Here is a 144,179-nt window from a genome sequence, read left to right as displayed (position 1 = left end):
TATATAATTTTAATTCTTTTTGGTTCTCTTTTTTACTCAACTGTCCCAATAAATTATTACACTATGGATGTTAGAAGTACTAAGGCCAGTTAGGAGGTTACTATCTCCAGGTAAGAGATGAGGACAGCTTGAACTGTGGGGATGGACAGAAGCTGTGGGGATAGACAGAATTGGATAGGTCTGGAGATATTTAGGAGGTAAAAGTGACAGGATTTGGTGGCTAGTTGGAAACTGAAGCTGAAATAAAGAAAAGAGTGTAGAATTATCCTCAGATTTTTAGTTTGGATAGACAGTGGTATTATTTACTTTAGGAATACAAAAGGAGCAGGTTTAGTAGGAGAATTCAGTTTGAGATGTGGAATTTATGATACTTGCTTAAAACTCTTCAGTTATTTCCTAATGACTTTCCATTATCCTTAGAATTAGGATTGAAATCGTTCAAATCCTAAACAACTGGCATATGAACAGACTTGGAAGCAACTCATTCTCAAGTTGGGGAAAAGAGCTAGGAACAAGGCAGTATTTAGTGGTTAGGAGATAATAACACAAGGCTGAGATGTGGTCACATAGGAGGCAAAAGATAAGAATGCGGGTGCTGGGATTGGCTAAGAAGATGGAACCTACAGAAAGGTTTCATTCAAGATTGGCAAGCAATTGAGGCCAGGAGTTTGAGACCAGCCTGGGCAGACCCCATCTCTATTAAAAAAAAAAAAAAAAAAGTAGCTGGTCATGGTGGCACACACCTGTAGTCCCAGCTACTCAGGAGGCTGAGACAGGAGAGTCACTTGAACTTAGTGTTACTTCAGGATGTTTGTAGAGCAACCCTTGGAGCTAAGTGGGACAAGGAGTCAGGCTGAGTAGGGATTCCTGCTACATGTGCACTCCCCCAACCCACCCCATGCTGAAAACCAGGGCTGGTACTAGGGTGAGGCAAGAGAGCTGCCAAGGCACAAAATTTAAGGTGGCACTCACTTTCAGATGTGGACAAGTATACCTGAGACCCCCAGAGTGAGTGTTTCCTTAAATTTTGTACCCTAGGTGCTTATTTTGTCTCCCTCTTGTCCAGGCTAGTCCTTACCTCCTCTAGTCCAGAAGTCATCAATCTGTATTTTAAAATGTGACTTAGGTAATTATTATACACGAGGTCTATAGGATCCACTGGTCTCCAGACCGATCCATTGGATAGGTCTTCCTTCATGCATCTGACCTCACATATTAACAGTAAGATCCTGGTGGGTAATTGGGTTGGGGATACTAATAGTACACACTCCTTGGTCATATACACTGTGAACCAACTGAGAAATAGATGCAGGATTCATATGGCAATTAAATAATAGCATCATTGCCAAAGAAGAAACTGCAAGGGATATCAGAAAATACTTGTAATTGAATATACCAAAAATTGCGGGATGCCGGTAACGCAGTGTCTAGAGGAAAATCTATAGCATTGAATGCTTACATTAGAAATAAAAAAAGATTATCAAATCAGTGGGTCAAGTTTCTACCTTAAGAAACTAGTAAAAGAAGAGCAAATTAAATCCAAAGCAAAGAGAAGGAAGGAAAGAATAAAAATAAGAGTAATTTCAGCACTTTGGGTTGCCGAGGTGGGAGAATTTCTTGAGGCCAGGAGTTTGAGACTAGCCTGGGCAGACCCCTTCCCTAAAAAAAAAAAAAAAAAAAAGAAAAAAAACTAACTGGGCATGGTGGCACGAACTTATAGTCCCAGCTACTCAGGAGGCTGAGGTGGGAGAATCACTTGAGCTCAGGAGGTCGAGACTGTAGTGAGCTATGATCACACCACTGCACTCCAGCCTGGGTGACAGAGTGAGACCCTGTCTCAAAATAATAATAATAATAATAGCAGAAATCAATGAAATAGAAAACAGAAAAAAATAGAAAAAATAAGTGAAACTAATAGTTGGTTTGAAAAGATCAATAAAATTTATAAACTTCTAGCCAGACTAATCAAGAAAAAAAGAGAAGATAGAAATTACTAACATCAGGAATTAAAGAAAGGACATCACTAAAGATCATATAGACATTAAAGGGATAATAAAGGAATACAGTTGGCCCTCTGTGTCCGTGAATTCTGCATCCACAGACTCAACCAACTGTGAGTGAGTATAAAACATAGTAATCACTGGACGCAGAATTCGTGGACACCAAGGGCAGACTTTTCACATGGAAGAGTATACACGGCCAGCTGGGGGACTTGAGCATCTGAGGATTTTCATATCAGCGGTGGGAGTCCTGGAACCAATCCTCTTATGAGTGAGAACATGCAGCGTTTGGTTTTCTGTTCCTGTGTTGGTTTGCTAAGGATAATGGCCTCCAGCTCCATTCGTGTTCCCACAAAAGACATGATCTCATTCTTTTTTAATGACCGCATAGTATTCCATGGTGTATAGGTACCAAAAGACTGTTTTGTGGACAGCCTTAGGCCAATAAATTTTATAAACTAGATAAAAAGTTTTGAAAGGTGCGAATTATCAAAAGCTCACTCAAGAAGAAATGAATATCGGGATCACCTTATAGCTATTAAAGAAATTGTTTTCACAGTGTAAAACCTCCCTCTCCCCTACCCAAAAGAACTTTATTGGTGAATTCTAGTAAACACTTAAGGAAACAATAAAACCATTGCGATACAAACTCTTCCATCAAATAGGAGTAAAATTTTCTCAATTTACTTTATGAGATCAGCATTACCCTGTTACTCAAACCACACAAAGACAGAAAAGGAATCTGTAGCCTACTATCCCTCATGAACACAGATGCAAAAATTCTGAAAAAAATGTTCACATATTATCAGGCTGGGCATGGTTTTCACACCTGTAATCCCAGAACTTTGGGAAGCTGAGGCAGGCAGATCACCTGTGGTCAAGAGTTAGAGACCAGCCTGGCCAACATGGCAAAACACCTTCTCTACTAAAAATACAAAAAGTAGCCAGGTGTGATGGTGGGCACCTGTAATCCAAGATACTCAGGAGGCTGAGGCAGGAGAATCGCTTGAATCTGGGAGGTGGAGATTGCAGTGAGCTGAGATAGTGCCACTGCACTCCAGCCTGGGCAACAGAGCAAGACTCCTTCTCAAAACAAACAAACAAAATGTTAGCATATCAAATCCAACAACCTGTGAAAATACTGTACCTCAAAGAAGTGGGGTTTATCTGAGGAATGCAAGGTTGTTTCAATCAATAAAGTTTGCCGTATTAACAGATTAAGAAGAAAAATATTATTTTGATAGTTGCAAAAATTTTTTTTTGACGGAATTCAATACTCATTTTTGCCAAAACTCTCAGGATACTAGGAATAGAAGGGAATTTCCTCAACCTGGTAAGGGGCATCTCTGACAAATCTATAGCTAAATTTAATGGCAAAAGGCTATGCTTCCTCCCTTGGGTCAAGAATGATGCAAGTATATTGTGTTGGCCATTTCTATTCAACATTATGCTGAAGGTCCTAGCTAGTATAAGAAGGCAAGAAAAAGAAATAAAGTCATACAGATTGGAAAGGAAGAAATAAAATTGTTTTTGTGAACAGATAAAATGATCATCTAGGTAGAAAATTTAAAATAATCTATCAAAAAGCTACTAAAACTCCTAAGTGAGTTTAGCAACATTGCATGATACAAGATCAAAATACACTATCCTAGCAATGAATGTTTTTTTCAAAAACATTTATTTTAGGTTCAGGGCTACATGTGCAGGTTTGTTATATAGGTAAATTTGTGTCGTGGGGGTTTCTTTCATCAACCAGGTACTAAGCGTAGTACCCTTTAGTTATTTTTTCAGCTCCTCTCCCTCCTCCTACCCTCCACCCTCCTTCCTCAAGTAGGCGCTAGTGTGCATTCTGTCTCTCTATGTGTCCATGTGTTCTCATCATTTAGCTCCCACTTACAAGTGAGAACATGTGGTATTTGTTTTTTTGTTCCTGTGTTAGTTTGCTAAGGATGATGGCCTTCAGCTCCATCCATGTTCCTACAAAAGACATGATCTCATTCTTTTTAATGACTGCATAGTATTCCATGGTGTTTAGGTACCACATTTTCTTTATCCAGTCTATTATTGATGGACATTTAGGTTGATTCCATGTCTTTGCCATTGTGCATAATGCCACAGTGAACATATGTGTTCATGTGTCTTTATGATAGAAAAATTTATGTTCCTTTGGGTATACACTCAGTAATGGGATTGCTGGGTCAAATGGTTGTTCTGTTTTTAGCCCTTTGAGGAATTGCCACACTGCTTTCCACAATGGTTTAACTAATTTACACTCCCACCAGCAGTGTATAAATGTTCCCTTTTCTCCACAGCCTCATCAGCATCTGCTATTTTTTGACTTTTTAATAATAGCCTTTCTGACTGGTGTGAGACGGGATCTCATTGTGGTTTTGATTTGTATTTCTCTAATGATCAGTGATATTGAGCTTTTAAAAATATGTTTGTTGGCTGCATGTATGTTTTCTTTTGAGAAGTGTCTGTTTATGTCCTTTGCCTGCTTTTTAATGAGGTTGTTTGCCTTTTTCTTGTACATTTGTTTCAGTTCCTTATAGATGCTGGACTTTCGTTAGATGCATAGTTTGCAAAAATTTTCTCCCATTCTGTAGGTTGTCTGTTTGCTCTGTTCATAGTTTCCTTTGCCATGCAGAAGCACTTTAGTTTAATTAGGTCCCAACGATAAATAATTAGAAATTGAAATAATATCATTTACAATATTGTCAAAATGTGAAATACTAAGGTATAAATGTAACAAAATACACGCAAGATTTTAATGCTAAACATTAGAAAACATTGCTGAGAAAAACTAAAGACCTAAATAAATGGAGAGATACAGCACATTTATGGACTGGAAGACTCAATATCAAGATGTCAATTCCCTCTTACTTGACCTATAGATTTAATGCAATCCCCCCAAAAAATCTCTGCAGAATTTTTTGGTGGAAGTTTGGAAGTTGATTCAAAAATTTGTATTCGTGTGCAAAAATACAACATCAGCTTTGTTAGATAAAATAATGCTGGAAAACATTTATTGAATGTTTACTGTGTGCCAGGCATTGCTTCACATGCTTCGAGTGTATTGAGAAATCTAGTTTTCACAACAATCCTCTGAGGAAAGAAAACAGTCTTATCCTGGTTTATTGATATGCAAACAGAAGCATACAGAGTGCGAATAACTTGTCTGAGTTTATTAGCTTTTGGTTTGGAGAGTTTGCCATTGAACCCAAGCAACTGGAATCCAGAGTTCAGCCTTTTAATTACCTATGATCACCAGTTTCTGTATCAACTAGCTATTGTTGCAACTAACCATGAAATCTCAATGGCAAATGATAATAAGCTTTAAATTTCCACACGTTTGCAGCTTGGTGGGGGCAGCGTTACTGATTTCAGCTAGATTCAGCTGTGCAGCTCTAACCGTAGGTTGAGTTGATGTTTTCTTCACATGTCTCTCATCCTTCTTGAATTATTGGCTTAATCATGATCTGTTCTTCTCATGGTGATAAAAGAAGCGAGAAAGAGGGCCTCTCATCAGAACTAAGGCTCACATCAATCTGTCTATTATTTTAGCCTTTAATTGTCCAAGTAAAGGGCCGAAGAAGTAGAAGAGGAAGGTCTCTTTTGCAAGGCAAGGAAGCCCTGCCCTGGTGTGCTCGTAATGGGGAAAGACAGCAAGGCCTGAAGGCAGGCTGGATCAAGAAAATCAGGTGCAAGACAAGGGGCATTTCTGCTCACTGACATTTTTGCCACCTGAGGAAAGATGAACGGATGTTAGACTTCTGTCTGTATTCATGAAATATCTCATGTGGGAGGGGAGTGTAGGGTGAAAGCTTCTGTCTACCGCTTCTCTGAGGAAGTCTTAGGAGAACTATCTATGTAAGGGCCAAGGAGGCACAGAGAGAGAAGAAAGAACTTTTTCTCATAGAGAGGGCAGGGACTGGGTTCTTTACATCTTGGTATCCTTCTTTGGGTAGTTAACCCAGAACTATCGATACGGCAGTTTCCTAATATGTGTAGTTGAAAAATAAGTGAAATTCGCATTTTTCACTCTTGAAGAAGAACCTCCAAAATTTCCTTCTCTCAAGCCTTACTTCCTGGGGGTTCCACTTGGCCTGGCAACAGAAACCCGTGCTTGCATTCTGAAGAGTATTTTGGCCATCTGTTTTGGTTGCCCCGGGTTACTCCAATATAGCCACGAAGAAGCTGCTCCTGCTGGGGTTTATCACTGATTGCAAAACTAAGCCTGGCTAGCAAAACTGGCAAATTCTGCTTAATGCGTGTGTGTTGTTGTTGTGTGTATGATGTGTGTGTGTGTGTGTGTGTGTGTGTGTGTGTGTGTGTGTGTGTGTTTTGAGCAGAGTTTCCATAGAAAAAAGAAAGGCAAGCTGTTGCCCAGCTGTATTGTCCTGGCAGGACTTCTTCACATAATTCTCCTGGAAGTTTCTGCAATATTTCTTTCCCTTCCTGTCTCCCTGTTTCTATAGAACTGTGAAGATTTACTGAGTCTCTCCAGCTGTAGCCTAAAGTCCTCGCTGAGACAGTTTCAGACTGCCTATTCTGATGTGGGAAGGTGTAGGATGGGAGGTGGGGAGGCCTGTGCCCTTATTTATATAAACTGATCATTATGGAAAGGAAAAATGCTGAACCCATCAGAAATGTTAAAACGTCTGCTTTGACCACACCCTCAAAAGCTAGTAGCACTATTGCTCTGGGTCAAGGGCAATAGCATTTCTTTTTTTATTATTTTTTATTTTATTTATTTATTTATTTTAGAGATGGGGTTTCACCGTGTTGGCCAGGATGGTCTCGATCTCCTTACCTCATGATCTGCCTGCCTCGGCCTCCCAAAGTGCTGGGATTACAGGTGTGAGCCACTGCACCAGGTAGCATTTCTTGTAAGCTAGTTTTTAACCTCTCTTGAGCCCTCAGTGGCACAGAATTTCAGGGGTTGACTATAGTTGATTCTATCTGAAATGGCCTTCAAGATTTGTTCCCAAGAAATACATGGACAGAAATAGGTGTTCTTTTGTCAAATTCAGTGTGAGGAATTTTCACTGTATATGACTCTTAGAAAAAATAATTCAGAAATATGTAAAATGATTTGAATTGTTTCCATTTAGTTCAAATTCTACTACTCTGTGAGTCCCTTAAGATCAAGAAATGTGCCTTGTGGTAATTCAGCACTTAACAGATACCTGGCAAAGATAATAAATGTGAGCTGAATGAGTGCATGAAATAGTGAAATATCGCATACCCAATAAAGCTTTCTTCTCCCTTAAATCACTAGCATTTCTGGGAATTTTGTCATTTAAAAAATTTCACTTCAATTGCCAACTACTGTATCATTTATAAAATTATTACTGCACAGAAATTATTTCTGTGTAGCAAACCACCCCCAAATTTAGCAGTTTCAAAATAATAACCATTTATTATCTCTCATGATTTTCAGGGTTGACTGGACTCAGCTGGGTAATTCTTCTGCTCCATGTGATATTGACTGGGCTGTAATCATCTGGGGGCTTGACCGTGCTGGACATCACAATGGCTCACTAACATGGCTGGTAGTTGATGCTGGCTGTTGGCTGGGAGCTCAGTCAGGACTGTTGAGTAGAACCTACCCATGGACTCTCCACGTTACCTAGGCTTCTCACAGCATGGCAGATGGCTTCCAAAAGGGAATGTCTTAAGTGTGAGTATTTGAAGAGAGAGGAAACAAAAGTGGAAGCTGCCCAGTCTTCTTACAAGGTAGGCCAAGAATTGGCTCAGTGCTACTTGTGCTGGATTCTCTTGGTAAGCAGCCACGGAGCCATCCTTGATTCAAGAAGAGGGGAAATAAACTCCATCTTTTGATGGGAGAATAACAAATAATTTCTGGCCATCTTTAATTCACCCTATTGTCTATGTATAGAATAAAACAATGGTAAGAGGCATGAGTAAAGTAGGATGAGTGAAAAGATTGCAGCAGGAAAGAGAACTAGTTAATTAGATTGGATGTTGGTAAACAATTAACCTGAATTAATTCAAAGTCGAGCCTGACATGAATATTGTAAAAGAGATTGCTGAAAAATCAATAAACATCTTTTAACAATTATAGAAAGCAGGGATGTCCCAGAAATCTGGAGACAGGTAAATGTCATTGCAATTTTCAAAAATGTAAAGAAAGTGGAATCACTGCAAAATTTGATTTTGATCCCAAGCAAGTTGCTAAAAGATATTATTAAAATGATTAGGTTCAGCTGCATGTGTTAGAAATCAAAATAACAAAAGCATAAAATATGGAAGATTATTTTTCTCTCTGTGTAAATAAAACATAGACCACGAGGCGGATATGGTGGCTTCATGAAGTCATTGAGGACTCATGTTCTTTTTAGCTCATTATTCCACCAGCTCTATCCTCATGGTCCACAGTGATGGCTAGAGTTCCAATCATCGCATCTACATTCCAGAATATTTTTAAAAAGTGGAGAAGGGGAAATAATTCATCTAATATTTTAAAGAGGTTTTCTGGACGCTGCCATACAACCTCACTTATATCTCATTGGCTAAACCTAAACTGTAGAGTCATACCTACACCAGAAAATGTAGTCTTAATTTTGGGTGGCCATGTGCTCACCTAAGAGTTGGAAACTTTATTACAGAGAAGGGCAGGATAGATTTTGGAGTAAGCAACTAATAGTATCTGCTCCAGATGCTTTGTCCATTCCAGTAGAATCCAGCATGCATTTTCTAAGCAATCATGACAGAAATGCTAAGGATGGAAAAGTGGTTCCCCCTCCTTTCTGGGTTTTTGTCAATGGCATATGAAAGTGCATTGTCCATTAGACCATCTCATCTTCCTCTTCAGATTCTCTCAGCCTCGTTTGTCTCCTGGACCCTCTGCTATTTGTGTTTCCATGGCAATCCTCTCTGTGTAGGCCTAAGTGGTCTTTTTCTTGAGCCTAGGGTCCAGACTCTTGACTCCTCTCACCATTTCCCAACTCAAGTACAACCTCAGGGTGTGGGATCTGATTTTCCCAGTGACTGACTATCAGAGAACTCAAGTGATGCAATGGGAAAGTGCAGGTGACTTAACTCCACATGGGGTGATCTTTGACCTATGGGAAACAGCAGAGGTTAATCAGCAGATACATTCCCTCTCCCTACCTCCCTTCCATGGACTATTCTGAAACACCAAGGTTGTTTTTTTTTTTTTTCTTTTTTGCAGGTAGACTGTTCAGAGGTATCTTGCATGGCTAAGTGACTGGCTGTGTCTCTTTGAGAAGCGGTGTTAGCTCAGGAATGCATCATCTTTACCTTTGCTTTTCATCTTTCGCTTCCTCACTTCCCTATTCCTTCACTCTCCTTGTCCTGGGATTGCACATCCTGGAGTCGTCTTAGCATTTAGGCCTGACTCAGGCTCTATTTTATTATGTTTGTTTATTTATTTGTTTTGAGATGGAGTTTCACTCTTGTTGCCCAGACAGGAATACGATGGCTCCATCTTTGCTCACTGCAACCTCCGCTTCCTGGGTTCAAGTGATTCTCCTGCCTCATCCTCCCAAGTAGCTGGGATTACAGGCATGAGTCACCACATCCGGCTAATTTTGTATTTTAAGTAGAGACAGGGTTTCACTATGTTGGTTAGGCTGGTCTCGAACTCCTGATCTTAGGTGATCCACCCACCTCGGCCTCCCAAAGTGCTGGGATTACAGGTGTGCGCCACTGCACCTGGCCTCAGGCTCTATTTTATATGATATATAGGCTAAGATAGTACTGTCCAAAGTTTCTTTTTTCCCAACTGTTTTAAGTTCAGAGGTACATGTATAGGATGTGCAGGTTTGTTACATAGGTAAACGTGCATCATGGTGGTTTGCTGCACAGATCATCCCATCACCCAGGTATTAGGCACAGTATCCATTAGCTATTCTTCCTGATGCTCTCCCTCCTCCCACCCACCACCCTTCAACATGCCCTAACGTGTGTTGTTGCTCCCACTGTGTCCATGTCTTCTCATCACTAGCTCCCACTTATGAGTAAGAACATGCAGTATTTGGTTGTCTGTTCCTGTGTTAGTTTGCTGAGGATAATGGCCTCCAGCTCCATCCATGTCCCTGCAAAGGACATGATCTCATTCTTTTTTATGGCTGCATAGTATTCCACAGTGTATACGTACCACAGTTTATTTATCCAACCTATTATTGATGGGCATTTAGGTTTATTCTATGTCTTTGCTATTGTGCATAGTGCCACAGTGAACATATGTGCATGTGTCTTTATGATAGAATGATTTATATTCCTTTGGGTATACACCCAGTAATGGAGTTGCTGGGTGAAATGGTAGTTCTGTTTTTAGCCCTTTGAGGAATTGCTACACTGCTTTGCACAGTAGTTGAACTCATTTACATTCCCACAGCAGTGTATGTGTTCCCTTTTCTCTGCAACCTCGTCAGCATGTTATTTTTTGACTTTTTAATAATAGCCTTTCTGACTGTTGTGAGACCGTATCTCATTGGGGTTTTGATTTGCTTTTCTCTAATGATCAGTGATGTCGAGCTTTTTTTTCATATGATAGTTGGCCACATGTATGTCTTCTTTTGAAAAGTGTCAGTTCATGTCCTTTGCCCACTTTTGAATGGAGTTGTTTGTTTTTTTCTTGTAAATTTGTTTAAGTTCCTTATATTAGACCTTGGTCAGATTCATAGTTTGCAAAATTTTTCTCCCATTCTGTAGGTTGTCTGTTTATTCTGTTGGTAGTTTCTTTTGCTGTGAAGAAGCTCTTTTGTTTGATTAGATCCCATTTGTCAATTTTTGCTTTTGTTGCAATTGCTTTTGGTGTCTTTGTCATGAAAGCTTTGTCCGTGCCTATGTCCTGAATGGTATTACCTAGGTTTTCTTCTAGAGTTTTTATAGTTTGGGGTTCTACATTTAAGTCTTTAATTCATCTTGAGTTGATTTTTGTATAAGGTGTAAGGAAGGGGTCCAGTTTCAATTTCTTCATATGGCTAGCCAGTTCTCCCAGCACCATTTATTAAATAGGGAATCCTTTTCCCATTACTTGCTTTTGTCAGGTTTGTCCAAGATCAGATGGTTGTAGGTGTGCAGTCTTATTTATGAGTTCTCTATTCTGTTCCATTGGTCTATGTGTCTGTTCTTGTACCAGTACCATGCTGTTTTGATTACTGTAGCCCTGCAGTATAGTTTGAAGTTGGGTAGTGTGATGCCTCTTCCAGCTTTGTTCTTTTTTCTTAGGATTGTCTTGGCTATTTAGGCTCCTTTTTTTGGTTCCACATGAATTTTAAAATAGTTTTTTCTAATTCTGTGAGAAATGTCAATGGTAGTTTAATGGGAATAGCCTTGAATCTATAAATTGCTTTGGGCAATATGGCCATTTTCATGACATTGATTCTTCCCATCCATGAGCATGGAATGTTTCTCCATTTGTGTCCTCTCAGATTTCTTTGAGCAGTGGTTTGTAGTTCTCCTTGAAGAAGTCCTTCGCTTCCCTTGTTAGCTGTATTCCTAAGTATTTTATCCTTTTGTGGCAATTGTGAAAGGAAGTTGATTCGTAATTTGGCTCTCAGCTTGATTGTTGGTGGTGTATAGGAATGCCAGTGAATTTTGCACATTGATTTTGTATCTTGAGACTTTGCTGAAGTTGCTTATCAGCTTAAGAAGCTTTAGGGCTGAGACTCTGGGGTTTTCTGGATATAGGATCATGTCAACTGCAAACAAAGATAGTTTGACTTCCTCTCTTCCTATTTGAATACACTTTATTTCTTTCTCTCACCTGTTTGCCCTAGACAGAACTTTCAATCCCATGTTGAATAGGAGTGGTGAGAGAGGGCAACCTTGTCTTGTGCCAGTTTTCAAGGGGAATGCTTCCAGCTTTTGACCATTCAGTATGATATTGGCTGTAGGTTTGTCATATATGGCTCTTATTACTTTGAGATATGTTCCTACCCTACCTAGTTTACTGAGATTTTTTAACATGAAGGGATGTTGAATTTTATTGAAGGGCTTTTCTGTGTCTATTGAAATAATCATGTGATTTTTGTCTTTAGTTTTGTTTATGTGATTAATCACATTTATTGATTTGCATGTGTTAAACCAACCTTGCATCCTGAAGATGAAGCCTACTTGATCATGGCAGATAAGCTTTTTGATGTAGCGCTGGATTTGGTTTGCTAGTATTTTGTTAAGAATTTTTACATCAATATTCATCAAGGATGTTGGCCTGAAGTTTTCTTTTTTTGTTGTATCTCTGCCAGGTTTTGGTGTCAGGATGATACTGGCCTCATAGAATGAGTTAGGGAGGAGTCCCTCCTGTTTAATTTTTTTTGAATAGTTTCAGTAGGAATGGTACCAGCTCTTCTTTGTACCTCTGGTACAATTCAACTGTGACTCCATCTGGCCCTGGGCTTTTTTTTTTTTGCTTGGTAGGCTATTTATTATGGCCTCAATTTCAGAACTTGTTATTTGTCTATTCAGGGGTTCAATTTCTTCCTGGTTCAGTCTTGGGAGGGTGTATGCATTCAGGGATTTATCAATTTCTTCTAAATTTTCTAGTTTATGTGCAAAGAGGTATTTCTAGTGTTGTCTGATGATTGTGTGTATTTCTGTGGGGTCAGTGGTAATATCCCCCTTATCATTTCTGATTGTGTTTATTGGAATCTTCTTCATTAGTCTAGCTAATGGTAAATCTATTTTATTGCTTTTTCAAAAATCAGCTCCTGGATTTGTTTATTTTTTTTTCATGTTTCTATCTCCTTCAGTTCTGCTCTTATCTTGGTTATTTCTTGTCTTCTACTAGCTTTGGGGTTCGTTTGCTCCTGGTTCTCTAATTCATTTAGTTGTGATGTTAGGTTGTTAACTTGAGATCTTTCTAGCTTTTTGATATGGGCATTTAGTGATATAAATTTCCCTCCTGACACTGCTTTAGCTGTGTCCCAGATATTCTGTTACATTGTATGTTTGTTCTCATTAGTTTCAAAGAACTTCTTGATTTCTGTCTTAATTTTATTATTTACCCAAAGTCATTTAGGAGCAGGTTGTTCAATTTCCATGTAGCTGTATGTCCACTTGATTGAGTGCTGAGTTCAGGTCCTGAATATCTTTGTTAATTTTCTGTCTCAATAATCTGTCTAATATTGTCAGTGGGATGTCAAAGTCTCCTACTATTATTGTGTGGGAGTCTAAGTCTCTTTGAAGCTCTCTAAGAAATTGCTTTATGAATCTGGGTGTTACTGTATTGGGTGCATATATATTTAGGATAGTTAGCTCTTCTTGTTGAATTGAACCCTTTTCCATATGCAATGCCTTTCTTTGTCTTTTTTGATCTTTGTTGGCTTAAAGTCTGTTTAGTCAGAAACTAGCATTGCACCTATACTTTTTTCTGTTTTCCATCTGCTTGGTAAATTTTCCTCCATCGCTTTATTTTGAGCCTATGTGTGTCTTTGCATGTGACATGGGTCTTTTGAAGACAGCATACTGATGGGTATTTGTCCTTCATCCAGCTTGCCACTCTGTGTCTTGTAATTGGGGCATTTGGGCCATTTACATTTAAGGTTAGTATTTTTATGTATGGATTTGATTCTGTCATCATGATGCTAGCTGGTTATTTTGAAGACTTGTTTATGTGCTTGCTTCATAGTGTCACTGGTCTGTGTACTTTGGTGTGTTTTTGTAGTGGCTGGTAACAGTTTTTCCATTCCATAGTTAGTGCTTCCTTCAGGAGCTCTTGCAATGCAGGTCTAGTGGTAATGAAATCCCTCAGCATTTGCTTGTCTGAAAAGGATCTTATTTCTCCTTCACTTATAAAGCTTAGTGTGGCCAAATATGAAATTCTGTGTTGGATTTTTTTTTTCTTTAAGAATGTTGAATATTGGCCACCAGTCTCTTCTGACTTGTAGGGTTTCTGCTGAGAGATCTGTAGTTAGTCTGTGAGCTTCCCTTTGTAGGTGACCTGGCCTTTTTCTCTGGCTGCCCTTAGCATTTTTTCTTTCATTTCAACCTTGGAGAATCTGATGATTATGTATCTTGTGGACAACCTTCTTGTGAACAACCTTCTTGTGGAGTATCTTACTGGGGTTCTCTGCATTTCCTGAATTTGAATGTTGGCCTGTCTAGCTAGGTTGGGGAAGTTCTCCTGGATGATATCCTGAAATATGTTTTTCAAATTGGTTCCATTTTCCCTGTCTCTTTCAGGTACCCTAATCAGTCATAGATTCAGTCTTTTTACATAATCCCTTATTTCTCAGAGGTTTTGTTCATTCCTTCTCTTCTCTGTGGGCTTATCTACCTTTGATCTTTGAGGTTGCTGACCTTTGGATTGAGGTTTTATGTGGTTTTTGTTTGTTTTTTTTTCTTTTAACAATCTGACCTCTCTTCCCTAAGGCTGCTGGGTCCTCTCCAGACTAGTCACCTTGGTTTTTCCAGTACCAGTAAAGGCTGTGAAACATCAAAGATGGCAGCCTGTCTCTTCCTCTGGGAGCTCCTTCCCAAGAGGTACTGACCAGCTGCCACCTGAACTCATCTTTAGGAGGTGGCTGGAGACCTCGGTTGGGAGGTCTCACCCAGTCAGGAAGAATGGGATCAGGAACCCACTTAAAGAAGCAGTGTGGCTGTGTTTTCGTAGAGCAGCTGTGCCGTATTGGGGATCCCTTCAGCCCCTGATCAGTTTGGTCTCTCCAAGGCCTGCAGGCTGGACCAGCTGAGAAGCCCAAACAACAGAGGAGGTGGCCTGCATCACTCTCCTGGGCACCCTGTCCCACGCAGAAATTAGAACTCTTGTTGGCTCTAGAACACAGGCAGGGGTTGCCTGAGGCCCCAGTTGGGAGGACCTGCCCAGCATGGAGGAATGGATCGGTCCCGTTTAAAGAAGCAGTCTGGCCACGCCTCAGCAAAACAGTTGTGCTGTGTTGGGAAATTGCCTCTGCCCCTGTCAGCTTGGAATCTCCAAAGCCCACAGGCTGGAACAGCATCCAAACAACTAAGGTGGCAGGCCGCTCTGCTCCCCTCTCCCCCCTCCCCCTGGCACTCTGTCCTAGGGAGAGATCAGAGCTCTGTCTGTAAGGGCAGGGGTAGCTGGAGGCCCCAGCTGGGAGGTCCCACCCAGTGAGTAGGAATGGATCAGGGTCCTGCTTGAAGAAGCAGTCTGGCCACACTTTGGTAAAGCAGCTGTGCTGTGCTGGGAGGAAGGGGGGTCCCTTCCTAGTTAGGACCCTTTGGACTCTCCAAAGCCCACAGGGTGGAATGGTTGAGTCGTCCAAACAACAAAGGTAGCAGGCTGCCCTTCCTCCTGGGCACTCCATTCCAGGGAGTGATCAGAGTTCGGTCCATAAGCTAAGCGGGCGGGGGTGGCTGGAGGCCCCAGCTGGGAGGTCCCACCCAGTGAGGAGGAATGGATCAGGGTCCTGCTTGAAGAAGCAGTCTGGCCACATTCTGGCAAAGAAGCTGTACTGCACTGGGGAGACCCTTCCTGTGGGGACCATTTGGACTCTCTGAAGCCTGCAGGCTGGGATGGCTGAGTTGATCAAACAGCAGAGATGGTGGCCTGCCCCTCGCCCTAGGGGCTCCACTCTGTTTCAGGCAGGCTTCACCCTGTTGCTGGTGGCTGGCTGGAATTCCAAGCCAGTGGGTCTTATCTTGTGAGGTGCTGTGGAAGTGGGGCCCACAGACCAACACTGCTCAGCACCTGGGATTTAGCCCCCTTCCTAGGAGTATGTATGGACCTCCCACCTTGCCTGAGTTGTGGTCACCTTTGTTGAGGATCCCGGGACTGGAGTATGTAAAGCTCCTGAGTCTCTGTGCATTCCTGAGCAGTGGCTGTGCCAAGACTCCGCATAGCTCTGTGTGTCAAACCCAAGGCTCCAGTGGCGTGGCCTCAGAAGGGGACTTCCTGATCCAAGGGTTGCAAAGATCTGGGGGGAACTGTGGTTTCCCAGGGTTACACATTCACTCACCACTTCTCTTGGTTGAGGGTGGGGGTTCCCTTGGCTCTGCATCGCTCCTAGGTGGGCCGTTGCCCCTCCTTGCAATTCTTCATTCTGTGTGGGTCAAGTTGTTTCCCTGATTAGTCCCAGTGCAAGAACCTGGACGTTTCAGTTGAAGGTGCTGTATTCATTTGCCCCTTTCGTTCCTCTCCGTGAGTGCGTCACTTCGCAGCTGCTTCTAATTGGCCATCTTGGCTCCCTCCCCAAAGTTTCTACAATCTGATAAAAAGTAAGGCTTCTGATGAATTGTGTGACTAATGTGGCATATACCTGAGTCTTCTTACCTCCTACTCCAAATGTATATACTTTTTGGGTACACATTCAGATATACCCATGGGGATCTGACTGCAGAGAGGGCTTAGTAATCACCCAGCTCTGGACCAGAGGCCTGCCTCCTTCCTAGTCATGGCTTGGATAGAGTGTACTAGATAACACAGGTGTCATCATAATGATACCTTGTTTGGTAGTTCCTTCTTTATGGAGACAGGGAGTGAAAAGGTTGGCAAGAGCTGGAGAAGTCCATGCCCCTGTGTCCCAACAAGTTGGAGGGAGAGAGTAATGGGAAAGACCTGCTTGGGGGGCTTACATCATAGGAGCTGGAATGAGAGGCAAGTCCTAGTCTCCCTATCCAACCCACAAAGCAGGCTTTCAAAGAGGCAGTGTGGAGCTATGTTCTCGTGTCAGAGGCAGGTAGTCCTCCCCAGTGGTAAATATTTTCAGGTTAGGCAAACACCACTCATATTCACCTCTCCTCTTCCTTTGGAGAAGACCAAGAGATTAAAATGGAAAGGGAAGTAGAAAGCTCATTCTCTAGGCAAATCTGAAGACAAAAGGATAAGGAGTGTTTTCCTAGGAAGAGATAATCTCATTTCTTACTTTGAAATGGTAAACACAATTTAAAACATAATCAGAGATAGATGTTAGAAACAGTGTATTTAGATTTCAATGAGACAAGTGACAAGGCCTCTCATGATATCCTCAGACTAGGGTATGTCATAGTTGGCACTACTGCCACTTTGGGCAGGATAATTCTCTACTGTGGGAGGCCATCCTGTACACTGTAGAATGTTGAGCAGCAGTCCTGGCTTCTACCCATTAGTTACTAGTGGCATTCCTCCCTAGATTGCAACAACCAGAAACATCTTCAAACATTGCCTAATGTCCCCTGGGGGGCTAACTCGCCCCTGGTTAAGAACCAAGGCTTTAGATGTTGATCTGCTCACAATCTTATCTCTGATCATGTTTCTCTGTGTGTGCCCTTGGTGATTTAGTCCCACTTTCGGCTTCAAAAATGATCCCTCTATGATGGTTCCTATATCTATCCTCTAGTCCTGCCTTTTATTCTGAGTTCCAGACTCTTAAATCCAGACTCTTAAATCCAGCTACTTATTGGGAGTAGATACTTGGATATAAAACATATACCTCAAACTGTATGCTTAAAATGAAATGCATTGTTTCTCCCACATATCTCTTTTTCCCATATCCCTTCTTGGTGATAGCATCGCTATGTTACCAAATTGCCCAAGTGAGAAAACAAGTCATGTTGATCATTCCTTTCTTTCTCACCACCACACTGAATTAGCCCCGACACTGCCAATCCTGCCTTTTGAACACCTCTTTAAGCATCCATTGTTTTCTAGCCCAAAGGCAACCGCCTTAGATCAGGCCTTCTTAATTTCTTGCCTGAATTAATCTTCCTGTTCCCAGTCTTACCTCCTAATCAATCGTCTACACAGTGGCAAATCTTTTGAAAACCTAAATCTTTTGCTTAGGCTCCTTGAAACGTCCTCATAGTAATCAGGATGTAATCCAAGTTCCTCACTTTGTTTTTGTTTTGACACAGAGTCTAGGTCTGTGCCCCAGCCTGGAGGGAAGTGGCATGATCATAGCTTACTGCGGCCTTGAACCCCTGGGCTCAAGTGATCCTTTTGCCTCAGCCTCCTGAGTAGATGAGACTACAGGTATGAGCTATCTCGTTGGGCCCTTGAAAATGAAGCCCCTAGTGCAGGAATAGAAGTAGGGTGAGGCAAGCAAGTTGCCTTCAGTACAAAACCTAAGGAGACACTCACTCTTAGGATCATCGAGTGCAGTGTTGGCATTTGAGAGTGAGTGTCACTTTCAATGTTAATCCCTAGATGTCTTGCTTGTCCCACGCTAGTTGCTTTGCCTTTGCAAGAGCTCCTGCTACCCTTTCTGGTCTCATCTGTCATCACATCCTCACTCAAGTCATCATTTCTAACACATGGGCTGCTTGCAGACCCCTGAACTGTTACCATAACACCTGCCTTAGCAGCAGACTCCTCTGGAGTGTCAGGGTAATGACAGAGTGACAGAAATCCAGGTAGCATTCATCTCATGATGAATCACAAACATCAAGAGAGCAGTGGATGAGGTTTTTTCTTCAATTTTTTTTATTGTGGTAAAATACACATAACATAAAATTTACCATCTTAACCATTTTAAATGTGTAGTTCAGTGGTATTAAGTACATTCATGTTGTGCAGTTGTCATTACCATCCATTTTCAAACTCTTTTCATCTTGCAAGACTGAAACTGCATACTCATTAAACAATAATACTTTCCTATTCTCTCTCCCCTCAGCCTCTGACAACTACCCTTCTACTTTCTGTCTGTATAATTTTGACTATTCTAGGTACCTCATATAAGAGGAACCACATGGTAATTGGACTTTTGTGATTGACTTATTTCACTTAGCGTAATGTCCTCAAGGTTCAACTATGTTGTAGCATGTCAGAGTTCCCTGCTTTTTAAAGGTTGAATAATATTATTTTGCATGTACATAACACATTTTGTGTATCCATTTGTCTACTGATGAACACTTGGGTTGCTTCCACATTTTAGCTATTGTGAATAATGCCTCTATGAACATGAGTGTCCAAATATCTGTTAGAGACCCTGCTTTCATTTTTTTTTTTTTTTTCGAGATATACCCAGAAGTGGAATTGCTGGATCACATGGTAATTCTACCAAATGTCATGTTGTAAGCCTAGCTAAAAGGCATTCGTTTTGACAAAAGCTTATTCATTTAAACAAACAAAAATATTAAAACCCATCTTCTGTTATAGTCATTGTCATAACAACGTTGCATCTCATAGTGTATGGCCGCTGTGGTATAATTTACTTTAAAATGCATCAGCAAACATAGTATAATATATATTTGTGCATTTATTTTTAATATATGCCCTAGGGACTGTTAGTTAACATTTGAAGTCCTCTAATTGAGGATATTCATTCCAGAGACTATTAGCTTTTAAGAGAGTCTGATCAGGAATCAACATTCCCAAAGCAACTACTATAAGCCTTCAAATATCTTAATCCTCAGCTCAATATCACAGACTTTGTTAATTAGCCTAATGAATGTTAGAAATGATTTTCACTGGTGAAATGAGTGTTATTCAAGAAGATGTGTTGTTAGAAATATTGTCTATGATGTCCTGGCCTTGCACAATAGGGGTATAAGAATCTAGTGAGACCGATAACCCACAGACCTTTAAAATGGCACTCTAGGCTTAGGATTCCAGACTGGTCCCTTGTTTAGCTATTTATTGGGGGACCTGATTGCCTGATTCTGACTAGAAGTTTTGGTAAATTCAACAGTTTCAATCAACATTTCACATTTATCTCATGTGAACCTTCATGTAAGATGTAGTAGGAGCAGCTAAAGGGTCACTAAGATAGAACATTGAACTTCCAGAACTGATTAGATTGCTGTGTAGATGTCTCTTTGCATGACTGTTTGTATGAGTGTCAGAATTTGGTCTGATCCTTGCTTTTATTATAACACACTACTTGATAGTGAGGTTGTTGGTGAGAAGACCTATTTCTAACTCTTGAAGGCTACCCCTCTGCATCCAAAAATTCCTAAAATGTGTGAATCACCAATTTGCTTAGGGCATTTTGTAGCAGATATCTTATTGGAAGCAAATGGAAGGGTAAACCTGCTCATGCAATCTTTGTTTCAGTTTGGAGATACTTGCCTTGTTGAGATCTCACCCAGGAATCCTATCATCCTTGGCCCTTAGCATCTTGTAATGTATAGCCCCTGCCCAAAAGAATTGGAAAAAAAAATCATTCTTATGCAGCTGGGTACTCCACTACCTTGATAACTGGGATTTCACTTTCTCCTATATACGGCTTTCCTAACGCTCAGCAATAAAGCTCAGGTAAATTTTTAAAAAAATTATATATAGATGAAAGGTAAAGGTGAAATGTCCTGCCACATTTTCCTTCTAAGGCCCTGGTCCTGGGAAATACAAGATGTTAGATGTGCCTAAGCATAACTGAAGAGAAACGCCGTATGTATTATAGTCCATTTTCATACTGCTATGAAGAAATACCCAAGACTGGGTAATTTATAAAGAAAAGGAGGTTTAATGGATGCACAGTTCCACATGGCTGGGGAGGCCTCACAATCATGGCAGAAGGTAAAGGAACAGCAAAGACATGTCTTACATGGCAGCAGGTAAGAGCACATGTGCAGGGAAACTGCCCTTTATAAAATCACCAAATCTCATGAGACTTATTCACTATCATGAGAACGGCATGTGAAAAACCTGCCCCCATGATTCAATTACCTCACACTGGGTCCCTCTCATGACATGTGGGGATTATGGGAGCTACAGTTCAAGATGAGATTTGGGTGGGGACAGAGACAAACCATGTCACCATGTATTTAAAAGTGTGTCTGACAGAAAAAAAAAAAAGATATTTCATGGTGCTACAGCCAAGGATCATAATTTAAATAGAAAATTATAGAAGTTTTGACAAATGATTAAATAGAGAAAAAACAATATTATGATTTGAGTAATAGTTAACATTTTCTTTAATTGTTTAAGCTGTGACTACAATGTATTTTATGAGCAGCAAATTACAGACTGAAAATTCATGATATAATTATAAAGTGAAAAGATTGATTTCATATTCATATATTACTTCTCATAGAGTAAGTCTCATGGATTACTGTCATAATCAACTGTAACTTGAAACCATATCAACAGGACACATGTTAATGATATGTACATAATTGCTATTAATACTAAAGGGTAATTTAGCTTAAAAGGTAATCAGATCACTTAAATGATGTAATTAGTATTACATTTACAGAGGGGAATCAATTTTTGTGCTTTTCTCTTCTTGCTCTGATGCAGATGAGATTTTTCTCTCATCTCAAATTGTGTCACATGCACACAAAAAATGGCACCCACTTAAAGCTGAGGCTGGGCTGATTATACCAACATGTGGGCTTCCATTGTCCCTCATTCATCACCCCTCCAGGGCCCAAGGTGGAGATTGTCAATGTTCCTCAAAAGGGTTCCTATGCTGCTGCTTTCCACCTTGGGGTCCTCGAATAGCTTTCAGCCTGGGTTGTAGGTGTCAAGGAAGTTTTAAGGCTGTAAGGCTCTGGATCATAGACTGTGGGCTTGAGAATGGTGGTATCATAGGAGGAGGGTGTACCCTTGGGTACAGAGGTACTACTGAAATGTGAGAAACAGTATGCACCAGTGTGACTCAAGTGGGCCCTCTGTTCATTTTCTTTGTTCTTTATCTTCCCAAGCCATCTTGGTGCCCAGGGCACTGAAAACAGGAACTGAAATTGAACAGTGTACTGGCTTGGTACCAGTCTGCTAGGAATAGCTGTTAAAGTCAATTTTTTTGTGTCAATATGTTTTAAAGTTATTTGTGAATAGATTAAATCTCTGGTAAGTTTTTGGGGACATCAATTAATTAAAAAACACCCTTTCTGGTGGCTTTTGGAACTCCTACACATGGATTCCTGCCTCTATATCCTGAGGTGCCCTCTCCTCCTTCTGAGATTGTCAGTCTAGGCTTGTCACCTTCAGCTCAATGGCCCACAGCCTATAGACTCAAGACCTCCTTGATGCTACTACCTGGGCTGAAAGCTGATTCAAGGACCTCAAAGTGGGGAGTGACAGCATAGTAGCACCTTTGAGGAGTATTGAGAGCCTTCACCTTGGGCCATGGAGGGCTGGGGAATCAGGGACAAGGGAAGCCCAGGTGTAGATGCACTTGAGCTCAGCCTTAGCTATTAACTGGGTGCCATTTTGTATGTGGAAGTGAGTACCATTAATTTTGTGCCTAGAAAAAAACAGATGAGATTACCTTTGAAATCTGAGTTGCTGGAAGTCCAGAAGTAGAGGATGCTGATATTGGGGTAGAGGATAAAGAGGTAAGAAGAGAAGATAAAAGGGCATCTGTATTTTGCCCTTTTGCCAGGGAACACCCAATCGAAACACCTGATGAAAATCTTCCTAGGAACTGAATTTAATTGCATATTCTGAAGCTAGTATGACATCCTGTGGTTAGTGGATTGAGCACTGCCTTTGGATTCAAATCTAACTGGATGACTTTGGAATACTTTCTTAAACTTTGTAAACCTCACTTTAATCATCTATAAAATGAGGATTCATCTGGATTTATTTAATGAAAGAATAGCCTAAAGCACCTAGGACTAGAGTATGAGGGGAGCTGTGGTAGTTTATTACATCCATAGCCTCGATGAATTATGTCTGCCTATATTCCTGCCCTTGTGTAGTTCCCGTCCCTTGAACCTGGGTTGGCCTTGTGACTCATTTTAATTAGTAGAGTGTGTTCAAAGATTAAGCTTTAGGAAGACCTGCTACTTTCTGCTTTTGTACTCTTATGAGCTCTGAACCACCATTAAAAAAGTCTGACTCCCCTGTTGAAGAGAACATATGAAGAGGCCATGTGGAGAGAGAGAGGGAGACCCAAGCATCCCAGTGTCCCAGCTGAGCCCAGGCACATGAGTGATTGCTGGCGAGACCAGCAGAACTGCTTAGCTGAGTCCAGGCCAGATTGCAGAACTGTGATTGAATAAGCTATTTGTTGCTTTAAGAAGCTAAGTTGTGGGATACTTTGTTATGCAAGCATAGATAACTGAAACCCGGATCATGAATGTTATGCAGATATTGTTTATGCAGTAGGCCCGTGTCATTCATGAGGTATGTTGTAGGCCCTTCTTGAATACATTATGACACTTAAACTTACTCATAATATGCAGTCAATAAGACTGAAATATTTGAGTAGCCCTTTCAGACTTATGATGATTTTAATATAGCATATTTGTAATCTGTTTATAAAAGATCTTGCCACTTCTTCACTTCCAGCACAAGCATTAATAGTTTCTGCCATCCTAGGGATGCTTTCACTAAGGAACAAGGTTTGCCTTTTTTTTTTTTTAAAGAAAGAAAGAAAGAGAAAGAGAAAGGGGGAGAGAGAACAGGATTCTTGCTCTATTGCCCAGGCTGGAATGCAATCTAAAAATAGGTATAAAAACCTCTTTTATACCAATAATTGTGAGGAGACAGGAAGGAATAAGGGAAGAAAATAACAAACAGCCAACTAATATTTCATTTAAGTCTGTGAAATGCTATGCAAATGCTGAAGAGTGATTTACTTCCAATTATGTGGTCACTTTCAAAATAGGTGTAATGTGTTACTGAGAAACATGTAAGTTCTGTGGACCTGGGGTGAAGAATTCTATAAATATTCACTGAGTTTACTTGTTCCAGGTCTGAGTTCAAATCATAGATGTCCCTGTTAATTTTCTATCTCGTTGATCTGTCGAATATTAACAATGTGGTATCAAAGTCTCCCTCTATTATTGTGCGGGAGTCCAAGTCTCTTTATAAGTCATTAAGAACTTGTCTTATGTATCCGGGTGTTCCTATATTGGGTGCATATATATTTATGATCATTGACTCCTGTTGTTACATTGATCCTTTTACCATTATGTAATGTCCTTCTTTGTTTCTTTTAGTCTTTGTTACTATTGAAGTCTATTTTGTCAGAGACGAAAGTTACAACTCCTGGTTTTTTTTTTTTTTGCTCTCCATTTGATTGGTAAGTCTTCCACCAACCCTTTGTTTTGGGTCTTAGTGTGTCTTTGCTTATGAGATGGATCTGGATACAGTGTAATGATGGGTTTTGACTTTTTATTCAATTTGCCTGTCTGTGTCTTTGATTGGGGCATTTAATCCATTTAAATTCAGGATTAATATTGATATATGTGAGTTTAATATTGCCATTTAATGCTAGCTGGCTATTTTTCCCATTAGTTGATACAGATTCTTCATTATGGAGATACTCTTTACCTTTTGGTAAGTTTTTGGGATGACTGATACTGGTTGCTCCTTTCTGTGTATAGTGCTTCTTTCAGAAGCTCTTGTAAAGCAGGCCTGGTGGTGATGAAATCTCTGAGTGCTTGCTTGTTCGCGAAAAATTTTATTTTTCCTTCATTTATGAAGCTTAGTTTGGCTGGATATGAGATTCTGGGTTGAAAATTCTTTTATTTGAGGATATTGAATATTAACCCCCACTCTCTTCTAGTTTGTAAGGTTTCTACTGAGAGATCTGCTGTGAGTCTGATAGGCTTCCCTTTATGGGTAACCTGACCTTTCTCTCTAGCTGCCCTTAGAATTTTCTCCTTTATTTCAACCCTGGTGAATCTAACGATTATGTGTCTTGGGGTTGCTCTACTTGAGGAATATCTTTGTGGTGTTCTCTGTATTACCTGGAGTTGAGTATTGTCCTGCCTTACTAGGTTAGGAAAGTTTTCCTGAATAATATCCTGAAGAATATTTTCCAGCTTGGATTCATTCTCTTCGTCACATTCAGGTACACCTGTCAAACGTAAATTAGGTCTTTTCACATAGTCCCATATTTCTTGGAGACTTTGCTCATTCCTTTTTACTCTTTCTTCTCTAATCTTGTCTTCTCATTTCATTTCATTAAGTTGGTCTTCGACCTCTGATATCCTTTCTTCTGCTTGATCAATTCGACTGTTAAAACCTGTGCATACTTCGTGGAGTTCTCCTATTGTATTCTTCAGTTCCATTAATTCACTTATATTCCTCTCTAAATTGTCTATTCTTGTTAGGATTTCGTCAAACCTTTTTTCAAGGTTCTTAGTTTCTTTACATTGGGCTAGAACATGTTCTTTTAACTCACAGAAGTTTCTTATTATCCACCTTCTGAAGCCTAATTCTGTTAATGGAATGCACTCGTTCTCCATCAGGCCTTGTTCCCTTGTTCATGAGGAACTATGATCCCCTGTAGAGGGAGAGGCATTCTGATTTTGGGTATTCTCAGCCTTTTTATGCTGGTTTCTTCCCGTCATTGTAAATTTATCCACCTGTTGTCTTTGTGATTACTGACTTTCAAATTAGGTCTCTGAGTGGACGTCCAACTTGTTGATTCCCAGTGCCAGAATCTGAGCAACCCACTGCGCCGGCTAAAACAGCGGTGTTAAGATTCATGGTGCTTTTCTGCCCAGGAATCTCCGGTCTGGCTTGCTTCTTGAGTCCCTTTTTCAATCAGCTGAATAGGTGACTCTGCCTTCCCAGAGCTCCAAACGTCAACCAGAAGGGGACCCAGTCCCGTTTACTCTGCACTGGGAACCGGCACTCCAGGGCTCTGGCAAAACCACCGCGATGGCCACAAAAGTCGTGCTGGTGACCTGTGGGGCTCCTCCACTGGGAATCTCCTGGTCTGTGAGCAACAAAAATTCGTCTGTAAGTGTGGTGTCCTCTCGTTCTCTGCGCTTTCACTGGGAGCCACAATCCTGAGCTGCTAGTAATCGGCCATCTTGGATCTCTCTCCCAGGTTTGCCTTTTTTTTTTTTGCCAGCTTTTCATGTAGATGCAGGAGAGAACAAAGCCACTCTGAGATGTGGTTGACAAGTGGTCACTAGGCTCATTTGTTGGCTAAGTACCTTTTTACTGCTTTCTGGCTTTATGGCATGGGTTGTGCAGTTCTGTGCCTTTGCAAAATTAGAAAGTATGACTATCATGGGTATTCGGGGTGACTCAGGAATGGTTGGAATCATGAATGTTAAATACATAAATGAAAGTGTAGTAAACTGGGGCAGCTGTATTATTGTCCACCTAATATCCTGTCCTTCCTTCCCCAACCCTCTTCTTGTAGAAGAACTTACTTTGTTTGTGGAAAATCCATTCCAGATGGATTAGATGGAGATGATCCCTCCTCCTTGCCACAGTGTTGGACACATGATTTCAACTAGCCTTTCAACAAACGTTGGCTTCTCTTAGCAGATGCTGGGAGCCTCTGGTGGCCAGCAGCAGGTGGAAGCCATGTGTCCTTTCCCCATAACCCCATTCCCAGATAGCATCCTACAATGAAAGCCATTCTTCGACCAAATACTACCAAATGCGTGAGTATTTATTAGCAAGCAGGCCCCCAAAACACCATGAATATGTTTTGTAGTTCTGGAAGTTTCATTGTTACTTGGATACTTGAAAGAACATCTCACATGAGAGTCTTTTCTGGATGCCACAATATTCTGATAGTAGGATGAGCCAGTCCTGTACATGGGCCAGGTGACATGGTTCTCCTTGAAGTAGAGAGATGCAGGGAAGTGGGGCTCTGGGCCTTTGAGTGCTGCCTGTGCCTTTAGAGTGCTTACCGGGTCCTCATGCAAAATGGGGGAGGGGGGCTTCTACATTTTTCCTAATCATTTACTACTTTGAATATTACTCATTTCACCTATAACATTTACCTAACAGTCTTTATATTATCAATAATTAGGAAACACTCTAGGTGTAGATTTTGATAGTATATTTTAAGTGCTACATCCTCACATTTGCTGCTGAATGTTTTCTGTTTGATTGTTTAGATGCCACTGCTTGCCTTTCTTCCCTTGCTCTCTGGCCTGGGAGGCCCATGTGTCTGGACTGACTCCCTTATACTCTGGCTCCCTTACCCTCTGGCTTCTACTTGGGTTTGGCTAATGGCGAGCCCAGCGGATGATTGGACAGGGGAGGAGAGTAGGGTTAGGGTAATCATTTCTTCAACCGCATCCCTGCAGGGCTGCCCCACTGACCAGCAGGAAGGTCAAGGTTCTTGTCAAGGTGGCACACTGTCTACATGACTTTCTCCTGCCTGGTTCTGGTAACTGTTCCTGTCCCTCATCCCTTTGGGCCTATGAGTAGTAACAGCCCTGTTGCAACTAGTTTTTGAGTTCTTCACTATCCTTTGTGATTTCTGTATCCTCTATTCACACTCCTCTTTGAATTATCCTAATTTGAGTGGGCTGCCTTTTTCCTGCTGCAACTTTGGGAAGGTGCTGACTCCTGATGAAAGTAGTTCCATGTTAATTATCACCCCTGGGGTGTTGATTCCTGATTAGAGGATTTCAGATATTAATTGTACCTGAGATCAGACTTGATTTATACACATATTTTATATTGTTCATACTGAAACATTTTTTTTCTGAGACAGAGTCTCACTTTTATTCAGGCTGGATTGCAGTGGCGAGATCTCAGCTCACTGCAAACTCCGCTTCCTTAGGTTTAAGCAATTCTCCTGCCTCAGCTTCCCGAGTTGCTGGGATTACAGGCGTGTGCCACCATGGCTGGCTAATTTTTGTATTTTTAGTAGAGATGGGTTTTACCATGTTGGCCAGGCTGGTCTCGAACTTCTGACCTCAAGTGATCTGCCTGTCTCAGTCTCCTAAAGTGCTGGGATTACAGGAGTGAGCCACTGCAGGTGGCTCATACTGAAACATCTTAAAAGTTAATGGCTGTGTAGACAATTTAACACAAAACTTCCTGGCAACAGTGAGTGGCTCAAAGATGTAGCTATAACCCTAGATGGAGCTATAACCCTAGCTCAAACCCTAATTAGAACTTCTCCAAGAATTTTTGCTGCAACAAATAGTAAAGAGGCAACCCCTTTTGGCTGTGATTGCTAGATATAAGGGTAAGTAAGTGTTGAACTTCTAGTGGATATTTCTGCTACCCAGAGAGGAAGGCTTAGCAGAGACTAAAAGTCAACAAGAGGAAGACAGAATTGAGAGATGGACAGAAAGGGACAAATTCCTGGTTATATTATTGGACCCCTGGATCCAGCCATGCCTGAAGCTGAAGCTTTCTCTTTGAACCTCTCAGTTATGAAGGGAAATAAATTTCTTTTTGGTTTGTGTGTATAATTTGGGGTTTCTTTCACTTGCAACCGAATGAGTCTTGATAAATATACCAAGGGCCTATTTTCTTATTTTTATTTTTTTCTCACTCTATCTTATGGTGCTGATCATAATGTTCTTACATGTATTGAAGAGAGAAGATGCATCAATACAAGTACCTGAAATGAGTTCAATTATAATGCTCTCTCTCATTTTTATTATTTATTCATTTTTTTGAGATGGAGTTTCGCTCTTGTTACCCAGGCTGGAGTGCAATGGCGCGATCTTGGCTCACAGCAACTTCCGCCTCCTGGGTTCAGGCAATTCTCCTGCCTCAGCCTCCTGAGTAGCTCGATCTCATTTTTATTTTTTTGACATAGAGCTTTGCTCTTGTTGCCCGGGCTGGAGTGCAATGGCGTGATCTCACCTCACTGCAACTTCTGCCTCCCGGGTTCAAGTGATTCTTCTGCCTCAGCCTCCCAAGTAGCGGCTGGGACTACAGGTGAGTGCCACCACACTCAGCTAATTTTTGTATTTTTAGTAGAGACAGGGTTTCACCATGTTGGCCAGGATGGTCTTGATCTCTTGACCTCGTGATCCACCCACCTCGGCCTCCCAAAGTGCTGGGATTACAGGAGTGAGCCACCGTGCCTGGCAATGAGTTCAATTAATGCAAGCAACAGTTATATTTTGATGGAGGAGCTGGATATGTTGTCAAGGAAGGATGGCTGGGTGCCCAGTCTGGGGTTTAGTAGGCTGGTGTGTTAGGCCATCCTCACATTGCTTTAAAGAAATACCAGAGACTTGGTAATTTATAAGGAAAAGAGGTTTAATTGGCTCACGGTTCTACAGGCAGAACAAGCATGGTGCTGGCATCGCTTGGCTTCTGGGGAGGCTTCAGGGAGCTTTAACTCATGGCAGAAGGTGAAGCAGGAGCAGGCATGCCACATAGTTAGAGCAGGAGTAGAGAGGGAGGGGGGAGGTGCCACACGCTTTTAAACAACGAGATCTCTTGAGAATTCACTCAGTATCATCAGCACAGCACCAAGAAGATGGTACTAAACAATCCATGAGAAGTCTACCCCCATCATCCAAGTATCTCCCACTAGACCCTACCTCCAACACTGGGGATTACAATACAACATGATATTTGAGGGAAACAAATATTCAAACTATATAAGTTGGAGAGATCATTATGAATCTGCATGTTGAGACTTCAACACTGCAGTACCAGAAAATGGATTCTGTTAGTGTGACCGAGGCGATCCAAGTTTGAGGGATTGGCTTCTTTTAGCCAGTCTCACAGACACTGATGCATAGATCTGAAGTGAATTCACAATAGAAAACCTCACTGCTGAGCAGACCAAAAAGTTTGTGCCTTCTGCTACAAACTGATGTAGTCTCTCTCTTTTGAATCTGCAAAAACAGCCAAATTAAAATCCATAAGGCCAATAGGAGAGACAGAAATCAGAGCTGGGACAGCAGAGCATGAAGGGACAAGGGGGAGGGATGAGAGGTCAATTGTCTGAGTGCAATGGTTAGTGTCCTCAAGCTCTGACTGCCTGAGGAACTCATCCTGAGGTAGGGGTTGTATTAGTCCCCAGTAACCACTGCAACAAATTCCCACAAATTGAGTGGCTTAAAACAAGTAAAATGTATTCTCTCACAGATCTGGAGTTCAGAAGTTCTAAATCAGTATCACTGGGCCCAAATCAAGGTGTTGCTACACTCCCTTTGGGGGCTCCAGTGGACAACTTGTTTCTTGTTTCTTCCAGCTTCTAATGGCTAACCAACATTCCTTGGCTTCTGGCTGCATCATTCCATCTCTGCTTCCATCTTCACATTGCCTTCTCTGTGTACGTCAAATCTCCTTCTGCCTCTTTCTTATAAGGATACGTAGGATGGCATAACTTAGGGCCCACCTGGATAATCCAGGAATATCCCCCATCTGAAGATCCTTAATTTTATCACATCTGCCAAATCAATTTTGCCATGTAAGGTAACATTCACAGGTTCCAGGGATTCGAATGTGGATATCCTTTAGGGGGCCATTTTATAGCCTACTGCAAGGGGTAGACCTGTTGAGTAGGGTGGGGTGTCCATTTTGGCTGTGCAGTGCCTTCACTCCTGAGTGGTTGCACTGATATTGGTGGATTCTTGCTTTCTGACCAAGCCTTCTTTTTTGACCGCAATATAAGCATCCTTTTCCTGGCATTAAGATCTTTTTTAAACGTGGTACAATCCAATCAGCTTTTTAAAGTTCTAGTTATATTCAAAATCTTTTTGATGGGATGTGGGTATCCTCAAACATTTTCAGCCACAGTTTACATGGACTACACAGGTTATATTGGTAAGTAACACATCTGTTACTTAACCTTAGCCATTCCCGGATGTGCCTAAATAATGTCACCCCACCCCCATATATTGACTGCAACAGATGCTCTGTAATATCCACATGCTGAAATCTCTTCAAATCCATTCTGACCTCTCCTGCCTCCCCAACCCACCCCAACACATGGACGTGAGTGCACGTGGACGTGAGTGCAGGTGCACATCTCTCCCCCTTGCCCCACGAAGTTTCTTATACTTCTGGAAGCTTCTGGATAATTGATGTACTTCTGTAATTCGTTTGGCTTGTTTTCGGACAGAATTGAATCTTCACCTCTTATTAAATGTCAATACAAATACGATTTAGCTTGCTTAGTGCTCTCAGCCACCTTTGAATTAGTTGAGACTACAAGTGTATAAAACAGACCCACTTGTTACATTCTGATTTTCTCCTATTTAGTGTAGAACCTTTAAGATACCTATGATGCTGGGCCACTTTCAGAAAAATACAAATCATTCCTTCAACTTTGGCAAGTAAGATAGCCATGAGGAAACTGTCAGCATCTAATTGAAAATGTGAAGGATAGTAAATTTGACTAGCTCTTTATGTTCCATTCATAAGGGCTAGTGCTGAATGAATCGTGATTAAACACTTATTTGTACTGTCATTGGCTTTAAAAAAAACCATTTAATTGCGCTCTGATTGTAGATTATGCTTCTTGGGACTCATCCCTCTGTTTAGCAACACGGGGCAGGTTTGATTCAATATTTACCATGTAAACACATGGTTCAATCTCATGAGTGACTGTTTCTGGTTACCCGACCCCAGTTGAGTGCAGCACGTCTATTCCATCTCCAGCAATCTTTATGTTAGTTTAAGACAGTTGAAGGCCTTGTGCAATATTTTTTTTTCTTTTTGCTACATATGATTTCCTTTAATTACGTAAATGACTTAAATTATATTCAGATTACCTTGGAATACATAGTATAGTAGCGTTTTACCTGTCAACAGAAAACAATTTGGATAGGAAAGCTTATCTAATGCTACCTTCTTGCTTAGAATGTTAATCGGTGGCTTCTTACAGAATATAGGGTAAACTCATTTTCTTATATCCACGTCTCTCCACCACCTGTCCCCAGGAAACCTCTCCAATCCTATAATTACCAACCATTTGCTAGTATGAAAATGATCTCTGAGTTTGCTTCATTAATTTCTACCTCTCTCTCTCCCTCTTTTCCTTCCTCCCTCCCTCATTCTCTCTTTCTTCCCCATCCATCTCTTTCCTTTTTCCCTCTCTCCCTCTCTCCTGGCCTCTTTCCGGTGCATACTCATTAAGCACCTACAGTATGGTGCACTCTCCACTTAGCATGGTAGGAAAGGTGAAATTGACAATGCAGCCCCTAGCACTGCGGGGGATGACAGAAGCAACAGTACTTACTGTAGCTGTAATGCTGAATGAGTCACCTAACTTTGCTTGAGGAGGTCAGAGAAGTTTTCAGGGAAATGATGACTTGTAAGCTGAGTTTTGAAGGATAATTGGGGCTCACCAGGTAGACAACGCTGATACATTTATGTTTCATAGAAGCAATTGTACAAATGGAAGAGCAGAGGCAAGAAACACCGTATCTGTGCTACCTCCCTTCTTCCTTCCCTCCCGCCTTCCTTGCACACATACTTACTGGGTGCTTATACGGCAAGCATTGCCCTTGGTCTCCAGACACAGCACTAGACAAGAAAGACAAGATCTCTGTCCTGGGGCAACCAGTCTGCTAGTTGTGAAATGACACATGATTTGCTGAAACTAACAGGTCCTACATGGTGTTCAGGGGCACCCTTAACACTTCAAAAAATGTTTAGGACATGTTGCATTCTGAATACTGCCTCCTGAAGATTCACCGTGCACAATTTCACAGTCAAGGCCCTGGGAAGCCCTTCATCAGGAAATCTGTTATCTTCATTTACTGTGGTTCTCAAGTGCATTTAACCAAGGGAAACTTGTTTTAAGTAGCAATTAATATCGCACAACGCCAGTTTTCTAAAGGAGTCAGTGCAGGAAATGTTTGAGTGTTCTTTTCTTCCAACCTCATTGCCTATTGTATCAGTTACCTATTTTCATAATAAAGCTGCATAAAAACAGTCACAGAACCTGCGTGACATACACAATAAGAACTCAGTGCTTGCACTCCTGGGGAGGTTGGTTAGGTGGCTCTGATGACCTTGACTGAGTTTGCTCCTATGTCTGGGGTCTGGCTGGCTATTGGCTGGCACAACTGGGGTGAATTGGCTGTGCCCTGCTTGCCTGGGCACACACCTGGGCATATTTTCCTGGTGGTAACTGAGGCATAAAAAAGGCAAGTGAAACTGTAAGCAATTTTTCAGATCCCTGCTTTGTGAAGAATTTTAACATCCTAATGTCCAAAGCAAGCCACATGGCTGAGTCCAGAATTAAAGTGGCCAGGGATGGGGCACGACAAAGGTTCATGGCGAAGGTGAAGAGAACGTGGAGGAACTGGGGACACTTTAGTACTTGACCACATCTACCTAAGGCCCCGACTCAGGTATCACCTCTTCCATGAAGCCTTCTCTGACTTTCTCAGACCCATATCCATTTTTTCTTTTTGAGATGGAGTCTTGCTTTGTCACCCAGGCTGGAGTGCAGTGGCGCAATCTCAGCTGACTGCAACCTCCACCTCCCAGGGTCAAGCAATTCTCCTGCCTCAGCCTCCTGAGTAGCCGGGATTACGGGTGTGCACCACCACGCCTAGCTAATTTTTGTATTTTTAGTAGAAACAAAGTTTTGCCATGTTGGCCAAGCTGGTCTCGAACTGCTGACCTCAGGTGATCCACCTGCCTTGGCCTCCCAAAGTGTGAGCCACTGGGGGACTACCATATTTTTTGTATTTCTTCTTCTAAAAAAGGGGATACACGTGCAGGATTGTTACATAGGTATATACGTGTGTCATGGTGGTTTGCTGCATCTATTGACCTGCTCTCTAAGTTCCCTCTCCTCATTCCCCCACCCTTAATAGGCCCTGGTGTGTGATGTTCCCTTCCCTGTGTTCACGTGTTCTCATTGTTCAACTCCCACTTATGTGTGAGAACATGTGGTGTTTGGTTTTCTGTTCCCGTGTTAGTTTGCTGAGGATGATGGCTTCCAGCTTCATTCATATCCCTGCAAAGGACATGATCTCATTCCTTTTTATGGCTGCATAGTATTCCATGGTGTATATGTGCCACATTTTTCTCATTCAGTCTATCATTGATGGGCATTTGGGTTGGTTCCATGTCTTTGCTATTGTAAATAGTGCTGCAATAAATATACGTGTGCATGTGGGGAAGACCATATTTCTTCCTGGGCCTGAGACAATATTTTATACTTTATTTGTATCTCCCAGAGCACCTAGCACAGTGCTAGGCACAGAGTGGACATTTATTTACCCAAGACTAAATCGAGGTCACAAGTTTCCTAGATACACAGGAACCAGGGCTGAAAGCCATGCTGCCTCCTGGGGGCATCTGAGGCTGGGCCTCTGTACTCCCAATGCTACCCAGATGTGTGCCTACCTACAAGGCCAAGATCATCTCTGGGGGGGACTGGCACTTGTGTCAGAGAAATACCAGAAAAGCTCTGCCCAAGAGCCGGAAGTTACATCTGTGTATATGTACTTCTTTGCTTTTGTTGTGTTCTCAGCCCTCGCAGGGACTCTAACCACTTCCCCTTGAACTTCGGGCCATATGGGAACCTCGCCTCTCTTGTGGTAGTGGTCCTCCTAAATTCGGGCCACTCGGCTCATTCCTTCCTGCCTCATTTTGTTCTTCCTGTCTCTTCTGAGCGTGGGGGCTGCATTTCTGATGCTGCGGTTGCCCAGCTGGAGAGGAGAACAGTGGCATGAGAAAAGCACCCTGGACTGTGCCCCTCAGAGTGAGGTCCCCAGGCCAGCAGCATCGGCTTTACCTGAGAGCTGCTTAGAAATGCAGACTCTCTGGTGCTGCCCCAGACCTCCTGGACCAGCTTCTGTATTTTAACTGGACCCCCAGAGGCATAGTCAAGCCTGAGAAACACCAGCATCTGATCAGCCACCTAACTCTACAACCTGGCAAGTCTTTTCACTTCTCTGTCAGACACACTGATCTTCCCCATGTCAAATTAGATGCATTTAATTATGTGGTAATTCAGATTACTCTGTTGCTTCATCAGAGAAGTATGAAGGTGTGGGAAATGGCGGAAAATCATATTGTGCACAAAATCAAGAACTTTGAGAGCTGAAAGGAACTTGATTGACCACCTTCTCCAGCTCCCTATTGTTTTATAGCTACTTAAGGTCAAGCTTTGCTAAGGAGAATGTCAGTCTACTCCATCCTTCAGGAGAAATGCAGCCCCTGCAGCCAGAAGAGACAGGGCGACCACAAGAGACAGAAAGGAATGAGCCGACTGGCCTGCACTACCACAAGAGAGGTGATGTTCCCATATGGCTTGAAGTTTAGGGGGAAGTGGATCTCTGATATGAAAACTGTGGTCCCTGAGCCAGAGGCGTTACAGTCACCTAGTAAGAGAGGCGGTGGGTGGTGTGTGAGAAATGCAGATTCTTAGGCCAAGGTTCATACTTACTTGGTAAATAGAGTCAAAATCTCTATTTACCAAGAACCCTGGGTGATTCCTGAGCACAGCCAAGTTTGGGGAGTGCTGGGCTAAATGATGCAGTCACTGGGAATGCTTGAAGACAAATGAAGCCCAGAATAGAAGCATCATTTCCCAAGTAGTAAGAGTGCTTGCCCTAGAAGCAAAGAAATGTAGATTTGAATTTCAACTTGCCACTTGCAGATTGGGGTTTTGAGAAAGGTATTTAACCCCCTCTGAGCTTCAGATTCCTCATCTGTAAAAAGTGTGAAGCAATTAGCATGATGTTTGGCATTCAGGAAGTGCTAAGTAAATGTTAGCCCAACAGGGCTTCATGGCTAAAAGCACAGATTTTGCAGCCAGAGTGCCTGGGTTGATAATCCCGGCTCTGCCACTTCCTAGCTGGGTAACCTTCGGCAAGTCAAGTCACTTAACCTCTTTGAGCTCCAGGTTGCTGCAAAGTGAAACTCACAATAGGGTTGTGATGACAATTTCATGGGTTAATATCTGTAAAGCATTTAGAAGCTGTCTGGCACATAGTACTAAGTGTCTATTAAAAATTATATTGCTATTTTAGAGACTTGATGAAAGGAAGAGAGCCAGGCATACATTTTTTTTAAGCTTCAATGAAGAGAGGAGTCTATTTCTCCCTCATGTAAAGAGAGTCAGGAAATGTGCAGCCCTGTGTTGGCTTTCAGGCTTCCCCAGGACCCAGACGCCTCTCATTTTACTCTGCCTTGCTCATCCTGTGGTTTCTGTCCTTATGGTGGAGAGAGGCTTGTGCAGCGATCACTCCTGTACCCAGGTACAAGTCCAGCAGAATGAAACAGCTGAGGAAGGTCAGGGGGTTCTGGATGAGTGGTGTATTGCTGTGTAATAAATTACTCCAACACTTGAGGGCTGGAGATGATAAACACTATCTCACAGTGTCTGTGGCTCATCATCGGGAGCAGCTTAGCTATGTGGTGGTGGCTTATGCTCTCACAGGCTGCAATCAAGGTGTCAGAAGGGGCTGCAGTCATCTCTAGCTCAAGTGGGGAGGATCCGCCTCTGAGCTCACTTCTACAGTTGTTGGCAGGCCTCACAAGGTCCCCTTCCAAGCTCACTTATGTGGGCCCCTCCACAGGGCTGCCTTATGACATAGTAGCTGGCTTCTCCCATTAGAAATCCCGCCCACACTCAAGCGGAGGGGATTGTACGAGGGCCTGAATCCTAGGAGGTGGCATCATAGAGGCTGCATAGCACAGGCCTCTTCCCAGTGACTCAGCTTCCCTCAAGCAGCCTTCCTGGAATTCTCACATAATACTTTTGTTTATATCTCACAGGCTGGAACTTAGTCACGTGGCCATACCAAGCTGCAAGGGAGGTTGAGAAATAGACTCTTTTAGCTAGATGCATTTCCATCCCGAATTAAAATTAGGGTTTCATTACTAAAGAAGTAAGGCAGGGATGGCTAGTTCATTTTCTATAGCCTTCTTATAGAGCTGTGGTTCTCAAAATATGGTCTCCAGACCTGCAGCTTTAGCATCACCAGGGAACTGGTTAGAAATGCAAATGTTTGGGCTCCATCCCAGACCTGCTGACCCAAAAACTCTGGGGGTGAGGTCCAGTGATCTGTTTTCACAAGCCCTCCAGGGGATTCTGATGCATGCTCAAATGTGAGAACCACTGCTACAGAGGACAAGTTAATTGACATTAGTACGATTGTTATAATAAAACATGCAGTTTGTTTATAAGAACTCACAGGTTGATGGTGTCTTTAGATGGCATCATCATGAACAGAGAGGCTTTTAAAAATGAGGGATGTGCTACCTAATGATTACAATAGTTACAATTCGCTTTGCGGTTTCCATGCTGAGGTTGCACATAATTTTATCAGGCGATAAGCTCCATTGCACAGATAAAGCTTGAGGGTGTACTTGGCAAAGGAGATCATAAATGAAGGTTCCTTTATGATGAGCAAGGAACTATAGATTCTTGGTGGCTAGAAATTCCATACTAAAATAGTAGAACCAAAGTCGAGTTATGTAATGGACCACTTACATAATCAAATCCAGCAAAGCTGAATGTTTTAATCAACATGCAGGAAACAATAAATGAGGGCAGGCTGTAAAAAAAATGGAGGACTTCAATAACCCACAAGTAAATTGTTGGAAGGACGCTGCCTAGTATGGAAGACAGCTTATGGAATCTGCAATCCAATTCCCTTTGTCCATGCACCCAAATATCCAGTAAGCCTCAGGACCTCCGAGCTTCATTTTCCTCCTAAAGTGGGGATGGTAATAACAGGTTTATTTGGCAGACGACAGAAAATTCACTGATGTTAAAATTCAGCACTGTAACCCAAATCCCTGGCACATAGTAGGGGTCACACATGTGATGTGTTCTCTCTCCTCTCCTTTTATCTAAATAATGTATAGAGAGATGGTTCATAGCAATACTTTTAAGTAGCTTCAGAACTCACAAGGAAATGAAGAATTCTTAATTTGGTCTGACTTCCTTGAAAATCTGTATTTTCTTTTGTTTATTCAATTTCTCTTCATTATGTCAGTTTTCATCAAATTACATAATTCTTGTTCCATTTGGTGTTTACTGTCAATCTTAATTTTTTCTTTGTTAGGCCCTTTTTTTGTAAATGGGTTTTGTAATTTAGACACTCTGGTTCTTTTTGTTTTGTTTTGGTGTTTTGGCTTTCCTTGTAATTGAAGATTCCTGACAACTTCTCGCTTCTGAAGAGCTGAGGAGGGCAGGCAGAATCCATCATTTCTGGTGTGCCTCTACCCTAGGAGGGGACTGTTACTTCATGGTGAGATGACACATGGTAGAGAGCCACCCTAGGTCTTTGTCTTTCTACTCCTGCATGTCTCTGTGTTGGGAGTGGGGTGGGGGGACTTCTATGTGCTTAAATTCCGGCCCCCACTTTTTTCCCCACTCACCTCTGCGTTAGCAAAATGTGCAGCCTCTCTTTTCAGCTCCTTGTTTGCATTGCCTGCCGCTGTCGGCGAGGCTCCCCAGCACTCCCACTCCAACCCAAGAAAGGAGCTATTCCTTTCGCTGAACACCAGTCTCCTTCTCTCATAGTGAGACTGGGTAGTGGCAGAGAGGAGCTGGGGGAAGTTCGACAGTGTGAATTAGCAGGGCTTCTGAGGGCTCCGAGCCACGTGTTGGCCAGCAACCCCGGGCCTCTTTCTCTGGCCCTCTTCTCCACCCACGCTTCCTGTCTGGGTTTAGCTTTGGCCCTTAAGCACAGCTGGCACATCCTCTGGGGGAAAAGGGACCTCTCCTTGGGGGCTGTAGGGTGTGTTATTCTTTTTAGGCTTTCTCTGTGGTGAGGTGGGTGCAATAGAAAGTCGTCTGGGTGCAATAGAAAGTCGTCTGGTCGCCCAAGGGGAGCAGCCTGTCCCTGGACCAGTTCTGGTGGATTACCTTGGGGTCTAGTCAGGAGACAGAAGGCATACCAGGTATTTGAATAGTGAGGTTTTCATATAAAGACATGGTTAACGACGTATGAAGTTGTTCTTGACTAGGTAATCGAAAGGACAAAAAGAGAACTCGAAGGTACTACAGAGGTAGCACGTGCAGGAAGCAGCTCCCACCCCTGAGGCTGAGGGGACGAAGGAAGAATCTGGAAATATCCAAACTAGAAACTTAGAGGAGGGGCCCCATGCTGCTGAAACTCAGACCTCTGAGGGTGGGCACCACTCAGCTCGTGCTGAAGTCTCGAGCTCGGAGGAGGGGCCTGTGGGGCTGCACTCCTGGGAGGTGGTATCTGTCTGGCAGAGCTGAAAAGGTGCAGCTGGAAAAGCAGAAATGTACTTTGCGGAACCCCAACACCAGCGTCACAGAACAGAGCATAGAAGGGCAGGTTTGGAGCCAAGAGAATAAATTAGTAACTAGACAACAACTTCAAAATCGGCACAAGTCCTTTTTTTGATTGAGCTTGCCCTAGGGCAACGCTTCTCAACTCTAATGAAAGTATGAATCACCTGGGGACCTCATTAAAGCATAGTTGGTCCAGGATAGGGCTTAAGATTCTGCATCTTTGACAAACTCCCAGGTGATGCATATGCCTTGAGCAGCAAGAGCTAGGAGGCCTTGAAGAACCCACCTGTTAGGTGTGGCCAGCAGTCTTCTGCAGGAGTCCCTCCCTGGGTTGACTCAGCCACTGAATTCCTTCTGCAGGGATAATGTGAAGCTGGCTTTATGCGTTCTTATTACAAGTGAGCTCTCACATCTGGAGAGAGAAGGTGCGAAGGTGAGTGAGCAGTTAAAAAGAAATATTTCCGAATATATATGAACACAGTAAAGGAAATAACAGAAAAAGGCTGGCAAGCTGGACAGAGGTACATCTTCAAGATTTGTTAAAAATGCCCTCTGGGAATTGAAACCTAAAAATGCAACATTAAACTAGGGACTAAACTCTCCAGTGACTTAATAAGTTAGTAAAAGCTAGAAAAAACAAAAAGAAAAAAAGAAATTTCAGATTCAAATATCTTGAGCGGAAGGTCTATGTGCTGCCTGGGTCATTTATGCTTTTCAGGATGATAACCACTGGAAAACCCTTTTCCTGGCATCTGAAGCTACAGTGTTTCAATACCTTTCCCCATTCATATACTGAGAATGTAATTTTATGTATGATCACCATGACCTTCTGAAATAGGGGCAAAAATGACTTTTGGGGGGACCGATTTTACAAATGAGAGAACTGGAGCACAGAGATGGCAAGTGACTTTCTAGTGTCACAAGGCAGCCAAATTGTGATCCAGGCCCCTGGCCTAGAGAGATGTGTCCAAAGACCCTGGAAATCTGGCTGCTGGAGGCTGAGGGCTATACTTTGGTCAGCAAAGTTTTTCTGTCTAGGGCCATATAGTAAATATTTCAGGCTTTGCAGGCCATAGGTTCTCAGTTGCAACTATTCAACTTGGCTCTTGTACCACAAAAAAGAACCATAGACAGTATGAAAACAAATACATTTGCTTGTGTTCCAACAAAACTTTGTAACAGGCAGAGGGCTACATTTGGTCAACAGGCTGTAGTTTGCCAACTCCTGCTGTATGCCAATGGCAAAAGTTGAAAACATACATGTACGTGATTTAATTCTTTTAGGAATTGAGAAGGGTAAAGACTATGAGATAGAAAGGAAGAAGGAAGGTGAGAATGGGAGAGAAGGAGGAGTAGGAGATAAGATGGATAAGGTAGGAGAAGGGGGGCAATAGATAAAAAGACAAAGAAAAAAAGAATAGGCATTTAGACAGCTTTGATGTGGGCGGGTACTTACCAACAAGATAAAAGAAAAGTGAGTTTGGAACCTTACCCTGGGCTGTGTGAAAGACAGTACAATTTGATCATAGATTTTCTGTGCAAGATGAATTCACTTTTCTCAAATGATTTTATTTTCAAATGACGAATTTAGAGCAGGCACAGTGAAGTTTGTGATATTAAATCACTATCAAGTTATGCCTCTGTAAAAATAATTGTCCAACTGACTCCATCAGCTGAGTAACAATTTAAAAATACATGATTTATGACCAGGAATGATGAAATCTAGAAAATATTTCTCAGGAAAGAAATATGTTTTAGCTGCTTGATAGCAAAACAAGTCCTTTGTTATTAATGCACTGATGCCTATGACGTCTTCACTATCTCAGAGATTAAAGGGTTTCTTGGAGATGTCAAGTGCCTGGTATTGCTAAAGCTTTTGGAAAGTTTTGCAGACAGTTCTTATTGTTTTGCAAACATTTCCCCCTTCTATATACTTTGAAAAATGATTTCAGATCTCTTTCGAGAACCTTTCTTCTTCATAGTTTCCTTATTGGCTTTATTGCTTTCCTGTGCCAGCAAGAAAACCATCTGAGCCAGCAGCACAAAAACTTAAAATCATTTGAAGGAGCAATCATTGCTGCCACTTTAGGGAATGTATTTTTCTAAAAACACAGGAACCTGGGGACTGGAGAATTGTATAACTACAGACAGTGAGCTGGGTCAAGTAGGACTACTTTAGAGTTTTGGAGTACACCCTGTGTCTAGAGATCCTTGTGGCTGTTGAATGCCTCCATTTGTGGGGCAGTGCGGTGTAGTGGTTATGGGCACTGGCTTTGGACACAGACCACTTTGCCTTGACTCATATCTCTGCTACTGATTCGATGGCCAATCTTAGAGCAGTTACTCATTCTATCCGTGGCTCACCCTCTTCATTTGTGAAATGGACATGATAATATCAATATCTATCTTAAAGAATCTTTATAAAGATTGAAAGAATTCAAATACATGTGATGAGCACTTAGAATGTCTGGCATATAGAAAACATTCAATAAATGTTACTATTACAATTAACGAGAGGTAGACAAGAATCACAACAAATCAGGTTTTCTTTTGTGTGTGTGTGATTTGTAAATTATTTCTTTATTGTTTAAAAAATCTTCTTTAACTTTTATTTTAAAAGTTCAGGGGTACATGTGCAGGATGTGCAGGTTTCTTACACAGGTGAACACGTGTCATAGAGGTTTGTTGTACAGGTTATTTCATCACCCAGGTAGTAAGCCTAGCATCCATTAGTTATTTTTCCTGGTCCTCTCCCTCCTACCACCCTCCACCTTCGATAGGCCCCCGGGTGTGTTGTTCCCTTCTATTTGTCCATGTGTTCTCATCAACAAGTCAGCTTTTCTTTTGAAATTTTGTTTTCTATGAGATGATGTATATGCATGTGTGTTTTCACCCAGGTTGTTAAATATTGGCAACAGATAACCTTATAATGTATACATGTAACGCAAAATTGTTGTGATAATTTTTGTGCAGAGGTGATATTGCAGCTAATGAGATTTTAATCAAAGCACAATTATTGCTGATTGAAAGTTGTCATCAGCTTAGGCAACATAGCAAGACCCTGTCTCTACAACAAAGATTTTAAAAAAGTTAACCGGGTATAGTGGCCCAGGTTTGTAGCCCTAGCTACTTGGGAGGCTGAGGCAGGAAGATCGCTTGAGCCCAGGAGTTCAAGGCTGCAGTGAGCTATGAGTGCACCACTGCACTCCAGCCTGGGTGACAGAGCAATATCCCATCTCTAAAAATTGAAAAGGAAGAAAGAAAGTTGTCATGACTGTTAAAAATTGTTAGGCGAGATTAATCATATTTAAATGCTAAACTTTAGCTCAGACATCTTCTCTAAGTTCTAGATCCCATTTGGATTAATGGTACCTCAAATTCAACATATCCCAAACTCATCTCAAACTTGGTCCAATTCCTGCATAACCTCATTCAGTAAATGTATCAGTATTTATCCAGTTTCACAAACCAGAAACTTGGAGTCACCTTTGACCCTTCACTGTCTCTCACCAGATCCAATCCACCAGCTTGCCAATTTTAACTCCTGCTATGGTCTGAATGTTTGCGTCCTCCCCCAGATTCATACGTTGAAAGCTAATCTCCAGTATCATAGCATTAAAATGTAGGGCCTTGGAGAAGTAATGAGGTCATGAGGGTGGAGTCCTCATGAAAGGGATTAGTGTCCCTATAAAAGAGGACTGAAAGAGCCTCCTTCACCCCTTCCATCATGTGAGGATGCAGCAAGTAGGCGCCATGTATGAGAAAGTGGGCTATCAGCAGACACTGAATTTCCAGAGCCTTGGACTCCTCAGCCTGCAGAATTGTAAGAAATAAATGTTTGTTGTTTATAAACTACCCAGTCTATGGTAGCTTGTCACAGCAGCCTGAATGAACTAAGACACCTCCTAAATATCTCTCAAATGAGGCATATCTTTCCATTACCATTATTCATAACCATCACAATCCAAGCCCTCCTGTCTCACATAAACTACTAAGTTAACTTCATTGGTCTATGATCATTCATTCTTTTCCACATTAAATCCATTTTCCCCAGTCTGGGTAACATAGTGAGAGCCTAACTCTACAAAAAATAATAAAAAAAAAAATAGCTGGATGTGGTGGCCTTTGCCTACAGTCCCAACTACTTGGGAGGCTGAGGCAGGAGGATTGCTGGAGCCCAGGAGTTTGAGATTACAGTGAGCTATGATTGTGCCACTGCATTCCAGCCTGGGTGACAAAGTGAAAATAATAATGGTAATAATGGTGATGATGATGATGATGATGATAATAATAATCCCTTGCCGTTAAAATCCAGATTCAGCTTTATTCTTTTAACTAATGGCAGCCTGCTGGATTTACTAGTGCTTCCCATTTGTTCCTCTCTGTAAAATATACAATCCATGCCCACTGCATACTGCCTGCTCATTGCTAGTAGATGACTCTTCAGGATGTTCACGTATTTCTGTTCCTACCTGTGAAGCTGTGTATTTACTAGAAGTCCCTAACCTGTTTTTGTCACTTTTTGAAATAATTATATAATTTAATGAACTGTTACATAAGTTGATGAAAGATGAATACATTCATATTTCAGAGAGGGAGGTTTTTTCTATAAAAATTAGGTTGAATGCTTTGGGAAGACTCAGTAAAGGCAGTTTGCTATAAAAATTGCTGTTCAGTTAGCTAGGAGTGATAAAGCTGGGAAAGATCTCAGAAAATAAAACTCTAGGAGGATTCTGCACTCAGAATGCTTGCAAATATATATTTTAGTTCTTTCTTTAAAGAAATTGAAATGGAAAATTGTAGAAAACACCTTATAGATAAGAAACAGGCCAAGGAAAGACATTCATCTAACCCACATTTAAAACACAAAGCCGGCTGGGTGCGGTGGCTCATGCCTGTAATCCTAGCACTTTGGGAGGCCGAAGTGGGCAGACTACCACAGCTCAGGAGTTCCAGACCAGCTTGGGCAACATGAGGAAACCCTGTCTCTACTAAAAATACAAAAAATTAGCTGGGTGTGGTGGTGCGTGCCTGTCATCCCAGCTACTCAGGAGGCTGAGGCTGAGGCACGAGAATCACTTGAACCTGGGAAGCGGAGGTTGCAGTGAGCTGAGATGGTGCCACTGCACTCCAGTCTGGGTGACAGAGTGAGACTCTGTCTCGAAAAACAACAACAAAAAAGACAAAACACAAAGTCTTGGATCTACATGGAAGGATTGGTGAATGAATGTATATTTTGAATAAAATGGTAAAGGTCTTCATGTATCATTTTTAATGATTCTTATTTTGTGGAGCTTTTCAAACCAACAGCTTAATTATCTGTATGGATTACATATCATCATATCATACCCTGAACTTAATATATTTGAATTCCTGCTTCTCTGTTTATCTTAGGCTATAGTCCAAAGCCCTTAAAATGGCTGATGAGGTCTGGTTTAGGCAAGTTGGCCCAGCCTCATCTTGAAACCTCAAGGTTATCTTGAAAGTTGCCTCCCTCACCTCCATTCTTCATTTAGTTCCTGGTACTAGCCATGTAGTTTCCTTTCACAGCGACTTTCAACGTTGGAAGTTCCCTCTACCCAGAGCACTCACCCCTTTTCTCTTCATCCCGCAGATCATTCCCTGATCTTCCTGAGTAGGTCAGATCTCTGTGGTGTTTGCTTTTGCCATATCACTTAACTCTATCATAGCTTTTAGCTCAATTGCAATTTTACGTTTATTTTGTGGTTATTTGACTTGTATCTTTTGTGATAGTTTCCTAGGGCTGCCATAATAAATTATCATGAACTTGGTTTAAAACAACATAAATATATTCTCTCACCATTCTGGAGGCCAGAGGTCTGAATCAAGGTGTCAGCAGAGCCATGCTCCCTCTGAGGGCTCTAGGGAAATGTTCTTCCTTGCCTCTTCCAGCTTCTGGCGGTTCCTTGTAAACACTTCAAAGTAAGTGTCCTTTAAAAATAGAGTCTTGAAGTCATGCATTTCTTGACAGCATTATTGCTGTTTATGACTCTTATAGCTTCTAATATTAGTGAAGATTTCACCTAGAGACAAAGGATAAAAATTCTCAACAACCCCAAAGCATACTCACCTCCCAATTGTTTGAAGCTCAGGCTGCCCATTTTATCTAAATTTTTGCCTGGAGTCAAATGTGGCACAGCCAGTGTGGCTTCAGCATCAGATGTACACATCCTACAATTACAGAAAAGTATATTTATAGTATGAGCTACTGGGCAGAAGCTGTGCCTAGGTTTTCAGACATTATTTGGCACTCTGGAATGTAAGTAAACAATGAGAGAGGCAGTACAAATGATAATGGTTGTAGAGATGTCACTATTGACCCCCTTCATGAAACAGTTCCCTGTTAGTGGAGATTAAGGCTGACTAAAAGTCAGTCACTGGATCAAGGGGATCTATCCTCTTCCTGATGAGAAACAACGATCAATTTCTATGAAGTCTTCTTTCAGCTGATGAATATGGGAGTGGGCTGTTAGCTTCATTTTCATTCCCAAGAGCTACAGAGAGGAGGAACTTGGATGCTGACCAGGAAAGGCTGCCATGTGCATTATAGATCACTGCAATAGCAATTTACCATTTGTTAAGTATCTAGAAGGTCTCAAGCATTTTTCCTATATTATGGCAAATCCTCACAACAATCTGGTATGGTAGAGATTCCTAGCCTCAATTTATAGACAAAGAAATCAAGGCTCAGAGAGGCTAAAAAAAATTGGCCTTTAATCACACAGCTAATAAATATCTCTTAGAATTAGAACCCAGACTGTCTGGCTCCAGAGCGCATATGTTTTCCACTTTGCCAAGGTGCCTTCCAGAGTTTGCTCTCTAAAGAGAAGAGCTAGTCCTTTGGTGACTTATTGCTAAGAGGGTCTCAGATGGCACTTGGATTTCTTGCTTTTCAAACTGAGATATTTGCACCAGCAGGTGTATGACAGGCCAGGGTAAGCAAAACCACAGAATTAACTTCATACAGCTTTCATGTCAAATCATCTATGAGGTCTATTTTATATGAAAATAAACACTTTTAAGATGAAACAAAAGATTGAAAATATATTTCCTGCTTTTGGAAACTGCTTTGGGCTAAACCATCAGATGCCAGGTGTGGGGAAAATAGAAATCACATTTGTCCTTCTCTACCTTGAGAAGGGCTACTATAGGAAAGTTCGAGAAATAGTGCAATACTATGGGAAAACTTAGTTGTGTGAGTATATCAGTCAGTGCTCAGTTAGGAAAACAGAATTAGTCCAGGTATTTCAGAGGGGATTTGATACAGGAAATTGTTTACAAAAGTGTTGGCAATGTGCAAGGAGCAAAAAAGGGAAGTTAGGTACTGCAGAGAGTGGCCACTGCAGGAAGCTGCCCTAGGGACTGGAGGAACAAAAAGGGAAGAGGCGATGTTTCCAGAGCTCAGGAGCATGTTAGTCACTGAAATCATCCACTGCTTCAGCTTTTGGAATCCTGTCACTCTTGAAAACACCAGCGGCCACTGGAGCCTGCAACTGCCCATCATAGTCAAGATCTGCTAATATCACTAGCACCCAGTGGCTGGCAGCCACCAGCAACTGCTCATCACCACAGCTGCTGGAAAAATCAAAGTCCATCTGCTGAGTCAGAGACACCACCAGTAGCAGGAGAAAAATGTCTTCTGCCTTCCTTCCACCTTCTTATCTCCCCTCATTCCCTCTCATTGGCAGAACCTAACCTGAGGCCAACAGGGAAGGCAGTCTGGGAAATGTAGTTTGCAGGTTTCCAGTCCCCTTTAACAGATAAGTAAAGAAGGATGGGAATGGTGCAGTCATGCAATTGACCCACGATAGCCTATTATGTATTTAGTAACATATTTCCATAAAGGTTTACTTTATATTCCCCCCGCCCAGGAAGTTAAGAAATGTATCTCATTTGAGAGAAGTATATACAAGTATTCTACGTTTTCCCAAATCTACTTGGTTTCTGAGTTCAGATAGTGAGAGTTTGTATAACAAGTTCAGATAGTGAGGGATACTTAAAAAAAAAAAAAGCAAACAAGCCTTTATTATGTGTGCCAGTGTCAGGCCTCCCATATAGAATCATGGAAGTGTTGAAGGCATCCAACTGGATTCACTTCTTGATCCAGCAAGCAATCATATGATGACCTTACTGAGAATAACTTCCTCAGGGAAGGGTTCAGGGAAGGTACACATCGTACCCCATGGTTAATATGTATTCTGCAAAAGGTAAAGTTTTCACATGCCACTATTTTCTTTTTGGCAAATGATGTATACTACGACCTCCTTTTTTGTAGCTTTGCAATGCCTACATACATTGGAGACTTTGAGCAGTTCTGTAGGTGAAAACCCAATTTAATCTCATCTTATTTGATCTTGGAAGTCTCTTTTTACTGACCGCCATCAGGGCCCTGTGACCTGCTGCCACAGGGAACCACCATCAGGGCTGTCAGCCAATGTGTGAAACGTGTCCAAATTTTTCTTTCAGGAAAGTGTAATGTAAATTCTGAACTTAATTCTTTGGCTCTAGCTTTCCTTGCTTTGTAACTTCGACAAATTATTTTTCACCCTTCAAGCCTTCATTGCTTTATCCACACAATGGGGTGGGGTGAGGGTGGGGGGCATGATAGCCCATGCCTGTAATCCCACCACTTTGGGAGTCTAAGGTGGGCAGATCGCTTGAGCCCAGGAGTGTGAGACTAGCTTGGACAATGTGTTGAAACCCTGTCTCTACAAAAAATACAAAAGTTAGCTGAGTGTGGTGGTGTGCACCTGTGGTCCTAGCTACTCAGGAGGCTGAGGCGAGAGGATCTACTGAGCCCGGGAGGTGGAGGCTGCAGTGAGCTGTGATCACACCACTGCACTCCAGCCTGAGTGACAGAACGAGATCCTGTTCCAAACCAAAAAATGAAAAACAAAGTAGGGCAGGTGATATCTATTTCACAGGCTTATTGTAAAGACGAAATGAGATAGTATGCATGCTTTATGGCAAACTGTAAAGTACCACACCAGCCCAAGGATTCTAGGCTTCTCTAAGGTCTATTTCGGGTCCCCAGCCCTTGGGGTTGGTCATGATGCCTCTCTGCAGTGTGTTCTCTTGAACAAAATCTCATTTCTGAAGCCCTTTCTCCATCTTCCTGCGATTCGATACTTACCTGGGGCTTGTCACACTCTTCTGGCTCCAGCTCTCAGGTGAATCCTGGCAGCCATAACTGATTAATTTGGCCTTCTCTGTCCTCCTCTAAACTGTCCTAGACTCTGTTTCCAGAGATATAATTCTGAAACAGATCTCTGATCTTTTCACTCTCATATTTAAGATAAAACAAAATTTTCATTAGCCCCCCTTTGCTTACCATATCAAATTCAACACTTCTTAGGTAGATAGTCCCTTTTCTAATCTTACTGCCCCTCACCTGCAGCATCAAAGTTCCTAGTCATCCAATATACCCCTTGCTCTCTATTAAAACACTAAGAGACCTGGGTGCCAATTCTGGCAGAGCTACTTATCAGTTACATGACCTTGGACATGTTACTTAAACTCTCTGTGCCTCAGTTTTCCTCTTTGGTAAATGGGGATAATAACAATACTTATTTTATGGGATTGCTTTTTAGGATTATACAAGGTAATGTGTATTAAGTTGTTAGTACTGTGCCTGGCATTATTAAGTGGTCAGATAATGTTATTTTTTTACTATTCATATTCTTATTACTATCAGACCCTTACAATTTCTTTTCTCTTCTCCAGCTTCTTCATCCAGGGATGACTTTCATCTAAGCTTCATCACTTAAAATCTTACTGATTTGTTTTTAATGTAAATTGGACAAATTATTTTGCACTCTCAGCCTTTGTTTCTTCATCTATAAGATAGATAAAGTCATATTTACCTCATACACCTTTTCTATGGGATAAATGAGGTTATATGAAAGCTCTATGGCAAACCATAAACTATCTTGCAAGCTTTCTTTATAAGCATTCTTTGACTATTTTCTGACTACTCATCCTCACTTTGATACTCCCTGAAAATGACATCCTCATAGGATTTTGTACTTTATTTTTGGTATTTGTCATATCACAGCCTTGTTTTAATTTGCCTTGTTTTTTATATACATGTATAGATTGAATACTTCTTAAAGGTAAGATTGATGTCTGCAGCTGATGCAGTACAAGGCAGCAAAGTAAGTTTGCTTAATTGAATTGAAACCAAAATTTATAATACAGCTTTAGTTGCTTTAGTCGATAATGTGGGTTAGTATATTTTATTTGCATGTTTCTTTACCCCAGGAAAGGTGAGATTTCAGCCTTCACTGAATAGGCTATTAGTATAGCCCAGTGCTATTCCAAGGGTAGTTTCCAGACCAGCAGCAGTAGCATCAGCAACTGGGTGCTTGTTAGAGCTGCAGAATCTTGGGGTCCACACCAGTGCTATTGAATCACATTCTCCGGGGCTGGGTAGGAATCTGTGTTTTAACAACCTGAAAGTCTTATGCATGCTAAAGTCTCAGAAGCATTGGCATAGACAGTATGCATGAAGAAAACGTTAATTTTCTTCATTTGGCATTTTATAGAGGAGTGCCTATTTGTAACAGCCTGTTTACCAAAGGCAATTTATTTTAGCAAACTGTACCATGTTTTCAAATAAGCAAAATTTCTTAGAATTCAACAGAATTTCCTCTAGTTCCTCAATGTGTGAGGAGCAGTAATTTTCATTGGTTTATCATATCTATGGCAAATTTTAATTTCAAAAAGAAAAACAAAGAGAGAAAATAGACCAAGAGGTAAAAAGGCACCAACTGATACTTACTTAATCAAATCTATAAAACTGTGACTTGCTTTTGCAAGAATGTGAGGCTGTTGACCGTATCCTCCGTAGAAGGGATATCCCAGACTGTTATATGGAAAAAACAAACAAGCAAACAAACAACAAACCCATCTTAAGTGCTCTCTTTTTACACTTTGAAGGCCTCATCCTTCCATACTGAAAATGGGGATTCTATATTGCAAACAGTAATGGTTTAAGGCTGGAACCTGTTATAAATGTCGTCTTCTTGGCTGTGGGAATCAACACTTCAGAGCTTAGACAGTAATTACTGTCACATGAAAAGCAGGGAGGCATATTATGACTTCTCAACCATCAGAAAGCCCTCTTCCTGCAAATGGCAGCACTTCACAGGGACTTTTACACTGTACCATTTATAATTTTCGTGGCTGACCTGTTATTTTAAAACACCAACAGGAAGATTAAAAATGTTGACAGAAAAGCAGTACCAACCAATGCCCTTTGGTCCTTCTAAACTTGAACCAGAAAGTTTCCTTGCCTTTTAAGGAAGATTATAATCTGCTAAAATAGAAAAAGGAATGACAAAAGGATTACGACCTATAATAAGTTTAGGACAATCCAGAATTTTCCTCAAGTAATTGCAGACTGCAGTGTGATTGTTTACATATGTTTGTTCTGACTGGCCAATTTGGACATAGATTGTTTCTAGTATAAGAGTAGGACAAAGGATGGAAGAGATTTTTGCCTGAAAGTTTGATCTGTTCCTGAATTCTGGACTGTTTTGGGGCCTCCTCCTTTGGTAGATTGCCAATGGAATAAATCATACAAGACTTTTGTGAAACATGTATGACCTTAGGACATTGGGACTTCTAAGCAGATAGAACTAAATGGGATTAAGTAAATTAATAGTTGTAAAGCACATTGCATAATGCCTGGCACAGGGCAAGTGCTATATAAATGTTTGCTAAATGAGATGTTCTACTTTGAACAAAGAGAAGTTTTATCTGCGTTTCTAGGAATATTTTGGATTAGACAATGAATGGATCTTGAAAGACTGGGTATCCTAGGGTTCAGGCTGTAGAAACCCACAATGCAGTTGGCACCAATTATCTTTTTAGCTGGTGACTACCATGCATGCCAAATTTCTACTTAGGATTCCTTTGTGGCAATGCAGAGTTGCAGAAAGCACATTGCATTTGGGGTCTCATTCTAGACATAGCATGGCCACCTATTAGGTGAGAACCTTGGGCAAGTCCCTTCACTGCTCCCTGATCTCCATTTTCCTTAAAGGTAGAGGCTCACATTAAATACGTCTAAGAACTTCGTAAACTTGAAAGCATTATTCACATGGATGGTATTATCCTCGGATATTTACTTCCGGTATAACTGTGAAGTGGGGGCAGCTTACGTATTTGATGAGTCACTGGGGATGAATAGCTGAGTTGACATGTTTTCCAGAGGGATGACGGGATGGTACAGGAGGAATGTCAGGAAACTCCTTTTGAATGAAATATGTCAACTCAGTTGCTGCCACAAAAACTTTGTCAGAAATTAATGGAAAACATTTATTGTAATTGTCACAGCTTCTTGCCTACCTAGCATGCGTTCTGCCTTATTTTCTAACAGAGCTGTGCATTTTTTTTCGGCCATGTGTCCTGGGGGAAACTGATCTCATCCACCTCTTCAGGTATGCCTGACTGGCTTAAGGTTATTCCTATTCTTCTTAAATGGGCACGTGACAACCTCTGGCCGATAAGAGTGAAGAAAGCTGCTGGCGGGGGCTTCTGGGAAAAGTTTCCTCGCTCGTCTCTTACTTGTGAGCTGAAATGAAAACTGACACGGAACTTCCCGTACACTATCTGATTAATCATCACAGCAGTCTTTGGGATAGGTGGTGTTGTCCCCACTATATGGAATGAGGAAATCAAAAGGTTAAGTTGCTCAGGGTCACCCAACATCTAGGTGAAAGATTTAGAACTCAACTGAGGTCTGTTTAACTTCAAAGGCTGTGCTCAAGTTGTTGTTGTGGTCTAAACTCTGCCTCAGATGAAAACTGGTCAAGAGGCAGTATATTTACCGTGCTGTGGCCATGAAGCTAGCGGAGACTGGGAACTGGATGGTCTAAGGTTTTTTTTTTCTTTTTTGATGTTGGCTTTGCCATCCAGCATTTGACCTCTCTGGACCTCCATTTCATCATGTATAAGACAGTTGGACCAGATGTTTATTGAGGTTCTTTTTGGCTTTGAAATCTTTCAAAATGCTTGGTAAACAACAGGAAAGGATAAGAGAAAATGGAAAAACATACATTTGGTATGTTGAGAAAGGGCACCAGGCAGGATTTCCCCTCAGCCTGAGGTTTAGGGTTGCAATGCATCAGAGATGTTGCTGAAGAACAGCAGAAAGTTCCGCATGGCTTTCAATGGAACAAACCAAACCAGCTAAGATCCTTGCTGTGGTAAGAGCTAAAAAGAGGCCAGATGAGGGATATTTTCTGTAGGATCCGCCACATCAATCCAGCCAGCTTGATGGCTGAGTTCCTGAACAGGGAGTTAGGCTCTGAGGAGCATTTGTGCTTTCCCTTCCTTCCATTCCCAGAGAGCTTAAAACAGGGTGGGACGGGGTATATGAGGCATTTTTCGATACCTGACTTCTGTTTCTTCTGTTTGCTTCCTATTGTTGGAAAAGTTTCTGTGATATTATTACCAGAGACAGCAATAGTGCTTAGAGATTCTTCAGCTCTGAATCATGAAGGAGGGGCCCATTGCAGGGGACACTGCAGCTTTCATTTCTTGGCCTCATTTGGGACCAAGAAAGGAGTGGAGACTCTTGTAGATAGCATGAGTCCATTAAGCCCCTTTCCCATCGATGTTAGTTTTATAGGGCTGCCATAGCAAAGTATCACAAACTGGGTGGCTGAAAACCACAAGTTATTGTCTCACAATTTTGAAGGCTAGAAGTTCAAAATCAAGGTGTCAGCAAGGTCATACTTCCTCTGAAAGCTGTAGGGGAGCATCCTCCTTGGCTCTCTCCTAGCTTCTTGTGGTTGCTGGCCACCCTTGGCACTCCTTGGCCTGCAGATGCATCTCTCCCGTCTCTGCCTCCATCATCACATGGCCATCTTCTCCCTGTGTGTCTCTTCTCTTCTTGTAAGGACACCAGTCATATTGAACTAAGTGTGCACATAAAGTTACATTCTGAGGAATTTGGGTTTAGGAATTCAACATATCTTTTAGGGGGATATAACTCAATCATGCACCTTTCTAGGTCAACTTCTACCCATATCTAGTTGAGTTCTTGCTACATGAGTCACTGAGTTTGTCTCTTTGGTGCTGTTTTTCAAAGCCAGTCTTTATGTTTGTTGAAAAATGGTTCGGTCTTCAAGAAATTATAGGGGGTGAAGGAGGAGCTGGATGTTCCTGGAGCAGCAGCCAAATGAAGTGGTCCCCCAGATCAGAGCTTCTCAAATGTAGTCTGCACAGAAATCCCCTGAAGATCTTGTTAGAAAGCAGATTCTGTTGCAGTAGGTCTAAGGTGAGACCGGAGATTCTGCCTTTCTAACAAGATCCCAGGTGATGCTGATGCTGCTGGTCCCTGGAGTAGCAAGGCTCTAGATCTAGAATAGATGGTGGTCACATCTGTTTATGCAGAACAATTAAAACATATCATTCTTGGGAAGTTTCAAAACTTCAGCTGTATACTAGCCAGAAAAATTCCGAGTCAGTATCCTGAAATGGGAAAGAGCAATTCAATTATTTTTTTTCAAGTGAGAATGAAGTCAGAAACATCTGTGCATATTCATCTGGATGAATACAGTGATTTCTAACTTCTGGACCACGCTGAATAGTTGAGATGTGCATGTTAAAAGCTGTGATTCTTAGGAACAGACCGACTTCAAGATTTAGGGCAACTGAACAACTTCCTACCTCGGTGTGCGAGGAAAACATCATTTGGAGAAGCTTCAGGCCAGTGTTGACAGGGACTGACTACCTCCTGCTTTGAGAAGCCAAACAGCCAGATTTCTTTGGGTTCCAATCCTGTTGGAGGCTCAGTCTCAGGGCCCACCCAGATGATCTCTGAAGGCTACAGCTGTGGCTTTGCTCCCACCCACACCCGTAACCCTCCTCACTTGCCACTTCCCTCAGCCCCTCAATGATTCCCAGACACTCCCCATCCATGCTAGTCAGAGGCTGGACCAGCATGTAGAAGGACCAGGTGGCAGAGCCAGGGTGTGTCCCTTGGAGGGTCCAGCCTCTGGACGAACTTCTGCAGAGCAGGTTCCAGAGAAGAGAAATCCTTTTGTGATGTCAGAGGCTGGCAATTTGATTTTCCACATTCAAGAATGACCTGATTATTTCCAGCTCAAAAACACCCATGCACTATTGGATCTCTTACAATACTTAATTGGAAGTTTCTAGGAAGATAGCTGTCTGAGTGTTTGGCACGGTGCATCTTTTGGGTCAGAATGTTAGTTTGTTTTCATGGTCAGTACTGTGACTATAGGATTTGTAATAAAATCCAACTGTGTCAGACTACAAATCCCTGTAATGTCGTCTCACAGTTGAAAGAATAGGGAGAAAAAGAAGAGCAGAGAGAGTTTTGGTTACCTATTGCTGTGAAACAAACTACCCTAAAACTTAGTGGTTTAAAGCAACTACTATTTTACCTGCTCATGATTTTGTAGGTCAAGTATTTGGAGAGGCACAGTGAGGGTGGCTTGTCTCTGCTCCACAATGTCTGGGTCCTTGGCTTTGGTGGCTTGAATGGTTGGGAACTGGCTGAAATGGCTCAGTTGGGGTCATATGCTTGGATCTCAGTTCTTTGCCATGTGGCTTCTCTACGTGGCTAATTGGGCCTTTCCATGATGGTCTCAGGATAGTCAGTCTTCTTATAATCAGACATTGGAAGCTTCCAGGTTTCTCTGAGGCTTGGCTCAGAACAAGCACATTGTCATTTCTGTTATACTCTGTGGGTCAAAGCAAATCACAGGGCATGCCTAGATTCAAGGGGAGGGAAAACAGACTCTAGCTTTTGATGGGAGGAGTGGGAAATAATTGGTGGACACTTTTCAGCTACACAGAGACAGAAGTGGAAACAAACATTTTTGTTCATGTTCTATCAAGGTTCTGATCAGATTGGTTCAGCTCAAGCAGTCAACAGAGTTCCCTGTGATTCCTGGCCTCAAACTTCTGGTGGCCAATTTTTAACTTTAGGGTAGAGTCAGCAAGTGGCCTTTGAAACTTCAGCTGCACACACTCAATCTTTTCATTTTTATTTTTGAAAACTTCCCTTTTGCTTTTCTGCCTTCCAATAGCAAGTCCTTTCTAGATGAAGGCTTTGTTCAAAAAAATTCTTTTATTATGTATTTTTGTTGTTTTATTAAAATCATTTAAGCAATACATAAATACCTTTTCACTTGCAAAATTATGATGATGTGGCCGTACCATAGTAAAATGTAAAAGTGTCTCTTCACTTTGTCTCTCCATCTATTCACCTTCCCAGAAGCAACGGCTGCAGTTTCTTGTGTCTCCCTCTATGCCTTTCTCTATACATGTATATTCCAGTATGTGTACATATGCTCACACACAGCTTTTCTCTTAAATAAGATCTATACTGAATTATTCTGCAAGTTGCTTTTTCCATTTACTACTATGTCATGGTGATTGTTCTGTATTAATATATCCATGCACTGCTTTCTTTTAAATGGCTTCATATTATTCTATTGAATTGACGTGGTATCATTTATATAATGACTTCCCTGATAATGGGCCTTTAATTGTTTGTAATTTGTTTCAAAAAAATGACAATTGAAGTATTTTTGCATCTCTATGTTTTTGCACATGTGCATATATGTCTATACTTCTATATGATAGATGCCTGGAGGTGTAATAGTTGGGTCAGATAGCATGGGCATTTTCGTTTTCAATAGATACAGACAATCCTCAAAATTTGGAGTACCAAATAATACTCCTCCAATCCATTTCTCTATACCTTTGACAGCAGTGAGTATTACTAATGTTTTGAATTCTTCCAGGTTGATTGATGAGTTAAAATATCTCACCATTGTACTTCTTTCCTGTAGTTACTGGTTATTTATATTTTTCTCTGAAATATCCTCTGTTATCATTTGCCAAGTAAAAGAGCATGCTCTTTATATTTTTGCTAAATATTTATGGGAGCTCTTTATATATTAATCCTTTGCTAATTCCTAAAATGAAACTCCCACATGTGGAATTGCTGGGTTAAGGGAAGGCTTTTGACATTTCCTAATTGAGTTTTAGGAAACCTTCTCAAGTCTTCCTTCAGATTATACTCTTGAAAGGGAGTATTCCCATCTCATTGATGAGTTGAGTCTCATTTTTTGACAGTATACAAGCTTTCTGTATAAAATAAATAAAGCTGTGAACTGTACACTACTATATTCTAAGGTTGTTGAGGACCAACTGTCCTTAGCTACTTAGCAAATAATTAGCAAATTTCTTCAGTGTACCTGAGCTGATGGGGGCTCATTAGCCACTACCAGAGCCAAGGAAAATCTTTCATTCAATGATAGTACACTTTTTCTTGTTCCTGAAGATGTATGAGGAGAATCTGGACTCTGGTTAGTCACTGAGCTATTTTTCGAATACCTACTATGATCTAGACGCTATTGTAGGCCCTGTTGCTTATTCTTATGATCTAGAATCTCTAAGGATGAGGTCAATTTCTGAATATGGCAGTACAGTTGAAGAGGCCATTTCCAGTTCCAGATTTTTCTTTTTCTTTTTTGGTGATTTGAATTTTATGCTTTATGAGGCTGAGTTACAGAACTGTATCATTTAACCACTAAATGTAGCTGACCACTTAGCCTCTGAACCTCAATGTGGCTCCTGCATTCTCTACTCACATCAGGTACAAGGCAGTTAAAAATGTTTCTTTGTTAGACACAGCTATAAGTGAAAGAGAAAACATTGGTAAAAGTTGAAAAGGCAGATAACTTGTGGTGTGTGGACATGCACAGGAAATAAGTTACTCTTAAAGGAAATACGATTTAGGAGATAGCCAGGAGCTTGCACAAACATTTCTGTCATTTAAGAGTTTAGAAATTTGCAAAGGTTGCAGGCTATACCTTAGCAGTCTTCTGCACACAATACAGTTTAGACACATTTCATTAAAAAGTGGTGCTACAGAAACAATTCAGAACACTAAATTGTGTGCCATGACTGACTGAAGAGTTGTAAGTCTTGGAGGAGATTTTCACTGTTGTTTGTTCATTCGATGGGCTAGTCAACAGTTGAAACCTTTGAAGCAAATGTGGGTCTTTTGCACACACATAACATGGGTGTGTTGGCTGTCAGTGCTCTCATTAACTGGAGGATCAAACCTAATCATGGTGTGATGCAGGCACATAGGATTTAAAATATGAAGATTTTATTTGAGTCCTAGCTCTCTTCCTAATTGACTCTGTCAGCTTTGGGAAGTCACCTAATCTCAGTGCTCCATTTTTTTGTCTGCACAACTAAAGATGCTGTTCACAGAATTTTGTAAAAACAACCTTTAGATGGGATACCAACAACCTTTGGAAGGGAAGGTAATTCACAAACATAAAAATGCTCTTTCAGCTGGGTGTGGTGTCTCATGCTTGTAATTGCAGCACTTTGAGAGACTGAGACAGGTGGATCACCTGAGGTCAGGAGTTTGGGATCAGCCTGGCCAACATGGTGAAACCCCATCACTACGAAAAATACAAAAAATTAGCCAGGCGTGGTGGTGGGTGCCTGTAATCTCAGCTATTTGGGAAGCTGAGGCAGGAGAATCGCTTGAACCCAGGAGATGGAGATTGCAGTGAGCCAAGCTCACACCATTGCACTCCAGCCTGGGCAACAAGAGCAAAACTCTGTCTCAAAAAAAGAAAATGCTCTTTCAATGTGAGTTTATTATTTTGTCGTAATAAAAAGAAGGGAATTGCATGCATGCATGCATTTATTCATCCATTTTTTCCATTAACAGTTTCTGATTACCTGCTATGAGCCAGGCATTGTGCTAAGTGCTGGAATAGCAAAATAAACAAGACCTGGTTTCTGCCTGGTAGGAGTTTACAGGCCAGTGGAGATGGTTGTCAAGATAATGTCTAGTCCAGTCAATGCTGTGCTGGAGCTGGCTCATTCAGGCTTACAAGAACTGAATGTTAAATTTTTAGAAATTCTGTCAGTGGGTTGTTAAACATGGCCATTACTAAAAATTAAGTTATATCGTAGGTGGCTCCTATTATTTGTGGATTCCATATTTGTGATTTGCTTACTCACTAAAATTTATTTGTAGCCCCCAAATCAATACTTGTGGTCATCTGTGGACATGTACATGTGCAGACTTGCGAAAAATTTGAGTTGCCCGACGTGCACGTTCCCAGCTGAGGTTGAACAAGGGCTTCTTGTTTCAGCTTTCATACTATAAACAAGCGTCCTTTTCTTGGTATATTTAGTGCCAGGTTTTTCACATTTTTCTGCTTTTTGTGGGTGATTTCACTGTTTAAAATGGCCCCTAATTATGGTGCTGAAGTGCTGTCTAGTGTTCCCAAGCACAAGAAGGCTGTGATGTGCTTTATGGAGAAAACACATGTGTTAGAGAAGCTTCATTCAGGCATAAGCTATAGTGCTGTGGGCCATGATTCTGATGTTAATGAATTGACGGTATATATTAAATAAGATAGCTTTAAATAGTAACACATATAAAACAAAGTTATGTATTAATTGGTTGACGAAAATGCTTTGACCAGAGGCTCACAGGAACCCAATTCTGTGTTTCTTCTAGAAATGTTGACTCAATATTTGCAGATTTAGTGTTTGCAGCAACTTTATAGAACAAAAATACCATGAATAATGAGAATTGACTATATAAACTTACAGTAAAATAAATTATATTATACAAAAGGTAATAAATACTAAAAACTCTTCACTTCCTAATGATTTTGCTGCATACTACTATTATCTGTGATCTTGAGGTTATTTCTGTCTATTGTATCTGTAGAGTAGAAATACTATAGAATGAGGGGGTGCTACTGTTCATTTCTTCCCAAACCCCCGTGTTCAGTGACATCAAATCAGTAGTTTGACATTGGCCAAGGTGGGAGTATTTTACATCACGGAAATGGGTAACGGTTCCAAATCAGGGCTTTTTCTCCAAGCTCCCACCCAGTTGTTAAACATTTACTAGGACACAACTGCCTTCAATTTTTTTTTCAGACGACTGTCCTTTGGCTCCTGGAGCCAACTTTGAGGCACTAGAAGAGAACTTAAAGTTATAGGGAGTTTATCTCCTTGTACCTCCACCTCAGGTCCCTTAGCTAATGACTGACTGGTGTTCTCATGCCTCGAGGTTGGATTCACACTTCAGAGCATCCCATGGGAGCCAGATGAGCTGTGACCTCACAAATGCTTGAGATCATACCCTTGTTTGGCTTCCTCCTGTTCCTGGTCTTGCTGTTTTCTTATCTTTACTGGTTTCTCTTGGGAGCTGTTCCTTGATAAATCACTTGCACACAAATCCAAGTCTAGGGTCTGCTCTTGGAGCACTCCATCTAAGACAGTACTCTAGCAAACCCGGGAAGGAAGTCATGGGGTCTGCCACCTGGGGGTGTGTAGCTCAGGTTGACCCCAAAGATTGACTGATATTTCTTGATTTTCTGGTTCTAACTCTTCCTTAAGAAGCCATTGCTTTCTGATTTTATCCTTCAATTTAAATGTTTAAATGACTTGTAAACAGGCATGAATTAAAAGTTTTTTGGTTTTGTAGTTGCCACTTATGTGCTTAAGACATTCACATTTTGATAAAATACGAAAGATCACTGGCATGTCCTTTACTCAGCTTAGCTTCTTGGTAGGCTCGCCTCTGCTGAGCTCAGCTAGTGGTCTTGAACTCTGACATGCAATAATAAATCAAGTTTTCATCAAGTTCTTCTTAGCCTGTTGAGAAACAAAAACTCATAAGCAATGCTGCAATAACTTCCTTTGAAATTCTAATTGGCTCCACTGTGATAAAAAATATGATAAGCAGTCAGGAAGCCCACTGTGGTGTTGTATACAACTGGAATACGATTTTCTTCATAGTTTTTTTTTTAATTTTCAAATTATTCTTGCTATAGAGTCAGCAAGTGCCAGTTTGGATGCATGATCTGGGTAATTGTGCAGTAATTAAATGCTTGCCTGGGAAAACAATTTTAGAACACTGAATTGCTTTATTGCATTTTAAAAGGCTGAAAGGGGCATTCAATCAGGTAGAGACTATGTGTTTGTCTTCTAAACAAGACTTATCATAAATTATTCACGTGGGCAAAGACTGACTTTGAAAAGGAAGAAACTTGGGGGCATAGGGCAATTATTGCTCCAACAGTCATTGTAGAGTTTACTAGGCCTCATAAAAGGAGGCCTGTCTCAAAGATTCCTGGCAAGGTTTTGAGGATGAGGAAGAAGTACTTCCTTAGCTAATCTGATTTTTTAAACTGAGACATACCACTCACTGCTGGGGGATTTTGCTTACTCTCCTGAATGCCACTGTGGCTCAAACAGCTCTGTAAAAGAAAGGGTTCGCATCAACTTCTGCTCAATTATATAATTCAGAGGAAAGCATAAAAATATGACTTTGCAAAGTGTGACAGAGGTGAGAGAAATATTAGTATAAACACTGGGCATCACATGTATTACTGCACACAAGACAGATGATTTACAGGGACTTTTAAGTACAATTATAATTTTGTATTTGCCCTAGAATTATTTTTATTAAGGAATAATTTACTTACAGTAAAATGCATAAATCTTAAGTATATAGTTTGATGAGTTTTCCTCTATACACTCATGTAACTACCACACAAATAAAAACACAGAACAATTTTATCACCCCAGAAAATTTCCTCATTCTCCTTCCCAAGTAACACCCTCTCCCAGAGGTAACCACTATTCTGATTTTTCAGATACAGATTAGTTTTATCTGTTTTTGAAATTCATATAAATAGATGTACTGTATTTTTTGGTCTGGCTTCTTTCACTTACCATAATATATTTGAGATTCATCCATGTTGCAGTGTGCATCAATAGTTCATTCCTTTTTATTGCGAGGTAGTATCCAGTTGTATGGATGTACCATAGTTTGCTTATCCAATCTCCCGTTGATGAATTTTTCCTCAGTTTTTACTTGCTGTGAATTAAACTGCTATGGAACAGATTTTTGTACACAGTGTACACAACAGGGCTATTTGGGTACTTACTTCTTTTAGATATACACCCAAGAGTGACATTGCTGGGTCTGCCTTTGAAATTTACCAAAAAAAGTAGATACCAATTGGAAGAGTTCAGAAAAAATGATTGTCTTTCCAAAATCTGTTCTTAGCAAGATAAGAAAGAAACCTTGTACTGCCTGGTGACATTGTTTCAGCATTTAGACTTGGACTATCTCAAGTTATTGCTTTAGCCATGGGGGATTAGAGAAACAGAATTCAGGTTCTTTCTTGATGAGATGAATACAGGCATCATGTGTCTGAAGGGATGGAAACGTTCAAGAGTCCATGCAAAGGAATTCTTTGTACCTTCAAGGATTAGATTAATTTGAGACTTGTCACCGGGAAACAGGACTGTGTGGTTCACCTTGGGATCACCTTTGGCCGTGGATAATCAAACTGTTTGGGGGAAAGCGTGGATTAGGAAACCTCAGTGCAGCCAAACTGCCATGGGGCCACCAGAGGTGACCTAGTTGGTCCCCAGGTGATAATATTTGAGATTTATTCTTTGCCAGCAACCCTCAGATAATGGAACAGGGCTGCAGACTAGCCTAACCACACACGGAACAAAGGGCTGACAGACTTGCGAAGGGGTTATGGCGCCCCCTGGGGGACACTGAAATGTTTCTATTGTAGACCTAACTTTCCGGTTTGAGGTCAAGTGCAACTTGTATTGATTGAGTAATCTCTGAGACATCACTGCTTCGGTAATCCTCTTCAAAGCTTTCAAAACAAACAGGTATTTGCAATTTTATTGGGAGCAACTCAATTCAGGGAAAGCTGAAGAGGAATATATGTGATGTGTAAGTTCTCACAAGATGGGAGGGGAAATCTTTTCTGGTTTATTTTATATTGTTTCTGGTAGAAAGACTTTACATGATTGGGTAATTTCTAATATTTACTTTGTTAATGAAGGTGATAGGATAAGATGACAACTCCATCTGCAAAGTTATGCAGGCAAAATGCCTCTCCAAAATGGCTGTGAACCTTTCGTGTCTTGCTTGCTCAGGGTGTAAAATGAGCGATTCTCAACCCACATCAGTACCACTCTCCCAGTGAGCAGTTGGAAGTGTGTGGGAGCGTTTTTGATTGTCAGAATGACTGGGGTGTGGGGCGGGGTGCACTACTTCCATTTGCTGAGATGGAGGAGGGAGAGAAAACTTCAAGTATGAAGGAGAGTTGTCCCACCTGAAATACCAATAGGGCCCTTGCTGAGAAATACTTCCCACCACCCCGCCCTGCCCAGGTGATCTGGAGACATTTATATGCAATTCATATTCAGAAGGTTTAACTGCACAAATAAAATATGTCAAGCAAGTGAAAGTTAGCAGATTTAAGGAGCGTATTCAGAAAGAAGTGTAGTTAAGCCTGTTTTTAAGCCTGTTTTTGGACATTTAGAGTGCATGATCACTACCCAAAACAGAAATGGAGCACTGGCCTTAAGTGGAATATGGAGGTGGAGGAATTTGTTTTCCAGGCTCTCCAGCATTTCTTTCTTCCTCCTCTTCTGAACAATCGCTGATCCTGCTCCCCTTCTCCCCTGCTACTTGGGATAAGGAAGCAGCTGACAAATCCATTAAGTCGTGAGAATTTTCTATTACTCCTCCCAGCAGGATATCAGGAAGAGAAGACTCTCAAATGTTGAAATTTCAGATGTGGGCGAGGAAGGTAGGTGTTTTTGGCTGTGAGATCTTTCTAGAACTTCTTAAATTATTCCTGGGCAAGTATTAACTCATTTTCTTGTGGTGCTGGCTTTAGATGTGGAAACCAAAGTGTTAGCATTTGCTGTAACCATGGCAAGGAGACGGAAGAAGGATTGGATACCTTTGTAAATTTATTGGCAAATGAATGAGTTGAACAAGACTCCTCTGGAGTATATAGTTTGGAAGGTGGTGTGTGTGACATTGCTTTGTAAACTTTAAAGTACTACGCAATTTTGATATATTTTAATTATGCCAAAACTTCCTTGAATTTCTCAAAACACTAAACCCAGAATCTTACACAAAATATCCATTCACTAAATGCATCCCAAATGAAACAAATATTAGGCATTAGGAGTGGCAGTGGAGATTATGGAACAGGGTCTCATGCTGCCATATCTATCAAGGGCCTACATGCCTCTACTTGGATGGGGCTATTCACTTAGAAGGAAATATTGCTACAGTAATCTTTTTGCTTCCATTAAACATTCTATGGAAGGGAATTCTCACTTTTCCTTTGTGAGCAAGATTGATGATAGATCTCCCTCAGGCTTCTGAGTAACATGAAATTATTCTGTATCTGTTTAATGTACAAAGGAAGGACTGGGGGGACTACCAATAGTGTCATCGTTATCCATGAGAGTCTAATTACAGGAGCCCTTGGGATTGTTGAAGATTGCAGGATCCAAATGTTAGGGATATCCTGATCACTTCCTTCCTTGGTTGGGAGAGAATTAGAAATGACAAGATCTTAAACGTCTTCCTACATTTATCAAGAAACCATTGTGCCAGCCACTATACTATGCACCAGGGACATGAAAGTGAGTATGACACAGTCACTGCCTTCATGGTGCTCATAGCCTGGGGAGGGTGTTGGCCAAGGAGTCTCTCTTAAAAATTCCCATGCCCAAGTCACACTCCCAGTTCAATAAAATCAGAATCTCTGGTGGTAGAACCCGGACTTTAATATTTTTTAAAGCTCCCCAGGTCATTACAAAGTACATCCCAGGTTGAGAAACATTGAGAAAGAAATCTGTAAAGGGAAATTTTAGATTAAAACATGACAAGTGCTTGGCGGAGGTAAAACCAAAGTGCAGCTAGAGGAGCACAGAGGAGAAGAAACAAACTCTTGCATCCAAGAAAAGCTCTCCGTCTATGTCATCAAGAGAATTAGAAGAGCGCTAGAAAGTGGTGAATTCTGAACATAAGAATAAGGTGGCCTCTGAATCATTTTCTGATGGAACAAATTCCCCTTTGCATATTAATCATTATTCATGACGGGGGGTGTGAAAGCAAGCGTTGATAATTCGTGCACTACACTTCCGACTCCTTTCTTCTCTTTGCCTCTCTACCCTTTCTTTATTCTAACCTGTGGCATATATGCGGTACACTGAATGCTAGGTAAAGGTTAGTGGTTGCTAATATATTAAAAGAAAAAGGGAACATGACAGCTTAATGTTGCTCTCTGCTTGTGAGAAAAGCACATGAATACACTATGTGGTGCAGTCATGTGGCTAAGCCTAGACCTCAAAATCATAAGCAATGGCCTTAACATATTAAATTGATAACTCTAAATATATTAACTGCGGTCCTCACAACAGCCCTCTAAGAGAAGTATTATCTCTGGCTCATGGGTGATGAAACTGAGGCCCAGAGAGGTTGACTAATTTGCTAAAGCCCATGTCTATTTGGTGGTACACATGAGATTAAAAACCATGTCAGTCTGACTTGAAAGGGGTGCTTCTCAATTTGCATGCAAGCTTGTTATGCCATGTGAGCATGTTGATGTATTTATGGGATATATCTTAATATCACAGTGAAATAATAGAGCTGCTGGCTAATTTAGTGTTTTTACCAATACCGCTATTACCACCTCCATCACTGAGTGTGTGGATCTGTTGGATGAAGTCTTGAATAAATCATGTTGGAAAGGGGAAATGTCTAGTAGGGAAAAGTGATTTGAGGGTTTATTGGGCTGTAAGATTACAAAAATCATGAGAGTTATATAGAGTATCTAATGGGGTTTTCAGTGAAAAACACAGGACAGGATTTAATTGTGCATTTTAGAGGAACAACCTTCTGAAATGTAAAACCAATTGGCTGCAAAATAGAGACTCGATGCCACAAGATCCTTAAAATAATCTGAGTGTCTGAAAAATAAAAACAGAATGAAGAGCCAACTAAATTCTATAAAGCAAACAAAAGACAGAAGCCTGGGGATTGCCCGATTTTCCCCTTTCTCTTGAAGAAAACTAGTGAATGTAGTCTTGAAAGCTTTGCTTCAAATTCTTGTAGTGGAGTAATATTTAGATGGTAACCCCTGCATGATCCATCCACAGGAATTCATTTACTTCTCTCTTGCACCATTCAGGCAGCAGTGAAACCTTTCTATACAGATTGCCCCCAAGGTAAGGTAGTTATAGCAAGAAAATAGAAAGAAATTACTTTCCACAGCTTTTGAGTTTCTAAGTAAATTTTTAAGGTTTTGAACTTTACCAGCATAGTTTTTAACACTAGCAGAGTCAAAGTTTCTGCTATAAACCAGTAGTTCTCAATCTTCTCCTTGCATCAGAATCATCCGGGGATGTTGTAAGGCCTAACAGTGTCTGGAGTTCACCTGCAAAAACTTAATTTTCATTGATTTTTGTTGGACATTCACATATATATACTACCCAGAGGATGCATTGTGCAACTAGTGTGGAGAGCCAGTGTCTTAAACACTTGTTTCCAAACTTTGTTGCACATTAGAATCACTTGGGAGCTTTTCAAATCCCCAGTGACAAGGCTACACCTATACCAAATCCCCAATGCCAAGGTTGCTCCCAGACCAATTACATTAGAATGTGTGGAGGTGAAAGCTAGGTGCCTTAAACAGTATATTTAGGAAATATTTCTGATGAGACTTCTACTGGGTTATACTTTGACATTTCCAGAGGCTGGCAAGTGAGAGGAAGGTAGAAAGGAGAGAGAGAGTAGCTTAGACATTGGTGTATCCTTAAGAATGGGCTCAGTGACCCCTGTATCACTCATTCCTGTCCTTGTCAAGTCACGATGTTGGCACAGGCAGTGGTGTGCTGGTAAATGTTTAAAAGATGGTTCCCCAAGGGGAAAAAAAATCCCCTGATTTGTAGTTCATCAATTTTTGGTGTAAATACTCCCACTATGGCCAGTTTCAAGTTACCAGTGTGACGTCATTGATTGTGAAGTTGGAAAGAGATGCACACAATTGGCTCTAGGAAGCCCGTATGAGCTGGCTCCAGCATGCCACAGGGTATGAACATGATAAACACCTCAGATAGGTTTGGGGACCTTAAGGTAGAGAGAATCTTGTGCTTTATTTTCAGGCATAAGACAGAGAAGGAGTGAAAGAGCCTAAGTTCTCCCCACAATGTGTCACCTAGAGTGGAAGTGGGGCACATCTAGGAGAGCCTAGGTAGGAAGGGCAAGAGACCACCTCTCGAGTCTCTTATTGCTTTCCAGTGGAATCAGAGAAGATCCAGATTTTTCTGTGCCCCTGAGAGTATGATGGAAGTGGCTAAGCATAGGCTGGAAGAATTCAGGGAGGCTTGAGGTTAGAATGAGAAAGCCACGAAGAGTTTTGGATGATTGGCTACAGATGCAAATATTGGAGGGGAACAAGGATAAAAGCCAGTAACAGCTGAGAATCAGATGCCGCCTCTTGATGGCATAATGCTACTAACCTCTACAACCCTTAGAGAAGTGACAGAAAGGTCTGGGGAAACAGAAGATGTGCTGGCTATTATTCATTGCACAGAAGAGGTTATTACAGGGACTGCAGCCAGAATCTCTTTCTTCCTCTCTCTTTTGTTATTCCTTGATAGAAGCCAAGATTTCATCTTGTTAGAACTATTGAAATAATGCAGTAGGATGTTTTTATTCTTTCTTGTTTCTGGAAGAAGTAACTGGCAATATTTTGCAAATTCACTTTGAAAAAGAATGGCATGTCCCAAGTTCGCTGAGGTGACCTTCCTGAAGGTTGATGTAAGTAGGACAAGATGGAACACCTTATAGAAGTGCACATGCAAACATACCGCTTAGGATAGGGGTGTCACAGGAGACTCTTTGCTCTGTCTTTGGGATGTGCATTGATGAACCTCTTTTCTGCAATTTGTGGTTGCCTAATGGGTAGTGCTCATTGGGTGCCTAGTGATGTTTACATTAGTTCTGGCCTTGTGCACAGTGATTCTCACATACTGTGAGTGGTAGGATCAATGTTATTAGGAGAGACTGAACAGCAGAATGAACACCAGAGTGGGGATCAGATCCAAATTCTCATCCTGGTTCTATACCAGTTGTGTGATCATAGGCAAATCCTTAATCTCTCAGAGCCACTTATTATATTATCAATGATCCCTTACTGTGATGTGCTTATTGAAACAGCATATAAACATGCTACTTTATTTCTTATTTTATAGGTTTTCTTTTGACTGTTCATCCCATTCCAGGTACTTCCCCATTTCTCCATTCACGTTTGCAACAAAATTCCTTGAACTACTACTGTCTATAGTTGGCGTCTTCACTTCCTCATTTGACAGTTTCTCTTGGTCAGGCCTTGTTCTCCTCTGCTCAACTGAAACCATTTTGTGGAGGTCATCAATAACTTTGATGTTGCCAAATCCACTATTTAATAGGCTCATCTTGTCATCTCAGCACTTTTGACTCAGGCGTTGACTCCTCCCTTCTTGAAACATCTTTTTACTTGGTTTGTGTAACACCACACTCTCCTGGTTTTCTTTCTACCTCACTGGTGGTTTCCTCTTTTGTTGCTGGTTCTTCCTCCTGTTCCAAACCTTTAAATGTTGCAGTGCTGTTCCATTTTCACACTGCTATAAAGATACTACCTGAGACTGGGTAATTTATAAACAAAAGAGGTTTAATTGACTCACCGGTCCAAATGGCTATGGAAGCCCCAGGAAACTTAGAATCATGGTGGAAGGTGAAGGAGAATCAGGCACCTGCTTCACAAGGTGGCAGAGAGGGAGAGACAGAGAGAGAGCAGGGGAAACTGCCACTTTTAAACTATCAGATCTTGTGGGGACTCCCTCACTATTACGAGAACAGCATGTGGGAAGCCACCCCCTTGATCTAATCATCTTCCAAAAGCTCCCTCCCTTGACACATGGGGATCACAATTCGAGATTAGATGTGGGTGGGAACACAGAGCCAAGCCATATCAAGTGCCCTCAGAGCCCGGTCCTCAGACTTCATTTCTTTTTTAACTAATCTCCCACCCCAGGTGCTCTGAATTAGTCCCATGATTTTAAACACTATCTATGCTCATTATTGTCAAATGATATCTGCCTTCAGGCCTCTTTCCTGAACTCTGGATTCATATATCCAACCTCTTACCAATTGCTTCTACTTGTACGTCAAATAGGCACGTCAAACCTGACATCTCCAAAATGAATGCTTGATTTTCCCTCAGTTGCAGACGGTATTGTCGTTCCCAATTATTCACTGCCATCTCTATAATTTGATATTCCTGCCCATTGCCATCTGACTTGCAGGCCCTCCCCATGGAATGAGTACATCTCCCTGTCCTGTTGATGACTGGTTTGTCCATGTGACTTGCTTTGGCTAGGGAAATGTGACATATACCATGTCTGATCATATACTTTAAAACATGTTGCATAGTTCTACAATTGCTCTTTTTCTTTTGCCATTAGACGGGAGTTGTTCCTTCAGCTGGGTTCTGGAATAAAAAAGACATGGAGCAGAGCTGATGTTGTTCTGCAGCCAACATACACATGAGCAAGAAATAAAAGTTTGTTGTAAGACACTCAGACTTTGGTTGTTTGTTATCACAGCATAACCTAGTGAAGGCTTACTGACACATCTCACTTCGGCATCTACTGCTGAGTAAAAATCTACCCCAAAACTTAATGGCCTAACACAGCAACAATTATTTATTTGCTTACAACATTTAAAGTTGGGTAGGGCTTAGGCCGGGTGTGGTGGCCCATGCCTATAATACCAGCACTTTGGGAGGCTGAGGCCAGTGGATCGCTTGAGTTCAGGAGTTCGAGACCAGCCTGGCCACTATGGCAAAACCCCATTTCTACTAAAAATGCAAAACTTAGCCAGGCATGGTGGTGCATACCTGTAGTCCCAGCTACTCAGAAGCCTGAGGCAGGAGAATCACTTGAACCCGGGAGGTGGAGGTTGTAGTGAGCTTTATTTTATATATATATATAAAATAAAGTTGGATAGGGCTTTATGAAGACATCTCATCATTGTTCTGGCCTCCCTGCTGCTTAACTCTCCAAATATGTTCTTGCATCGGAGCCTTGGCACTTGCTACTCCATCTACCCAGAATATACTTGTTCTGAGCATCCACGGGCTGACTCCTTCATTGCATTCAGGTATCTGCTTGAGTGGCATCTTAGAGAAGACCCCCTTGACTGCTCTATCTAAAGTAGCACCCCTGTCCCTCTCTTTGCTTACCCTGCTTTTTCTTCAGAGAAAGAAAATAAGAATGTCATATAGAACAACGAGGTGACTAATGCAGCTGGGGGTGCCACTTCCAAGATGACTCATTCATACACTGGCCACTTGATACTGGCTATTGGCTGTGAGCTCAGCTAGGACTATTGTCTGGAGGTCTCAATTATTCTCCTTGCAGGCCTCTCCACTGGGTGATGGAGCTTCCTCACAGCATGGTAGCTAGGTTCTCAAGTATGAGCATTCAAGAGATAAAGTCAGAAGCTTCATGGCTTCTTATAACCTACTCTTGGAAGGCATAAAGCCCTACTTCTGCCTCATTTCATGGGCCAAGTAAGTCAAAAGGCCAGCCTAGACTCAAAGAAAGGGCAAATAGACTCTACCTCTTCAATTGAAGAGGGAGTGGCAAAGACATATTACAAAAGAGCATGTAGTATATTGTTGTGACCATCTTTGGAAACACAATCTGCCATAGGCCACCTACGCTCCATCTTCAATATCCTGCAGGCTTTTTCATCTAAGCCAGGGGTAGGCAAATTACCTGTTTTTGTAAATAAAGTTTTATTCAAACATTGCCAGTCCCATCCATTTGCTTTTTATCTATGGCTGTTTTTGTCCTACAATAGCAGAGTTGAATACTTACAGCAGAGATTGTGTGGGCTGTAAAGCCAAAGATACTTACCATCTGGCCTTTTACCAAAAAGTCTGCTGATGCCTGATCTAAGTTAATGGGACTATAATCCACTCAACTATTCAGGTCACAAACTGGAGTCACCCTTGATTACTTTTTTTCTCTCATACTTCCATATCCATTTTTTTCAGGAATCCTCTCAGCTCTCTCTTAGAAAAATATTTGAATTCTGATGTCTCCTCACCATAACCCACTGGTCTAAGCTACCATCATCTCTCTTTTTTCCATTATCTTCTCTTGCCTGGCCCAGTATCCTTGCTTTTACTTTTGTTTTGTTTACAGTCTTTTCTCAACACAGTAGGTGGGCTGATCCTTTAAAAACAGATTATGTCACTGCCTTGTCTAAAATCTACAATGGTTTCATGTAGTATTTTAAATGTAATTGAGAATTCATGTCATGGCCTCCAAGTCCCTATGTAATCTCCCCTGCCTGCAACCTGCCCATCCCCACCATGTGAGCGACTTCATCTCCTTCCACTCTTCTCTTCCTTCTCCCTGCCTCAGCCAGACTGACTTCCCTGCTGCTTAACTCTTCAAGTATGTTCTTGCCTCAGAGCCTTGGCACTTGCTCCTGCATCTACCAGGAATATACTTGTTCTGAGCATCCATGGGCTGACTCCCTCATTGCATTCAGGTATCTGCTTGAGTGGCATCTTAGAGAACACTCCCTTGACTGCTCTATCTAAAGTAGCACCCCTGTCCCTCTCTTTGCTTACCCTGCTTTTCCTTCAGAGCAATTATCTATTGGTTATTGCCTACTTCCCCTTGTAAGAATGCAACTCTAGATACAGTATCCCAAGCACAGTGTTCAGTAAATGTTTGTCTAGTGAATCTGTTGAGTGAATGGGCCTCAGTTTCCTCATGTGTAAAATGAATGAGAGGGCCATCTGGCCGGAGCATCTGTTACTGAACTGGTTGCCAGGATTGTTTCCACTGATCTGACTGGCTAAGTGGGTGTTCCTTTCCTCCTCATATCAGTCCCTCCCTAAGCCTACGGGTGCAATGGAGTCTTCCTTTTCTTTGGGCAAGGTTATCTGAGTCCTGATGCTTGCTTGCTGGAACCTCAAAACAAGTTCTTTTCTCACAAGGGACCACCACAATAATGCCTTTTCTGCCTCTTTTGTAAATATTGTGAAAATCAAACGGAATAATAGATTTGGAACTCTAAACCTCTATGTAAGTGAAAAGAAAGAAAATGTAAAGTAGATGAGGACTGATTCTAGCATCAACCATAATCCCTTCTTCTCCCTAGGGCCTGTGCACTCCCCTGACCTAGGGACCAATTTAACAGTGTATTTGAGACATAGAAAAGAAGCTGACAACAAAATAGAGCAGCCTTGGAAACTTGAGGTCAATAAGATACTTATTAAATTAGGAAAGAAAAAATTAAAGAAGGAAGCCCAAATGTTTCTAGCTTCAGGTTGTGACTAATCTCTCTACCTTAATTAGCTCTAGAACTGAAACAAAAACAACCTCCCTCCCAGAACAACGACAACAAAAAGAAAACAAAACCACTTTCGTCATTTTAGGATTCTTACAAAAGAAGTTTACTAGTAATTTATACACTTAAATAATAATAATTCAAAAGCCCAGAATTCTCATACGATGTTATTGGAACGCCACGTTCACATCTACTTTCACTTGAAGGTAAGTTTGACTTGTCCCTTAGCTGTCTCTTTTCCCAGATGTACCTCATGATAATGATGAAGGCTTGTCTCTGGGTTTTGCAGGAGAGCCAAAGAGGCAATTGAATAAAAATATTGGTGCATTTTCAACCGAGCTTTCTGTTTTTCAGCTGGTGCAGGCAGCTAATAATCATGTAACTCAGGCATTTTTCACCTAGGCAACAGTAATGTATGTTTTGGATCATATTTTTTGGCTTTATTTCTGTACTAATAAGAATAAAAGGCGAGTGTTTTCAGTATCTAATGGAATGAAGCTGACTGAAAGCTATTTTGGGTTCACTTCTGACGTGAGCTGTATTCAGAAACAATGAAGACACACTAATAAGTGGGAATGAAAATGCCACTTGTTTGATAGATAGGGTAACTGTGAAAAGACCAAGAGTTGTGACCTTTCACAAGTTTCTGGGTCCCAAGTTTTTCAAGGTCTTGGCTTTTGCTGCCTTCTTTCTTGATACAAATCCATATGAGGAATGATCATGGGAAAAACATCACTGAAAAAATTCTGGTCAAAATATGATTCTATCTTCATCTTGAACTTTATAGCATGGTGATGAAGTACATGGGCTGTGGAATCAGAGAGATGCATGAAATTCAGCTCTGCTACTTTATGAATTTATATAAGGTACCTAATTTCCCTAAGCTTCAGTTTTCTAATCTGTAGAATGGGGACATTTAGAATTATCTAACTTATAGGATAAATTGCAAATTAAATTAGATCATTGCATGTAAAACACTTAGTCCAATACCTTGTACATAGTAAGCACCTGATAAATGTGAACAAATACCTATCATAATATTATTCTTTTTAAATTTAGAATAGGAGGTTTGTTCAGTATGTTAGTTTCCTAGGGCTGCTGTAACAAAGTACCACAAACCTGGTGGCTTAGAGCAACAGAAATGTATTCCCACAGTCCTGGAGTCTAGAAGTCCCAAATCAAGGTGTTAGCAGAGCTCTGAAGCCTCTAGGGAAGGATCCTTTCTTGCCTCTTTCTAGTGTCTGGCAGTTGCAGGCAATTCTTAAGTGTTCCTTGGCTTGTAAAGGTATCATTTCAATCCCTGCCTCCATCCTTACATGGTGTTCTCTCTATGTGTCTCTGTGTCTAAATTCCCCTCTTCTTCTAAGGACCCCAGTCATTGGATTAGGGCCCACCCTGCTCCACAACGACCTCATCTTAACTTGGTTACGTCTGTAATGACTCTATTTCCAAATAAGGTCACATTCTGAGACTCTGGGTGAACATGAATTTTAGGACACTGTTTAAACCACTACACCCTGAACGGAAGGTGTTAAGTGCTGGAAAAGATTAAGAGTGGACTTGCCGAACTCACTATGAGCTAAGCAGAACTGGGCAGGAAGGGAAGGGATGCAACAGAAATGAGTCACAGAGGGCACTGTCTCCTTTACTCCCAGAAGAATTGTGCATATTTAGTGGGTGACTGCTTTACTTCACTCTTATGACCACTTCTTTACTACCACCTCTTATGACCAGACTTCTCTGCTCAACTCTGGAATTGAAAATTGGGAGCACCTAGAGGTTGAGTCCTGTGGGCTCAGAGACTGGGTCCCAATCCATTTTGGGATGGAATAAAGTATATCACTACACTGAGAGATGGGGAACAGAAGCAATTGATATCCCTGTCACATTCTCCAGTGGTTTCCCATATAGCAAGAAACATGATCAACAGCACTTCTCAAACCACAGTGTGCAGAAGAGTCACCTGGGGATCTTGTTTAAATGCAGATTCTGATTCAGTGGATCTGGGGTGGGGGTTGAGACTCTGCATATTTAACAAGTACCTGGTGATGCTGATGTTGCTGGACCATGGACCACACTTTGTTCCAGGCTTGGCTTATGCTGCACACCACTCTAAAGAAGCTGCTAAGTATGCAGGTTTGAAAAATATCTTGGGCAAAATAACATTATCACACTTAAAATTATACTCAGTATTATTTAATATCCAGTCAATAATCAGATTTCCCCAATTCTTTCTAAAATGTTCTTTAATGAATCAAAATCCACTTAGGACCACCCAGTGTATGTCATTATTTCCCTTACATCTCCTTTATTCCAAAACAGTCTCTTACTCATGACTCTGACTTACTGCTGCCCACAAAAATATTTCACCTTCTGGATTTGCGTGGTTGCTTCCTTGTGGTGTCACTTTGCTGTATTTAGCTGTATTTCTTGTAAACTGGAAGTTGGCTCTAAAAGCTTGATGAGTACACGTTAAATATTTGTGGCCAGAATTCATCACAGAGGATGGGTACATTATAATGCATCAAGTCAGGTGACACGTGATATCTGCTTGTCTTACCATTAGTAATGCAAAGACTGAGCCCTGAATTAGGGTGATGACAGGTTGATCCTTGAGTCATACACAAGTTTTACTCTTTGAGACCAGAGAGTAGCCTTCTTTGTTTTCCTTTGGCACTATATAAATGCCTTGTTCCTCATCAATCATTCCTCTAATAGTGTTTTTTTAAAAAAAACAAAAACAAAACATTTTCACCAGCAATATATAAACATTCCCTTTTCTTCAACCTTGCCAGTTGTTATTTTTGACTTTTTAATAATAATCATTCTGACTGGTGTGAGACAGTATCTCATTGTGGTTTTGATTTGCATTTCTCTAATGATCAGTGATGATGAGCATTTTTTCATATGCCTGTTGGCTGCATGTGACATCTTCTTTTGAAAAGTGTCGGTTCATGTCCTTTGCTTTTTAGGGCATATTAATGCAGAGCCAGAAAACATAGACACATATGTATATGTGTCTCTCTCCATATGTATATTTACAAATGACTTCATGTTGATATATTCAATTTGCATGAACATTACAATTTTAACTTAATTTCTTTGATTTTATAATTCTCTTTTAGTCTGAAAATCTTGGTTCTTATAATTACTTGTTTTATTTATCTTATATTAAAAATAGCTTCTGAATAGGAATACCACTATTACATGCAATAGTAACATTCCTGAATGACTTAAATGTTATTGAATGAGTCTTATGACTCTCTGACCTGAGATGAAATTACCCTCTTACACCGATTTCCTTAAAGCTAAGAATTGAGTCTTGATTAGATATTAGAAACTCTGTAAATGTCACTTGAATAAATAGTTTGAGTTCTGGTTCCTAAATATTTTATGCAACAGAACAAAAATATGTTGGGAACATAGGGTGAGCTATCAAGTGAATTCTTTAAAGTCAGGTTCATTCGGGAAGCAATCAGTAGCTATTTGAAATTCATAAGCCTGTTTTTCTAAAATTTTCATTTCTCATTTCAAACATATTGATGGAATTTAAGAAGATAGCTTATACAGAGTCCTGAGTTTGGACTGAATTCTCTTTAGTAGTACTGGATTGGAACTTTTTTCTTCCTCTTTTCTATTCTTATTAAAAGGCATGAATAAAAGAGCAAGGAATCATGGGAGGTTGTGAAAGACCTGGGCAGGATTCATACCCTCAAAGTATGAGGCATGGTGAATGATATGAAGACTGCATATTCTTTGGTTGTCCATTTCTAACTTCATGAGTGAGTTAATTCTTGTCTTACTTCTCTAAAATGAAGCGGATATAGTTAGGAGTTGTGTCCCCACCCAAACCTCATCTTGAATTGTAATCCCGAAAGAAAGGTGATTAAATCATGGAGGTGGTTTCCCCCATGCTGTTCTTGTGCTAGTGAGTGAGTTCTCATGAGATCTGATGGTTTCAGAAGGGGCTCTTCTCCCTTTACTTGGTACTTCTTCTTTCTGCTGCCTTGTGAAGATGGTGCCTTGCTTCCCCTTTGCCTTCTGCCATGATTTTAAGTTTCCTAAGGCCTCCCCAGCCATGCAGAACTGTGAGTCAATTAAACTTCTTTCCTTTGTAAATTACCCAGTTTTGGGTATGTCTTTATTAGTAGTGTAAGAACAGACTAATACAAAAGCTCAAGCATTTCAATATTGGTCTTATATAGAAATATTAGTTCTCATGTGATAGAGGAGAAGAAAGGAGCTGGCTCTTTCTTCTGGCCCACAAGGATCTTCAGGAGTCCTAATATCATTGAGGTGTCAGAGATTTTTCTTCCTGTATGTAAGAGGTCAATATTCTAAAAATTGTTTTTTTATTTTATTCTGCTCTCAGGAAGGACTTTCATCGTCATATCATTCATGCTTCATTTAGCAATAAGGTTCAAGAAAGGAATGCCAGTTTAAACATGTAATTTACCTTTCTTTTCCTGACAATAACCAATGAGTGCAATTTATTCATCACACATCAATACTCTTAACAACAGGAAGGTTACTGAAGACAGTCATTTGAGAATTAAAGGAGTCTATACTTGCTGACAGAACAAGCGGCTTGAAGCATTTTCTGTCAATTTACCATTGACCCAATGGTTTCTTTGAAAATCCCCCACTCAGCAAGTGAAAATTGGAAGATGTGAAAAAAATTCTTTGTGGAGGCAATATAGAAGCCCTTTCACACCGAAAGGTTTTGAGTGGATTTGCAGGCTTGACGTATCTATACCCCTTTCCAAATTTACATTTTCTTTTCTTCCTTTCATAAGTATAACCTGAAGTGGGTGGAGTCACGAGCTGTGCTGCTAACTAGAGTAAGAATTCATTTTATGTATCCCAGCATAAATGTTAGAGCCTGACCAGGATAAAAATACAATATACTTCAAAATTTTTCTTCTATTTTAAAAATAAAAACAATGTTTTTATTGTGTCTTGGGTTGTTGCTGTTTGATTAAGTGCATTGCCTGCAAAAGGCAGGAACTCTGCCTGTTTCTCATGCTTTCAGAGTCCTTAGCATGATGATAGGTCATGTAGTCAATATTCAGGCACTGAAAGGTTTAAAGATGAGAAGTATATCTCGAAATTTAAGGTCAGAAAGAGCAAGTGCTACCTTCTTTTCTTGAGAAAAACATCCACTCAAGGTAAGATTTCTTATTTCTAAAAGCCCTTCCCTAGGAAACTCTTCCTAAGTGAGATTTGGAGATAGCTTATTGCTGAGAATCCAGCACTTCCTTATATGCATTGTGACTATATTTTCTGAGCTAAAAATCAGCCCTGGGATATGGCAAGATGATAAAATATTTGAAATCAGGACCACTCTAGAAGTTATCCACATATGGCTGCCATGCCTTGATGTCCAAGAGAAAACCCTCCCTTGATTTGTGTTTGATGGCATCTGGGTATCATATGATATCTTATTCTTTGAATCCCTCAAAAGGAAATTTGGCATTAAAAAAATGTGAGTGTTAACCACCAACATATAGAACTCACAATAAATGGAATATGTATATCTGTAGTGTCCTTACATTATTTAATTTTAGTTTTTTTAGGGTATATTTGTCTTACTTGTTCAATGATATCTTAAACTTCTCTTGGACCTGCTGTAGTAGAAAGGTAGACTTTATTGTTTGCTGACATATTACCTATACTTTTCAGTACCTACCCTATATCCCGAAATCCTCAGTGACTAGAATTTCTAGCCAGAACTGTGTTTTAGGGCATCATCCTCTTCTGATATAACTTCACTATGACTTAAATGCAAACAGCTTTAGAGCTTATTCTATTAAGGTGACTTTTAAGTGCAGGCTGAAACATTGCTCCTTTTAGTGGAAAGAGTCTCTGTAAATTAGGCCTTTGGGGCAGGTGGTCTTTGAATAAATGTCCTTGTCACTCTAGCGAATGTATTGTGCTTATAATAATGCATAGACGGAAGAAATGGGATAGAGCTGTTAGTCATCCATTTGGTGCTTCAGGCAGTTAGCAGTGGCAACTGTTAGTACAAGACTTTTCTATTAGGTGTTTTGAAATGTCAGACACAGATGGAAGGCAAGGTGTGGCACACCTGCCTCCATTTATGCTTGACAATATTCATTGCTTTCTTTCTTTACAAGGAACTGAACAAGAAGCGAAGACAGCAGCATAATGTGCCTTTGTGCTGATGTTTTGAGCCTGTATGGGACAGGAGATGAGAGGTGGGAGTCAAATGTTTGAAAAATCCAAGTGTCTGTGTTGCAAGAAAGAAGCTTCAGCATGTGCAGGAAGAATTCATTTGAGCCTGATGAACGGCAATTTAGTGTTTTTATTAAACCTTCACTGAAAGAGATGTGAGTTGGGTTTATTTTACCTCCTTTCCTTGTGCCTTGGATTATGCAGAGAATTTGCTAGTCAATGGGATTTCATCATTGCCCAACTGAGGACCACTGCAGCTTTGGGAGAGGGACCTGATGAGGATAAGCAAGAGGGTACAGAAGATGCTTGGGATGTCATTAGATTTGTTTGGGCTCTGTTCTACAGTGAAAAAACAAAGTGAAAACTAATAGATTTTTCTGGCAACTAGATTGAAAATTTAAAAATTCATGTTTTTGAACTTTCAGGAGGCATGAAAATACTCATCTCACTGTCCCTTCACAGAGATGGACTCCTCAACCTCAACAGACAGGCACATTTTCTTTGCTTTTCCCTGAGCTGGGTGACATTTCAATGGAGAACACTGATTGATCTTTGTGTGATCTTGAGAAAGCAACGTGGGTTTTATTTGCCCCATAGAAAGTACCAAATGTGGAAAATGTACTTAGCATATGAGATGAGTATGCGGTCTTGCAGCAACTTGGTTTTTGAGTCTGAGCAACTGTATTTAGCTAGCTGCTTCCTGTGGTTGATCAGTAGCTTCATCTGTGAAGTCAAGAAACCCAACTAGACCCCAGCCACATCACACATGTGTTAGAAAAACCTCCAATGATTAAAAGTTATTTTGGGGAAAGGTGGTATGTAAATGAGGTAATGGAAAAATTTCAAGTATTATTAGAACATGTAGAGCAGCGTTTCTCCACCTCAGTGCTATTGACATTTGGGGCTAGATCATTCCTTTTCACGGGGGCTGTCCACCGCCTTGGGGGATGTTTAGAAGTACTGGGGACCTAACTGCTCCTGGTTGACAACCACTGATTTGGAATTAGATATGGAACAAATGGATGGTTCCAAGGGCAAGTGCCTCACCTGAGAGACTTAAAGTTCAGAAGGCTTGTTTAATTGATGATTGTCATTTGTCTTTGCCAAAACCAGCCTCTTGCCAAGCATAAGTAAATAGATGGATAATTTTCTTTTAAAGGCGGAGAGTTGACAAGAGGCTGTAGGATTCATTCATCAAGGGCAAAACATCATTTGGTAAGGCAGATGACCTTGACACTACCTTTGAGGGAGAGCAGACTCACCTCTGCTTTGTGCTCAAGGTGAGAGGCAATACTCAACATGGAAGTACTTATGGAAACACATTCTCTTTTAGTTTGCTTATCCCTCTCACCTTTTAAGTCAGCTCTCTCTTCTTGGCTTCTATTTCTTTTCCTTTTAGTAGAAATGAGGTCTTGCTATGTTGCTCAGGATGTTCTTGAACTCCTGGCCTCAAGTGATCCTTCTGCCTTGGCCTCTCAAAGTGCTGGGATTACAGGCATGAGCCACCATGCCTGGCGTCTAGCATCTATTTCTTGAACAAAAGTTGGGGCTGTGTAATTTGCTTTAAAAGTGTCATTTCACCTGCTCAACTTTTGGAATTGGTGCTATTAATGGTTCTGGGTCTCAGAGTTGTTCCTTGGGCAAAATTTGATGTCAGAAAACTCCATGTTTTCCCAGACTTCATTTTCTTTGCACTTTACCCTCCCCTCACCCATGCCTTTCCTTCACCACATGTTACCTCCTCTGCAAATCCACCTCCAGGTGCCCAAAATGCCTTCTTAATTTTTCTTCCTTCTTGCTTTATGTAAATCACATTTTTTTCTGGGGTATCGGTGGGGGGGATCTGATTGCCCTTCTACATTGCAGCTAAATACACATCTCTTTTCTTTTTGAAACTGGTATGCATTGTCTTTTTACAAAATTTAAATTGACATATCATAAAATTGTTTCTCTTGGCACCCAATTCTATGAGTTTTAACACAGGTATATGTTTGTGTAATCACCACCACAATTAGGATACAGACAATTCCATCACTAAAAAACAAAACTAAAAAACAAAAACAAACCTTTGGGCTGTCCCTTTGCAAAACTCTCCTCTCCACTTCCAAATCCTGTCAACTGCCCGTCTGTTCTCCATCTCTATAGTTTTGCCTTTTTCAGGTTACGTTCCAAACAGAATGTAACCTTTGAGAATGTCTTCTTTCACTCAGCACCATGCCTTTGAGATTCATCCATGTTGTTGTTTGTATTGATATTTCATTCCTTTTCTTGCTGGGTAGTATTCCATGATATTGATAGCCAGGGTATGCTTATTTATTCACCCATTAGAGGACATTTGGGTAGTTTTCAGTTTTTGGAATTTATAATTAGAGCTGCTATTAAGCATTCCTGTGCCAGTCTCTGTGGGAATGTAAATTTTCATTTCTCTAAGGGTGGAATCGCTGGATCATATGGTAAATACGTCTTTTTGTTTTCCAGAGGAATTTTTACTTTAATTGGGCCCAGAAATGAATTCGACACTTAAACTGTAATGATTCTGTAAGTGTGGAATTTCAGGCTGTGTTTTTGAGATTTGGAGTAAGGATGTGTGTATGTGAGTGTGAGTGTTGTGTGTGTGTGTTTGTGCTTGGAGTGTTAAGAGTTGGGAGCCCTGAAATAACTTTAGCTCAAATGGGTGGCCTACTCTTGCCTACCTTATGCTTGTGGGTCAATATGCCAAGTTTTCTCCCAATTCTTTAATCCTGACCTATGGTATCAGTACAGGAAGAGCCATTTAAATTGGGTGAATGTTTGACAAACAATCGTCTGTTCCTGATGAGTGGATTTCCTTCCATCTCTAAATCTCATGACTATGACTGTGACTCTTATGCTTGAATCATTCTCTAGCTACATCAATTTCATGGTTGTCAGCAATGCCTAATCCATCTTCCATAGTCTGGAACCACTCAGGCAGCAGACTCCCTTGAGGTGGGAGTGCTCCTTGTACTCACTTGTGTTGCTGCCATCCTCAGGGAGCCTACAGTTAATATGTGTCCAGAATTATTTCATTTTAATTTTGGCTGCAAGAAAAGGCTTTAGTGAAATAAATGTGAGCAATGCATTAAACAATTCTATTGATATCATTTCCCTTTCTTTTAAAAAACGGCTATTTTCATTGTCTGAGGTTTCATTCTAAAGGTCCAAAATTCAGATTTTGCATGTACAACTATACTTCCTCATATCAAATATCATTGTCATGCATGGCTTACATACATTTCAGTAAATGTTTGTTGAGCTGAATGAGTAAAAAAAAATAATTTGGTGAGAAAAAATAAGGTCTATATAATTTTATTTTTTTATCACTATACCATATCAAGCACTCTTTTTTTCTGAGCAAGACTTGGCTTTAGATGCCAAAAACATTTATTACCTTTGATTTTGATTAGGTATTTTATATTGGAAGCTTCAGAAGTCACTTGCCTGGGAAAATAGTGATCCCTCTGAGTATGGAAAAGTAGATCCATTGATTATTTTATAAATTGGGATATTAATTTAATACGTTAAATATAAATACCTCAGAGTTACCAGGCAATGCACACACCTTTGTCTTTAAACTCCAGATAAAATGTCATCTTCTCAACAAAATTTTCCCCAACCATCCCATGCAAAATTGTTCTGTTTTCCATATCCACAGCTCTATTATAATTTATTTGAATTCAGATCTTTCTCTTCCAGTGGTCTGTGAGCAACTTGAGGGTGGGAAACAAGTCTCATTCTCCTTCATGATCTTAGTGTTTAGAACAGTTTCTGGCACATTTGTGCTAAATAAATGATTTGTTTTACCGAATACAATTCCTGAGGTACAATGATAACGTTTTGCATTTATTTACATATGTATATATGTATATGTTATATACACACATATATTTTTAGGAACTGATAGTAGAATTGAATGAAAACAGAGCCCTTTCCTGGAGTTGTATAGACCGGGTGAGTGAATTTTTTAAAAAACGGAGCTGATAAGTAATCAGCAATAAGAACTGTGAGTTTTAGAGGAGTTTGTTATTATATAGGGTAAGTAGATCTTCTTGGATCACTTTGAAAAGACAAGGGCCCCAATTTATCCTGCCAATTCAATTTCAAGAACTCTCTGAGCATGTCTTGAGTCAAAATTTCTTCATGAAATGGCTTTTTAAATTGCAAAAATAATTCTGTGGCCGTAACTCAAAACCACTCTGAAAAATGATTGAAAAATTAGCTACCTGGAAATCTTTGCACAAAATCTGTGGACCTCAGATTAGCAGTGCAAATTGTCTTTCCCTCAGCTTTATTTTAGAGCCTGAGTTCACAGAATTCTTTATGAGATAATAGATCTAAGGGCTACATCAAATTATTTAAGCTGAAATGAAGTGGGAGTGGTAACAATTAGTCCAACACCTGCATGTTGGTGCTTTTTATTCTAAATAGAGATTTAGCTTTCGGCACTAGCCTTTCCCAGGTGGCTTGCTCTGATGCAGATGTCTATCTGATATGACCTTGGACTGGCATTGTGGCTGACTGGGTAGTTATGCCAGGCAGCTGGCCCAATCATCTTGGAAAGAAGTAGTCTGGTCAGATTCCTTCTGAAGGAGAGGACCACACACAAAAAAGCAGATTTATTTTTTCTAACTGGAGGACAACTTTTGGTAGCATGCTGTAGCAGGCTGTTGGTGCCCTTATTGGGCTGGGCAGTATACCGTGAAAGTTGGCTGCTTATCAGCCCATAGTTGTACTCTTCTCTGGAGAATTATACTCAGGCAGTTGGAGCTCCTTGTGGGATCAAGCTAGGCTAGACTTTGGCTGCACTACATCTTCACTGCTTTTGTCCTATCCTGCTCCCTCCCTTCCTTACTCCAGAGTGCTCCTGAGAGCACTTCTTCAATAAATTGCTTGTAGAAGAATCTTCATTTCAGTTTTTATTTCTAGAGAAACTGACCTAAGTAAGACACATGCCTCTGCCTAAATGACCTGGCACAACAAGGTACTAGCAGGATCATCTTCACAGATACTGAAATTTCCCCAAGAATTATGACAGAAGCATGTTGGAGAGAAAAATAGTGATATTGGTGTTCAAAATTATTGAGTATGAGGCAGAGACCCGGGGGTCACAAAAGGACTCTGCCTACCCTACATTTGCACTAAGAAGCTTAATGTGGTTGGAGAAAAATCCATAACTATGCCAATGAGTTGTGCTTTGAGTTAGTGATTACAAAAGTCTTGTGAGTTCTAGAGGCAGCCTAGTCATGACACTATATTTCCCAGTCAAATTGCTGTCCAGATTGTCTGTATTCATTAACATTATTCTAGTTACTGAAAAGATCAAGTTCAATACCAGTGACTTAGTACAGTAAAAGTTTTTTTCTTCTCATGCAAATTCTCAAATAATGTTTCCAATTGTCAGATTGTTCTACTCCATGTGATTCAGAGATTTGAGGTTCATACCCTTTTGTGGTCTTGCTATCTTTAGCTCATAGTTTCCAAGGTTCCATCTTGGAGAAGGGGCATGGAGAATCACATGTAGAAAGATTTTATGGGTGCACATCATTCTCACATTTTGTTGGCTAGATGATAACTATATACTAGATCTTCCACTGACTACATGATGGTATATAAGTCTCCCATATATTTGATGCAACTCTGGAGAAGGGATGGTGCAGAAGTGACTGGAATTAATTCTCCACCACTAAATAAATAGAGATGGGAAAAGGAAATTAAGTTTAGCCATGGAAAATAAGTTAAACGGCTTGGCAACCAGGGTTTGTGGCCTGAGATTCATACATGCTGCGTGTGTTTGAAATGATATCTGGAAGGGTGAATTTGTAGTCAAGGGGGATAAATGAAGTAGAGAGCATGGAATTGAAGAACATGATAAAGTTTAAAATTCTATCTACTGGATAGATCATGACACAGTAGTAGCTTTTGAACCTTTTCCTGGTAAATCTTGAACTAACCCATGTAATGCTTTTGTTAGGAAAAGGACACAGCTCCATGCCATGGTGCATGGCTTTGGGGAGCGGACTGTAGCTGTAGCTGTATTCTAGCTTCCACCCTCCCTTTTGCCAGATGTTGTTGTGTAAGATATAACTGCACATGAATAAGCGGTAGTGCTGATCACAAAGCAAATGCTTCTGCTCCTCTCTCGTTGTGGATTGACTTAATGACCCAAACTTTTAAAAACTCCTTTCTGTATCCATACCCCTTGCCGTATGACTTTGTAGCTCCTCCCACTAAAGAGATGAACCATATTTCTCTGATGCTTGACTATGGCTATGTAATGAGCTTTGGCCAATGGAATGTTAACAAGTGTGACACGAACAGAAGTAGAAACGTGCATGATGGGGCTTGCCCCCTTATACCTCTGCCATGCCTTGAGATGCACATACCCAGGCTAGGCTATTGATTCCAGAAAGAGGATGAGAGAGATGTAGAGCAGAGCCAAGTCACTTGAGCCACGCCCAGACCCGATCCATTGATCTCCAGTCAACCCCACATCTCCATAAATAAGCCTAGCAGAGATCAGCAGTCACTCAGCCAAAGCCCAGTCTAGATCCCCTCATCCTCTGTCAACTTGTACGCTCATGTGACAAATAAGTGCTTATTGTTGTTTGCCACTGAGATTTCATGGTTGCTTGTTACACAGCATTTTTGTGGCCACAGTTAATAGGTATACCTCTTTCTCCTCAAAGCCCTAGGAGTATGGAACATACAGATTGTTGCTTCTACCATGACTGCTTTATCCGATTAGGAATTTGTATTCCTTTTCAGAATCAATCTCTTTTCACCTTTCCATCAGCATTGTTTAAGAGCACACATTAGAAAAGATTTAGGGATGTTCCATTTAAATGGTTCTGATGAGAAATCATCAAAGCTAGCACTAGGTCCTAGACCTGGAGGGAGATTATGGTCAGACAATTTGGATGAAATAAATGTGGGTGGTAGAAAGTAGGTGGAGGGGAAATAGGTTAACCTCTTTCTTCTTGGTAATGAGGATTTCTTGGTGCAGTAGCATGTCAATTCACAACTTTCCTTCTCCTCTTTATAATTCCATTCATATAGGATTTAGATAAATAGTATAATTTTTACAGCCATAATTTTCAAAATATAGATAGGAAAGATGTCATTTTTTACCTTGGTAGCATATCGGAAATTAATATATCTAAAATCCCTATACATAATGAAGAAAAGTAAAGGGACCCAATAATTCTTAATGTGTGCTGCATTAAGACGTTTTTATTTTCTTTCTATTTTCTCTGTTTGCCTACACTTGCACATGAAACAGTTGATAACATTTTTTGTTACTGTTCATGTTAAAATACATCTCTATCTTTCTATCTAGTGACATTGAGTGATTTTATTAGCTAAATAAACATTTCAGTCATCAGTGAAACTCTTCCAGCAGCAGGTCAGCTAGATTAAATTGTTAGACTAAAGGAGTGCACACTGTAATAGCTGTCATCACTATAGAAAATTTCAAATAATGACTATTTTTTCTTTTTTTAATCTTGAATGCTTTGGGGACCAAGCAGCAAGTCTACCCACAGCTATCGTCAAGCATATTTCTTTCTTCATCAGTAATAAGAAGCGATCCTTCCTATGCCTGAATTTAGTCATCTTAGAAAAAGATCTAGAGATTCATGTTGCAATGTCGAATTCCTGTTGTTTTATTTTCTTTCTTTCTTTTTTTTTTATTGCATTTTAGGTTTTGGGGTACATGTGAAAAACATGCAAGATTGTTGCATAGGTGCATACGTGGCAGTGTGATTTGCTGCCTTCCTCCCCTTCACCTATATCTGGCATTTCTCCCCATGCTATCTCTCCCCAACTCCCCACCCCTCACTGTCCCTCCCCTATTTCCCCCCAACAGACCCCAATGTGTAGTGCTCCCCTCTCTGTGTCCATGTGTTCTCATTGTTCAACACCCGCCTATGAGTGAGAACATGCGGGGTTTGATTTTGTGTTGTTGTGTCAGTTTGCTGAGAATGATGGTTTCCAGGTTCATCCACATCCCTACAAAGGACTCTTCTTTTCTTCGAAGTCTCATGATTTCTAATCTGGTCAGAACCTTTAATTCTAACATTAAATATGTTTACTACATTGAATTTCCTTTTCTATAAGATTTGACTGTAAGATACCTGTCCTAAAAATTTCTAAACCTAAATATGTTTACAGCATTGAACTTCCTTTCCTATAAGATTTGACTCTTAAGATATATCTTAAAAAATTCCCAGTTTTCCCAGCTTTCCTGCTTATCAGCCAGCATAACTCGTGAGAAATGATGGTTATGTCCATAAAGAACCGTGTGCTCTTCTTGGATAGCAGGTACCCTGGATTAAATTTCCCTGAGTCTAAAGTCTGACCACACTCAGGTGGAATCATATTTAAGCTGAATGAGCAGGAATATTTTTATTACCTTACACTAAGTGATATAATGCATAGCAATGCTATTGCAGGTTGAGTTTCCCGGGAAGCATGCAATGAAATGGAGTTTAGTGGGCAAGATATTTATTAAGTAGTGCCCTTGGGATCGTCACATTGCTACTCCATTTCCCTCTCTGCCTGATGCTGCTTCCTTCCCCTCCTTAGCATTCATATTTCATTAGTTTATATAATATTTAAAATTAAATAACATGTACAATTATAAATGGAATAAACAGAGTTGAAAACAAAAACCTAATGGTTGAATTTTTTAAAAGCATACACCTTAAAAGATGGGATCTGAGCTGTGTGAGTGGCGTAGCAGGGAACCTGTCAGCTGTGGGCATTCTGAATGTCATGAACTGAGGTCACTTTGCTTTACAGAGGGAATAAGAGGGTGAGTTAGTCAAATGGAAGACTTATGAGGGGACTTTTACCTTACCATCACTTCAGAGGCATGCTGTGTCATGGTCTTCAGCTACACTTATGCTTGGGTACAATATAAGGCACTCGTAACACAATCTGACCAGTTTCAAAAATTAATTTTTGTTACTGTTGAATTGAAATTATTGAGTCAGGAGGATTATAGCATCTGATGGGATCATGGACTGGAAATAAAAGGGAAGGAGTAAGACCTTTCATGAAGAAAAGCAGAATGGGGTAGGTTGATGAATTGGGTATGCCCAAAGTTTCAGATGGAGTTGAGTGGCAAGGCGGAAATGTGTAGGATCTTAGGGCTGGAAGAACCCTGATGGGGATGTAGGTGGGTGTTGTGTTTATAGGTGTGTGAGTGGAGAGGTGGGTTGTAGGGGAAAGACTTTAATTTTTTAATTTCATTCATGTATAAATTGTTTGAGACTTGTAGGAATAATCTGCATTGATTTTCTAGTTAAAGCTAATTAAACAGTACCCATGTTTAATTAAACTGACTAAAAAATATGCATTGACTTGTGAGCTCACCAAACCAAGAGTGTGGGATAGAATTATTGCACTGGGTTTAGTATGACAGGATCAGCTTAGGCAATTGACCAGAAAGCACAAATAGTGGCCATAATGGCATCTGAATACATGTGATTTAATTTGTTAAGTGCATTCTCTCAAACACGCATTTAAATTAAATGATTATGAATATAATCATTTTAGTACTGAACTATTATCTTCAAGATCGGTTTTCACAAGAAACAAAACGCCTGAGAAAACATAAAATTCTATTAAAGGAATTTCCTGAAGTCAAGGAAATCTTCGTATTTCATAGACAAGCAAATACTTTTACAATTAAGAATTAGAAATAACACAGAGGTCAAATGCTCTCCTGAAACTGCGGCAATGACGCTTGTCAGCCAGTCGGGGAGGGAAGAGCTGTGTTGTATTTGTGTTCTGAGAGAGCTGCTTTCAACAGCTCTTTCCCTTAGAGTTTTCCTTCTTACTTAGTGCCCTTTGAGTCATCTTTTTTTCCAGGTGGCAAAGATGCAAGTATTAGCATAGCCTTTCCTCTCTACTTAGTAAAGGTGTATTTTCGATGAGTTTATTTATTCTCCTCTTCAGCAGAGAGAAGCAGTAAACTCACCAGAGGCAAAATGTAAAGGGTGCAGAGAGCAGCAGAGGGCCTGGGATAGGGAAAATCGGGTGTTGGGTAGGTACACATGGAGGGGAAATAATACTCTGTGCTTAACTACTCACCCCAGGGCCAGACATTGCATTTACTTTGCCTCATTTAATCTGCCCAAGAATCTTGTGATCTAAGTATTATTGCCATTTAACAAATGTGGAAAATGAGCCTCAGAGTGTTTAAGCAACTTGTCTAAGTGCACAGGAAGCATCATCATAATCTGCTGCAGATCAAAAATTCTAAGCCAGATGGATCTGGTCTTCAGCACATCCTCTTACTACAGTGAGACTCTCTGGGGGAGAAATGAAGAGGGGTAGCCAGATGACACGTGTATATGTGGGGCTGGGCATTTGACTAGGCTGTACCTAAAGGCATTTAAAGGCTTATGTTTTAAAAACACCATAAAGATTAAACTGAACACATCTGCAGAGCTGAATTCACACCAAGAATTAGTATGCAACTTCTGTAAATAAAGTTTGAAAGAAAAATTACACAGTAAATGCTAAGTTCACTACTTCTCAAGCTATTTAAGGAACAGGATGGGAAAAGGGGTAAATAAATACTGGAAAAATGAGAGAAGGCAGCTTTCACATTACAGAAATTATTTAGCGCACAATAATTTGTCATATTTTGAACACACATTCAGTGACATTATACAGGCTAATGAAAAAGGGGTGACAATTTCCAAGTACCGTCAATGGCTCTCTTATTTCAGGAACCATTTGATATAACAAAGTTTAAACAAAAAATGGTTTTGACCTATGGAACTTGTCGCAGTGAATGTGACTTATACCAACCACAGTTAACTCAAAGTGTGGTCCCTGGACCAGCCCAAGTCCACAAACCGTAATTGGTCTGTGATAAGTACAGGGATTGAGAATAAGCACATGGAAACTTCTATAGCAATTTGACATTACGGCATTTTGTAATTGGGCTTGCATTTTGTAAGCTTTTTTGATGTTTTTCTTATCATTTATTTTCATTGTATTTTATAAAATTATTGATCTGTGAAGACAATAGTTTGAGAAGCACTGGTCTATGTGACATTTGAATGAAGAGGATATTAATTAATTTTTAACCCAGTGCATATGAAGCCGCATGAAAATGCATGGCTTCTATCTTTGATTTTTAAATTCCTTATTCTTTTATTTTTGTTCTTTAAAGAAAAAATGAGTAGTGTTAGAAACACCAACTCTTGGCCGGGTGCTGCGGCTCATTCCTGTAATCCCAGCACTTTGGGAGGCCAAGGCAGGCATATCACCTGGTTCGATGCCAGCCTGGCCAACATGGCAAAACCTCATCTCTATCAAAAATACAAAAATTAGCCAGGCATGGTGGTACGCACCTGTAATCCCAGCTATTTGGGGACTGAGGCACGAGAATCGCTTGAACCCAGGAGGCAGACGTTGTGGTAAGCTGATATCAGGCCACTGTACTCCAGCCTGGGTGACAGAGGGAGACTGTCTCAAAAAAGAAAAAAAATCAAGTCTTTTTCTATTGATTGATTCAGTCTCCAATGTGTTAATACAAAGTACAGCCATGATAGCACACCACCAGAAAATATGATGGGTCAATTGGTTCAGTGTATTTCAGAATACAGAAATGACAGCTGTATGCATACCCTAACAAACATAATCATGATAGCCTGAATTAAAAAAATATTGTAACAATGAAATATTCTAACTCTTAAACAGTTCTTTGTTAAATGCCTTGAATGGTTCTTGTTTTTCCCTTATTTTTTAAAAGGAATTTTATTTTTATTTTGAGTCTTCTCGGAATAAATACTTTATATTTACTTCTCCAATTTTATATATTCCAATAAATGATTTCAATATACATGAATAAAGCCCTTTGCTATTCAATTGTAACACAGAATTAGGTGATTTCAAATGGTTATTTGAATCCATAGCTAAGTGGTCCCCAATTATGTTAAAAAGTGTATATCTTAAATATACACAATAAAATTTATTTTAAAGAAATCCCTAAAGTTGTTCTAAATTATGGCTGTACCATTGAAGGGCCTAGCACCAACCATTTCTCATTTCATAAAATTCTAGAGCTATTGGCTAATGTGCTGTTCTGGCAGGGAGAGGGGTGATTAAGGGCTGGGACAGAGGAAGATGACTCACCCAGAGGCCACTGGGTCACAGCAATGTCTTTGGTGGCTCTTCTCCAGTTAGAAAGATGCCCAGCAAGGTAATGGATCAACCACTAGTCCTACCTCTGGGCCACTTCTAAGGGACACCATGTATTACTTCTTTTATTTTTTTTCCCCAAAGCCTTCCTTTCATTTATAAAGCTAGCACATTCTTGAGAGGTCTCTCCCAAACTGGTTGAGGGCTTAGTTAGGGTCTCCTCAGCTTCCCACATTCTTGTTGTCCTTGAAAGTAAGTGGTCTGGTTCCTCACACTTTAAGGGTCTTACTTGTCCCAGAATTCATTGCAAAGCATTACCCAGAAGCTTCAGTGTCACCCTGATAATACCCTAATCACCCCTTCTGGTCTTCTGGTCTGGGGGGACCTCTTCCTCTTTAAACCTTCTATTAGTGCCTTTGATTTGTATATTTTCTAACTAAGAATAATTTTGATGTTTGATCGATACTGAATCTGTCTTGATCAATGATAATAGCATTATATATATATATATATATATATGTATACGGAAAGCAGTCCAGTGTTTATTTTTTGTTTCTTATAAACAATAACAGTATATTTTAATTTTATTTTGCATGGTATCTGTTTTCATAGTAATTATGTCTAACCAGCTTTCTAGTCTCTATTAACCTTTTAATGCAATCATGATAAATTTATAAGATAGGAACAAATGAACAAACACTGTGGGACCTGCAGTAATTTTAAAACAGCTATAACTGCTAAGAATCAATGGGTATATTTTAAAAAATTCTCTGGAAGGGAATTATTTGATATCTGATTATACATTGAACTCTGTTGACCCATCAGAGTAAAGGACACAATTGTACCAAAGATGTGTGTTAATCATGGGTTCTACTTTTAGAAGTCAGGGCACCCTGGTAAAACAGTTTCTGACCTTCAGATTGTCATGTTTTATTTACAAGATCAGAGTGTGGCACACTTAGCTGATATTGCTTCGGGGACTTTGGGGCCTGAACACATGAAGACATAACACAAAGAACCTTTTCTTTTAACCAATGATCTTTGTATTCTTAGTAAGTATGCCCAGTGCTCAAAGCCATTGCAATTTCTCTGGAATCTGTAAAACAAATCAATTCCATAATTTAATTCAGTGAAGAGGAAAAATGCATGTTTAACATGTAGTGATTCAAGTCAGATTAGAACGTTAATCTTTGGAGAAGAGCTCAGAGTTATATTTTTTCCCCCACATTGAAAGGCCTAGCATTTTAAAATCTACATTCCTGAGTTTCCTTGAACAATCATTATATATAGTATAAATAATGGATTTCAAGGATTTACACAGCTAGTTAGACTACATATTCTATGAGGTAAACCAATGTGCATTATTCAGGTGTTTCAGAGGTCTTAAAAGAAATCCAACAGATGATATAAAAATACAGCTTTTTTTTTTCAGAACAGAAAATATCAAAGTTGTTACCCAAGTATCTGTCAGCAGAAGTAATTGATCACAGGATTGTTTTTTATCTTGGCCTTTTCAAGGAGCTGCATTTTGTGATCATTCTTAAAAGCTTCTACTGTGAGTATTGTTACTTTAAATGGTCTGCTTGCTATGTTTAGCTACAAGATGCTTGACAAAGAACAGTGCACATGCTTGATAAACTCTTCATAAATTTATTATAAAGCAACATCTATTTGTCAGCTTTTGAGTCATTACTTTCGATATCAAGCAAAGATACCAATGGAAGGCAAACATAAAGCCCTTCAATTATTTTCAATGACTAATACATATCATAAGGAGGGATTGTTAATGAGGGTAAATGAAATAATGTTTGCTGGCAATGTGATGATTGCTTTTATAAAACCAAGAAGGGGTGGTTAAAATGGAAAGTTGATTGGAGTCTGCTAATCTACAGGTGATGAAATTATGTCAAAATAAATCTAGATTAAAAAGCATTTTCACTGTGATATTTTTCTAAATATTATCTATCTTTCACATAAAATTTAATCAAATTTCTCATTTGCCGCTACTTCTAAAATTACACTCAAGTAATATCCACTGACTATACTTGTGCCAGCATCGCTAAGGATATGATCTAATGCTCAGCAAACAGAATTTGGAATATATGGTTGTGATCATATGTTTAGTGATCTAGGGAAAGGTCTGAATTCCTATTAAAATTCAACTCCCATTAAGATCAGATTTGGTGGTTTCAATAAATCACTTTACAGATTATTGAAATAATGTGGCCACATCATATATCATCCACCTCCACTAGTCTCTGCCCTCCAGGATCTTAAATGTAATTGGGAAGACAAGATACACAGACATGAAAACTTAAATAATCGTCCTAGACAGTGATATAAGAGCTATCACAAGGTAATACATGATTGAGTACTAAATGATGTCTTCTGTCTCTGAACCAGTGACATTTATTGCTGTACACAGAAGAAAATGAGCCAAGAAGTGCTGCAGGAGTTCAGAGGCGAGAGAGAGGAATGTGGCCTGACATGCACAGATTTCAAGAAGGAGGTAGGGCTGAAGATGGTCGTTTGGGGTGGGTGAACTTTACAAAAAGGAGAGAAAGGCTAAGAGTGTCCAGTAGCTCTATGGTTTGACCCCAGGATTTCATTTACAGTTTTGCTTGCTTTTGTTCTTATCTTGCTACTATTCTGTCTCTTCCTGTAGAAGAGTCTGCTGACTGCTTAGCAAAATTCACATTCTCCTCTTCTTTCTGGGCTAGACTACAACGAAATAAGTGGAAATCTGTTAATTATCTATTGCTGTATAACAGATTACCTTGAAACGTGGTGGTTTAAAGCAACAAACTTGATTATCTCATAGTTTCTGAGGGTCAGGCATTTAGGAGCATATTAATTAGGTCAGTTTGGTTCAGAGTTTCTTATGAAGCTGCAGTTGAGGCGTGGGCTGGAACTACAGTCATTTGCAGGTTTGCCAAGGCCTAAAGGCTCCACTCCTAAGATGGCCCACTCACATGGCTGTTAGTGGGAAGGAGGCCATATGGGTCTCTCCATGGGGTTGCTTGAATGTCCTCATGATATGGCAGCTGGCTTCCCTTAAAGCACGTGATTCAAGAGACTAAGACTCAGCCTGGGAAGTCACACACTGTCATTTCTGCAATATCTCATCTGTTGCACAGGTCAGCCTCATTTGCTGTGGGAGGGGGACTATATGTGATCATGAATACCAGGAGGCAGGATTCATTGGGGCCATCTTGAAGGCTGGCTACCGTAGGATGTGCCATCTGCTACTTTCATGCTTGGTCCGTAAAAATCTCTCATGTGCTCCTTCAATCTCCTTTCCTGTTCCAGCTGGCTGAAATGAAATGACTCCCAGGGAAACTTGGAACCCATGTGTTGAAGGTGGTAGCACTTCCATCAGCCTGGGTCCTGAATGCTTGCAGGAGGATATCCTGTGGATCCATGTACCTGCTGAGGACTAGTAAATGAGCAAGAAATAAACTTCTCCTGTACTTGAGTCATTGTATAGTTTCAGGTCTATTTGGTTCAGTAGTTAGTCTACCCTGACCAGTATAACTTTGATCCAGGGAGTTTTTACAGTGTCCTCCACTGAAGCAAAGTCAAGGGCTCTAGAATGTTGAGGTAATGAGCGACTAGCTGTATTGCCTCCATTTGTCCTTTTTCTTATGCTTTCCTTTTTCATTTTTCAACAAGTATCTATTGAGTGCTGATATAGCTTGGATAACTGTCTACACCCAAATCTAAATTCAACATGATTTGAGATTAAAAGTAATGGCAAAACCAGCAATTACTTTTGCACCAACCTAATAATCCCCAGTGTTGGAGGTGGGGCATGGTGGGAGGTATTTGGATCATGGAGGTGGGTCCCTCATAAATGGTTTGCGCTATCCCCTTGGTGATGAGTGAGCTCTCACTCTGACTTCACGTAAGAATCTGGTCTTTTAAAGTTTGTGGCACCCCCTTCCCGCTCTCTCTCTCTCTTGCTCCTGCTTTTGCCTTGTGATGCGCCTGTTCCCGCTTCATCTTCTGCCATGAGTAAAAGCTCTCTGAGGCCTCCCCAGAAGCTGAGCAGATGCTGGTGTCATGGTGCTTGCATGGCCTGCAGAACTGCAAGCCCGTTAAAGCTCTTTTCTTCATAAACTACCCAGTCTCAGGTATTTCTTGATAGCAATGGCCTAACACACATGCCTACCATATGCCAGGCCTTGTTCTAGCTGCTAGGAGCACAGGTGTAACCAGACAAAGTCCCTGCTTCATGGAGCTCACATGTGTAGTAGATACCTCTTGATGAATGTATCTAAAATTTTAAGTACCAAGTTACCCGGGAATATGAACATCGGCAAAATGGGTATTCAGTAACAAACTTGTTACTTACTTACTTGTTACTGAATAACCAGTTTGCCGATGTTCTTATTCAGGGGTTCAAAAACCATGAAGGCATTAGCTGAATCTTCTGATTCCATGGGAGCCTAATAGATTAGTGTTTCCCTACTTGTGCTCTAAGCCAGCACCCACACTTCTAAAACTCTAATGTGCACACAAATCAGCTGGAGATCTTGTCAAAATGGAAAATCTGATTAGCAGGCCTGGGGTGTTGCTTGAGACTGCATTTCTAACAAGCTCCCAGATGGGACTGATGCTGCTGATCCACAGTCCACACTTTGTGCAGCAAGGCTCTAAGGAACACTGGTTACTGGATGGTAAAGATATCTTATGTGAAAAGGATTTCAGGTTCAAATAAATGAGAACATATAGTCAAAGAGAGGCCAGGTCAGGTTGCCCTGGTTCCTGATTGCTTTCTAATTTCTGGGGGCAGTCCTACCAGAAGCCTAACATTACATTCTACCATGTGAGATAACCCTCTACCTTATAATAAATTTACCTTTTAAAATCTAACCAATTTAAGAGGGCTTCTGTAATTTGTGGGCTCCCCCCACCCCCCGCCACCAAGAAAAAACCTAGAGTAAAAAGACCCAGGCACAGGGAATGAAGGAGAAACAGCTATGCTGCAGAGCTGAGGACAAGGTCAAGAACAATCAAGCTGTGAAGGTAACATGAGGCAGATGTCCCAGGAGCCCGAATGCCTTACACCCTCCTGCCCCCACTAAGCCTTAGTTTCTTCATTGATAATATAGGATTTTCTGTGAGAATCAAATGGGATAATGTTCTTGGATTACATAGCAGTGATACTTTATGAATGCAGCAATTATATTTTTCTTCTGTAAAATATTACCTGCATGCTAGGGGTTTGTGAAGATAAAGTGGGATAATGACCATAAAGCAATTAGCAATTGGTTGGGCACTCAAAAAATGTTATCTACTGGGAATCAAGCTAGATTTAAAGGAGAAGAATTAAATGATTTTTTCCTCAGATAGAAGAGAGCTGTCATGTTTGAAAACAGAAGTGAAGATATCCCTGGAGAGTTAGTGAAGGTCATTGATGGAAGCTGCAGGAGAGAGTGGGGATAATGGAAGGAACAAAGTTATCCACATCTCATCTTAAAGCTAGAATCTTTAATACAGTATAACAAAGATGATTCCTGAAGGAATACCCCACCTAAACTGCTTCAACCAAGAAGCAGTTCAATTATTTCTAAAACATATAATTTGTCTATCTGTATAGTTCAAAGTTTTAGATAAGGGATTATAATTTTCGAATATTAACTATTTTCCATTTATGTGTCTAGAATGAACAGCTGAACTAATATAAAAGCATATGTTTTGTGAACATTGTCACATAATAGTTTGCCTATTCACTACAGCTCAAATTTCTAGGCAAAGATTGTTTCAGTTTTCAACCATTAACTTTATTTTTAATGCCTGTGTATCTTAGCATCCCCAACTCTTAAACGAAGGGAGAAAATTAAAAAGTATATGAGTTTTTCTCAAGGACATAATCCTTAGGGTGATGGAAATGTTTTGTGTCTTGATTGTAGTGGGGTCATACAACTATATGTATATGTCAAAATTCCTAGAACTGTACAACTAAACAGGGTGACTTTTACTGCCTGCAAAGGATGCTCAATAAACCTATGTAAATCAAAGCCAAAAAAAAAAAATGAAGAAGAAAAAGAAGATATTCTTGAATACATTTTCTTACATTATGGTAGAGCACATAAGCAGATAAAAAAGTAATTTCTGTCTTAAAGACTGAAATATGAAAGTAAAGTTCCAGTGTTATCTAAATTACCATAGAAAAATTTTCCTAGGTCACCACGTTTCTGTTGTGCCTTATCAGTGACAGCTCTTTGAACACTTCGACCTGACCAGTTTGGAAAAGTACAAAGGAAGGCCCCTATCTTTTAGCCATCTTGTTGACTGGATGCAGGAGGAATACTTCCTTTAACTACTGGGGCAACAATTAAATTTGCTCAGATACAATCTCATGCAGCATGATGTTTTTAAGATAGTCTCTGCCATTTTCCAGACTCTAGGTTGTGCTCAACAGAAACTCAGCTCCTGCCCAGGCCCTTGCCTAGCTTGCACCCTTGCTTTGTTCAGATCTCTGCTCAAATGTCCCTTGGCAGAAAGGCCTCTCTCCTCAGCCCTATTGCAAATTACCATATTTGTGAATTGGCTGCCTCTCCCACTAGACTGGAAGCTCCATGAAGGCTTCATCTATTCTCTTAACTTCCACAGCTCCAGCACTAGAGCAGTGCTTGGCATATAGGAGGTGTTCAGGAACCATTTGTAGAATAAAGTGAAGATGAGAATCCATTGGCCTCTGAATCTAAACCACAGTAAAAGGGAGGAATAATTAGAACTAGGGACTTGAATGCACTCAGTGTTCACTTTGGTCATTCATCTGCCATTCTCTCTGGTGTCCTCTTCCTACTCTCAATGATCCACATAGTGGCTGCCTTGGAACCTCCAGGCTTATCATGTCACAACTCCACAATCTGAGGGGAAAGGGTCTTTCTCGCTCAGCTCCAGGTTGCAAAAACCAGGGAAGTGTTCTGATTGGCCTGTCTCCCAGTGACCTACAGAGGATGCCAGGACAGAACCACAGTGTATCTGCTCTTCTCCTCATTTCTCACTCTTCAATCATGCCTGCTCCATCTATTTTGGTGATGTTGCCCCAGTTTTAATAATGATGCTTTATAGCCCATTGCAGATGCTGTTAGAACTCTGCCATTATCCCCTTGGATCCCTTTAGTATTTTTGCTCACACCTGCTTCCTGCATGCCATGCATTCACTCTCAACAGCAACACCTGCTGATTCTTGCCAGAGGGCTGCCCTAGGCTACTGGCACCTGCTTTGCCTGTGCAATGAGAGAGTTGGAAGTGCCTCTAGGGGTAGCCCTTGACCGATGACTGACAGTCCAGGAGTATAAACACCGCAGTCCCTATATTCATGATGGAGAAAACTCTGAGATGTGACTGGCACATGTCCCCAGAACTCCCTCAGCATGGAGCCCAAGTTACCCTCCATGGGGATTTGCTGGATGCTGCACCCTTGCTTGGCCTCCTTCCCATCCCAGTCCCACTTCCCATTCCCTACTTGGGAATATCTACTAATAAATCACTTTCACAGGAATTTTCAGTCTTCATCTGCAGAACCCCACCTACAACAAGCTCCATCTGGGCCCCTAGCTCTCCACCTATCTGTCATAAGATTTTTTTTTTGAGAGCAGGTACCTTGGCACAGTTTCCTGCCTCCCCTCCACACATATGCTCTACAGAAATGTTTACTTATTTGCTTTAATGTGTTCCTATCCTTAGAGTTCCTTCCTATATTCCCAGTTTCCCTGTTTCAACTATCATTGCTTCTCAGATATGCTGCTAATTTTCTTGCTTTGCTTATTACCGATGGCTTGCCTATCCTCTCTAATTCAACATGTTAAACATTCCTAAGTCATAAGTCAAATACCAAATGTTCTCACCTATAAGTGGGAGCTAAGCTCTGGCTAGACATAGGCATACAGAACGGTATAGTGGATATTGGAGACTCAGAAAGGAAGGGTGGGTGGGGGATGACGGATAAAAACTATGTATTGGGTACAATGTACACTATTCTGGTGACAGGTACACTAAAATCTCAGACTTCACCACTATACAATTCATCTATGTAACCAAAACCCCAAAAGCTATTGAAATAAAAAAAAGAACTATTACTAACATGGAGACAAACTAATTTCTTTGAAAAATGTAAAACATTTAAAAAGCAAATATCAAATCTTTTCACAATCTTCCTTATCTGGCCTTGAAGGACTGTTTATGCACTATTTAACCCAGCTGACCTAACAGGTTGACCTGGTTTTCCACTGAAATAGCTAAATTCTTTGAAGTCAATGTTGGACTTGATTTTTTTAAAGTGGCCCCTGAAAAAATTTTAATTAAAGGATTGTATTTCCAGAATATTATAAGATCAACAAAAAGAAACATTCCTTGTATTTTTCTCTTATTGTCTATACCTTTCTTTTATGTCTTGTATTAGGTGCTCGCTCAAGATCTCAGTCATGCTTTGACTCAGTTTAACAGTCAAATCATTACTAGTCATACCACCTTTTCGTAGTTCACACCTCTAAAATATTAACTTGTAAAAGAAAGAATGTGATAAAGCCATCAGAACACCAAGTGGTGTCTTTATTTCTGAATCATTTTCTAAAACATTAGTTAATTCAGTTGAATTCAGTGAAACTTTTAGTAATTCCTATCAGATGAATTTACATATACACCATTGTGAAAAATAAAATAAATTGTATCTTTGACTCAGCCTCAATCAACATTGATGTTGAAACCAGAGGCTATAAATTTCAAACAACAGTTTGTGAGAAAACAGAGATAAATTTTAAGATGTCTACATGAACACTTTTGACAGTGCAAAACACTTGGATAGCCATTACCCTTTACTTAGACAGATAAGAAAGAAGTTTAGCAAATATTTACATACCAGTTTTCACAACATTTAAGGCTAAATTTTTACTTCTATATGTTGTTATAAAGTTAAATTTCTAAGACTGTTTACTAAAAAAGGGCAAAGAGCATTTTTCTGATATTGCAAGGTCTGTCTTAATAACTCCAAAGACTGCTGACTTGTAACCCTGAGACTATGAATGTTTATTACAGGAAACTGCATGTTAGCATGTTTAAGGTAGAAAATTGTGCTTGTTTGCTTCAACTTGTAAACTATTTCTGTCATAGGAGGTTGATTTTACTCACTAACTCTTTGATAATTGTCCTACCAGTTTTGACCTCACTGATCCAGCTCTAATTAACTAAACACATAAAAGAGAATGTGAAGATTAGTTTGGAATTAAGGACATGGCTGAAGGCATTCCTTGGGAAAAGTGATTTTACCAACAAAATAAATAAATGACTCTAACAAAAGAATGTTAAAACACCAATACGGATCACATTCACGCTTCATAAAAGCCCCAAACTAGAAGTGATCCAAACACTCCCTGACAATAGAAGGTTGAATAAATATACTGTGGTATATTTACACAATGGAATACTATACAGAAATGAGAATGCTCTGCAATCAGGTACAACATAGATGGGTCTCATAAATAAAATGTTGAACAAAAGAAGCCAGACACAAATTAGAACATACTGTGCTCATGAGCTAAGAGGGTTTGGACTTTACTCTGGGATCAATAGGAAGTTATTGAAAGGCTTTAAGCAGGTGAATATTGTGGTCCTATTGGCATTTTTGAATGATCTTTCTGGTTGTTGTGAGGAACCTGGTAGGTTCTTCTAGGTGGGTGGATCTACTTGAATAGACACAACAATAACACTCAAACAAGAATAAAAACATAAGATCTGAGATGTAACATGGTATGTGGGGTGAGGCAGGGAAACATTGGAAACACTTATTGAGAGTCTTATATGATATAAAAAAATCTACTCTACGTCCCTATAAAAGATATTAGCAGTCCAGGTAAGCCTACTGGTTGCCACCAATACAACATTGTTGCAATAGTCTTTTGTTCTAGTTTTGCCTTATCGTTTACTTAAATATATCCACGGAAGCTCTCATTGCACAATGCTCCCATGAGTACATCCAAAAATTGCTGTGAAAAATTTCAGTTGTCTCCAGAGTCTTCATTTGTTTCTGGTCCTCAGCCCATGACCCTGTGATTCAATATACAGATGCTTCAAGCACCTCAAAACAGCAGAAGCATGCCATCAAGTACCTTCCTACCCTCTAAATCAGTGGGTGAAATGTGAACCCACCAAGCATGGGCTGTGAGTCCAGGAGAGTTGGTCTAATTCTTTGTTCCAACAGTACTTAGCAAGTTATGTGTCAAAAAAATAAATCTAGGTGAAGATGATTCCTGTCTCAAAGATGAAGGAGGGTGAAATAGAGAACAACTTCTTACCCAAAGGCAATGTTAGAATTTACAGTTGGGTGCTCTCATCATATTTAGCAAAGGTTATTATTTTTTTAACAGCCAAAGAAAGAGTAACCCACAGGGTTTCAGCTAGGCACGATAAAGCAAAAGAGAAAAGTGTGGTTTTTAAATACAAGGCAAATAATGTTTTGATTTTAATGCTTTTGCTTACTTCTACAGACAAAGTTTGCTGAGAAATTAGTGATGAAAAACTTCCTTAGGTGTTAAGGTAGGAATAACATAGCTCTTCTCAGGTGCTTTGTTCCTCCCAAACCCAGACGCTCTGTAGACTATATAGACTAAGAAATTCTTCCCATTCTTAGTATACCAAAAAGCAAAATCTGCATGGGGAAATGTGACATGAATCAATGTATTTTTGATAAGGAGCATCTACCCCATGAGGTCATTTTTAAACTAAGCTTTGAGTGTAGTTAGTGTTTAGTACGCAGAATTAGAAGGAGTCAATGACATAGAAAAGTTGATTCACAGCATGGCATTTTGACAATAGCTGTCAGTGGTTTAAAGATAAGTGAGTCAACATTCTCATTTCCTGATAAGAATACTGAGGCCCAGAGAGGTTATGTCACATGGGCCCAAGTAAACAGCAGTTATTGGGGAGCCTGGACCCTAGTGAAGTGACTGCTGGGACTTGGGTTATTAGTTATGCAAGAGTGTTACAAATATTGAAGCAAGCAAGACAGAATTTCCCCTACTTCCTTTCCTCTCCCTTCCCTAACCTTTTCTGACCTAACCTACCTAATCTTTCTAACCTTCCCTAGTTTCCCTCCCCTCCCCTAACTTCCCTCGTCTTCCCTTCCCTTACCTCCCCTTGCCTCCCTTCCTCTTTTTTCCATAACAGCTTTGTTGAGATATAATCCACATACCATACAATTAACGTAAAGTGTACATTTCAATGGTGGTTAATGTTTTCATACAGCTGTGCAGCCATTACCACAATTAATTCCAGAACTCCTTCATCATTCAAAAGGAGACCCTGTACCCATTGGCAATCGCTCTCAATTTTCCCCTTTCCCCAGCCCTTGGAAACTACTAATTTTCTTTCCATCTCTTTATAGATTTGCCTATTCTGGACATTTAATATAAATGGAATTATACACTATGTGGTCCTTTGTGGTGGTCCTTTGTGATGGTCTTCTTTCACTTAGAATAGTGTTTTCAAAGGTCATGCACATTGTAGCCTGTATCAGTACTTTATTGCTTTTAATGAATGAATAATATTCCATTGTATGGGCATACCACATTTTATGTACTCATTTATCAGTTGATGGCCATCTGGGCTTGTTTCCACTTTTTGGCTATTATGAATTATAATGCTACAAACATTTATGTACAAGTTTTTGGTAAACATAAGCTTTCAATTCTCTTGGGTATGTTCTAGTTGTAGAATGTCTGGATCATACAATAACTCTATATTTAAACTTTTGAGGTGTTGCCAGATTGTTTTCCAAGGTGGCTGCACCATTTTGCATTTCCAATAGTACAGTATGAGAGTTCCAATTTCTCTACATCCTCTCCAACACTTATTATTATCTGTCTTTTTGGTAGGTGTAAAGTGGTATCTCATTGTAGATTTACTTGATGACTAATGAGGTTGGACATCTTTATATGCTTATTGGTCATTGGTATATCTTTTAGGAGAAATGTTTATTCAGATCATTTACCCATTTAAAAATTGTATTAGGAAGCCAGCAAACCACACTGCCATGTGTATACCTATGCAACAATCTCACATGTTCTTCACACGTACCCCAAAACCTAAAATGCAATAAAAAATTAAAAATTTTATAATTAAAAAAATTGTATTATTTGTCTTTTATTATTGAATTATAAGATTTCTTTATATATTCCAGATACAAGTTCATTATCAGATATATGATTTGCAAAAATTTCCTCCCATTTTATGGGTGGCCTTTTCACTTTCTTGACAGTATCCTTTGAAGCAGAAAAATTTTTAGTTTTGATAGAGTCCAATTTATCTATTTTTTCTTTTGTTCCTTGTGATTTTGTTGTCACATCTAAGAACCCATTGCCAAATCCAAGGTTATGAAGATTTGCCCCTAAGTTTTCTTCTAAGAGTTTTATAATATTACCTCTTACATTTAGGTGTTTGATCCATTCTGAGTTAATTCTTATATGTGGTGTGAGGTAGAGGTCCAACTTTATTCTTTTGCATGTGCATATTCAGTCATCTCAGAACCACTTGTTGAAGACTCTTCTTTCTCCATTGAATTGTCTTGACATTCTTCTTAATCCCCTCCAAATGGATTATGCCTTAGGGTCTTGGGAACTTGTGAACACCCTATGCAAAGTGATTCCCCAGGGTCCTGTTGAGAGTCGAAGTCATCAAGTGATGAGCAGGAGGTTCAATGGTCAACATTCCCTGGGGTTCACTCCCAGCCGTATTGAGAGAAGACCCTTCCTGGTGTGATCACCTGGGATGGGTTAGAATGCAGTTTTTGGGGCTCCTCATTTATTGCTGACCTGATGTTACTACCATCTGGAATACCCGCAATGTGCCCCAGTACACATGGTGCACTTATTGAATTAATAAGTGACTGTCTTTGGTATTTTCCAGTGGTCATCTTAGACTTCTCCCTTATCTCACCACCTGCATCTTATTAGTGACCAATTCAGGTGATTCTCTATACTAAATATTTTTCAATTCCATTTTCCCTTTCTATCATAGCCACTATTTTGGTTTAGACATTCATAATTTATCCCTGAATTACTACAATCCTTTTAACACATCTTTTTATAAGAATTCTTTCCTCCATCCAATCCATTCTTCATACTTCAGCAAGAGCTTGCTTTCTATAACTCATACATTTAGTAATACAATTATATCATAATAGCTGTTATTAGTTGCTTACTGGGTGCTAGGCCTTATGCTAAGAACATTATGCACATTTTCTTGTATAATCCTCACTTCACTCTATGAGTTAGGTATTATCATTCCCATTTTACAGATGAGGAAATTGAAATAGCCCTACCTCTTTTATCACAATATATCAGATACTCTGTACTCAGGACTAATTTTATGAGCTAAATTTAAAAAGAAGGAAACTGAAGGAGTAATAGTAAAGTGTAAAGAGTAAAGTGGTGACTGCTTTAAGTACATTTTCACAGAACCCTTTTGAATAACTCTCTAAATTGGGCTTGAGACAAAGTGACCTTAGTGATTGGTTCAATGGAGATAAGATCAGATGTGAAAGTGACAGCAGAATCACCAGCCTTTGGGCTCCAAGGCAAGCAGGAATAAAAGCCAGAACATTGGCACTATGATTGGCCCTTGGTCAGCTCATCTCTGGCTCTAACAACCTCTAAAGCAGGAGGATCTTGTTAAAAATGCATATTCCTGGGCCTCACTCTAAATCTGTTGAAAGAGTCCCCGGGAGATGGGCATAGGAATCTGCAATTTAACAAGCTGCTCAGATAATTATTTCCCCCATCAAAGTTTGAGAACTATGGCTCGAGTCACCATAACCCTTACAGGAGCAGTAGAACAGGTGGAAGGAGAAACTGACAGTCACAGGGCCAATGCCAGTGCTTGGTATTAGGATGTCACCTTCTCCCACCCCCATCCCTGCACTATGTGTGCCACACCTCATTGTATCATGCCAAAATTGGGCTTATAACTTAAATATGTAACCCCGTTTGGCAAAGTGTTAGCTATGCAACTGGAATTTTAATGTCTGTATAATTGTCTTTTGTGAACTCATCTTCTAAATTCATTTCTCCTTACAAGATGGAAATATTTGATGTTGCTAAACTCTTCAAAAGATGCTGCTGAAGATTAAAAGTTGACATTTGGTACAATCCTTTAGTTGCAAGACATTTTCTTCTTCCTTTTTAAATTTACCTTTCATAGCCCTCATGCACACATTTTCTTCTTGATCATTGATCATTGAAAAATAAAAGCATCTTTGATGGCTGCATAATATTCCATGGTGTACATGTGCCACATTTCAGCAAATCGCACTGCCACGTGTGTACCTATGCAACAATCTTGCATGTTTTTCACATGCACCCCAAAACCTAAAATACAATAAAATACAATAAAATAAAATAAAAAACAAAAACAAAAAAAAAAAGAAAAAGAAAAGCATCAATGAGCCAATCTATCTGAGCGTAGTAATGTCCTCTATGGTGTGCACAGAGGCTGGAATGCAGGATTGTGCCACCTGGCACATTGTAGGCACAAAAAATGTAAAGTATTCCAGCTTCCTTCATACTTCAGTGAGCACAGTGATTCTTCATGTAATAGGTTCAGGCTCCTGGTTTCACAGATCCATGTAAGGATCTATGCATGCAAGGATAAAAAGATAGCAATATCTTTTTTTGTTTTTGGTTTTGAGACAGTATCTCACTTTGATGCCCAGGCTAGAATGAGTGGCATAATCACAGCTCACAGCAACCTCTGCTTTCCAGGAGGTTGATCCCAATTGATCCCAGGAGGATCAACTCAAGTGATCCTCCTCTCCCTTCAGCCTCCCCCAGTAGCTGTGACTACAGGCACAAGCCATCATGGCCGGCTAATGTATGTTTTGCAGAGACAGGTTTACCATGTTGCTCAGGCTGGTCTCAAACTCCTGGGCCCAAGCGGTCCTCCAGCCTTGGCCTCCAAAATGCAGGGATTACAGGTGTGAAACCCTGTGCCTGGCCCAGCAATATCTTTTGCTGGTTGGCTTGGCACATACCTGTATGTATGCTAGGGAATGGGTCTGCCTCAGTATGGGTAGAGAAGTTTTATTCTCTTTTTCCAGTAGCAAGCCATGGTTTTTCACCCTGTGTTTATCAAGTGGAGCTGAAAAATGGAAGCAATCTCAGTTTTTATAAGTGACAGAGAGGATATTTTTTTTCTCGCCAAGATTAAAATTGTGCAGAGGGCAACAAGCAGCCATTTTCTGGGCACTTGAAGCTGAGGAAACTGCTACAGTTTAGGATCATAACCTTAGAACCAAGATGGTGGTTCAAGGTAAGGGAGAACTGGAGGCAGAAAACCAGGGTTGTGGTGAGGGTGGGGAGTGCAATACAGTTGGGGAAACTGTGGGAAGTGGAGGTATTTACAGGATTGGGTTTGTGGGGATCTGTTTTCTTAGACAATCTGCAGATTTAATGTTTATGATATTACTGTCTGTTAATTAAATCTCTCTCTGTAACTTTTAGCTGAAGAGGCATTTTCTAGGAGCTGGGTACCCATCTGAAAAAAAGTAAAGCATAAGCTAGACTCCCTCTTCCACAAAAATAACCCAGACCTTTGGTGCCAGGGGATTATTGAAGCCATGGGTTACACTGGTAAACAGTCTCTTTGAAATTCAGAGAGTTCTGAATTTCAATTCTTTTCTTACACCAGATGCACTATTTCTAAAAGTCATTCCCAGCTTTACTATTTGACCTAAATCAATCTTTTGGATTTTGGGGATCTCGGCCATTCTCTTCATCTATATGACAGACTCACTGGCTCATTTTGAAGAGATTCAGACTGGATGAATAATTGCCTTGAAAAAACCAGAAGTGGTGACTCATCATTCTAAAAATCCATACTGCTTGGCATTTACAGCACTCCTACTCTGTATCATAGGAGATGAAAAAAGAATTTGCTGTTTATGCCTTCTGAAGAATGAGTCTTCTTCCCATCTCTGGGAAAGTAGATGCATTATCAATGGAGCAGTTCATTTCAGACAAATGCCTCAGTCCTTTCAAGGACATTGGGAGCAGGAAGTGTTAATATATGGTACTACAGGCTTGAGGCCTTGAGCATCTCAAGACCTACATCTGTGTCTTTGTATATGATGCTAGGGACCCAGCAATGGCTCTGCTGGCAGTGCCATGATTTAGATTCACATCTTTTGCCTTCTGCTCCTTAACATTGGCCTGACCTCAGAATCTTCTCAGAAACTAGAGGGATTAGCAGAATTAAAAAAATCAAGAGAATAAACATAGAGGTTAGAACCTAGGGTTCACTGGGGAAACACTGCCCTAGCCAGAAGGGTCATAAGGGCTTCTCCACACCTCAGCTGTGGTAGAGAAAGGTCAGTAGGGAAGAGAAAACAGATGGACTTCAAATGGCATTTGTCGCAGAAACTGACTAGCCCATTTCAAAAAACCCTTTCCTTTTTTTGTGCACCTGACTAGGCTGCATTTATTAGCCTCCTTTGCAGTTAGGTGATGTCACATGACTGAGTTCTGGCCAATAGAAAAAAATGTGGACTGAAAAGCCACATATGATGCCACTTCCATGCTCAGCCCCTTTGGAATATCCTATGCAAGCAGTCTCTGTTACTCTTTTTCTGTTTCCCTCTCACCCCTTCCTGCCATCTGCTGACTGAGTCCATGCTCAGAGTAATCCTGAAAGCCACATATTGAAGATTTTAGAGCTTCTTCAGCCTGTGGTCCTGAATGACTGTGGCAACAGAGGCCCCCAGCCCCAACCCCCTGTACCAACTGTACTTTTTATGCTTGAGAAATAAACCACTTAATTAAGCCAAGATTATGGGGTTAATCTATTATAACAGCTTCCTTTGCTTTCAGTAATACAGGATATACCATCATACAAGTGCTACAGTCTGAATGTTTGTGTCTTCCCCAAATTTATATGTTGAAACCTAATCACCAATGTTACGGTATTAGGAGGTAGAGCCTTTGGAAGGTGATTAGATCATGAAGGTAGAAGCCTCATTAAAAAAAAGGCCCTAGAGAGCCTTGGCCCTTCCATCATGTGAGGACACTGGAAGAAGACACCTTCTATGAACCAGGAAACAGTCATTCATCAGACACTGAATCTGCCAGTGCCTTGCTCTTGGACTTTCTAGCCTCCAGAACTCTGAGAAATAAATTTCTGTTCTTTAAAAGCTACACAGTGTATGGCAACTTGTTATGGCAGCCCAAATGGACTAAGATAACAATAAACACTTTTGTATGGTTGTTGAAATTACTGTTTGCACCTACTTAAACCTGTTTATGTGTTTTTGAAAATATAGTTTTCTACTGTGATGACATAGTTTCAAATATGTATGACTCTTCAGGAGTAAGGAATTTCAGACCCAGGCTAGGCCCAAAGCCTTACCACCTAGAGGATGGGCAGCGTTTCTTTGAATATAGTCACATGCCAGAAAGTAGGAAGATAGGAGGTCACCTTATTTCTCCTGATTACAGAGATGCAGGAAGAAAGGGTGGTAACCCCTTGAAATTTTTAAAAACATTATTCCCAACGGAAATAGCCTATATTTAAAAGTTTGAAAAGTATATATTTTAAATGAGGGTTTTAAAAAACCCACATAATTAGAAACATGATTCTGACAGATTCTCCTCCAAAATTAAACTGATATTCAGTATTGAGGTTTTGTATTGAATTCCCAGAGACTTCTGGGTATACCGCATGTTTCTTTCATGCCGTCAATTAGAAGCTGGGCTCTGCAGATCCAAATTGTCAAAATCATACTCATTTGTCTATCTTGCTTCAAGGTGCCTGCATGTCAAAGCCAGACCATAAGAACTACCTCAGAAGCTACCCAAAGCAGCCTATTTGGAACTTCTCCAGGTCACCTATATTGGTTTATCCATTCACATCAGTTTTCCTGGTTTCTTGGCCACTTTTTAATTTAGTTTCTCAGTTCTCCTTTCTGCCTAGCTCTCTTGGGTCACTCTTCTAGTAGTGTACTCGGTTAGCCTAAAACAAAGTTCAATTGTCAACCAATGTCCAATTGTTAAAGCCAGAACATGGGGTGGGCCAGTGGCAATATTTCCATGTGGTCATAGCAGGACATGTGGCAGCAGTGCTGGTTAAAATGAGCTTGAAGACCAGTCAGGTTCTGATACTCCAGGCACATCTCAGTGTAAAGAGCACTAGTCATTTACAGAGATGCCCAAGCCTCAATTCTAGCCATTAACTTTATCCAGCAGCTATCGCCAGCCTTTTAGCAATGCTATTACAGGGGAGTAGAGCCACTACTTTGGTTTCTGGTATTACATCTTTCAGTCCTCACTGTAACAGATGCTATCAGTGCCCTTCCCATATCTCCTTGGCATTACTGCTATTTACTGTGAACACCTGTGATTCTCTGCCTGAGGATGTTTTTCATGGTTGCAAAGAAAACTCAGTCTGAAGTGCTGAAGAGTAAATGCCTCCAGAAGTAACCCTTAGCCAAGAACCAAATGGGAAGTTGGTGCATAAGTACCCCAGCTTTCTCAGCCTTCAGGTGGAATAACTTGGAGGTATGTCTACATAGTTTCCTAGAGTTCCCCAGTAGGCTTGAGCTCCAGTTGCCCATAGTGGGGACTATCTTGCTAACATCCTGTTAATAGGCTTTCTTCCCTTCTCTATCTCAGCTCCCCAATTCCCCTACTGATGCTTCTTGGGATCATCTTCCAAATACACCACTTGCATCCAAATCCTTGTCTCAGGCTCTGCTTATGGAGGTACTCAGACTAAGAAATCTATTCTCTTCTGATTGTAAAATGAAGCAGAGAAATGACCACTAAAAAGTTAGCAAAAGAAGTAGGAAGTAATGGCAGAGGTTTAAATATTTCACAGAGCAAAAAAATGGAGCCCCTTGATAGGGATTATTTATTAGTCTAGATTTGTGCTGTCCAGTATGGCAGCCACTTGCCACAATGGGACCACTGAGCTCTTCAAATGTGGATAGAATACCTGAGGAAATACATTTTTAATTTTATTTAATTTTAATTGGTTTAATTTTAAATAGCCATGTGTGGCTAGTGGCTACTGTATTGAACAATACAGATCATGAAACACGTCCATCATTGCAGAAAGAATTTCCATTGGACAGCACTGGAACAAGGGGAAGAAAATTTCTTCTACAAAGGGCCAGAGAGTAAATATTTTAGGCTTTGTGGGCCATATGATCTCTGTTGCAATGACTCAACTCTGCTGTTGTAGTGTGAAAGTAGCCATAGATGGTAGGTGGGTAAATGAATGAGTATGGCTATGTCCCAATGAAACTATATGGACACTGAAATTTGAATTTCGTATAATTTTGACATGTCGCCAAATGTCTTTTTAAATTTTTTTAATCCATCCAATTCAAAATGTACAGCTATTCTTAGCTCATGGGACTGTACAAAGACAAGTGGTGGGCCATGGTTTGCTGACTCTTGTTCTAGACTAACAGCATCATGAACTGTTACTGAGGGGATCATTATTAAAATGCCCTGGTGATCCAATGCAGATTGTCATACCAGTGACCAAAGTATCAAATGAGCTGTTTATTCAAAATGAAATCAACTTTTGGAGACAAAAAGTTTAGAGTGTGGGTTACTCTTTTTTTGTTGTTTTTTAGATGGGGTCTTGTTCTATCGCCCAGGCTGAAGTGTAGTCGCGCGATCAGCCCACTGCAACCTTCGCCTCCTGAGCTCAAGTCATCCTCCCACCTCAGCCTTCCCAGTAGCTGTGACTACAGGTGGGCACCACTATGCTGGCTAATTTTTTTGTATTTTTTATAGAGACGGGGTTTTGACATGTTGCCCGGGCTGGTCAGAGTGTGGATTACTCTTAACCGAAGTTGTCAAGGGGAAATGTTTCTCTGATGTTTACAAGGTTCCTTCCATGGTGGTCACTGAGAGTTGTTAGGGCTGCTCTTGAGAAAATTATGAAGCCTAGGATGTTTTGTTATCCCTACCCTGATCCATTTTACACCTCACAACGGCATTCTCCTCACATAGAGAAACCCAGGAGTGTCCTCTAACTTCTTGATTCCTATTTGTTTGCCCTGCCTGCTACATTTCTTTCTCCACCTCCTTCCCTTACCACAAAGATCAATACTTAGGCCTGGCAGAGATTCACTCAAAGCTTTCAAATGGCTCCCAGCATGCTAAAAGGTTGGTTTTCAAAAAACACAGTGTTCTCAGAACACGAGACCATCAAAATAGCTAATTTAATTTTGGGACACCAGGAATTAAAGAAGTGTTATCTATGTGACACAGAGAATTCTTTATTTTTGAGATCTTTTCAGAGCCAGCTCAAAGCAAAATGGGGAGGGGCTGGAAGTGGGGCTGGGAATGTTTCCAGTTGGACAATTCAACATGACAGATCTCCACTGCAACTCAATAGAGAATTGGCCACATCAAGCTAAAGGATCAAAAATGAGGTACCTGGCAGGGATCAATAAAGCAGTAGGGGAGAGTCATTTCTGGAAAAGACTGAGCTATCAGCTCAGTTAGTTCTCAAGGGCTCCCCAAAGAAATGATGGGCACTGACATTTTGTCAGCTTTGCCAACAGAACCCAGAGACCCAGCTGGTGTCTCTGATGCTAGCTCTTGCAACAGTCAAAGGTCTTGAGGCAGCAGAGAAGCAGGCTTTTTTGCTTCCCTTTAAAAAAATGATGCATGGTGTTTCAGTAAAAAAAACATTGTAAAGGTAATATCCTTTTCAGCTGGGGTTTAAAACAGCCACTGAAAGCTCATTGTAATCAATAATATAGATCTCATTATGGGCCCTACATTAAAGAGGTAGGAGCTATGTTAACTTTACAACTTCCTTGTAGGAAGAACAAGCAGAGATTGAACATGTGTGTTTTTATGTTTTTCAAACCAAGTGCACATACTACAACAGAAGCAGCACATTGCACCTGTGCTTTACCCTTTATTAGGCTTTATCCTTTATTACATTATCATTTGATTCTCACAACAACACTATGCTTACTTCTTTTAGAGGTGGGAAACACAGCCTCAATGAAGTTGATTTGGCCAAGTCTCTCAATGAATGAATGGGGGAGTCAGGCTGCCATCCAAGTCTTATATCTGATTACAAAGCCAGTGCCTAGTCTTCTCTTTCATGCCAGCTGAGAGATTTTGTTGAGGGCAAGAGTGAAGGCAGGGCCTAACTTAGGCGCAGGTGCTGGTGAAATGACACAGGCTTGCCTAGAGAGCCTGGCCTGGATGCTCCTCAGCCAACCCCTCAAAGCGTTACAAAGAATTCCATAAATAACCAAAAAAAAGTATTTGAAGCCCTTAGCAAAGCCAGTTGTCCAGAGTGATCACTCTGTTTGCTGCCGGCCAACTAGTTTAACCTCATAAATGTGCAACAAGCATCCCTATTCCCAGGCTACCTGCAGGTTTTCCCTTCCTCCGTCCTCAGTCTCTTGTAAATTCTGCTTTGGCTTTGACTCAGTCCATCAACTGATTCCATCACATGCAAGGAAACAATTTGCATAAAATATTATTAGATATCTCTGAGTTATTCTTCTGTATAGCTAAACCATGTCAGGGGCATCAGGATTATACATATTCTAAAATTAGGTACTGCTTAAATTTTTTCCATTGAGTATGTGTTTCCTTTTTTTAAAAAAAATTAAACTTTTATTTTGAGATGTTTGTAGACTCACTCACATACAGTTGTAAGAAATAATAGAGAGCTCCCTTGTGTCCTTTACCTAGTTTTCCCTGATGGTACAATCCTGCAAAAGTAGAGTTCAGTTGCATTTACCTTCATATAAATGAAAAATTGTTGCATTGCTTAGGGAAGGAAATAAATAAGGAGGCAGCTGGAGATGAATGCACAGTCAGGGGAATGGGTCTATTGATTAATTTAAAGGTGAGAGATAGTTGAGCAAATGTAAATGACGACAGGGAGCAAAGAGAGGTAAGAGAGGCAAAGAAGAGTGGGGTATTTTATTTCATTTATTTTTTTGGGAAAAGAGAGACTTCCTGAAATTCCTCATTGGAAAGAAACATGGATGGGATAACACTTCCAGTGTGCTACTGTCCACATCTCTCTTTTCTGACCTCTTCCCTTGACATTTCAGCTCATAGGTGAGTTTATTCATCCATGTTATACCCAAGTAGGTGACGTATAGTGGACCAACTTTATGCCACTGAGTTGCTCACTATTCGTAGTTGTCATCTAAATTATATCTCAAGAAAAAATAAACAAAAGAACAGGCCCACTTTCTGAAATTTCCTTTTCTCCTCCACCTTCACACAGAATATTTCATTAGCTCTTTTATTCTTGTGATACAAAAACAAACAAGGGCACTACACCAATTTTCAGGGGAGACTTGATTATGTGTTTCATTTATTCATCTTTAGTCCTAAAGCAAGAGAGACCATAACGAACAGTTTTTTACTTTCAGCGGCTACTTTAATGATTACTCATCTCTCATAGCATTTTCTTGTTTATAAGGCATGTAAATATCCCCTCTGGGTATGTAAATATTCTGAATAAATACTCCCTCTCACAGGAGGGTCACACTGGATAAGAGTCACTCAGGAAGCTTTATTCTGATCTATTTTTGTGGATTTTGTCTACATATTCTACACTCATTTTAATGTGACAATTCCCCTGTGGTTTAAAATAGGATATGCTTATTCTTCCTAGAATTGAAGGACACTAAAATAAATTTGACTTAAATAGTTCTACCTGAAAAAAATGCACCGAGATAACCAGGGATAGTTGTAGAGGAACAAGCAAATCATACTATATACCTTTTATTCTTCAAAAATTCAATACAGATGAAATCTAGATGACATCCAGGTCATTCCACTCCAGGCTCTGGAAATACCACCCTCTGCTCAATAATTATGAGTACAAGAACCCACTTCCCTCTCTCCACCCATCATCTCATTTCGCCTTTCCTTAGCTCAGTCATGTGGTCACCCATAGCACTGGGGTGGTAGGAGGCAAGATTGGATTTAGGGGTGAAGGGTAAAGGAGAAGCACAAGACCCAGGGCAAGCACCTTAATTTACAGTATACCATGAACCAGGGGTCCCCAACCCTCAGGCCTTGGACTGGTACCAGTCCGTGGCCTGTTAGGAACTGGGCTGCAAAGCAGGAGGTAAGCAGTGGGGTGAGCTAGCATTACTGCCTGAGCTCTGCTTTCTGTCAGATCAGTGGAGGCATTAGATTCTCATAGGAGCATTAACCCTATTGTGAACTATGCATGTGAGATATGTAGGTTGCAAGCTCCTTATGAGAATCTAATGCCTGATGATTTGAGGTGAAACAGTTGCATTCCAAAACAACCTACCCTCTTACTGTCTATGGAAAAATTGTCTTCCATGAAACTGGTCCCTGTTGCCAAAAAGGTTTGGGACTGCTGCCATGAATAACTCTGATGTGAATTCCCAAATGAAAGACTCAATCCACTCTTCTTAACCAAGGATTTTATAGACAGATTGAAGGGAAACAAGGGAAAAACAATTGTATCAGTTAGGATTACATTGGCCTGCATATAATAGTAACTTCTGATAGTGTGAGAAAAATAAGTCTAGAGGTAGCAGTGCTACTAGGGACACAGATCAGATTTATTTCATCTTTCCATTCTGCCGTCCTTGGGCTATGGCTTCCATCTTAAAGGCTGCAAGATCGCTGCTTCACCTCTAGGCTTCATGCCCACATTCCAGGGAGGAAGAAGGTAAAGGGTAAAGGGTAAAGGGTAAAGGGTAAATGGTTCACCTCTTTCTGTCAGGAGAGCAATAGCTATTGGGAAGCTTTACCTAATAGACATCTGTTTACATTTCATTGGCTAAAACTGGGTCACATGTACATTAGCTATAAGGGAGTCTGGGAGGTATTTTTTTTCTTTTTAAAATTTTTAATTGAGAAAAATTATATATACTTACATACAACAGGATGTATTGAAATATATATATATAGTGGAATGGCTAAATTGAGATAATTAACATATGCATTACTGCACATACTTTTTTTGTGATGAGAACACTGAAAATCTATTATCTTAGGGATTTCCAAGAATACAATGCATTGTTACTATATCATCACCATGTTGTACAATAGATCTCTTGAACTTATTCCTAACTGAAATTTTATATCCTTTGACCAACATCTCCCCAACCTTTCCCCACACCAGCCCCTAGTAACCACCATTCTCCTCTCTCCTTTTAGGAGTTCAGCTTTTTTAGATTGTACGTATCAGCGAGATCATGTGGTGTTTGTCTTTCTGTGTCTGGCTTATTTCACTTAGCATAACATCCTCCAGTTTCATCCATGTCATCAAGAGTAACAGAATTTTCTCATTTTAAAAGGCTGAATAATATTCCACTGTATGTATATATACCACATTATCCATTCATCCGCTTTAAACACTTAGGTTGATTGAATATCTTGGGTATTGTGAATAGTGCTGCAATGAAGATCAGAATGCAGCTATCTCTTTGACATATTGTTTTCATTTCCTTTGGGTATATACCCAGCAATGGGATTGCCAGATCATATGGTAGCTCTATTTTTAGCTTTTTTTGAGGAACTTTGGGGAGCTATTTTTAATGGGACACATTGCAGCCCTGAACAATGACAAGCTCTTGTCAGTAAAAAAGGAGGGGGAATGTACTGGTAACCATCAGTATTCAGTCAAACAGTTAAGATAAATTACCTGTCCTTATATCTACAAATTTGTAGGGTCAAATAGAGACCTTGCACTGATTCACTACAACTTCTGGGAGACATAGGGCGCAGTAAAATACATAGTGTCTAGAACTAAGGCTTTAGACTCCAGAACACATGTATTTGAATCTTAGCTGTTACCAACTGTGACCTTGAATAGATCACTTTATTTTCTCACAAGTGCATTTCTTATGCCCACATTACAGGGCTATTTAAGGATAAAATGAAATCACATTTTTGTAATGCCTTTCCCACTATTCCCCTACATTACAATGTCCAGCACACAGACCCCAGCAGGCCCACTCATAACTTTAAGGAGGAGAACAAAATTATTAGCAGCCTATAAACAAAAGGAGAGTTAGATAAAGCAAAAAAATTTAGCCCTTAGGTTACATTGTCATGTAGTATGAAGTCAGTAAAGTAATGAGACATTGTGAAATGACAACATCTGTCCCACAAGGTCTAGTCTCTGTGTGTTTCGATGCTGTGCAGAAAATCTTTAGCTGAAAACCATTTATAACAAAACTTTTTCTAACAAATATTATGACACAATATAGTGCCCAGTTTAAGGGAACAAACATTCCTCATCAACTTCCATGCACTTTTTGAGAATGACATTGATGAGCTGACAGAGGATCACTTACCAGGAAAACCAAAAAACTGACATGAGTTCTTGAAATGCCCTCAATGTCTTTGTTCCTCAGTAACACATTATGTGTTCAAATACACATAAAACCTTAGACTGCTTCGTTACATATAATCCTACCACTTCTGAGTTCCTTACATTTTTACATTTCTATTAAAGTGATCTTATTCTACATCACAGTTCAAGAGATGGTTTGCCTCTGCATTTTAGGAAACAAACATTCTTTGACGGTATTTTTGTTAAATGATTAAAACTGATTGATAATTTTGAATAGTCTTGACAAGGTTTCCCATGGCGAAAGAATTGCAACTCTGGGTCATGAACTGCATAATCGTTCCACAGCAATGAACAGTTATGTCAGAGCAGCTATTTGTGGTCACCCATGAGCTAAACATTGTTAAGCTGCTCTAAGGGAGGTGTCAGACAGTGTCTTTTCTGTGCATTGGTCACACCAATAAGTAACACTGTGTTTAAGGGTTGGATCAGACTTTAAGAGTTGTTTTTTTTTTTTTTCATTGATTTGAATGCATCCAGGCTGGACCCAAAAGCTATCTCAAGGACCAATGATTGAAGAAACTAGGGATATTTGACCTAGGGAAGCAGAAACTAATGAGAAATATGATCATCATCTTCAAATATTTAAACAGCTATCAGACTTGGAAGAATTCGGTTTTATTCTATACCGCCTCAAAGTTCAGAAGTAACGCTGATGAATACAGTTACCCAAGTAGGGCATTCGGTTCATGCTAAGAAAAAAAAACTGTTCCAACAAGGAAATGAGCAGCCTCATAAGAATTAGTTTCCTGTGCATTAAATATCCATCCAGAGATGTGGTGATCAGCTGTCAGGGATATTGCATTAAGTGGGAGGATAGATGAGATTAATCTAAACATCTTTTCCAACTCTGAGTTGATTCTAACAGCCACAGCACTCAGAAATTCAGAAAGAAAACATCTTGAAACGTGAGATGGGAGCTATAAAAATCTTACTTTGTTTTTAGTGCACTTCAGGCTTTGAGGAGGTTAGAAAGGTTATTGCAATGTTTTGTGCATTCTAGTGGTATAAATAAGTTTTCTTACGGAAGTACCCAGAGCCCTTTAAGAAGGGCTGTTCTGTTTTTATCACCTTTTGGTAAACACTCCTCTTTACCATGTGATCCATGGATGTCAAGGTCACAGTTCCAAAGGTGCATTTAAAGAACAAAGGATGTTTTTCCATCCATGATTCCCTTTTCCATGCCCACTTTTCTGCTTGCTACCCTATGCTCTGACGGGGAAAGGCAGGGGGAAACTCACCTACCAGGGCTTCAAATCTTATCCCTTGACCCATAGCTCCCTGCTACAGATGTATGGCATTGCCTTCTGATCTATAACTTGACCTACAACTGGCCAGGAAGGACTAGATGAAACAGAGACCAGAGGCTGTCAGTTCAGAACCCAGGCTATTGCCTCACTCTCCCATCTCTTCCAGGCTCAAAATGTTTTTGCTGAAACAGAGAGGATACATATTCTCAGTAACATTAACATAGAATGCCAAATATGACATGTATTATACATGCATTTGTTGCATGTGAGCATATGAAATCACTACAATGTAAAAGGCATAAGTAACCTTGTCTCCTGCCACCAAAGAAGTGGATAGTAAAAATCCTTTAGTGGTTTGAGCCAGATCAATACTGAACTCTCAGGCAGGAAATTGTGGTGCTCTCACACAGAAAGCTACTCAGACATTGCCTGCACCAGACTCGGAGCCAGACATCCTGACAGAGGCTAACATAATGGCTCTTAAGTGGTGAATGGCTCCTTAAATTGCAGCCTAAATTCTCCCACAATATCCCCAACTCAGAAGCCCCTTTGCAAAGGAAGTCCAAGATGAAAGAGCACTAACTATCTCCAAACTAGTTTTTAGCCTTCTGATTTGGGTGAATTACATCCTAGGGAACTAAGAGAGCATGCAAATAAGATGACAGATCATTGTTCATTTCTTCGGGGGTTACTGGCACTATATAAAGTCACAAAAAACTGAGACAGCAAAGTAGAATTTTCATTTTTGAAGGATGAGAGAAGATAGCTTTCACATAGTATGGCTGGATGAGTTTAATATTGATTTCCAGAAACATTCAAGAACACATTAAAATAATACTTTTTGAATACTTAGAAAACGATGTAAGAGTCCCTAGGACCTGCAGGAATTCATGAAGAATAAGTCAAGTGAGACTAATTTAATTGTTTCTTTAATGAAGTTATTATATTATTATGATAAACCAAGGAAAGTAATAAGCAGTATTATTTTTAAGTCAACTTTATAGAGGTATAATTTACATCAAATAAACTGCACCTATTTTAAATGTATAGTCTGATGACTTTTGACAAATGTGTACACCCATGAACCATCACCATGATCAAGATACAGAACATTTTCATTAGCCCTGAATGTTCCCTTGTGCCCCTTTATAGTCAACCCTCCCACTACTCCTGGCCTAGGCAAGTACTAATCTGCTTTCTGTCACTCTAGATTAGTTTTAGCTGTCTAGAATTTTATGTAAACAGGATGGTACAGTATGTAAATTTTTGTATCTGGTTTCTATCACTCACCATATTGTTTCTGAAATTCATCCACGCTGTTACTTTTATTGTAGTCAAATTTCACTGTGTGGCTACACATTTTGTTTATCTATTCACCTGTTGATGGACACTGGAGGTTGTTTTCCATTTTGGAGGTATTATGAAAAAAGCTTCTGTGAACATTCTTGTACAGGTTTTGTGTAGATGTATGTTTTAATTTCTCTTAGTTGGCAATGATCTGAATGCCAAAGGCATTTAGCAGGGTCTTATATGCAATTGTGAACAAGACAGAAATATGTAAACCAAGTAGAAGAATTTTATATATAAATAATATACATATGATATGTAATAACATACACACACATATATAATAAACTCACTTTGTTGCTGACTGTACTCAGATGGTGCTAATTAATGGATCAGTGACAACATGACAAGAGGTTTCTGCTGATATGTTACAGCCTCTGTCCTCAGTATTCTTTTTAATTTAAATGTTTAAAAAGGTGAGCCAAGATCGCGCCATTGCACTCCAGCCTGGGTAACATGAGCAAAACTGTCTCAAAAAAAAAAAAAAATGACAGATAAGATTGTGTATTTCTTGGGTACAACAGGATGTTTAAAAATATACACACATTGTGGAATGGCTAAATTCAGCTAATTAACATGGCATTACCTCACATAGTCATCATTTTTGTGGTAAGAACACTTAAAATCTACTCTGTTAGCATTTTTCAAGAATACAATACAGTTATTAACTATAGTCATCATGATCTACGATATATCTCATGAACTTATTCTTCCTATTTAACTGAAATGTTTTAAAACAGTGAGGAAGACTTTATTCAGGACTATTTTTAAAGTTTTTTTAATTGTTATGGGTACGTAGTAGGTGTATGTATTTATGGGGCAAATGAAATGTTTTGATACAGGCAAGCAATGTGTAATAACATTATGGAGAATGGGCTATCCATTCCCTCAAGCATTTATGCTCTAAGTTACAAACAATCCAGTTATAGTTATTTTAAAAGGTACAATTAAGTTATTGACCGTAGTCCCCCGTTGTGCTATCGAATAGTAGGTCTTATTCATTCTTACTATTTTTTATACCCATTAATCATCCCTACCTCTCCTCAGCCCCCCAGTACCCTTCCCAACCTCTGGTAACCATCCTTCCACTTTCTATGTCCATAAATTCAACTGATTTGATTTTTAGATCCCACAAATAAGTGAGAACATGTGATGTTTGTCTTTCTGTGCCTGGCTTATTTCACTTAACATAATGATCTCCACTAACTGAAATTTTGTAATTGTTGACCAACATCTCCCAAACCCACTTCCCCACCACCTCCCCATACCCTGGTAACCATTATTCTACTTTCTGCTTCCAGGAGTTTCACTTTTTAGATTCCACATATGAGTGAGATTATGCGGTATTTGTCTTTTTGTGCCTGGCTTATTTAACATAAGGTCCTCCAGGTTCATCCATGTTGTTGAGAATGACAGGATTTCCTTCTTTTAAAAGGCTGAATAGTATTCCATTTTGCATATGTACACTACATTTTCTTTATCCATTCATCTGTTGATGAACACTTATTTTGATTCCATATCTTGGCTATTGTGAATAGTGCTGCAATAAACATGGAAGTGCAGGCATTTCTTTGAAATGCTGATTTCATTTCCTTGGGATTCATTTCCTCCAATTCCTGAAGTAGGACCACTGGATCTTATGGTAGTTCTATTTTAAAATTTTTGAGGAATATCTATGCTATTTTCCATAATGATTGTACTAATTTACATTCCCATCAACAGTGTGCAAGGGTTTCCTTTTCTCTACATCCTCATCAAATCTTGTGGTCTTTTTTCTTTTTGATAATAGCTGTTCCAACAGGTATGAGGTGATATTTCACTGTGGTTTTAATTTGCATTTCTCTGATGATTAATGACATTGAACACTTTTTATGTAACTGTTGGCTATTTGTATGTTTTCTTGTGGCAAATGTCTGTTGAGGTCCTTTGCCCATTTTTAAATTGTATTATTTGTTTTCTTGCTATTGAGTTGTTTGAGCTCCTTATATATCTTAGATATCAACCACGTATCAGATGTATGGCTGGCAAATGTTTTCTCTCATTCCGTAGGCTGCCTCTTCTGTTGATCATTTCCTTTGTACAGAAGCTTCTTAATTTGATGTAATTCCATTTGTCTATTTTTGCTTTAGTTGTTCATACTTTTGAGATCATAACCAAAAAATCATTGCCAAGACCAATATAGAGCTTTTCCTCAACTTCTAATAATTTTATAGTTTCAGGTTTTACATTTAAGTCTTTAATCTATTCTGAGTTGATTTTTGTACATGGTGTGAGACAAGTGTCCAATTTTATTCTTCTGCATGTGGATATCCAGTTTTCCCAAAACCGTTTATTGAATAGACTGTCCTTTCCACATATATGTTCTTGGCATCTTTGTTGAAATTCACTTGGCTTCTTAGTATTCTTGTATTTTGTATGCTTATCATGTCAGTAGGACCAAGATAATAAAATTTGTACATTCTATGAAGCTAGAAAGCTAATCATTAGCAGATTCAGGATCCAGAAAAATGTTAAAATGATTAACTAATGCTTTTAACTACCAAAATTAAATTTAACAAGGATAAATGGGAGTATTAGGTATAAGTAACAAGAAAAAACTGTCCAAGTTCAGGATGAAGGAAATATGACTTAGAACCATGTGTGTAAAAAACTTGATATTTTTCAGTGAATAATAGCTTCAGTGTTAGTTGACAGTCATACTACCAAAGAAACCATGCTTATTTGGGACTGTATTAATAAATGTAATATATATATATATATATATATGAAAAAAGTAATATTTCTTCTCTACCCTGTTTTTGTTAAAGTGTATGTAGAGTACTGAGTGGAATTCTAAAACAACATAAACTGAAGTACATACACAGAAAAGAGGCCAAGATGGTGGTTATTCAGGAGTGTGTTGTATGAAGACAGGTTGAAAGAACTGAAGATATTTGTCTTGGTAAAAGGACTTATGGTGTGGGGAGGTTATGGTTATCACTGTCTTCAGAAATATGAAGAATTATCCTACATAAAAGAAATTAGACTTATTGTAGGCTCTGAGGGCTAGAATCATGGTTTGAGAGAAGCTATTAGAAGACACAAGAGATAACACTCCAACTATTAGACTGGTCTAAAGATAAATGTGTTTTCTTCAGGAAACACTGAATTATTGGTTATTGGAATTGTTCAAATATGGATCCACTGACCTGGAATGTTACCTCACCAGTGTAATGGGTGTAATGATACCAGTATATGTAGATTGAGGATAATGTGAATGAACATACGTCTATTAAAGTAGTTGTCACATTTCACTAGGCTTATTGATTGATATGTCTATCTTAATTAAAGAATGCCTCAAAATCAAGGACTACATCTAATTCATCTTTTTTTTTTCTGTAACATCAACAATGGTATCTGGCTCATGAGGCATTTAATAAATGTTTTTAAATGACTGGAGACAACAAATATAAGAGTACTTTAGAAATGAACACAGCATAACACTAATGAAATATACTATTATTAATATTAATAATTAATTTCTTCCTAAATAGCCTGTCAATTCAGGTTATCTATATTCATAATTATAACAAAAGTTTATATATGCCATATGGTTTTACTGGTGAGTTCTTTCTTCCTAGTAAGAAACAGTTTTCACACTGTATAAAACTTTTCCCATCCACTTTTATTGTCAAACTTATTTTATGAAGTTAGCATTAAAGTGATACTAAAACCTGACAAAAAACTCAAAAACAAAAATTATGGTCTAATCTCAGTATGAATATAATGCAATAAAATAATATAGTATCAAATCAAATTTAATAGAATATTAAAAGAATAACTCACCAAGTGGCATCATCCCAGGGATATAAGCATAATATAATATTAGCAAATATATTAATATAATGTATCATATCAGGATGACAAATAAGAAAAATCACACGATTACTATAATAAATGCTGAAAAGGGAGTTGATAATTCAACAGCCATCTCTATAAAACTATAAATAGCCATCTTTATAAAATTATAAGTAGTTTTATAAAAGGAAAGAAAAACTGGCATAGTAATAATAACAGTATTAATCTCAAAATAGTAGTAAATAGGCAATTAATTGTGATACACCAAAAGAATTATTATTTAACATTGTTTTAGAAGTTCCGAAAAACCAAAACTCAAACAAAAACCCCAAACAACAAAAACAGAAGGACTGGAATAGAAATAGATATCAAAGAAAGGAAGAAAAGAATCAAGAAAAATTGTTAAAATTAATGAGATTTCAGCATAGTGGCTGGGTAAAAAAAAATTACAAAACTAAGTAGATTTACTCTATAACAGAAATAACCAGAAAAAAGAGATTACGGAACAAAAGAATAAATTTGAAATAGGAACAAGAACATAAATACTAACATAATCTTAATAAGAAAAGTTTAGAGATCTCTATGAGATGGAAAACAAGAGACCAATAAGTTGAGAGACCATTATATGTTCATTCTTCCCTAGTTAATATTTAAGTTTCATGTAATTACAATATATACATTGGCATTATTTTTTGTACCTTGATACAATGATTCTAAAGTTCATATGGATTAGTAAATAGATGAAAATAGATAAGAAAATATTGGGATAAAAAAGAATTAGGGTACAGTTACTTTGACAGATATTAAAACCTATTAACAAAGCTGCAATAATTAAAACATTGTGATCCATTAAAAAAGGAGATATATAACAATGGAGACAGTAATTCACTTAATGAAAATTTGCCAACAAAGACTGCAATTGGGGGAGTGAGAAAATCAGTTTCATGTCATACTTTACTGGATTAAAAAGAATGTAATAAAGAAGTACAAATCATAAGACACTAGAAGAAAAGATAGGTGGATATTTACCTGGTCTCAGGACAGGAAAATACTTTCAAAGCTCAAACGTAACATAAATAATCTCAAAGAGAGAAAAGTTAGATTTGACTTCATAAAGCATTTAAACTATTTCATGTCAAAAATTATGAGAAATGGAAAGGACAAATGGCAAGATGGTAATTTTTTCTACAAATATAATAAAGACTTGTCACTAGTTTTTAAATACAGTAACAAGAAATACCACAAGAACCAATCAGTTGTGTGAATAGCTGTTTACAAATAGGAAAGATAAATGCTCAATAAATAGGTGAAAAACAATTTACCTCACTGGAAATCAAGATAATGAAAATGGAACTGACAAGTGCAATTTCTCTTACAGATTTAACAAGTTTCTAAAACGATGAAAATACTCATTGACAGCAGGGGTGTGGTGGATGACAGTATTGCATTCACTTGGTATGAGTGTGAATTGGTACAGCCTTTCCGGAAAGCAAGATACATTAAAACCTTAAAATGTTATTGTCCTTTAAAAAAGAGATTTCTCTTCTGGAAAGAATTCAAGATGCAGATAAAGACTTAGATATAGAGATATTGACTTCAGCATCTGTTATAGGAGTAAAGAAAGGAAGCAATACAAATGTTTAATAACAAGGGATGGGTTAAGCAAATTTTGGTAATCCACATGTCAGAAACATTATCCAGCTTTTAAAGTGGATTTATAAAGTTTTTTTTAAAATGGCATGAGGACATGGGGAAATGCTTATAATGTTAAAAGCAGGATGCAAAATTGTATACATACACACTCATATACATGCATGAAGACATGCACACTCATATACATGCATGAAGACATGCACACACATATACACACAGCATTTTCTCAAGCTTCTTAAAACTATATTGACAGTTAGGCAAAAGGAGATGTCTACAGTGTCAGTTCTGCATGGTGGAATTATGGAGAGCAATACTGTAATCTTTATACTTTTCCATATTTTCCAAAATCCTTATAATAAGTTACTCTTATTACCAGAAAAACAATTTCCAAATAAAAATTATTCTGAAAGATCCAAAAAAAGCTGTCAAAAAGGAAAAAAGATAATCATAATGTATTAAGATTTCTTCAGACCTTCTGATAGGTTCATTTTGAACAAGTTGCATCTGAGATGCCCATAGAAAGCTGGCAAGGACACCCAGTTGGCCAATGGACAGACTGGTCTAGAGCTGAGAGGGACAATATGGGTTGTAAGTGCAGAGACATCAGCATATATATGTTAGCTAAAGTCACTAGTGCTACAACTGGGCAGTTCAGCCCCTCTGATTCCCAGTTTCCTCCTCAATAAAACAGGGATGATAATATTACCTTGAAGTCTTTTGTAAGGATTAAAGGAGCTCCTATAGATAAAACATTTGACCTAATAAATAAATGTTAGCTATTGTCATTGTTGATTTTATTTTCATTGATGAGAGTAACCCAGGGACAATGACTAAGTTGAGGAGAGAAGAACAGGGGTTGTTGTAACATTCTATGCACATCAGCCTGACTTCCAATCATGGATGTGTGACTCTTTGCCTGAGGGCAGGCTAGATGTATCAGGTAATTAATGTAGCTCTATCCCACTTCCAGGAGAAGCCTTGACCAGTGACTGATGGGATTGGTGGATAAATACTTCAGCTCTCTTGATCCACAAGCAAGATAATTCTGAGGCTTGTGTTCTGTGGTGGGACTATGCTCCAGTTGCCCACAGTGGTAACTGGCATGATATCACACCCTTTATTGGCTGCCTTCCCTTCCCAGTCTTACTTCCCCACTCTCCTACTGGGATCATCTTTCCAGCAGATAATTTGCATGTAAATCTTTGTCTCAGGGACTACTTCTGGAATAACCAAAATTAAGACAGCCAAGGATGAAACCTGTTCTATAATAACATTCAAGGGATGGTTGGCAAAAGAGAAGCCCATAACGGAACTAGAGAAGGAATAGAGAGAGGTAGCAAAAAGCTGTGGTCTGAAAAGCCAAAGTAAAGGACAGTTTCCTGAATGAGGTAGGAGGAAACAGCATCCAATGCTATGGAGATGAGATGCAAAAAGAACTGGAAACTGTCCATCTGAGTTGGCATCTATGAGGTGCTAGGTGACCTCTGCCAGCAGATTTTTGGTTTAGTGTTGGAAGATGCCAGATGGTAGTGGGTTGAGGAAGTGAATGGGAGGTAAAAAAGTGGAGGCAGCAAATACTCATTTAGGAAGTCTGGCTGTGAAGGGAATGAGAGAGAGAAGAGACAGAGAGAGGGAGAAAGGAAGAGAGAGAGAGAGAGAGGGAGAAAGGGAGAAAGAAAAAGAGAGAGAGAGGAGAAGAAAGAGACTTGGCTAGTTTGATGATGAGAGAAAAACAACCAGTGGAAATGTGGTTGAAAAACCATATCCTTCTTGATATAATGCTTTAACCACTACCATATTCCAAGAGTTTCCCAATATTCTCATCTTTATCAACACCCTTTTATTGAACACCTGCTGTCTGCAAAGCACTGCTGAAGTATTGAAAAAACAAAGACGTATAAGACACTTCCTGATCTCAGAGATTATACCCTAGTAGGGAAGGTGAGATATGAAAAGGTTATTAGAACTGTAAGATGGGATATAATGATGATAAAATGAGAGGTACCATTAATAAGTACTTTAGCGATGGCTACATAAATTTTTTAAATGTAGTAAATGTAGTAATCATTTCACTGTGTATATGTGTACCGAAATATCATGTAGTACACCTTAAATATATACAATAAAAATAAAGTAAGTTCTTTAGTGGTTCAAAGGCAGGATGGGACAAACTGGGAAAGCTCATGGGTTCGGGGTGTAGGAGTAGTGAGACATAGGTGCAGACTATGTGCAGCTCAAAGACTTTAGAGAGATAAAGGGGAAGTCATGAGCCCAGATGATTTGGCAGACAGACTCACTGGGGAGAAGGGTTCAAAGGGAGAAATTTAAGAGAGAGGTAGAAGTTGGTAGCAAACAGGTCTGGAAGGGGTTTGAATGCTGAACTGAACTTTAAAGCTTGGATTTCATTAGCAGGCAAAAAGGAGCCATTTGGAGTTTGTGAACAGAGTGCGAAGCAGTATTTTGGAGAAAGTAATTTGAAAAGGGCGTGCAACATGGTTTGGAAAAGAAGAAAACAAACGCAGGAGGGCTAGCTGAAGAGGGAGGAGAATGAAGCATGGACTAGGCTAGGGGAGGATGAAAAGAAAGGACAGAGGAAGGGACCTTTTGATATTATGGATATTAAGTTTGCCTCATTTCATTTTTCAGATTATAACCTACTTGTGCTATGCCTTGGTCATAACTGGAGCCTGTATCATGCCTCAAAAAAGATCTATATAACTGTTACTGAATGATAAAGTGAATGAAGTAATGGATGAGTAAATGAATGCACATCAAATGAATAAGCATTACCAGAGATGAGCCACCAATTGGATCTTGGAGGAAAAAGAAATCAAAGGATTAAAAGTTTCTGAGTGTGGTTGACTAGGGAAAATCATAGCATTGTTGATTGAATTGCCTGGCACTGAATAAGTACTCAATGAGTATAAACTTATGTATGTATGCTAGTGAAAAGAGACAAATCTGGAAGGTACTGAAAGCCCACTACACACTTTTGGTAGTTTAGCAGAGAGCTAGTCCCTGTGTTAACTCAACAGATGCCAGTTGCTAAATTCCAGAGGCTCTTTCTAACTAGGCCACTCCCTCAAACATCAACCTTTTATTCTTACATAGTTCCTAAGAATCCCTTATTCTCCATTTTCTACAAATACATGGGGTATAATGGGAGATAACATCTATCTCTTGGAACCCTGTGTGTCTAGCCCAGCCATACCTGGCCTAAGTACACCTCTTTTTCTCTCTTTGAGAGTAATGACAGCTTGATGGATTGTGGATTGTGTGCACTCTGTACTTCTCTCATGTAAGTTTTCCCCCAGAAAACCTTACTATATATTTTACATCGTGTGGTCTTAGCGTGTGGGGGACTGAAATATCCCACATATCATAGTTAATTAATACACAACACACTTATATTTGAGATTTTAGAGGGGGGATGTTATGAGGGAAATTTTAATTTTAAATATGATCCAGAGAGCTATCATCTGTAAAAATGAACATCAATCTGATACAGATTATAAAATCCTATTTAAATAGATTTGTAAATACTTGAATCTTTTTATTTTTTTGAGATGGAGTTTCACTCGTTACCCAGGCTGGAGTGCAATGGCGCGATCTCGGCTCACCACAACCTCCGCCTCCTGGGTTCAGGCAGTTCTCCTGCCTCAGCCTCCCGAGTAGCTGGGATTGCAGGCACGCGCCACCATGCCCAGCTAATTTTTTGTATTTTTAGTAGAGACGGGGTTTCACCATGTTGACCAGGATGGTCTCGATCTCTTGACCTCGTGATCCACCCGCCTCGGCCTCCCAAAGTGCCGGGATTACAGGCGTAAGCCACCGCGCCCGGCCCAAATCTTTTTAATAGAAATTCCACAAAACTTATTTTTTTAATGGAAAATACTCATTAAACACAAACTTCAGATCAAATCAACTGATAACTCTTTATTGAATGCAAGCTTGTGATTGGCACTGTTTTGTAGCTAATAAATGCAGAAGGAATGATAGAACTAGAAAAGTATCAATTTACAAATGTTAATGAAATAGTAGATAAGGAAAAAAATGAAAATCAGTAGATGTTAAAATCATTAGGTCTGAGGTTACCAATTTTGGCTGCTTATTAGAATCAAGAGATTTAAAAAAATGCTAATGCCCATGTCATACCCCCAGTGATTCTAAGTGATAAATGTGGCCATGGTACTGTGATTTTTAAAATCTGCACAGGTGATTCTAATGTATAGCCAAGGTTAGTGAAAGGTCAATGAAATCCATAATGGAGGAATTAAGCTAAATTCAATCTTAGAATCTTAACAAGTGGGACAATCAGACATTACACATCTCAGAAAGGGATGAAATTGGATGCTCCAGCATCACCTAGGAAGTTTTCTTTCCTAAAAAGTCATTGAACCTACATCTGATCAAGTGTCTAGGTATAGCCAGTAATTTATATGAAGCAGCAGCCTGATAGAAATTATAAATAACATAACGCAATACATGAACCATTGTTATATAGAAATTATATAGGAGATAAAGGAACAATTTAAATGACACGTAAAGAAAGCAATCAGCCAAATCTCAAATGTGAGACATTCTTCTACAAAGCCAAAAAAAACCAGTTTCTCCATTAATAACATATTAAAATAAATAAATGAAAGGAAGGTGTGGGATGTTAAAGAATAAAAGAACCTTAAGAAACATAATACCCAAATGTAATGTGTAGGTCCTGTTGGATCCTATGCCAGGTATCTTCTTTTTTCTCCTCTAGGTTTTCTCTCTATACTTCTCCCTGGTCTGAGAAGCTGACCAGTATGGACTGTGCCTTCAGGCTTTCTTGCTCTCTGGCTTTCGGATGAATTTGGCCAATGGGAAACCCCAGCAGGAAATCAGAAAGAGAAGCAAGAGAAGATGGTCTGAGTATTGATTCCCCTAGCTTCCTCCCTGTGCGATCACTTTGCCTGGCTGGATCTCTCAATGGAAAGACATTGTTTTTCTGGCGGAGGCCTTCTCTGTAGACTCTTTCCTTTCAGTTTCAGTAACCTTGATCTGGTCCTTCTGACTCCTTCACATCTAGAGTGGTAACAGCTCTGTTGTCACTAGCCAAGTATCACTGCACTATTGTGATTCCCCCACATCTTACCTATGCTTTTGTAAATAGTGTCTTTATAAATAAAACCCCCTCGAATTATTCTGAGAATACTGTTTCCTGCTGGGTCATTGGACCAAATTATTTCTCCTTTGAGATAGTGGAAATCTAAGTCCCAGGACCCAGCGAAATTTTGAACGTGAAGTAAACATTATAAGCTATTGAGAAGTTATTGTTGATTTGATAGAGTGCAATAATGCTATAATGGTTATATAAAAATAATCCTTACCAGTTAATGATACACACTTAAGTATTTATTGAAATGACATATATAGGAATTATTTAAAAAATATGGCATTGAATAGCTGGATGGTGGGGTGAGAAGTAACAAAAAAGTAGGGGAATAGATGATCAAATATCAAGATTATCAAAGATTATCAAGATTATAGAAATGTTGATAATTAGAGCAGAGTGATGGGTATATGAGGGTTCACTATACTATTTTCTCAATTGTGTGCAAGATGGAAAATTTCTATAATAAAAAGAACAACCAATCTGTTATTTTTTTCTTAGATGAGATCTAGTTTGCAATTTTTCATTAGTGAGAGATAGGTGCACAAAATCTGAATTTATAGCAAATAAAAATTTTAAAGGTGTGTTTAAAGTGTGGCAATGTAGAGATCTTTCTACATGCTATTCTTTCTTGCAGAGAAAAATAGATGAGGAAAGTGCATAAGTAAACTGGATGTAACTTTTTCTCTTTAGAGATTCAGGTGGTAACTCAATTAACTTCATCAATCTGCTTGTGAGCATCAGCTGAGGGAGGGAGGGTGGAGACAGTCTGTGGCAAGAAAGAGAGGGGCCATGAAAGGTTAAATGTGCTAGGCTTAGAGTTTCTATTGTCTGCATCATTTGCACTATTCAGAGTCAATGTGCACCCTCAATGAGTGAACTGTTATTGCTTAGAGCTTTCTTTTTGTATTTTTTTTTTAGTTTTTCATAATAAGTCCTAATAATGGAGCTAATTATGCATAAAATTGTCCATTATTTATAATTCTTTCAGGAGATGTAGTTGCTCCTGGGGCAGTTTAGGAAGCAAACATTACAATTTCTTCTGCAACAAATTTTTCCTTAACCAAAGGAAGTAAGGTGCTGGATTGGTTCTGCTTCAGTAGCATTTTTGCTTCTCAAACACCATAGATAAGAGAATTTTATAGATATTTGAGAAGAATGAATGAATACAAATTGAAAGACATACATATCTTGCCACTAAAATAGTCTTCCTTGTATTTGAAGCAAATAGCAGACAAAAATAAGGAAAATCTGTGTGTAAAGAATTCAACTGCATGCTCAAAAATAAAATCAAAAGCCAAAGTATAATGCCTGTTGGATTAATAAAGTTGCTTTGTTTCTTAAAATAATAAAAGTTGGCAGGGTTCCACCTACATTAAAGTATTTCCTGGCATAACATTCTTCATTTTGGTTCCCCTCCCCTCACCCCACTTTGGTAAGCTTGTCTTATTGACATTTCTGTTAATTGACGGCTGCTAGATATAACCACAAGGCAGACAGATTAGGAAGCAAAAGTTGAAGATTATTTATGAAACAGGAAAATCCTGCCTTTTAAGTTGTAGTATTAGCACAGGAACCTCAATTCACCAAGATAAAAATTGTAGGTACTACAGTTATGATACAAGTGGTACTAAATGTGATAAGAGGATCAATATTGGGGAAAACAATTAGGTCAATTCAAGGGTGTTGTAAAGCATTCTTACCCTCCTAGAATAAATCTAAAAGAAAGCCTCTGTACCTTTAAATTATTCCTCTACTAAATATTTTAAAATGTTGACTAGAATGTGGGACTTGGTAATATGGACTTTTGCATTTGGTGAAGTCAGTAGCACAAAAGTTAAGAGCAGAGACTTTGGAGTTAGCCTGCTTGGATTAAAAATGTTGCTCTATGACTCAGTAACTATATTATTGTTGGTGAGTTACTAGATGTCTCTGATATGCTGACTAAACTTCTTCATCTGAAAAACAGGGATGATAATAAGGTTGCTGGGATAATTCAACAAAATAAATAACTTAGACCATCACTTGACACATGGTAAGTGTTAAAAGTATAAACCATTAGGTGATGATGATATGACTTCTGATTCTCATGAAGCCATACAATACAGAAAGAGCTAGAACAAATGGTTTTAAAGAAGTGGATACTTAGTTGTTCGTTGTTCAGAGGTGAAAACTATTATTTTGTTTGTGGAACAAGGTGAAAAATAGGTAAGTAGCCAACAAACCAACAGAACAAAAGAGACCAATCAGAACTGTCAATATGTTAAAACTAACAACAGTCCTGAAGGCTGATCTCATGAGAAGATTTGCTTCTCTCTCTAAAAGAAAAGGGTCCATAGCACTGATTTTGAAGCTTTTTGGCATCAAGAATTGTGGAATCTCATCAGTTCAGTTAGTCATTAATTGGGACCAGCAGCTAATTTGAAATTGAGGTTTAATACCAAACATGATGGACATTCAGGCTGAATCTGAATCAGTAATGAAGTCATCAATCACAGTGACTTTGAACGTCCTGCTGTCATTATTTTATTAAACTCAAAAGAGGATTAACATTGTGTCAAATTACACTAAGATGTAAGTGTCAACACCAAATGCATCCTAATTCACATTAATTTTCCAGTTCTGCATTCACTCTGCCTTTCCACATCAGGACCTAGCCATGATTCAGAGGCAGCCCACTGATGAGTCATCTTCTGGTTATGTTTGGATGGGTCAGAATGCCCTGCGTGGGTTGATGAGGAGGAGGCAGAGAGGCCAAGGGTGTGATATAGCACAAACCCAGGGGATAGGATCTAAGTCCTAGGACCCAGGAGAAGGACCCTCCACACAACGTTCCTGGTTCTCAGAGGACTCAACTCTCCCTGAATGAGGCTTCCATGTGACCAAAGAATGTATCAGAGTCCGAGGACAGAGATAGATTCAACTTCAGACCTAGAGGAATAGTCTCCTCCTCCCCAGATGGTCCTGGTTCTTGATACTGCAGAAAGAGAATTAAAGAACAAAGAGCACCCAAGACACCATAGCTGAAAGTCCCAACTAGGTGATAAATCCCACTTGGTGCTAAAAACCATCCAAACAAACACTGAAACTAATATACAGGTACTCTGAGAATGATTCCAGTTGTTGCCTTAGATTCCAGCTTGAAATTCCAGCTTTCATCTTCCTTTCTCCTTGATTTCTTCATTATCATACTCTAGTCCATCTGTCTCTGCCCAGTGGTTCTGCTCTCTGCAATGATCTCCCTTTCTGCCTATTTTAATGGTGAACACCCCCACGTTCTGCTGCTAGCTCATCATCTGACTACACACCAGGCCAACCTCTCTCTAACATCTATTCATACCGAGAGGCTCTTGGGTGATGAGAATTTTCCATTCCTCCTTGGGTCACACACCTAGGTTAAACCAGTCACCTCCATAGAAAATTGAGACAAGAGGAACATCCTGAACCTCTACTGAATCAGGCAAGAGAGTGCTTCCTATATTGGATTCAGGATTCAAATAAAGATCAAGATATTACAATACCTGGCTTTAAGAAACTGAACTCTGAAAAGGGAAAGTTTTATGGCCTCCAGTTTGAATGATCCTTGCAGTCATGGTTCAAGATTTTCAGTTTCTAAAGGCCATGTACCAATGTCTGGGAATTTTGGGACTTCTTCATATTCCACCCTCTGTACCAGCACCCAGTAGAGCATCAAGTCCACAACAAGTAGTTGGAAAATTATTTTTTGATGCATCATAGATAATCTATCCTTGAGGAAATAGCAGTAAAATATCTTTTCTATTTTAGAAACTAGAGCAGCCATGAATTATATATGTTTACAGATCACTAGCCTGGAAAAGCTCAGGTCAATAACTTGTTGCAGTATTATGAGAGTTAACTACTGCTGTATCACAAACCACCTCAAATGTTGGTGGTTTAAAACAACAATGACTTATTATTGCTTACAAGTCCATAGTTGGCTGGGGGTCAGCTGATCTTGGCTGGGCTCAGCTGGGGAGGCTCAGCTTCATGGATTGCACCCCCAGGCATGTTCCTAGAAGATGGCAGAGCCACAGGATGACAAGAAGAAGCATGCAAACTTCCAACTGGCACCTTGACACTTTTGCCCACATTCCTTTGACCAAAGGAAGTGACACAGCTTAGCTCAAAGACAAGAGGTGGCAAAATACACTCTGCCTTTATGGAGGAAACTCCAAAGTCACATAACAAAGGGCATAAAACAAGGAGGGGTGAAAAATTTGGCCTGATCATGTGCTTTATCACAATTACAATTTCTGAGACTGTGGGCAATTTGATTATAGAGGAGGGCTTTGTTGATGTTAAAATGAGTTCTGGATGACTTTGGTTGCAAGGTACTCACTTCCTCCAAATGCTTACTCATCTGGTTCTTACTACTTCCAGGAGGGTCACAATGGTTGAAACTAAAATTAGCTGTGTTCAAGTAAATGTGACTCATACGCAAGCAATGAGGAAGCTGCTTTCATCTGGCATTCCCTCCCTTCCCACCCCCATATACTAGGTAATACAAAAGAAATTAGCTTACTTGTCCAGAGATGGGTTTATTTCGAAATCCCTCACCTCATACAAGCTCCAACCAATAAACTAACTGCAGTGACTTTTGTATAGATAATTTGTTTAATCAGAAAACCACGATAATCAAAATCTTTGAAATATTTTTATTGATCTTTTTCTAGTTTAACCAAGTCAACTTCCCTCATGGTCACCCAAATTAACAATACAAGTTTATGTTTCATGGTATTAAATCTACAATTCTGATATACAAGAATCTTTACTGAAGCACGAAAGAAAATGCAAAGAAAGTTCTCTCCACAGAGAGTTTTTGTGGTTGGTATTTTCAATTTCATTAGAAGATAAAATGTGAAACAAACTCTAATTAAAGTACCTTCAGAAAAATCTTGTTTTGGCTTTGGCAATTATATAGCTAACTTGCTTCTGGTGGCAATTAGAATTTTATATATACAAAAAATAATTTTTTCCCTAGTACTCAAATTTGAAAGGTCTGTGCTCTATATGAAACAACCAAAAGGTGGCCTAAGGTGATTAATTGGGGGCTAGATATTCAGAAATACTACAGAGCAAATTACCAGGCTGACTTTTCTGTAAGAAGCAAGTTTATAAACCTCTTGCCTAATTTGTACACACAACAGAAAAAGCACTTCAGCTCCAACTGTACCCTTGTTCTTCCCTTGAGAAGGATGTTACTGCAATCGCACACAAATTTCAGGTAATAGTAAAAGAACATCAGAATCATTCTTTAGCAGGAAAACAAGCCAAAATACCCACCCACTCAGTTTCTCCCAGAGCGCTTTACTTCAGGAAGATAAACATGACTGCAATAAGAAGTTGATGTAATAAAGAACGTACTTATGTTACATTTACGGCCCTACCCAGGGAGACAGCTAATGGGACTCTAAAAATGGTCATTTTGTCAGAGCTTTGGTGTCGATTACTGATCACACACAGGAAACAGTGGCTTCAAATACCCAGTGACAGCACAAACAGCACCTGGTTAGGTCCTGTGCATGAACACGGTACACAGATGACATTTGGCACACAGATATACTTGGTTTATTTGATTAAAACTCCTGGTATCATCAGTTAGCAGGGAGAATAACTAGTCAGCTCTTTATTTTTTTAGTTCAATATCTAAAAATCTATTCCCATGAGTGTATCCATAAGGGATGAAGAAAACACTGATCAAAATTCACAAGAGGTCTTATACAGCCTGGTGGAGATACAGAAAGAATGTGGGGCTGAGAGAGCACAGCTGATAACAATAGCTAGCGTTTAGTTAATACATCTCATGGTGCCTGGTACTGTGCCAGGTGTTCTGTGAGCATTAATCTATGTCATGCTTTGAACAGCCCTATAATGTGGGTGCTGTTGTCATCCCCATCTTGCAGATGAGGCTGAGAGAGATGTTTAGAAACGGGTTCAGTTTCACAGCTAACAGATGGCAATACCAGCATCCACCTTCAGACCCAACCCTTCTCCATTGCACCTCATGGTCAAAATGTGCTGGACTCGAGTTCCCCTATTTTGCTAACTAGAAGTGCATCCTTAAACAAATCTTTTTTCTTCTGTGGGCATCCGGATTTTCATACAAAAATGAAGTCGTTGGACTAAATCAGTGGTTTACAACCTCGGCTGCAAACCAGGATCACTTGGAGTGCTTTTATAAGGCAATTTGTTGAGCATTTACTCTATGCCAAGCATCTCACTCGATTCTCAGTATTCCGTGATCTCTTTGAGAAAATGAAGAACAACTGATCTCAGGGAGGAACAATTGAGGTTCGAGAAGGTTCGTAACTTGCCTAGCTTATATATAGGCTTCAATTCAAGCACACAGGCCAGTTACGCAGTTTAGGTCTCCAGCATTTCTGAGAGCTACTCTGGGGCTTTGGGTTCTGGGATGACTTACTTTCCTTCTTTAGTGACTCCAGCCTGCTCTCCCTGTCTCCAGGCTCATCCCCTTTCTAATCTGTTCTTCATCGTTTCCTAAACGCTTTTTTTTTTTTTCTGAGATGGAGTCTCTCTCTGTCGCCAGGCTGGAGTGCAGTGGTGTCATCTCGACTCGCTGCAACCTCCACCTCCAGGGTTCAAGCATTTCTTCTACCTCAATCCCTAAACGCTTTTTCTAAACTGTGCATCTTACTCCCACTTTGAAATCTGACATTATGTCTTCAGAGCTCTCTGGATATTTTGACCTCCTTGATGCAGGGTGTGAGGCACTTCATGATCTGGTTGGTTCTCCAGTCTCATTTCCTGACAGTGCCGCTCCTGCCACCCTCCCCCGGCTGCACTTTGTTCAAGCAAAGTGTGTTATATAGTTGCTCACATCTGTGTCTTCACATATGTGGCAATTTCTTCCCAGAATCCCCCCCACTACCCCATTTAATTCCTGCTCCTCCTAAGCTCAACTGAAACACCTGCTTTTTCTTGAAACTGCTGTGGCCATGATGGGGGCTGTTAGGCCCTCTTTTTTTTGTTCCCCTAGTACCCAGGGCCCCTCTTTAAGATAGTTGGTTTGAAGGGTCACTTTCTTCTGAAGCATTTTGTAACCCTCTGATTTATAGTTGACTGTTTTCTCTGAAGTGAACTGGAGAAGAGGGGATGGACTGGAGAGAGCAGGGTGGGGTGATTTTTCTCAGGGCTTACTCCACATCTGTGTCTTGCACACGAGTCCAAGCTCTATTATCTTGCCTCTAGGTTATTACAACAATTACCTCCTGACTGTTCCCTTCTCTTCTAACAGACTCTTCCTAACAGACAAGGCACAGAGATCCTTTCACATATCGGGTAGATCACAGGACTCCTCTGCTCAAAACCCCGCAATGACTCGCATCTCCCCCCTCATCAGTGCTTCTTATACTTTCACGTGAATATGAATCACCTGGGGATCTGATTAAAACTCAGTAGCTCTGGGGCAGGGCTGGAGAGGCTGCGTTTCTAAGCAACTGGCTGGTGAGGCTGAAGCTGCCGATCCTAGGACCCCACTCTGAGTAGTAACCTCTCCATGATCTGGTTTCCCGTTGCCTCTCATCTGCTTTCTGTTCTTCTCCTTGTTCTCTCCACTGTAGCCACACTGGCTTCCCTGCTGCTGTTCAAAGAACACACCAGAAATGTTCCCTTGCCTTAGGGCCTGTGCAACAGCTATTCCTTTTGCATGGAATGCCCTCACCCCAGATAGCCGCTTGGCTGACTGTTGCTTTTTTCCCCTCAAATCTCACCTTTTCAGTGAGGTCCACCCTGAACACCCAATTTAGTATTGCAATCTTCCCCTTGCTGTCTCCAACCCTTAGTCCTGCACTCCTGAAATTCTTTATCTTGATCTCCTGTTTTTAAATAGCTCTAATTACCTTTTAACAGTATATAACTTTAATATTCATTATATTGTTATCTAGCTCCTCCTTGATTCCAAAAAGCCTGTTCCTCACGAAGCTCCTGTGTGTTATGTCCATTGTTGTTTCCCGAGTCTAGAACAGTTGCCAACAATTACCATTTGAATTTGAATGCACTGGGTGAGCGAGAAGAAGAAATTAAGATAATGTGGTGCAACTGTCTGCATTCTACTGCGTACATTTTCCCTGAGTGCATTGTGCTTGGGGCTTGACATATTGATGTGAGGCTTTGGTTGCCTCATATTCCAAAGGCTTTTCTTGGTCAAGACGCAGCAAAATGCCTCATGCTCGAGACATTGCATGTTTTCCTTTCTTTATTTCCAGATGACTCAAATTAAAACGTTATTTTCTTCATATAAGCTCACCATTATCTTCAGAGATAAATTTCAGGAAAGAAAAAATAGTAGTTGTAATTACTGCCTTGTATCTTACCTATGACTCAGCTGGGCAAGTGCTTCTTCTGTACTTATCTTCAAATTTAGTAATGCAATTAGCTATATCTTTTATGATGGCAGAAGTTGATTCCCTTTTAATTCTATCAGTCATTTTATTCTCCTTCTCCCTTTATTTTTCTCCATCCTCCTACATTACTAAGCTTTAGGCATTGTTTGACATTATAGTCAGTTTTTTTTATATAACTAAGATTGTATCATGGAATGACACAAGCTAACTTCATTGATTGAGCTCTTGAATTGATCTTGGGTACCGAGCACACAGATCAATAAGTTGCCTTGATTTTTTTTGAATTGGATTTGATACTTGTCCATCCTCCAAAAAAACCTGAAATACTAGGTTGAACCATAGGAAACTTTTTATAAGTCAAAATGGTTGAACATGGGCAATTTTCTATGGTTCAACCTAAATATAATGAGGAGGCTTTCTACCCACCTCCCTTCGGAGAACAACCGATTCCTCAAAAAAGAAGCAAGCCTTGTGGGTTGCAGAACAAAAAGCTAGTTAGAAAATAGGGCGCTTAGGCTTGGTGAAGGGAGATCACTCTTGCTATTCACATGAAGTCTCCATCCTGATAGCTGTGCCCTTTGAGCAAGCTCTGTGCTGGGAAGACTGGCTGACACACTGAATAGGTAAGGCTGTGGGGGCTTTCTGGTGACCATTCACACTGGACAGAAATACTCTCATTCTCTTACGCCCCCTCAGAGAAATCCATGTATACATCCTTTTCCCCAAACCTTGTCACCAATCTTCCAATTTTGTTTCCTTCAGGCCATGTTTTCCCACTTAAATCTTTAACCGCTGCCAGGGAATTTTTCTTTTTTTTCTAAAATCTTTTTATTTTTTTTGACAGGGTCTTACTCTGTTGCCCAGGCTGGTGTTCAGTGGTGTGATCAGGGCTTACTATAGCCTCAACTTCCTGGGCTCAAGTGACCCTCTTGCTTCAGCCCCCACAAGTAGCTGGGACCACAGGTGTGTGCCATCATGCCTGGCTAAGTTTTTTGAATTTTAGTAGAGACAAGGTCTCACTATGTTGCTCAGGCTGGTCTTTAACTTCTAAGCTCAAGTGATCCTTCTGCCTTGGCCTCCCGAAGTGCTGAGATTATAGGCGTGAGCCACCCAGCCCAGCCTGCCAAGGAATTTGTGTAGTTGCTGACCTGGGGCAATCTCTTTCCAGGCAAAGCAGATAAAGAGATGTGCTGCTTGACTTGTTATTGTGAGAGGATTTCCCTTCTTCACTATCCTTTTGGGCCATGCTTGAGTGAGACTATGTTCTGGATCTCTACTAATGTGTGGCAAACCACCCCCACACAGTGGTGTAAAACAACTATTTTATTATGCTCATGGATTCAATGGGTCAGGAATTCAGTGGGGGACAGCAGAGATGGTGCCACAATGTCTGAGGCCTCACCTGAAACGCTCAAAGCCTGGGTGTTGGCTCTATGGCCAGGGGTCTGGAATCATTTGGGGGTATCTTCACTTACATGTCTGGTGGTTGCTGCTGGCTATCAGTGGGGCCTCATCTGGGCTATCAGCTAGAATGTCAACACATAGTCTCTCTATGCGTCTGGGTTTCTTCACAGCATGATGGCTGGGTTTTAAAAAGAAGCAACTTAAGAGAATCAGGTGGAAGCATACCACCTTAATGACCTAGCCTCAGAAGTCACAGAGCATCTTTGGTAACAAGTTGTCTACCTATATTCAAGGGAAGGAAATATAGGTCCCTGCCTCTCAATGGGAGGAGTGTCAAAGGCACACTACGAGAGAATATGTGTGATAGGCAATATTGTTGCAGCTTATGTATGTTAGCCATTATTAGGCAGTTCCAGACCATCTTACTGAATGCAAATTGTTGATGCAAATTAGTTTTCACTTAAGCATTTTAATAAGTACCATGGGTTGGTTTTTGCAACCTTTTATGTGCTATTAAGCAGTTTTGCTCATTTTTCAGAATTGAAGCAACATTTGTCCTTTTATTTTTAAAATTTCGAATTCATTGAGGACATGTGTGTAGAGGTATCGGCTATTGGCTGGAAAACTGGCCTTCCATGGCAGAAAACTAAGGTTTATTTTTCAGTGAATTCAAACTACAACTAGCTACATTGATTACTCATGGCCCAAAGCCCATAACAATCATATGAGTATTAATGTGTAGATCCAGTTTTTCTGCTTATCTTAATATCCAGGAAGAGATTTGTCTTCTGTCTAGCAGCAAGGCAAGCATCAGCTGAAGATGTCTTCAGGCCGACAATGTAAGGCATCCTAAGCTTGCCCTTGCCGTCACATTGCGGTTGCACGTGCTTTGCATTACAGCTTTAATCCTGACAGCAAACACTGTCAAATAATGTCAAATATGGCTAAGATAACTTTAAATATAAAATAAATGTTTATGCAAAGATAAAAACATGTTAACTAAATTAAATAAACAATGATGGTTGAAAATTAACTTTTAAAAGAACAAAAAGGACAATGAGTAGACAAAATTACTTTTACAAATGTGTTTAAAATTGTATGCAGTTATCCTAGGTTGCAAAGAAATTATAAAAACATGGATTGAATATTGTAAATATTCTTTAGCTCTAAAATTGTCTAACGCAAATGAGCATAAGACAAATGTAACAAAGCATTTTCAAACCAGCATAGCAGGAATAAGTGGATAAGCATGAACTATAAATAGTGTGTGTGTGAAGACTCGAACTTCTGGAGATAAAATTAATATGTTTTAAAATACTTAAAGGATTGAAACTCACCCCATGCTGTAATCTCTATAAAGACACCATGTCTGTCTCATTTAATATTCAATTTCCATTCTATTAATAGTTCTTTAATTAATGGTATATCAAATTACCAGCATTTGAAGAAAGAACAAACTTGGAATATTCAGCTTCATTTTTAATCCATTTGTTGCTTTGACTAATTATGTTCAACCCAAACATTTTCAACCAACTTATTTTCTGTTAATCTGAAGCCATGCTAGGGAAAGCACCATTATAAATAAACTGAGATACAATTCCTGGCTTCATTTTTTTGGTAATTTATTTGAGGAGAAAATGTAAGAAAATTTCTTAAGATTTAAATAATAGGTCAAGACAACAGAATATCTGTTGTAACGCTCTGTGTGAATAATTACTGAATTGACTAAATTTCCATTTTTATAATGTGGTGTATTAGATAATGTTAACCACCCAATGTTAAAAATGAAGACCTAATGGGAAAAACATGATAAATACCTTTTTAAAAATACAAACTGAGATAAGAAACTAAGGGAATTTTCTCCAAGAACCAAATATGAAGGGGAAAACTGAAAAAGCAGAATTATAAGGGTGGAGTTAAAGCTCTTGTTGCTCAGGGTAGAGGAGTGGTGGGTTTGGCTGGTCTCTGTGACTAAGGGGGGTAGGTTTCAAGCAACAAATGGGGACAAGCACCTATACTTCAGGCAAGAACAAAGCCAGAAAGGTTTGACTGCATACAGTCACAATGAAAAGGTGGAACAAGAGCAAAATCTATCCACTGCCAGGGAGAGAGCCTCTCTGTTCTCCAGGTCTCTAATCTGAAAAATTGATACCTTGGTTCTTCTCTCAGTTAAATTTGTGGTTCAAATATAGACCCCTTTTATAGTCCAGTAAAATACAACCTGTGAGATGAACATAAAAATGGTCCCCTTCCAGTGATTCCCCCTGGTAGAAGGAAATGCCAATCTTATCTAGAAAGCCACATCTTGAACTCAGACCACAAGGGATTCATGTAGATAAAGCCCTACTAAAGATAAGCTTGGCATTTTTTAAAAAAGCACAGGGATACATGCCACCATGAGTGAGAGGCAGCCAACACAGCCAGCAGCTGGATGAGACCCTCATCTCCTTTAGATGATAGTGTGAAATATGTACTGTGAAATATGACTAAACATTTTAAAAAGAAAAATGTGATAAAATATCAAGATACTACCAAAAAAGACCAGGCAGTCTTGAAAAAGAACCAATTGATTTGCCTTGAAATGAAAAAATGTAGTCATTTAAATACAAATTCCATGGATAGATGAAACCACAGATTAGACAGAGCCGAAAAGTGAATTACTGAAATGGAAGATAGAGCTGAAGACTTTACCCAGAATGCAACACATTCTGGGAGTGTGGGAGCAGTAACTTCTGATTGGCACAATTGGAGAAAGCATCGTAAAGGAGATGAAATTTTAGCAGAATCTTAAAAGATGTGTAAAAACAGGTAAAAGTATTTCAGAGGAGTAGCATGACATGGCATAAGCCAAATTTCAGAAGCTAAATTCAAGGCTTGTTTAGGTCACAGTGAGTTGACCACGGTGGCTGAAATGGAGAATTTGTGTAGGGAAGTAGAGAGGTTAAGCCTGATTAAGAAGGTTAAGGCCTATGCCTAAAGCCACTTGAAATGTAATCACATAAAATTACTTTGTTTAAAAATCAGACATACAACGTCTACCATGCTGACATTGTAGTCTTTTTCACACACACCAGTCCAGCCTGGCTGGCCTTGCTCTACCAAGCATGTGTGCTGTGCATGCCTACTTACAATGAAGGAGTCATACCCCCTATTACCCTCTACAAAGAGGTACATTTCGAAAGCTTTCAGGTTAAATTTGATTAAAAAGAGAATCAAAGTTCATGGAACCTGTACTTCTGCCAGGTTGGGAATGGTGCTAAAAGCAGTTTGTAACTTTTTTGTTGTTGAAAAAGCCTTTATCTTCTCCTTAAACTAATTTCCAAAGGTATAGGTTTGGTTACCTCTAATTCCTTTCAAAAGGGGTGGTAAAATGAATCCCAGCACTGGAAATTTAATAAGCCCTCAGAGGAGAAAACAGATTTCAGATTCTCCATCAAGAGATTAACTCAATTCCAGGTGAATTATCTCCTTCACCTTCTTCTGTGTGGCTTCCACCTACATAAAACAAAATTCAACACCCAGCCCTCCAACAGGGAGAAGGACAGCCTTACCGTAGATAAAGTGACAAAAGTAATGAAATGAAAATTTACCCACACAATTTCTGAGCAAACAGATTTGCATAAAGCTGCTCACATTCAGCATTAGCAGGATGAAATATCAGGAAAATCATGTCATGATAATACAGCTAAATTAAATCGGTAGATACACAGATTGATCAATAATAGAAAGTAGGTAGGTGGAAACAAAGGAACACAGCAAAAGTAAATAAATAGCAGAAGCCCCTCCAAATCTGGAAGAATAAGGAAATTCTTTATATGCATTACAAGTTATAACAAACTCCAGTAAGAATATAAATTCAAGAATATAAGTAGTATATGACATATGAGAGGTAAAGAGAGACTGCAGAGATAAAGGCATTTGCTGACCATTACATTAAAAAATTAATCGGGGATAGCAAAAAGCAGAATATTTAGAACTGAAAATAAGCATGGAGAATATTTGAGATATCTCAGTATATGCAAAGGGGACAATAGAAGACAAGATAATAGAAATAGAAGACAGAAAAGATAATGCAATACTAGGCAATTGTGTTCCTGAATGCAGAAGAATAGAACAGAGGAAACATTCTCTGAAATGAAGGTAAAGATCAAAGGGTGGGAGTATTGTTTGCATCAGGGAAAGAAAGATACAGAACAACTTACAGCCAATACTGAACTTCAGGTTGAAAGAACAAATTTCAATTATGCAGGTAATTTTAAAAAACAGAAAAAGTTTCAGAAAAACTACTGGCCTAATTTGCTTTCATTGTGACTATGTCATGAGCCCACCCCTAGATCAGTTATTGTCACCATGGAAATGGGCTATTACTCTTATTGGCTAAGCTGTGTCACCTAGAACCAGGGGTGGGTTTAGCCCCACAGAAATCAGAGTAGAAGAGGGATGAAGAAATGCTAGATGCTGTGACCAGAAAGAGGGAATGGATTGTTGAAGAACAGAAAAGCATCGATTTTGTACAGTGTATCATTTCCCCAGTTAAAGTATAAATTTCTTGAGAATAAGAACTCTATTACAATTCTATCTTATGGAATAACTACCTCAGTTCCTTTTTATTGTGTAGGTATTTATTAAATTAATAATTAAAAATATTTAATTGGACTTAACACAAATTCCTTTATTTGTGAAATGAGGAAGTTGGAATACTTGAACTCCAAGGTCCCTCCTGATTAAAGAAAGTCCTATGAAAGATTTCCTGAGAACATATCATATATGGGGCCACACATTAGGCATTTTTTATACACTCTTGCAGTAAAACATTTGAACATTTGTAGCTACAGCTCATGATAGACGTTTTTAACTTCAGAAACTTCAAAAGTTTTACGAAGTCATATCAGATGAGTGTATTCTTATGTCTTCAAGTTGATGACTGCACAATAAAGACAACTGTTTGTATTGTGATAGACCTTTGCCTAATATGCATATTTTTAATTGAAATATGTTCACCTCTTATCGCTTTTAAGCCTCTAAACAAGAGATGAGTTTTATCTTCATCTACTCTCCTCCCACTTTTGTCTACTTCAAAATTCGCTATCTTGATTAATTATCATCTCCCATTTTACTTAGCCAGAAATGCTACCACCTTCCTTATCTTGTTACTATCCAATTGTCTACCAAATCCTATTAATTCTACCCTCGGATGTATTTCAAGTCTCTCTCCACTTTAAATTTCTGCTCCCATCCTCACTGCCATGGTTCCATTCCTATAGTTACTTACTACATACTGCTTCTATTGTATTTGCCATACAAATACACCATGGTAAGAGAACAAGCTTGGGCTAGGTTGCCTGGTTCAAAGTCTGGTTCCAGCACTTAATGCTGTGTGACTCTGGAGGGAGTTATATAACCTCTCTGAGCCTCAGCTTCCTCTGTAAAATGAGGCTAAAAACCTCACAGGAGTACTAAAAACATCAGATGAACTAAAACACATAATGTACATGGATCAATGTCTGGCACATAGTAATATTACATAAATATTAACAATAATGGTTTTGCTTATAGCACATTTTTGCTGTAAATATTTAAGTGGTTGATTCCTCCAGCAGATTTAGAACTTATTATGGGAAGGGCTATGTTACTAGTATTTAAAAAATAGTAGTATTAGTATTTTAATCGCTAGCTCTCGGTATACTGTAGGGACATTTAAAAATGTAATCCAATGAATTTCACGTCAGAATGGGACAGTTCTACATAATAACCACTAGATGGAAGCAAAACCTTTAATAAAATCATTTGTCACCAGAAACTGCTGCAGTGTACAAACATCTACCTCTTTTGTCTGCTTTATTTGTCCAACCTCATTATCTTCAAGAACAAAGTAATACCACCACCATCATAAATAACAACAGCTACAACAAAGGCAGCTCATGAAAAGGCCCAAAACTTTGTGCTTGAACCCAATTCAGAATTAAGGTTTTGGAAAGGCTTTGCTATACAATTTAGAAATTATTAGTCAAAAAATGCTGAAAATATTGTCACTGAACTGAAACCCAGCTGCCACCCACACACACTTACATAACAAGAGTCTCTGAAGGCTTGTCACAGGAAAGATGTGGCCCTCCTGCTGTATGCTGTGTGACTGCCACATAACGACCAATTGTCCCTGTGAATGACATATCTCTCATTAATAAAGAATTGCTGCTTTCCTATATTGTTTGGGATGGGGTGATTTATTTGTAATCGATGATTTAATTACTGGGTTTATTGTCTGGGAATTTTCATATCTCATCTTCAAATATGTATTTGGTGTCTTTCATTTGCAATGAAGGGATTCATTTCTTTCTCCCTTATTTTCAGGTCCTCA

General features: G+C 39.8%; 1 pseudogene; it reads left to right on the top strand.

Annotated features, from left to right (window-relative positions):
- The first annotated feature begins 41,674 nt into the window (after nucleotides 1–41,674).
- Nucleotides 41,675–41,754, top strand: LOC135270037 (U4 spliceosomal RNA; annotated as a pseudogene).
- The last annotated feature ends 102,425 nt before the right edge of the window (nucleotides 41,755–144,179 follow it).

The sequence above is a fragment of the Aotus nancymaae genome, unplaced genomic scaffold, assembly GCF_030222135.1.
Source record: "Aotus nancymaae isolate 86718 unplaced genomic scaffold, 86718_ANA_hifiasm-v0.15.2.pri h1tg000058l, whole genome shotgun sequence".
NCBI lineage: Eukaryota > Metazoa > Chordata > Mammalia > Primates > Aotidae > Aotus > Aotus nancymaae.
The sequence above is the reverse complement of the archived record's forward strand: the minus strand, read 5'-3'. Positions and strand labels throughout refer to the sequence as shown.